The 144,179-nt window shown below is 34.2% G+C and overlaps 3 protein-coding genes across 3 annotated transcripts; all 3 read left to right on the top strand.

The window, feature by feature from the left end:
• The first annotated feature begins 14,616 nt into the window (after positions 1-14,616).
• Positions 14,617-38,850, top strand: LOC123539297 (uncharacterized). The gene is made up of 17 exons (XM_053529854.1): positions 14,617-14,649; positions 15,219-15,270; positions 16,133-16,204; positions 16,895-16,978; positions 18,665-18,703; positions 21,280-21,351; positions 22,213-22,260; positions 23,594-23,665; positions 23,973-24,062; positions 24,698-24,751; positions 26,288-26,347; positions 28,835-28,939; positions 29,783-29,827; positions 30,420-30,596; positions 30,913-31,079; positions 36,948-37,082; positions 37,415-38,850. The coding sequence occupies exons 1-17, from the start codon at positions 14,617-14,619 to the stop codon at positions 37,508-37,510; spliced, it is 1,401 nt and encodes a 466-aa protein (XP_053385829.1). The 3' UTR covers positions 37,511-38,850.
• Positions 38,851-51,924: 13,074 nt separating this feature from the next.
• LOC123539296 (uncharacterized) lies at positions 51,925-86,614 on the top strand. Its single transcript, XM_053530073.1, has 22 exons — positions 51,925-52,080; positions 52,561-52,605; positions 54,982-55,029; positions 56,131-56,178; positions 57,060-57,131; positions 58,823-58,912; positions 59,339-59,389; positions 61,710-61,781; positions 62,761-62,841; positions 64,227-64,265; positions 68,287-68,358; positions 69,299-69,346; positions 69,853-69,924; positions 70,338-70,427; positions 71,047-71,100; positions 72,552-72,611; positions 74,057-74,161; positions 76,563-76,607; positions 77,210-77,395; positions 77,948-78,114; positions 85,799-85,933; positions 86,470-86,614. The coding sequence occupies exons 1-22, from the start codon at positions 52,068-52,070 to the stop codon at positions 86,563-86,565; spliced, it is 1,689 nt and encodes a 562-aa protein (XP_053386048.1). The 5' UTR covers positions 51,925-52,067; the 3' UTR covers positions 86,566-86,614.
• A 2,274-nt stretch (positions 86,615-88,888) lies between these two features.
• LOC123539059 (uncharacterized) lies at positions 88,889-137,853 on the top strand. The gene is made up of 30 exons (XM_053529942.1): positions 88,889-89,033; positions 89,762-89,809; positions 90,153-90,194; positions 90,400-90,447; positions 90,886-90,966; positions 92,479-92,568; positions 94,452-94,502; positions 99,250-99,321; positions 99,805-99,885; positions 100,284-100,322; positions 101,142-101,180; positions 102,087-102,134; positions 110,469-110,546; positions 111,816-111,905; positions 114,379-114,429; positions 115,812-115,883; positions 116,612-116,692; positions 117,005-117,043; positions 117,901-117,972; positions 118,280-118,327; positions 125,651-125,722; positions 126,168-126,251; positions 130,086-130,136; positions 131,546-131,605; positions 132,222-132,329; positions 133,146-133,190; positions 134,293-134,520; positions 136,315-136,481; positions 136,836-136,970; positions 137,708-137,853. The coding sequence occupies exons 1-30, from the start codon at positions 89,021-89,023 to the stop codon at positions 137,801-137,803; spliced, it is 2,229 nt and encodes a 742-aa protein (XP_053385917.1). The 5' UTR covers positions 88,889-89,020; the 3' UTR covers positions 137,804-137,853.
• Positions 137,854-144,179: the final 6,326 nt, after the last annotated feature.

The following is a 144,179-nucleotide window of genomic DNA, read 5'->3' as shown; positions in this document are numbered from 1 at the left end:
CCTTTAGTAAAAAAGCTAAACCTTTAATCCTGTACCTTATAAAGTTATGATTTAACAATAAAAACAGAACAGAACATAGTTTATTCAACTTGTACACATATACAGGTACCTCGTTGTACAAAACATTCATACAATATTCATAATGTACATGGTCATTTCAAAATATATGTTATATCGATAAGTCTTTACAAACAATATTTTTTCTATTACACATACGATCTTACATTATATCAGTGCTTGTTTAAATAGTTAATGTCTCTTGTTGTCACAGGCACAGTGGAAAGAAAAATAATCAATTTGCAAACCAAAAATAAAATAGTTAGGATTTGGAGAATGAACTGTAAGGTCAAAAATTTAATAGAGCGTATTTTCTCGTTTTTCAGAGCTATTTTACTGACTCATGTGATTATAAAACACATACACACGCAAACATACTATATATACTAAGCTTCAGGATTCAAAAATTCATTTCTTTTCTTACTAGCTTGAAGAATGTATTTAGCGAGATTTCTAATAACAACTTTATTTTCTGACTTGAGTAACTGAATGAATTTGTGCATACTGGGACGTCTATAAAAATACTATTTTATGAATTGGTGTCGTAACTGATCATATGCTTTACATTTAATTACAAAGTGATACTCGTCTTCTATGTCACGCGACTCACATAGCTGACAGATTCGTTCGACCCTTTCGATACGATTTCTACCGTGCCTACCTGTTTCAATTCACAAGTTATGGGCTGAAACAAGCAATTTAGCTAGTGCCTGACGTAAGGTTTTTGTATTAAGAACGTGAAGATAGTCACTTGGGACAAAGTCGTCTTTTACATAAAAATATAAGTTGTTAAGAATGTCTTGGAATCAACACTGTCCTGATAATTCCAGACGTCAAGAAAGCCATACTGACATAGCAAGTGCAAAACTTTACTGGCCCATTTAGCTTTACTATTTAAGCATTTGTTAAACGAATCATTATAAATGTATTATAGTAGTATGTTATTGGACGATAGAAGTTGTAACCAGTATTTGATAATTTGAAAATGTCTCGAGATAAATAACGGATACCGTGCCAATTCGCCGTATACGGCCGCATTACTAGTGCTTTGTCTGACTCCCAAAATTGCCTTACATATCTTAAAATGCACCTTCTATTTCTTGGACTTGAGATCCCAATTTGGACAGGGTATTAAATGAACAACGAACGAACAAATAGTTGAGATACAATGCTTAACTTCAATATTAATACAAGAACCAGTGTATCTGAATACTCGCCCAATAATTAAGTCATTTATACTCAGAAATGACCATAAAATACCAACATTCACTGCGTATTAACGGACCCCTTTTACGAAACATACACTTCGTTTTTATATTGACCTAAACTCCGTATCAAATATTCGCATACATAAGAATAAAAACTTTTAAAATTGTTTTCTAATGTTACTCTATGCTATCCCCGTTGGTGTATACTATTTATCCCGATCGAGATAGTGATATACCATTGGGAGAAATTCGTAGTCTGCTCAGATTATTTTACCTTGAATATACAAGAGATGCCAATTACGCTGTTTGTGTGTACGGTAATAGGTACGCTCCATTCACTGGCAAACGGGATACGTATGATACGCATTTCTTGTAATACTGTAATGATAAATCTATATCAAACCTTTATAATGATAATGTATATTTAAGTAGCAAATTATAGAATTCAAAAATGCATAAAAGTTCTTAAAATAACTGTAAAAAAAAACTTATTAGTAAATGAAATTCGCGTAAAATTCTGACTATTTGACTAGACACACATTGATGATCTCAGAAAGACTCTAATCTTCCCAATATTTCTTAAATGTGCACGGATCTTTTCATGCAATACAAAATGTCATGTCCAAATTGCTGACAAATATATTTACTGGTACGTAGCAAGTTTCATTTCCCTATTAAACAAAGATGGAAGAAAGCAGTGAATTATCATACAACAAATCATTGTTCTGACGTCACAATTATTACGTCATGGCGTCAAGCGGCATAGCGGCGCGCTGGAAAAGAAACCGATTGAAAACAGGCAAATATTTAATGCATGTTATCAAGGATGTACTTTAAAATCCTTTATAACGTGTTAGAATCGAAATAATATATCTCATTTAGTGATTTGCTCTTGAATAAATCATTGCTTGTCGTTCAGATGCGTATTATTATATCACTCGGGCTACGCCCTCGTGATATAATTCCTTCGCATCTGAACTCCAAGCAATGATTTATTCAACGACAAATCACTGGATGAGATATATTATTTCTTAAATATATACTTCTTCACCATTTTATACAATATCGAAGTGACTTTTTTCATGGTCTGTGCGCGGTCTATTACTCATAGACCCTGTCTGATCATGTCTCCTAACCCATTTCTTGATTGTCAGGTGAGAACAAACAAATACGAAGTGCAATTTCGCGACATGAAAGTTCGGCGTCAACCATGCAAATGGCCTGATGGCGTTAATCGTGCTTTAAACGTGTCAGCAAGGATATTCTGGGTTTTTTAACGTATTCCTTTCAGTCTGTCGACTAACTTTCAAGTGCGATGAATGATTGCGATAGAAATTCCGTACATGTCGACATTGCTGGAAAAAGTTATATTGCACGTGCAACCCGTACCTGAAATGAAGTTCATCGAATTTGACAAATCTTTACACCAGTGACGTCTCAGCTGCGTCAAAAATGTAGTCGTGTTATGCTTTTAACACAGTCCAGTGCGTTTTTTAAAATATAAGGGCCATAAGGGTGGTAATTTTTCAGTGACGCTGAGTATATTAACATATTGTCTTGTTCCTTCTTCATGCTATTTGCTTTTTATAATACACACACGTTAAAAATCAATTTGGATTATGGAAAACAAAAAAGCATGTAAGTAAGTCAGTTATCATTCTCACAATAGGATAGACCTTTGAGGAGATTTTAAAACCTCGCACGCTACGCTCGCTCGGTTTTACAAATCCCTCACAGGCCTATAAACACAATGCAGACTAATGCCACGAACAATAACTATTACGTAAACGTGTACAAACACTCATTTTTAAGGCTGAGAGCTGTTCCTTCGAATTTGGCTTTCGGACGTTTGTCCTTGTTTTTGTTTTGAAGTTAAACTACTGTGAAATCAACCAATTCGTGGTTGAGTCAATCCTCGAAACTAAATCCTAACAAACAAGTAAAATTTCCATTCATTTAATGTTCAAAAGTTGAAATATACGAATTCATAGCCCTACAAAATTGACCTTTTGACCCAAACCACGAAATTTTATACCCGCGAATACGTACTCTCAGACAGAATTTTTACAAAAAGACAAATTAAGGATAGTTGTCTGTATCTGAAAAATTCTCTGTCTGTTCTGGGGGCTTTATCTCGTTCTGTCCCTCTGGTCAGATCGCCCTGTGGTGTCTGTACTAGTAGAGGCTGATTTCGCGCCCTGTGATGCTGCAGTATAATAATTATGTAAAGCACCTTTGAACGTGTTTATCCAGTTAAAAAGGGCGCTATATTAATCTGGTATAATAATATATAAGCCGCGACATGAGAAATCCAGCGACCAGCATCCGCGCAGTCTGGTCAAGATCAATGCTGTTAGGTAATGCTTTCTCTCAATGCAACAGGCTTTGAAAGCGTTCAGCATGGATTCTGACCAGACCGCGAGGGTGCCACTATGCTGATTTTCACATGGCAAGGCTCAAATGTAATCATAGATCCTACTTGCAGACGGCGGATTAATTAAGATAGACGTGTCTTATAAGCGCCCTTCATATGTATAGTAACCCTATACATTTAAACTATAGGTCAGTCACTAATTTTCACTGGTCACATTCTGTTTGTGGAAGCCATTATAACACTCGTTTTATTATTGTATTACACTGCGCCTTTGCTGATAGAAATAAACCTTATGTTGTCTTTTTAGCTGAAGTAAAAAAATACTTTGAAACCAGACATTTACAAGTAAAGAAACGAAGGGTATCATTAGGAACTTCTAACATCTTTTATATTTTGAAATATCTCTATAAGTTTTGTCACAAAATATAAGTTTCATAAGTTTGATGAGGCGTTTGTTTTATACATGAGGTATTTTAACGTTATTTGTACGCCGGCCATGAAATTGCATTTTCAGGTATTTTTGCCTGAATCATACAAAATTTTTATAACACTTACATTGCTATTGCTTTTAATAGCATTAAAACAGCTAATAAATACCCTAGTCACACATACGTTGTGGATAACTACGTCTAGCTACCTTAAAGTAGTAATCCGTATCGAGCCGTACGGATTGGTACGGATTGATACGGATTACTACTCTAAGGTACGGCTCAGGTACGAATCGTTACGGATTACTACGTCTCTATCCGTGGGTGGACGTAGCTATCCGCGTCGTATGTGTGACTGAGGTATTAAATAGTTCTATATATTCTTTAATTTCAGTCAGTTTTATATCTTTTCACTTGGAGACTAGAGGGTAGCAGTATATCTCACATATGGATTTCGCAAAACAAAGGAAAACTAGATTCACGACAAACCTCCGTTGGGGGTCTTGTAACTAGAACAGTGGTATGTAAGAGGAAGAAACAATTTTAAATAGAAGAAAAACGTGGATGATAAATGTGAGCTGATAGTTCGTGACCGTTCAATATTTAGACTAACTTCTTATCTTGATATACATGTAGTATAAAGGTGTTTTAAGTGTCACTAAAGTCATTAAGTAAACATTTCAGCATGGATATCAAAGGTTTGTTTCAATTTTTACTGTCAGAAATAGTTTTATGTTTCTTTATCAAACTGTTACATTTTCAAAAGTTTTAAATGAAAGATTTCTGTTATAATTACATTTAATCCCATCTCTTTAGGGGTTTCTCATCGCAGTAAAATTACGTTTTATTTTGGATAACTTTATACTAGTTACAAATAGTATAGATATATATTTTTCTGGCTGATTTGATAAAACCCGTATCATATGGATTACATATTTACAGTGTGTTGACTATAACATACTGAAAAAAATCCAATACACTTTAACATTATTTTCTTGCGTTTCGCATCCTGTTCACGTTTCATATGCGATATTGTTATTTTTAAACAGAAAGTTTGTACATAAAAAATCGAAAACAACAGGGCGTTCATTCTACATAGTTGTGTTCACTGCAGTCATGTGTTTTCTCCCTGTTATATTTGCATGACATTTCGTAACAAAGGTCACTTCTGAGACTTCAGTTTTCAGGTTTAATTATATAATTTCCACTTCATTTTTATTTCTTTTAAGTACGTGCGTTCATCTTGCTCAACATTGTTGGGATCGTTCTTGGCGGTAACGTTTTATCCTTTTTTGACTATATTTCAATCTGAAATTCTTATTAAACATGTGATTGTTGTTCTATTATTTTTCATATTTAAATGACTTTTTTCGTAAACAGTTGTACACTTGTTCATTGTCTATGAGAGCAAATAGGTAAAATAAGGTAGCAGACGAACGTGCTATATACATATATAATGGTTTCTTTGGAGACATTTACATTGCCCGAGGATCAAACAAGTAGCTGTTTGTTTTATGGTCCAGTGTGTTCTTTAGTTACCTATCTCATTGTATGTTTATACTTTTCCGTTTGATGAATTCCCAAACATCATTTAAATGTTTAATCTGTATAAATGTGTTTTATATCTCAAGAGTAGTTTCCACTTCAGATTATAGTTACTGTACAAAGTCTGCAGAGTACAACAGTAAGTTGATTAATTTTTGAATGTGGACATAAAACTATAGAAAGTCATACAGTTTCAGTCTTTAAGACTGACTTCTAAAGTCCTTCAAATGTAGAATTTGTTAAAGGTTGAAGAGTAATTTTAAGTTTATAAGGAATAAAAACTGGACTTTCAAGCAAAGATATAATAATTTGGCGTTACTGAAAAGTTCGACGTCATTTTAAGGTCTGTGTACGGTGTGTTACTCATAGATCCTGTCTGATCATGTCTCCTAACTGTCAGATGAGAAGAGTCCATACGACGGGAAATTTCGCGACATGGAAGTTCGGCGTCAACCATGCCAATGACCTGATGGCTTTAACGTATTCCTTGTAGTCTGTCAACTAACTTTCAACTGCGATGAATGATTTATGATAGAATATTTGTACACGTCGACGTTGCTCAAAAAAAGTTATTTGTCACGTGCATCCCGTGCCTCAAATGGAGCTCATCTAATTTGACAAATATTTACACCAGGAACGTCTCAGTTGCGTCAAAAATGTAGTCTTGTTATGCTTTTAAAACAATCCAATCTTTAAAATATAAGGGTCATTTGGGTGGTAACTTTTTAGTGACGTTGAGTATAGTTTATTTCCCTTGCAATTACTGGAGCGTTCTTAGACACAATATCTTAATTTTCACACAATAGAAGCAATCAGGAATATTCAGGAATATATGTTTGATATACCTTTGAAAAACTGCTTCAGATGTTATTATCGCCTAGTGTATGGGTAAAAATAACTTTTAAAAAATATCACACATTATTTTATAATGAAATGTAAAACGCCAACAATAAAATAAACTGTCTCTAACTATTTAGTGGTGCAGATAATACAATTTTGCTCGTATCAGACGTCACATTTATGAGCACGTGTTGTAACAATCACCTAACAGTATAGAATAAGAGAAGGTGCAATCGATTTGCATTACATGATTTATATTAGAAAGTTATGCAGCTCCTAGTCAAAGTAGAAATACAATACATGGCCAGATACTAGCTCCAGTAATCTCGATCAATCAGTTTAATTTCAAACCAATTGTAAATTCACATGAGTTGTCCTTTTTGAAATATTAACTGTTTGCAGAGCGGGAAGGCTACAAAACCACCAAACCTTATTTATATTCAATTTGTCATCTTTTGAATCTCTCATTCTGAAGTATAAACACTCGAATATGTTATTTTTGTTATCATATATCTATACTTGAAACAATATCTGAATGTAAACAATTTGGTTGGTCAAATTCCTCAACCCCGCTCCTTCTCGCCTCCCCAACAAAAAAAGTAACAATAATAGAAAGATTACAAATAATACAATTTAAGTCAAATTCTCTATTTACAAAATACACTACAGATGTTCTGTTTTATTGTTAGAAATGTTTTCATTGGTCTGAAATGATGTCATAATACTACAAATAGTTAAACTATTTTAACATGTATGTCTATTTCAGCCCTTTACAACTTAATGAAGCATGATGAATGCATGAACGTAGATTCTGGTAACTATTGCCTTTTTGAAATCTTGAATTTCATTTTATAGCGTCCGTTAATATCAACGGTCGATTGAAAATGTAACATGCTTTTAGTTAGACCAGCTAGATTTATTCCTCGGAACATAAATAAACACGGGGCAGCGGTGGTTTAGTAGATGAGATGCCGACCGCTCAATCCAGAGGTTGTGGGTTTGAGCCCCATTCGTAACATGACTATGCTTTCACATATGAAACATGAACTGACTTTTCCAGGAAGTGGAATCGAAAATGGTTCAAAAACGTTTGAAGCTTTCATCACAACAAAGCTAAAGCAAATTAAAATAAAACACGTGTCAATTTCAAATTGCTGACTAACAAAATGATAGACTAAACTGAAAAGCGTTTTAAGTTCTCAATTACTTAAAGTCGGTATTTCATTATTCATATATTTTGTTTTTTTTATAGCAATAGCGTTATTTGTTAAACATTTCTCATATATGTCAACTTCTTTATTTGAAGCAGGACAAACATAATTCCGTATCTTGTATTGAATGAATGAACACTTGCAGTTAGAATAAGTAGAAATATGTGTATTTCAGTGTTCAAATTCCTGAAAGCAATCAACGAACACTCACTATTTTGCGGGATACACATCATAGAACTTCTAGCAGGTAGGTTTGTTTTCTTCTGTTGTGCAGGTTTGATAAAACTTTTTTCTGCAATGTGGACTTTGTGTAAACCCTGAATTTTCAAAACGTCAGACTGTACTTAAAAAATGAAAGGATCGTGTGCTTGATTTTGTACTAAACTGGTTTGAAACAATTTGGGTTTCAGACAAGGTTTCATACTGAGTGTCTATGGAGATAGCACCACAGATTTAACTGGGAATTTCTTATATTTGCAAATAAACGTGTGGTCTGTTATATAGTGAAGCTGCCAAAATTTAATAATAGACCAGTACATTTTAGAAATAAAGCAAGGTAAGAGTTAATCATTTCTTTCGGAAGCGCTGAAGCGTCGTGATGTTGCGCGTGGATTTCGTTCACCGCCGTTTGAATACATCTGCGGATGTCTCTTAATTGATTTTTGTACTTTTAACATGTGTAAATGTTGAGTTCTGCTTAACCCGGGGCTAGAGAGCGTGGACGGTAGCATGCATTTGCGCTACCGTCCATGAACAGGCTTAATCAAACCGAGCCTGCAATATTTTCGTTTTTGTTGTGTTGAGCGACCTGTGGTGTTTCCACTTCTTCTATTTTATTATCGCAGCAGCGTTGTTTGTGCCGTGTGGCGGCCGTAAAGGTCTCCCCGTACATTCAATCAGGGCTGTTATATTCCGATCTTCTCAGATCGTTCAGCACGACTTTTATGTCGTGTTATTGGTACTGTTTAGTTTCTTAACATGGCCATTTCGGCCTGGATGGTTCCAATACTCCCGCTTTCATAGCCCTGGGTATTGTTTAATCACCCCTTGGATATGGTGCCTGCTTTTTAATTTTGTCTTTTGACAGTCCCTGTGATACGCAGGCTCCATAACCTCAGATCCCCTGCCTAAATTCCAGTTTGTTTAGTTCTGCCCATTGTTTTCTCGTTTGGGGCAAACACTTTATTTTATCTGGGGACCAAACGCCGCTCTTCATGGAATTACACGCCTCAACACGACACGTGTATCATTGAAGGTTCCATGTTCACCGCCGTTTGAATACATCTGCGGATGTCTCTAAATTGATTTTTGTACTTTTAACATGTGTAAATGTTGAGTTCTGCTTAACCCGGGGTTAGAGGGCGTGGAAGGTAGCATGCATTTCCACTACCGTCCATGACCAGGCTCAGTCAAACCGAGCCTGCAACATTTTCGTTTTTGTTGTGTTGAGCGACCTGTGGAGTTTCCACTTTTTCTATTTCATCAGCAAAAGTGCTAAAATTTGTTTAAACTATTGAAAAGGCGTGAACATTAGTTTTTATCAGTAACCTTTTCACCCGTAAACACCGCATTCGCTCGTTTTATATTTCTAAATTTTAAATTTTGTAAATGTAACTACCTATTTTTTATCAAAGTATCTTCCTTTTCAGTTATTTATTTAATATTTAGTTAAAATACTTTGAACAATCTGAAGTAAACTCAGCATTAACTAAACTATGGATGGCTAGCAAGGAAGGAAAGTTAAACACCTATCCGTTTTCAAATTATCCATCCACTTTTCTTCCCCACTCGAAAAAAAAAAAAAGAAAAAAAAAAAAAAAAAAAAAAAAAAAAAAAAACAAAAAAACAACGCAACAATAAAATTTGCGAATTATACTAGAACTACCACCTGTGCTCTCTAGCCCAAAGCTGATAAGAACTCAGCATTTGCACATGTAACGGCAACAAAAATACAATTTAGAGACATCTGCAGATATATACATACGGTGATGTATAAAGTTACCTTAAAAGGTATACACTCGAACGCAATGCTGTGAAAAGCGGTGCATGTGGTACTCACTTACAATAACGTACTACCACTAAAAGAGAAAACAATGGACAGAAATTACATTAAAAATCAACAGTATCTTCTCTAAAAGTAACGAGATATATGTAAAAGGCTTCTCGTTTTTTCCCGCATAATTGCAATTATTACCGATCTTATCATGAATATTCGAAAGAAAATATGTCAAATTTCAAAAATAAACTAAAACTGAATAATTTTGTATAAAGAGACAAAATAAATGGCAAAGACCAAATAAATGGAAAATGAGCCGGCACATGTTTTTCTTTAGCAGCTAACTGGGTCTCCAATGAGATTCATTCCGTAATTGCCGGGTCATTTTCCACTTGTGGGTCTTTTTGCAATTATTTAACAATAGAAAGACCCGTTATATGTAGATATAAAGTTATATCAACATATATATTTAGGCTTTCAATTGATTAATACATGTATATATTTACATATCTACATATATATTGGGTCCACGTATTGTTTAAAAGACCCAATAAATGGCAAGAAAACCCCATAAGTAAAAAATAACGTGGCAAAACAGAATAAACCTCTCATTGGCGAACCACTTTGTTGTTAAAGATATCTATAAGGGATAAATATAAGGCGTGAAATATTTTTCAAAATAACAAACAAAATTTTAACATTGATGATAACTAGTATTGTATATATAATATGTATATTGTGCTTTAACGCGGAATACTCTACGTCTCATATGATTTATTTCTAGGTCACTTTGGATCTCATGCCTCTACGCCTCATCACTGTCAATGTCAAGGGATGAACAAACTACAAGAATATCATACAGGAAGTGGAGATGGTAAGAAATATAGATGCTGCTCATTGCAGAGCTTGAGCGGTCTTCTGCGCATGTCCGGAACTGATTTTCCATTGGAGAATACAATATAAAATACGCACATTATTGCATGTTCGCACGCATATAGTGTGTAATATGTAAGATCTGCATTGAGTCAGAGCCAAGAAATATCACTTTATTATTTAATTTACGTAAGGTAAGATGTAAAGCTGTGTTACTTAACTACACTCCACATGCACTAATTAACCGAAAGCTAACAGGTAGGAACTCTGACAATGACATGTTTAAAAATGTGTAATAAAAATATGATCGGTATAATATTCATAATATCTAAAAGGTGAAAAACTTTTTTTTGTCATAATTTCTTTATCTGACTTAAATGCATCATGCAGGTTTGAATATAGATTCAGCCGACCAAGTAGTTTTTGCATCTTATTAGCTCGTCTATTCGAAGAACAAGTAGAGCCATCCTACTCCCCACGGCGTTGGCGTCACATCTTAGTTAAGTTTTTCGTACAAGTCCACATTTTGACAAAGGTTTTTTTGAGATAAAGCTTTGAAACTATTAACTCATGTGAACCATCACCCGTCCAGTGTAAGGGAAGAGTACATAATTCGAAACTTATGGTTTTGAAACTCTTTTATCACTTGTTTATTATAAATTTCTCTGTCTGTAGGCAAGAGAACATAACTCTGTTGGCTATATTGGCTGAATTATGACCCTTTTAGGACTCACATATTGGTTAAGTTACCTACAAGTCAAGGTTTCGTCAAAACTATTTGGCATGTGGCTTTGAAACCTTGAACACTTGTTTATCGATATGATTTCGATCTGTAGGCAAGAGCACATAACACTGTCAAATATATCGGCTGAATTATGGTCTTTTATGGACATCAGTTTTTTTCTTTTTACTTAGGCACTAGCTCAGTTATGGCATTTTTAACATAGAAATTAGTTAAGTTCCGTTTCGCATACCATGGCTTTGAAACTTTGAAAATTTGCTTACCATCATGGTCACATATTGCCATATAGTACAAGAATTATCCAAATCCACAAATGCAGGTTCCTTGTATTATCTATTATACATATTTTGTCTGAAAATCTCTGGCATTATCTGACCCAATATTTTCATCAATGCTTTGAATAGTTGAGCTCAACAGACAGCTGTTGTTGCTTATTTCGGTCATCAAAAAATTACAGAAAAAAAATGGTGAAATGTAATTCTTTACCTATATTTATCTATTTTGTCTTCCAATACAGATGTTAGATTCAGAAATTAACGTGCATTTTCTCAATCTATGAACATAAGTCCACAGTAACCAAATTCGATGAACCCGTAAAAAGCCATTTTTTTTCAAGACAGACAATTCAAAATTAATAAATTAGTATACTCTGCAAATTGTAGTATACGATTTGTAAAAAAAGAATAAGAAACGACGTATATGCGAAAACTATCTTAAAAACCATACCATTCCGCTGCATGGATATGGATTAAAAGAAATTCAAAATAGTATTCATTTATTGCATTTTATCGTAACAAACACTTAAAACTACTATTTATGTGCAAATTGCGTTTTCAATAGAAGCTATTTTATGGTCATTTCCTCAGGTGACAATTGTTGACCTTAGCAATTGTCTACTGTAACCGATATTTTCACAAACGACACGTAAACACTTAAACTTTCGAAAACGACTTTAAATGTTTTTGAGGAAATGCAAGTTCGTCATGACGCTAGAAGGAAGTGTCAATGTCATTTTTGTTGTCGGTGTCATTGATTTTAAGTTGATATTTATAGTAAAATACACTCGTATTTTCATATTACAAGAACACATTGCGTTAGGGAGGCAATCAAAATCCCCTTGATCAAAATCCCCTACACTGAAAAATGACAGGGTGTTACAAACTCCCCTTCATACTTTTGCAGGGGGTATCATAATCCCTTCTGTGATTTTTACTTATTTCATCAAATTCAAATACAACTATATACAACTTCAAAGTCTGTTGCATAAAAAATGAAAATACAATGCCTTTAGCAAACATAATATAGTTTGGAGCACTGATATCTATAATCTATAATGTTAATCACAGAAGGGGTTATGATACCCCCTGCAAATGTGTGAAGGGGACTTTGTAACACCCAGTCATTTTTCAGTGGAGGGGATATTGATCAAGGGGATTTTGATATACACTCATTGCGTTATACTATCCTATGGAACTTTAATCATTTAAGACAAACTAGCTATAGAAGTTAAAAAAGTATTAACAAGTCAAAGTATTCACGTAGTTGATTTTCCAAAGGTTATGTTTCTTTTGATGTAAGTTCAATAGTTTTGGACATATTATTATTTAGCATTTTTAAGTACAATACTCATGCTGAGTTTTGTTCCACGTGAATTACGTGCTTGAAAAGATAGAGTTCTTGAGAAATGGTAACGAATCTGTGACATGTTGCGATTCTATAATAAAAAACAAATAAAACTGTAACATTGATAATAAGAACTTTATATTTACTATAGTCTCATCAGCATATAATATTATGTATAAAACACAATGAGTGCTGCCACTCTATAAAGAGTTACAAGAGACTTATATATACACATATACATGCCAATCACAGCATTTAAAATAATACTAATAAAAATTCTATCAAGTATGACCAAGAATATTTGCCAAAATGTTACCTCATTTTAATTAAATGTAATCTCAATTTAATCTTACATATTTTATCAAACATATCACACGATTACTATTTGTTCAAACCAGAACACATACAGCCATCTGTGATATAAAATGGAAAACTTGGCACTAGATTACCAATAAATAGTTTATAGATCTTACTTCAACATTCTTTTGGCAAACTTTCTTACTCAGATCATGTACACTATATTTTATCAGTTCAATTAAAAGACTCAATTAAAAATTCTCACCTATATATAATATGCATGATTTATGTGGGTAATCTGAACTGTCTAATAATACTTGTTATATTGTAGATTCCTGACAGTACTTAATCTAAAGAATCTCTGAGTGTGCATGTTTCTTACGAGTTCAAACTGGCCAAATCATTAATCTACCAACTGAGTTAGTTACCCAGTAGAGGGAATAAAAGATACTAGCTGACCAAAAAAAAAATCCACATGACACATCAAATGGCCCACAAAAGCACGCATACTGTTCTACTCTAAAAAGAAAAACTAAAACACATATACAACTATACATGTGATTCATATAGTGTAGCACGCCGCTTTTCCAACATTTGATAGCAGGTTTTTGCACTAACATTAACAACCGACTCCTCAGTTAGAAGTATTTTTATCTGTTCTACATCATTTAAAACCTCAAATCCGGTGAACTGCTGACTAGCTTTGAACGTCATTTGTAGTCTTACATTATTATATAAAGGACAATGGAGTAAAACATGAGTTTCATCTTCTATGGCATTGATGCCAGTACTATTACAATAAGTACATTTTCTATTTTCTAGTAAAACATTGTTATATCTCCCAATATCAAAATTAATTGGTGCTGTACCACTACGAAACTTTGCCAATGCACTCCTGTGAGACCTGTTCAACGCTGATTTACAATATGGTTCAACTTGAAAATTAGTTTTAAAAGATCTGTAAAATCTTAGTTTATTTCTACCATTTCCTCTTTGTGCATTTATCCTGTTTACGTCTGCATGCCATAAATTAACATACTCTTCAAACAGCCTAGGAATCAAATTTTCACATATAGCATGTTTAGAAGAAAACTGGTCGATATGTACATGTTCATTCAAATTGTATCTTAAAAACAATTTTTCAACTTTAAAATTCGAATTTTTACAATTTCTAAAGCTAGCTCCATGTGACCACGCAAATATCTTTCTATTCATTCTATTAGTTGACATATTCACTAATCTTGGCCATAAATGAACTACACTTTTCTTAACTTTACATGTTATTGGTTGCCAGCCAATATCACCATTAACAGCAGCATTTGGTGCATGTTTGCCTGCATTAAAAAATATCGAGCTGCTCTATGTTGTATAGCATTAATACACTTAAACTCTTCAATGGCCCAAATACCAGAACCATAAGTGATGACTGGGACAATGGTTGACTCATACAGCTTGGTAAATGCCTGGTATGGAAATCCGGCAACTGACCGTGCTCTATGTATATTGTGTTTAAACGAGGGAAATGCAACGTCTCACTAATTTTATTTCTAGATACTTTCTTTCTAGGATAAATTAGAGATACATAAGAGATATGGTGATATTTGCTAACTTTAGTGTATGATCAAATTACATTTCACCGAGTGGGCACTATGATGCAATATTTTCACGAGTGGCACAGCCACGAGTGAAAATGTAAATTATGGTGTTCACGAGTTAAATATATTTCGATCTTACACTAAAAACAGTTCTAATTGTTTTAAGTATTTTTAAAACCAGTATCAATTTTATTTTACTAATTATTTTCAGTATTTCACTGAAGAGCATAAAATAAGTTTAGTTCTCTCTCGTGTGTTACCTTTGGTTATATTTATTGTTTTATTGTGTTATCATGTTTATTGTATGTTTTACACTAATGTTTTACGTTTCATAAATGCTGAAATAAAATGCACACTTTCAACAAATCTACAGTTTTCTCATAGTTGGGATATAAATATACTGGTATGTGGTAACCACTATTGTTTCAGGAATTGACTGATCTAAGACGCACATGTATTAACAATCAACAATCATATAGTGGTAAGTTATATTATATTAATAGTATAGTCATTACCCTGCTAAATTTCTATAATGAACGTGTCCATATTTCAATTTGAACAGTACTATTGACTATAAAAAAGGGATGCTAACCAAAAAGATACTGACTGAATGGTGAACAGTGCAGACCTACTCTCTTCGCATAGGCAAAATCAGTCTTGTTCAGCGTGGTAAGGGCTAGAAATCGTTCATCAGTTTCATCAATATTGTGATAGGTAGCAATATTTCACCAGCAGATTGAAGCATCATTGGCGTATTGGTTATTAAAGCCACTGGCCGCAAGTCACTTGTTGCACACTGCTGTAAGTTCAAAACCTAGCTTATGGTGTAAATTTTTTTCATGCGAGGAAGCCCTCCAGTTGGCTTGCGGAGGGTCATTAATTCTGCCAAGGTGACCGTGTTTACCTTCAATAATGCTTGGATGCCCGCCTGGATCAGTTGAACACCAGATAACCGCCATACAACATACTATTGTAAATTTAGTGAAGTACTACCTGTGTGAAAATTATACCGTGAAGATATACCGATGTGACCGACTACCAGAGAGACATTCGAGCCAATCAGGGCTCATGATTCAACGATTCAACGATTGGTGCAACGTTCAACCAAACAAACAAAAAATGATGAAATATACCTGTAGATGAAATAGTTATCTTTAAATAAGTAACTAGGATTATCTCCCTTATTTAAGGTATGAATTTGTTAGGCATTTATAATAAAAACAGGGATATAGTATTCTTAGAGACAAATGCTCTCTTTTTTTATCACAGCTTATTTTTATCTAAACATGAAAGTATTAAATGTTTTAAGAAATATAGTTTCAGATAACATAATTATGTTTCAGACATGTACTACCAATTTTTCGAGTCATCATATAGACACAACCATGCCATGGCATGCAGGACACATCACTCAGGTTTGTAGTCATGGCAATATAAGTTGTGCCATATTTGACATTTAAAGTGATCACGTGGATAGATATAGAGTAAAACTCGGATGAAGCTTATTTATACGATATCCGGATAGTTCAACATTGGATGTCATGTGTCGAGCTCCGAGCGCGTATCGTGAGTTCATGACACTCGATGCGACACACAACACCACACAAGACAGTGCTACGCGACACTCGATAAGATCGTCTATATTGCGGCGCGACGCACGAAAATGCTACACGATAGTTGACAGGCTGGTAGCGTTGTTTGTTGCGTCTCTCTGCCGTGTGCCGTATCATGTATCGTTTCGAAATGACATGTGTCGTTTGGAAGGACGACATACGACATTCAACGTTTGTGACACCAAGAGAACTTGGTGCATTTGTGATGATTATATTCCTAGGACTGTGATCTTTTCAAATTTAAACCAGAACAGCTTAATTATCTACTCTCTGTTTACCTGTTTTGAAATCAATCCTGACCAGAATAATTTAACTTTAAATATTGAGCAACAGAAATTGCTTATCAGTATTCCTGTTTTATTACAATTAATAAATATATGTAAATATAGACAATTTACCTGTTTAATATGCGTGAAATATAGACATTTTTCTTGTTAAATATGAGTAAATTATAGATAATTTGCGTGTATATAAATTACGATTGTATTGCAGTATGGCATGTACTTAACAAAATAAGTCCATTCACCATTAGAGACAACAATTCTTGTCAAACGGATATTATATTCCATCTGAAGTGTAAGTAGGTTTCAGACAGTTTAATTTTATTTAGAAGTACCAAAGCGAAGGAAAAATGCTCGGACATTTCCATTATCACAATGTTAAATACATGATTTATTTAATAAAGCCTAAAATAGTAGTTGAACTGAGCAGCTTTTGCACGATCTAAAAATTTCAGAACATAAAAAACAGCTAATTGGGACAACGTTTTACAATTCCACTGACCGTAACAGAATTGAATTCTCATTGGTTTCCATGTACCAAGAAATCATTATTATTCGTGGTGGGCTAATTTTTGTGGATTTCGTGATTTAGTCATTCCACGAAATATAATCCCAACGAACAAGTAAAATTCCGATTCATTTTTTGTTCATAAGTTTAAATCCACGAATTCATATCCCCACAAAATTGCCGTTTTGACAAAGATTCATGCCCACGAAATTAAATGATTTTACACTAGTCGAGTTTGAAAGTCTAAAACTTCGAAGTTTTAACAGAAAGCATTCATTTGAATATAACTTTGTACGTTGCAAACTTATATAAATATATGTTTTGCTCAGCCTGCCAGTGGCTGCAGAATGCATAAATTAATAACTCATTCAAAGGCTGACTAATATCTCTGCAACCTTAACACTGACAGAGCAAAAAGAAAGTATAGCTTTCAAAGGCATAGATTTTAATCTTTAATGAATATGAAACCTGGAGACGTTTGATGAATCATACTTATGATAGAGGTAGAACTTACGGGAATTTTTTTCCAAAACATCATTTGAAGTAGATTTGGTTTAAATATTCGGATATTTTGAAAGTCTCTGGCGGCCGTAAAAAGTCGCTCCCACATAATCTCAGTGTTGTTATATTTTCTGGTCCTTCGGGATCATTGATTTCAACTCATTTAGATTTGAAGATTGAATACTGCTTAAGCCGGTGCTAGGGGGCGTGGGCAGTGTTGCATTTTCCATTACTGCTCATGAACAGACTCAATCAAACCGAGTCTGCAATTTTCACTATTTGCCTTGATCTCGCTGCTTCCAAAGGGTCTACTTTCCAGATTTTATTTACTTCACAACAGCGGGTGTTACGTGCTGTGTGGCGGCCGTAAAAGTCGCCCCGACTTCCTCTCAGTGTTGTTATATTTTCTGGTCGTCTTGTGGTCTTGGAAAGGGTCACAAGTTCAACAATTCCAAGGGTGGCTCAGTCCGTGCTTGCTGGAAGAAACACAATACCCTCAGTCTACGCAGGAAGCGTTAAACTTAACTTTTTTCTTTACATTTTTTTTTCTTCATTTGACCAACTCTGGGGAACTTGTAAATTTTGGCCGTAACAGAAATGAAAGAGAATAGAATCGTTATGCTGAAACGTACCAAGTACCTGTGGCACGATTCGAACCCGGGTATCACGGGTGGAAGTCCACTAAGCAAATATCTGGTTGTTTTGAAGACATTTTCAAGTCTTGTCCCGAAAACATATGCATAAAATTTCAGCCTATGTCGAAGTAAAATGCTGGATCCCTTGGAAAATTGAGATACCGAACTTCAACTGTTAGGATATAAAAATAAGCAAAACTTTTTATACACTGCATTTTTTTGCATATGAACTGAATTTTAATTCAAATACTTTTAAGACTGTAATGCAATGTATTCTAATCAACTATTCGATTTTCTAACAGTTTACAGTTTTCATCAAAGGTACGTTATTTTTCAGATGCCTTCGAACAACATACTGATCCTTGTACATGCACAGGTACGTATGCCATACCCATATCAAAACCACCTGTTCTGTTCTGTTCTACATTATGGGTCTTAATTTCGGTCTTAGATGTCAAAATACCGAAGTTTTTTTTTGCTTATATTAGCATGTGAGGAAGCAAGCTGGTTTACGGAAGGTTGGAAAGTCGCCATATGACCTATCATATGTTGTTGAAACTTAAAATACCCCCCCCCCCCCCAAAAAAAAAAAAAAAATAAATAAAAAAATAGCACATATTATGAGGCAGCTTCACAACAGCTCAGCAAGTGGCAGAATTACTGTCAAGATTGGCGGAGAAAATTAAATACTTTGATTCCTGCAGACTTAATAGGATTCATTCATTTAAGACTCAGAATTTTAAAATTGACGAAAAACGACCCTGTATGTAGATCATTCAATTGAAAGATAAAACCTTTTTGTCATACGTGAGCAATATCGGCAGTTATCGACAACCTTAGGATAACTGAATGTTTATTTATGATTATATTTCTTGAAACAAATTTTCAACGTTAACAATTATTCATCCGCATTATCAAATAGTCCATATAGCGACAGTAGTCGACAATACGAGTATAAGACAACCACACAAGTCATACAAAAAGTCGCGGAGGCAGTTATCGGCACCGTTCGGCAATTATGAACACGCTCACATTAAAAAAAAATAAATAAGTACATATGTTGACATATATTGACAAACGATGAGTAAGCTAAGAGAAGTACGTTGTAACACTTAAACATATATACATAAAAATGAGAATAAGTAACATTTTATAGTGTGAGAACGTTTGGTCGCTCTCTGTCTGAATTGTTCAAGGGTAGGTACCTACGGAATTCCGTTAGGGCCATCGCCTTTGTATGTGTTGATCTGAAACGCGATGTAGTAGTACGATGATGAAAACGCGAATTCACGAAACTACGATAGCGAAAACGCGACAACACGATGATGGTAATGCGATACTACGATAACGAAACACGATAATACGATAGTACGATGATGATTATGCGATATACTATTGCGTTTTCACCATCGTACTGTCGCGTTATCACCATCGTAATATCGTGATATCGCGTTTTCGTTATCGTAGTATCGTACTATCGCGTTATCACCATCGTACTGTCGCGTTATCATCATCGTACTGTCGCGTAATCACCATTGTACTATAGCGTTATCATTATCGCACCATTGTACTAATTTATGAATCAGAATTAGCCTAATGTTTGCCTTCGTAATCTGACTCTGAGTGAGACATTTTGTCACAAGGAGGGAAAATGTTTCTATGCGCATGGACACTGGAAGGCGATAGTATGATGATGATAACGCGATAGTACGATACTATGATAACGAAAACGCGATATCACGACATTACGATGGTGATAACGCGACAGTACGATGGTGAAAATACGATAGTATATAGCATTATCATCATCGTGCTATCGTATTATCGTGTTTTCGTTATCGCGGTATCGCGTTATCATCATCGTGTTGTCGCGTTTTCGTTATCGTAGTTGCGTGATTTCGCGTTTTCATCATCGTACCATCGAGTACCGCGTTTCAGATCAACACATTCAAAGGCGATGGCCCTAACGGAACTCCGTAGGTACCCGCACAAGCTCGACTGGATGAGAGATCCACAGATCTATAGTACCTTGGAAGAAGGTGAAGTTTTAACGATTACAGGGTGTAATGATATGCTTGTAAGACAATGGGTGCATGTGTCTTGTTAAGCGGCGGATAGGGGGCATAATATAAGGGGGCATAGGCACTACAACCTGTCCATTTACAATATTGAAGTACATTTATATCTTGGCATCTGATTTTCTGTGTTCAAGCGAACACCACACCAGTTTATTTAACTTCTGGGAGACACTGCTGTTTATGAAGTAATCATTTGAAACCCATTGCGCGGCCCATCGCTGAATCATTTCAATTCTGTGGATGTTTCGCCTGGTTTATGGACTCTAAATAGAGCATGAGTAAAGTTTGGATCTGACTAGAGTTTGGTTGGCAAACTGGGTTTTTAGTGGGGATTTTCCTTTCTAAGAAGTTAAGAGTTTGACTTGATTTGAACGTGACATGATAAACACGTTTCTTCCAGTTAAGGTCTGAGGAGATAGTGTCTTCGAGATATTCAGCATCACTTACTGTTTCAAGGATTTGATCATGGAGTGAGTATTTGGAACTCAATGGGTATTTGACCTAGCGATATGAATCACTGTGCATTATGATGGATTAAACTGCATGTTCCATTGGCTCTCCCAGATCTGTAACCTGTTAAGGTCGTGTTGAAGGAAACATTAATAAGAAGAGTTTTCAACTGTTATATAAACAGCAGTGTCGTCAACAAATAAACGGACCTGTGAAGCTATATTTTCAGGCAGGCCATTTATGTACAGCTAGCTTGGGGTACTCCAAATTGCTACTGGTACTTCATCAGAAGTTTCCCTATCAACTAAGACTTATTGGCGCCGCCCTACCAGGAAGAATTTGACCCATGACAAAGTATGACCCTTGCCGCCATGTTGGTGACTATGCGAATAACTAACTAATCGCTGCAAAATTTTCATTTTAGAGAAAATCCACCCCTCAACAAGTACTCACCAAAATCATGGCGATGCATGTACCCACTACGACAGTTTCAATAGTATGTATATTTAACCTTTACCCTCGTATACAATGTACTTAGGCAATATCCCTTCTTATTCAAAAGTGTGTTTATAAAACATTCCCTGACTGAATAGTAACCAATGGTCTGCACTAGTCCCAAAGACGAATTCTTTCAGGCAAGAGAATACTGCCTGATAAACATACATTAAAACTAGCACATAAAAATAATCGTTTTTAAAATTTTGGCATTTAAGGTATTAGATCAGAAATGATAGTCGTCAAGTCTTCTACGTAATTCAATTTCGGCATTCTCCGGCGTTCACGAAAATAGCCAAAGGAAGACGAATTGTAATACGTTATTACACGAATATTATCAGTTGTCATTACGGGTCCTTTACCTTAAGTCTAAATACAACAGATTTGTTCTGTTTCTCTGTTTTGAGGTAATGAAACCGTTTTATCATTCGACAATTACCGTACGCGATTTTGACATTCTCCGATTTGTTCAGAAAGGCATAAGCGCATGCGATAAATTTACGCCCGAAGCGTGCCGAAATGCCTAACAAAAATACGTAATTAAACGGAACATGCCGAGTGTCATTTCTAGTCCACTACCTTCAGAATCAGTATCAATAATAAAGCTTTTGTGTCGCAGGAAAGAACACTTTCGATTGTTGTATTCTAAAATTCTCAGGTTGCAGAGTAGGATGTTCTTTGTTTCATTTTTCTTTGTTCGAGTAATTAGTCAATTAATGAAGTACTAATTCCTATGAAATAGTGAACAATCAGCTTTTATAAATTTGGAGATAAGTAGAAAAGGCGTTTTTGAATGAAATTGTGCTTACAACATGTATCTCAGTGTGTGAATGCCATCATATACCTGTGATGCGTTTTTCAGAGCTACAGAAACTTGCAGAGGAAGACGGATGTTTGAGTGCAAATTCAGGTCGGAACTTTATATAGCCGAAAAAGTCACTACCTGCAATTATTTTCTTAATTTCTGCCTACATTGATTAGACTTAGATTTAACAACATGAAAAAAAAAAAAAAAAAAAAAAAAAAAAAAAAACATTTTCAAGTCATGTATCGAAAAGACATATCAATGAATCGTAATATTTTTTACCATACTTTGTAAAATCCATAAAGAGGTAAAGCAGTTTTATTATCCGATAAGAGGTTATAATTTGTATATTGTAGTACAATGTATTATTAACTCTAAGTACGATGCGCTATATTCTATAACAGATTTGTAGTGTAGTGGATAGTGCGTAGGGCCTATAAACTTTTTATGTTTGTATGGTGTACGTTCGAGCCAATCTTTTTTAAAGAAATTTTACTTTTTCTCTTTTTGCATCATCTTTATAGATATGAGATCCTTTGAGAAATGTCAATAAGTACTTAGTATAAGTGCACGTGAAAATATAATGATATAAATCATGATACAAGTAATAGAAAGAGCATTGAAACTCGAGGGTAAACGATTTGTACGAGGGGGCATAGCCCCCGAGTATAAATCGTTTACCTGAGAGTTTTAATGTTCTTTCTGTTTTGTATCATAGCCATCCATATATGGTAGTTCAGTAGGCGTTCCACATTGCCATATACAGCAGTTCAGTGAGAACTTAAAATCCTTGCTTTACAAATGTGTAAAGCTCAGGTAAAATAAACCAATGCGAGCGCAGAAAATCAATAAAATGCACGTCGCTGTCTGCTTTTAGAGACACGCCCATACACGCTGGCATACTTTCTTATCCAACAGTGCGGTAACTAGCGTGCGGGTATTTAATACCTGCACACTTTTAGTTACCGCACCCTGCACTCAGTGTATACGATTTACCTGCACCAAATTTGTTAAGAAAAAACACCGAGCTATGATACAAATAAGTTTACCTGTATTCCTTTTCCAGATAAAATATGCTAGAAAATAAGAAGAATGTAGCTCGTACTGTATTCGAAACAGCACCGTAAGCTTACAAATCATACGTGTTAACCACTAGACCACGCCTCTACTTACACATGTTTTGCGATATCAGATATGTTTCATATAATTTTTCCACCCTAGTTCATTGTTATGGGTTGATACAATATTAGTAATTAAAGGCCGCAGTTATCGCGTTTTGTTAAAACAAACATGTCAGTTTAAGGCGAATTTCAGTTGTTTAGAAGTAAAACTATTCGAAATACAGCCATATTTACAGGAACTGTCCTAAGAACACTACCTTTCAACTTTGATCGCTAAATTTGCCTTTAAGTCTAACTATGAATCCTTTTTGTTTCAGCCTGGCATTATCTGGATGACCTTCAGGCCAAGGATTCAGCATGTCGAAAAAAAATTCAGAAATATTTGGCTGGTAATAATAACTAACTGTTGTTAACTTATCGATTTATGTTTTAAAAGTATTTGCATGATACTCAGTCAAATATTTTTCAGTGTATATAGTTTATCTCGGCTCGTATCTATCATTTGACCACAGCTATGCATGAGAACGAACATTGTTGTTCATTCAAAAGGTCAACAACAATGACCCGGGGTGGAGGAGGGTAGGTGTGATTGGGACTTGATTTAAATTCAAGGTATTTCAAATCTTGAAAAATATGTCTTAAACGTATCCGGTTAATATCTACGTAGTATTCACCTAGGATGTTTAATTTTTTTAGATAAATATGCACACAGAACCTCGCAAGATCAAGACAACTGTATTTGCCATGCACGAAGGCAACTCGTCAACCACAAGATTCACAGAATGGGTAAATATTTAGTCAGCACAACACTAGAGCTAGAAATAATAACACTAAATTTAATTCTTCTTTATATTTACTTACTACCTAATAGGTCATATAGGTGATGAAAATGTAACATTATAAAGGTATTTATTTGACAAACAATTTATCGCTGTTTATATACAGATTTTATTTGTCAATAACATTACGTGCAAGTATTTCAAAGGGCATAATTAGACGAATTGTTTGCAAGCGAACTACAAGGAAACTAAATAACTGATATAACTTTTCTGAAATATGTTATATTTTATTGATACATAGTAGAAAGGACAACTGTTCACGTCAATTTTTGTGAGCTGCATACTTGTTTAATCAATTGAAAATTGTCTTTACACTATAACGTTATTTTTATCAATGATTTCATCACATGCATATCAAAACCATTTATATAAAATACACAAATCTATATTTTTGTGAACTAATTTGAATAACCAATACAAAATACAAAGTCGAAGCAGAGCGCATGTGCTTGTTTCTTGATGCATCAATATCAGCTATAATAATAGTTGTGAATAAAGCTCATTTGGGAAAGATTTAGCGTGTTGCCTCTTTTGTTACTATATTATATACTTCTAAAACAAAGTATATCGTATTCCCAACAGACAATGGTAGCTTATATAACTGCAGGGATAACACCGCCGGATCAACATACCGAAGTAAGTAGATCGAAGGTCGACATATCGCAGAATTGAAATCAGGTTCATGTATCATAAAATTATGGCATGATATACTTTTTGAACCTGCATTGTACAGATAACATTTTCTGATAGTTTACTTTCCAAACTTACAGACAAGTATCATTGTATTGTGATAAGTATCATGCCAGAATATACTGACCAGCTAGGAAAAAGGCGTACGCTAATATTCCTGGCGAAATTTTCCTAATTGAATACTGAAGGACAATCATCCGAGAAACAAACATATGCAATGGAAATCATACGTCACCGGTTTTGAAAAGAGTTATTTGCTCTTGAAAAATCACATACTCGGGGAATTGCCGTTTCCGAGGGCAAATAACTCTTTACCAATATTGGTGATCTCTGATTTCTGTTACATACTTTTGTTTCTTAGATCGTTGCCCTTCAGTATCCAAAGTTTTAAGAAATTCTTTTATTGGAAACCTTTCGCCCATTTCATACAAATGGAATTCTAGCGTACTCCTTTAAAAATAATAACCCTCTGAAGTCTTACAAAATGCCGTGTACTAGGCAAGTTTTAAATGAATCTGGCTTACACATTGTTTCGAATAGTAATGCCAGACTTTACCGTAGAGCTCCTTTTTTGTTCTTCCAACAATTTTGACATTTTAAAGGAAAACTTAACATTACGTGGTACTATCACAAGTCTTTTCTTCAAACTTTCTCTTCTTTCTTTACAAAGTTTAATTTTATGATACAACGTACTTTGCATTTTCATCTCAAACTGTATATTGTTGGACTCTACATTTTTTTTTTAATTTTGCAAAGTTCAAATGTTATGTTACTTTTACATTTGATCGAAACGTTATGGTGTGCAGTACCAGCGATAAGCTTTCTATAAAACTATAAGCATTAAGTATTAATGCTACGGCATCATTGTTTTACCGAAAAGTACTTTTTAAATTGGGCAATTAGATTGAATGTCACTCCTACAGTTTTTGAGGACTTGGTCAATAGGTACTCTACGAAATATAGAGCGAATATATACATCTTGTCAAAGAATATTTTTTTTTTATTATCTTTTAATTTTTATTATTTCTTTATTGGCTTTACAGAGACTTCAGTTTTACGTGCAATCAGACATAGTTAACATTACCATTGAAAGATTTATTTGATATATAAATGTATTTTTCACTTTCAGTATTAATTATACTTTAAGTTAGTAATTTTCGCAATGTGATTTACATAAAGTGCTTAAGTATGTCATTTTTATGAATGACATACGGATAACCATGTACATGTATACACTAACTTAATGATATGCCGATGGAACTCGATATCTCTAATTCAAGGGATTGACACTTTGAAATTTATTTCGAGATAACCGAACTTCTTTTTAGAATAATATTTTGTGGAGGTAACTCGAAAATGTCGGATTAGCCTGAATTTTGAGATAAACAAATTTGAGATATCAAGTCTCAACTGTATTGTCTGTTGAATATTACATCATCTTATAACTGAACCCCGTCTTACCATCTAATTCTTATACTTTAGCCATCGAAGCTGACCTATTTTCAAACATTCGCACCCATGGATGTAAAAATCACAACTATTGTAAGTATAGTATGATTAGTATTGGGAAAATTGAATAAATAAAATTATGTCTAACTCTTACAAAGAAAAACCATGGCCTGTTTTAATTGTGTCTGTTTTCTCTTTTATAAAGAAAAAAAAATCTTTAGATTATGCAAAGTCGATCAGTTTTAGTTGAGTTCGTTTTACTATAAGACCTCTCAAATCTTAAAAGAAATCGCGAGAATAATTTTTGTCATTTTCAAAGTTTAGTTTAATTTGAATTACTCCCCCATGTCATAGCTATTGATTAAAATTTTCTTATCCAAAAATTGTCTGAAGAGGTTCCTCTACACAGCCGACCGGTATTGTAGTGTAAATATTTACAGTTTTATCGTCCAGTGGCTGTAGAAATTCTTCCCGTACTTAGAAGTAATATTGTAATACGTATATTATGTACTTGTTGGATTTTTGAAGCAACCCGTCTACAATATTTTGCGTTTCTGTCTGTTTTTGTTGTGGGTCTTATTTAATATCCATGACTCTATGGCTGTGGTAGGGATATCCTGTGTTTCCGGGAAATGTATCCTTACCTTTTATCTTTTATATTTTCTGGTCCTTTTTGATCAAGGGGACCAATAAATTTTTATCTGATATCACAGAATTTCTGCATTTGCTTTTTAATAGGTGCGTGAGGGGCGTTGCATAATTGATAACCTATCATTTACAAACTCGGTCAAACTAAGTCTGATATTATGCTGCTTTGGTTGCGTTCTATACCTCCAAAGAACCTTTTTCTCGTGTTCTTTGATAGTATGCCCTAACTTCATGCGGCTCTTCTGATAGTAGTTGGAATTAATTGTAATTGTACTTTCATTTTAGATTGATGTATAATTTGAAAGATACATAAGATCCCAATATCATATTTTAAAGCATAAACAATTATTATTTATATAGTTTGTGCAAACATACAATTGACAAGTAAATGGGAATAAAAAGCACTGCCTATTAGGTTTATGTGAAAGCTATATACATGTATATATCAAATTAATACTATCACTAAAAGTGGCTGTTTGTTACTGCATTAACATTTAGTTATTAATGTAGCTCTGTGCGAACTTAATTTAGACATCTAGTAAAGTATGTACACTCAACAAAATTCCGAATCGGTCAGTTTATATTTGTATTACTATTTTGTCAATAATGCAGATATTTTCACTAAATTTCACATGTCGACATTTGAATAGGTACTGTAGCTAATTATTAATTTATTTTTGTTGGTGACTCATGGCCAAAGTAACCACATTAGGCATTTTGCCTAATATTAGATATTTTGAACGTGCAGTGCATGTGCACCAACGTATTTTGGTGAAATTGACACAAGAGCAACGGGATTGAGCTGTCGGAATGTTGCTAGCTGGGACACATTTACGGCACGTGTGCTATTGTTTTTACAATTTCAATAGAAGTTTGATGTTATTGGTTTGTAACTGTTACTTTAATGGTTATTTTCCATTTGTAACCTTATTTCCGTTTACAAGAACCTTCACTCGTTGGTTATCTACGTTGGTTGTCTACCATCCACGCTCTTTTTTAGGGAACTTAACCACAGTACAATTCATTGAAATGATCGATTTGGAATTTGTTGTATAATTCCGACAGCCCGGGCGCTTTGCTCTTGTGTCATTTTAACGATGACACATATGTGTTTTTTTAGTAGGACTTTCGTCAGCAATGCCAAAAGTGTTCATTAACACGTGCATATTGGTGCACATGCCATGCACGTGCAAAATATGCTATGTTAGCCAAAACACCTAAAGCGGTTACTTTGGCGGTGAGTCTGTCAAAAATAAATGAATAATTAGCTGCAGTACCTATTTAAATGTCGATAATACTATGTGAAATTTCGTGTAAATTCTTGCATTATCAACAAAATAGTAATACAATGAAAACTGACCGATTAGGGATTTTGTTGAGTGTATATTTAAGAAATAATAAGTTCCCAAAAGTGGTTTATCGTAGAATAACCCGAGTTTTGAGTTCTTATGCGTAAGAATATATCACGAAGGCCGTAGGCCTGAGTGATATATTATTTCACATAAGAACGAAAACCAAGGGTTATTTTACGATAAATCACACTTAGGAACTTGTTATTTCGATTCTAACACGACATAATAGTATCAAAAGTGTAAGAAAAAATGGTAACTACTTTTTACGACCGTGCTACGCACCTGAATCGTATGACGTCATTGCACGCGAGTGGTATATCGCAGAATAACCCGAGATCGATTTTGCTCTACATGTATGTAGGTTATTTGCTGGTCGTGTTAGAATAAAACGTATTTGATGGAGTGTATATTAAAACGTATTTGATGAGGATTTGGTAAAGTAAAAGTAAATACCTAAAATGGAAATATTTAGATAAAAGATGGCCATTGAATAACTTTAAGAAGAAAACAATACATTTTCTACTAAACTTAAACTAATTTTTTGTATTTGTACTAATTTTCCAACATTATACCAATGCAGTATGGGGCAGATTGGAAGGTGTGCGGCACCATTGCTCAAGGTACTATTACAACCGTTGTACCAAACTGGTAGACTGTCAACAAGATATTATAGTCAGGGCAGCAAGTAAGTGCCTCAAAGAAGTTAGGGAAATTCAAGTTTCATTGTCACTCAAAGGCAGACTCAAACAAACGGAGTCTGCTATTACCTTGCAGGTCACGGCATTCACTGACTGAGTTCTTTGCCTAAACCAAAGTAGGTCAAAGCATTCCCTGACCGAGTTCTTGGTTTTAAAGCCAGTTGGCTATAATAGAAGTGAAATCTTTCAGTAATGTCATGTCACCAAAGATTTGCACAGAGTGTATAAATCGTAGTAAAAATGCTAATGTGGGTGAAAATAAAGGCTAGATAGGTAAGGAAAATGTTGATTTTTTCATGATTTCAGAAGCGTTATAATAACTGTTTACTCTTTTAGTGTTTGACTGTTTTTCATGAAATCTTGTAAAAATTAATATACCAATTAGTTTGTTCCACTTATCATGTCAGCAGCTTTGACACAGAAAACTTTGTCAATGTGTAACTTTATTTGTACAGAAAAGGTAAAGCTGAATCTATGAATTTACCACATATCTCAAACAAAAGCCGTGTAGTTTAGTCAATTGAAACGAAGACAAAGTTTAATGCTTATACACATGTTGTATACAATACATTTGGATAAACAAATTACAAGTTCCCTTTCCGTCGTGTGAATTACATTGAAATTGTATTTTTATAATCATCAATACATTTTGAATATATTAAAGAAACGTTTAAATCAAACGTTGTGAATTACTTATTGACAACATATATTAACAATTTGAATTAGATAATTACCGGTCAAGTCACGGCGAGTAAACACGACAGCCATTTGTCCAGCAGCAGGGTACCTGTGAAACAAATATATATGCTGTAGATTTCTGAATATTTCAGTTCAGTATCCCACAGATCACTTGGACAGTTGTGTTTGTTCTCAAAGTAAGTTTTTTAAATTATAAAACCATGAAGATATAGGCCAAACTAGTTTGATTTTATGGAAATTGATTATGATCTTTTTGTTGTTGCACTATTGAGCTTATGTATTTTTTTATTGTTAATATATTGTATGACATGTCTTAAATATCAAATCATTGCTTTGAAGGGTTTCTTTTTGTTTTCTTATTTAATAACTTTTATTGGAATGCGGTATATCTTTTCATACATTAAATATTTCTGTTTTTACTTTCGTGAATAAAAGTGGGTATAAGATCAAAGATAGGGTTTATAGGTTGAATCAATAATTTGATATACAAGAAGGCAATTTCAGGGTTCAAACCAAATATTCTAATCTTAATCAATCGAAATTTTATCAAATTAATTACGAATTTGCTTTCAAAACAGGCAATGACTTCTATTTCACAGACATGTAAAACGAATAAAAATAGCATATGAACATCAGTTGTGCAAAAGGTACATGAATAAGTTACTTTGCACAATAAATGATGCTAAAATGACCAAAGCATTTAGAAGGTGAGCTAGAAACGATTATATATCTCTAATTAAAATAAAAAAATACCTCATATTGCACCAGTTACAACCTCGACAACTAAATCCGTTACAACACATACGACACACACAGCTTCCACGTCAGCGGAGACCACGCCTTCATCAACACCCACGACTCCTCCGCCAGCTTCTGCTAGGTCGGTAAAAGTGACTCAGTCATCAACCACTAGCATGTCAACACAAAGACCAACCCCAGTACTACGTAAGTAAAATATATGAGTCTTTTTTATTGGTACTGATATTTTACAATATCTCTAAATGACAAAGAATCATTATGGTCAATCCATATATCTTATTTGATTTGTATCTCGAAATATGGACGGGTTTTGATCTTTATTAACGTATCTACACTAATGATATATACATGTATACAGTTCTTAATGACATAAATGTGTTATGCTGTGGTTATTCTTTTCTCATATTTTCAAATGTGAAGAGCATAATATAGAGCTAACTTGTCATGCGGAAGGACAAAAGGGCAGACTTTTTCGTAAAATTGTGAGAATGTCTAATTTTAGGATTTGCATGCAACAAACTGAAAGTTGTTGAGGATATTGCAAAGTCCATTAAAGCGATAGATTCAAGTTCCAGTTACTGCGACCAGAACCTTGGAGGTTCTGATGACGCGTTTCTTCTCTCTACGTGCAATATGACGTCACCGATGTTGTGGAAAAGGGGTGCAAATGTAAGTATCTAAGCGGTTTTGAATTCAATTGTGTAGATGGTATCTTTACAAAATAAGTTGCTAAACACGCTTCCTTTCCATTTCTTTAAACAATCATCAACAAAAACGTAGGCAGTTCCTGGAAAAAATTTAGACCAATGCTTGTCCTAACAATACATAGAAAAGAGTTCTGTAGATGATATTCCTATTTTTTTTTTTGTTTGAACCCTCACCCTGCTAAATTTCCGTTATGACTTTGTCGATCTTTCAATTTGGACAATACCATTAAGTGCTAAAATGGGTGCGTACCAAGACGATGTTGACTGAATGGCGAACAGTACAGATGATGATCGCTTCGGAATGTACGGATCGCAGTAGCAGAATCAGTCGCGTTCAGCATTAAGATTAATATGGTAAACTGCAATATTATCAGAAATTGCACAAAGGATTAACCTTTGACTGATTATCTTTTCCCGATTCTACCGTAACAAAACTCAAAAGTCCGCGCATGTTCTGCTTGCAGTTTCCTTAATATCTATCCAAATGTTTAAGAGTCATTTTAGTTCTTTTATTGTTTTTAAGATAGTTTCATGTAACTTTTTTTTTGTTCAGTGAAAGAATTAGCCTCAATTTTGCAGTATTTATTTAAATATGTTGTGTGTTTAAATCAAGCGAAGACGCACCTAAATGGGCATTTGAAACAGCAACAGCACCTTTCCTATCCAAAATGAAAATTACGCAAGCATCGATTCCTTTTGTGTGCATAAAATGTTTCCTTTTGAATTTTCATGAGATGCATTAGTCTGATCCAAGTTGAAATTGTGAAGTATTGGCATGTAATAAATTTTTACAGCTAAGCAAGTGTAAATCGAGGGCTAAAAAAGAAACTGGTCTGTCATTATATAGAAATAGAAGCAGATACTGTGAAATCATTTAATTTCGTGGGCACGAAGTTTATGATTTTGGTCAAAACAACAATTTCGTGGGTATATGAATTTGTGGACTTCAACTTTTGAACATAAAATAAGTAGGGGGTTTTACTTTTCGTTGTGATAAAATTTCGTGGACGGCTAAACCACGAAATCCACGAAAATTAGTCCCCAGGAATGTTAATGATTTCACAGTAGACAAGTTTTGCTCTAAGCCCTCGAAATGTGTACGACCGCTAATGACATGTTTTACATGATATTTCATTGTGAATATATCCAGGGTGGCCAACCTACGTGGCTACTGGATATCATAGAAGAAAAAAGTGCGGATAAAGTAAGGATAGAAAAAAACACCAAAACAAAAAAATAAACCGCTTGAAAGTAAAAAAAAAATACCTGCAAGAGTAAGAAGTATAATATGAAAAGCAGCTGGATTTCTAAGTGCCTAAGTGCCTTAGAAATACTGGTAATTGACGATAGATGCTTTTTTGGAGAGGAAAACACTATTTTTACTGTCTTTTGTGCTAGCAAGTATATGAACATTTGTCAAATTATATTATAATCGCTAATCCCTCGGTTGATGACACGCTGTGTATTGTGTATTATGATGGAAACGCCTGCGGGTAATATTGATTTTTAGGCTAGATAGAGAGAACTTTTGGCAAAGAAATACACATTTTAAAAAATTACATGTACGGCAAAATATTTGTTCGCCACTTTTTTATTTTTTTCGCCATTGGCGACTTTGGCGAATTGCAGCAGAAACCCTGATAAGTGAAATATAGGCAAAATGTTACCTGAATCGAGACTTGTTTTCTTTGTGCAAGTAAGCTGATCACCCTGGTTTTTCTACAAATACAGATTATATATAACAGGAAAATTAGTTTTTTCCCACAAATAAAGTTAGTTTCGAAAGGGTACTGATAAGTCAGCTTTAAAAAAAGGTGCCTTTTAGATTGGAAATAAAAATGATTTATCGCTGTGTATGCAGTATAACTCCTCTAGATGTTTTGTTTTTGTTTTGTTGGATTTAACGTCGCACCGACACATGATAGGTCATATGGTGACTTTCCAGCTTAAATGGTGGAGGAAGACCCCAGGTGCCCCTCCGTGCATTATTTCATCACGAGCGGGCACCTGGGTAGAACCACCGACCTTCCGTAAGCCAGCTTGATGGCTTCCTCACATGAAGAATTCAACGCCCCGATTGAGGCTCGAAACCACATCGATGAGGGGCAAGTGATTTGAAGTCAGCGACCTTAACCACTCGGCCACAGTGGCCCCTCCTCTAGATGTAGCCATATGATAAATGATAAAAAGTCATATAATGACTCAAAGGCGGAGCCAAAAGCACATAGTGACCTCAACTGTTACGTTATCATGGTTTGACTTGAAAACAATGCGCCGTCGTGCACAATTACTACGAAAAATGACCGTTTCCGGTTGATAACTCAAGAACGCTTACATTAAAGATCATGAAAATTGATATGGATGTTGATCATAACCAGCACATAACTTTTATAGAGTTTTAAATCAGTAGGTCAAAGGTCAAGGGCACAGTGACCAGGAACGGTTAGCGGATGATATCTGAAGAACGCATTGGTCTATAATCATGAAAGTTAATAGAAATGTTTATCATGACAAGAGAATAACCCGCATTGATTTTTAGGACGGTAGTTCAAAGGTCTACGTCATAGTGACCCGGAATAGTTAAACCGTTTCCTGACGATAGCTTAGAGGCTCGTCATGACCAGCAAATGACCCCTTATGATTTTAAGATAAACAGGTCAAAAGTTAAGGTCAGAGTGACCTGGAATACAAGTAGCTAAACAGTTTCCGGATGAACTCAAGAACGGTATGGCCAAAGATCATGAAAATTGATAGGATGTTAATTATTACAAGCAAATGACTCCCATTTATTTTGAGATCAATAGGTCAAAGGTTACGGTCACAGTGACCCGAAATTGTTTCCGTTTCCGGTCGATAACTTTGGCCTTAGATAACGAAACTTAATTCGTAGGCTGCTTATGACTAGCAGATGGCCCTTACTGATTTTGATGATAACCTTGATAGATCTAGGCCATGCTAAAAATGAATAATCTGGGTCACTAGGTTAAATCGAAGAAAAGCCTTGTGTACGGGATAGAGGCTGTATTTTTCAATTGTTCTGCATGACTTTTTTTTAGAATGCTAACCTTAATAAGATCTAAGGTAAGTTTAAAAATGGATCATCTGGGATCAAAAACTAGTTCACTAAGTCAAATCAAAGACAACCTTGTGTATGCCATAGCGGCTGAATGTTTAGTTGATCTCTATGAAATTTTGTCAGAATAATTGCCTTGATAAAATCTATATCAAGTGTAAATATGGATTATCTTGAAACAAAAACTAAGTCACTAGATCAAATCAAAGAAAAACCTTGTGTATGCGATAAATTTTGTCACAATTATTTCCTTGACAAAATCTAGGTCAAGTTTGAATATGGATTATTTGGGATTAAGAACTATGTCACTAAGTCAAATCAAAGAAAGCCTTGTGTATGCGATAGAGTCTATAATTTTCAATTGATCTTTTTATAAAATTTGAACAGAATAATTGCCTTGATAAATCTAGGTCCAGTTTTTATATGAATTATCTGGGGTTAAAAACTAGGTTACTAGGTCAAATCAAAGAAAAACCTTGTGCATTCGATAGCGGCTGTATTTTTCAACTGATCTTCATGGAGTTTGGTCAGATTGATTGCCTTGGTGAAGTCTAGGTCAGTTTTGAATATGGGTTATCAGGGGTTAATGACATCATATCAAGTGGTAAATTGTAATGGTAAATCTAATTTTTAAATAGGTATAGTCATTGCTTAGATTGCAATTTCTAGGGAATTGTTATGCTCTGCTCTTATTCAATGCCACTTTGATTCTTCTTCTTTGAATGAGAACCTGAAAAGGAAACTGCAGATAACACAAAACAAAGTAATTAGGTTCCTTAATGGCTAAAGCTCTAGAACTCCAATTACTCTTAAAGAGTTCCAGGATGTTAACTTTCTGAACGCAGGAGATAGACTTAGACCACAGAAATTGAACCACATAAATAGAATATTTATTACAGGAGTCGTCCTGTTTGTCTTAGAGAAAAATTTACTTTTTGTAATGAGGCTAATATTCGCTCTAGAAGTTATAACTTCGTTCCACTTCACTGTAACTCTTAAACAAATAATTTATTTTAATGGAATTAAAGAATGGAATTCACTTCCTGAAAGTATCAAATCTTTAAAGAACACCACTTTAAAAAATCTGTTGAATCTTACTTACAAGAAATGCACAAGAGAGAGTTTGAAGATCTTTTTCTAAATGAATGTTGTTTTATCTCTGTTGATCAGTATTAATGATGCAATATTATCTTATTGTCTAGTCATTTTAAGTATGCATATTGAGCCTACTTTTACTCCCGTTTTAAACCAAAATCTTGACAAAGGACTTCATTTTTTTTATTCATGTATAATTCATTTCTGTTTATAAACTTTTGGCATACCGATTTCACCTATGCACCCCATTAGAAATATGCTTTTAGCTAAGTGGGTTATCCATAGGAAGTTAGTAAACTTTTTCTTCACTTTTATCAGTAATCTCTCTTTTGGTCAAAAGTAAAAGTACGCTACATGAACTTATGTTTTAAATGCAAATGTCTCACTTGTTTTTAGTTTTAAAATATCTTATTTGTAACTTATACAGTGATACCTTATTAAATTATTGCCTTGCTGTATATATATGTCCTGAAATAAATATTAATAAAATAAAAATGATAATAATAATCGATCCGCACAGTTTTGTCAGGATTCATGCTGTTCACTTCCAAAGCCTATTGTAATTAGAGAAACTGTGAGCAAAAGAAAAAAAAAACAACAACAAAAATAGATCCTGACCAGACTGCGTGATTTCGCAGTCGCAAATGCACTATGTTGGTTTTCTCATGGTGCGGCTGATGTACTGATTTTCAAAATCCGATACAATTTTTGATTACCATTCTGTTGTTCTTCAAAAAGGCCAACATGTTGCAAATACAAAAATCGTCGATGCTTGAAATAAATCCGTAAGTTACATGCGATTTAATACGTGAACCTGTTCGAAAAAGTTTCAACAAAGACGCATGAATACATATTCGGCCCTGACATTACGTTTAAAAATATCATTTATTTATAGCACATGAATTGGTTTCCTACAAACAGATTTTTTTCTTGATGGACCTAGTGAAAAAGTAGCTTTTATATAAACATAATGGTAAAATAATATTCTACCTACATGTTTTATTTTCATTTTTGTTTTATCACATAGTGAGTTATTATTTTTTTAATTAAAACATTATAGTAAGCATGATTGAACAACTAATAGATAGTACATTGTAATATAAGTAAAAGGCAACAACATTTTTTTTTTTATAAAATAAAAAGTAAAAAGTTTAAGCAAAATATTTCAATAGAACTGAACTACTAGATATTCATATTCACACGATATAATCTAAATGACATTCATCTTGTTTTTCTCCAAGATTTGATTAAAATTATTCATGTGGAAACAAACATGAAGCAATTTACTGGGTATAGAAAAGAAGGAAATACCTGTAAGAATTTGGCGACGAAACGTCAATGATTATTACGATATCATGCATGAGTTCAGGCACAGTTCTATAAATAGCTGTCAGAGTGTAATGTTTGTGTGTGCTATTTATAGAACTAGCAGAGTCTCGATTCCGTTCAAAAACAAAATGACAAACAGAAAGGCGGAGGTATATAATAAGAGCGTCATTCATCAACAGTTAGATCTGAGATCAGATAGCACTCGCCGCTTGTTTGACTCGTATGAGCCGTCGTGGCAAAATCAGCTCGAGCCGATTAAAGAATCTCAGATAAGGCTACTGTTACAATGAACAAATTCAATTGATATTAAATTATATATCTTATTAATTTCAGGTGATGGCGGACTGTGAGTCGAGTTCACAGTTAATACCCACATATACACCAATAACAACATTTAACAGCGACAATTACGCTCCTCTTGGCGCTCTGTCTGGCATATTCCTGGGATGCTACAATAATGGCTTTAAGGTAACTGGTAATTAGAGCTTGTTTAATGTTGTATACAATTCTAATTCTATAGGTATTAATTTAATTGGATTAGTCTAGATGGTCATACGTTCACGAAGACCTTAGTTATGTATTTATATTCTGCATAAATTCATGTCTAAATCAGGCGTCGTTAAAATTTGGCAACGGCAATCACTTTTATACGTTCTATTCGGTTATGATGGTTTTGATTCAATATCTTATTTCTTTTCTTTTTAGTGAAAAAGTATGAGATTGCAAACTAGGTGAAATAGGTTTATTGTAAGATATTTTGTGCGTTTATGAATGTTTCTTTGCACCAATCGTACTTTCAGATTGCTATCCAAAGATGTAATGGAGTTCCAACAATCGAACATATTGAGAATGGGTCTTCTGCCCATAATCCAAGGAATTATTATGTGATTGTTTGAAACTGATTTATATAATCTAAAGAATTACTTCTTTATTGTTTGAAATTTGTTTATTTATTTTTCATGAATATCATATTGTGAGGCATAAGGCTTTACAACCTTGCTTCATGCAATTGTTTTTATTGCTTTCACGGCAAAATCAGTAGTTTATTTTTTAATTTTGATTTCAAAAGTGTTAGGCTACAATTAAATCACAGTGCATTGTTCTGTAACATTTCTAGGTATTAGCAGATAACCAGTCGTATTATTATATTGTTGTATACTGAATAACATTCCAAAATATCAACTCACGCAGTTGTTTCAGTTAGTGAAACTTTAATTGTAGCTTTCCCAGGAATTCTTTATTAAAGTACGCAATGTCAGCCTGTATTATTTAACAGTGCAATCAACAATTACCAACAGTATTAAATTAAATCGATGTTTTCATGTAATGTCCATTGATGACTTTGTAAAGCTTGATAAAAGTTTATGTCAGTTGAAATTTTGAGAGTTGTCATTGACAACCATCTTTTTTGTACGTATGCACCGCGTTACTAAATCTTTGTTTAGATGGACCGATATCGCCTCATATTCTGAAGAAATAATAAGCTTTTTATTGTCAAGTATTTGATATTTGATACTTGGCATTTAGTGATGATTCGCAGCATTCTATGTTGTTTCATTTTTAAATTTTGAGTTTTAGCTCTGCCCTTTTTACATATAAGGACATGTTCGTATTCCGAATGACGTCCTGGTCGGCCGGAGTAAGTTCGTAGCCTCAATGCAGTTACGGATCTTTCCGGGTATTTCCGATCTCGGCCTTATTTAGATTTGGTTTTACATCCTCATTTGCATACCATGCCTACCAAATATGTTATTTCTTAGAACGTAAGAATTCTCACTTTGCCTCCATCTCTCATACAGTTATTTACATTTTGTAGTTGTTTTGTATATATTGCTTTTACAGCCTGTCAAGAATGACCAATCTTATTGGTTGTCTTATCGGTAGAAAAAAAGAGAGAAATAAACTGGTGTGTTCTCTTAGCACATTTTACCACCAAATTCCTTCAGCCCACAGAATAGTTTATGTACTTCACGAGTGAGACAGTAAAATCAAGAGAAAACCTTGATTAGAATCATTTAGAATAGTTACGATTACTTCGATTAATTCACCAGTTGCTGTGGTAAGGAATATTTTGAAATATCGTTAATATTGTAGCTTACATTTCTTTGCATAGCAGGAGAATTATCATTTGTGCAGTTTTTGTATTATATTGTCTTTATTTTATAACGGCTGCTATTTTCATCCTAATTATGTTTTAGACATTTTTTATTATAGAAAATAAAACAGACCGTACCTACGCCGGGAGTTGATATATGTTATTCCTGTGACATGTAATTTACATATTTCAATGTAAAGTCTGGCGAAGACATATATGGACATCCATTATAAGGCGTCGTCTACAGCCATGTTTGGCCAAATGTAACTCTTGAAAGTCTTATAGCCCAACCCGCTTGCTGTCATGATGTTATAATATTTTTTCTTATGGAATATTTTTACTGAGGTTGTTTTTAAACAATGCAGCAGTTGCTCATTTCATAAGCATTTACATAGATAATATAATAGAGTGAAAATTGTGAAATATAATCTCGGTTGTGCATATAAAAATTTCTATTTGTCGATGTTATTTCATTGAATGATTTTTTTTTAAATAATCAATATATATTTTACTTGAAATAATGTTTTTTAAAAATTATGTTAATTTCAAAAGTATTACACAGAAATGATTCATGAGGAAATCTTCATCAAGCGTATCTAAGATATCTGGCCGGTCAAAAGACATGGCCGCAAGTAAAAAGTTGACTCTCTATTGGTATTGTTAAGTTACTTAGATTCGCCAAAAGATGGCCTCTAAAGAGCGCGGTCACTTTTTCCTGTATGTACATACTGGTAACTTGAAAGGTGTTCTAGTCTGGTGAATAGATTTAAAAAAAAATTACACAGACATGGATCGTTAGATTACCATGAACCAAAAATTGTTAATTAGTCCGATTTGTACACAACATGACCTTCAGAGCCTGTGGTAACATTTCCCTATATACATACATAGGCAAACATCAGAAACATGCCAAATTTTAAAATCACTTTAAAGGTATTTTCTTTGGATGAACCTTTACCAGATTACTAAAGTCATCTTACTAGTGAAAGACATGGCTATATTTCCCTTTCTGGTATACTTCCTCTAAATCTGCAGGCCAAAGTACAAAGTAAAGAAATGACTCCTTCATGACTCTCTGACACACGTGCTACCCTTTTCATTGTGAAACTATGATGAGTGATTTAGGGCCATCAAAGTCCTCTTATTATTAGTCTCTACTGACAATTCAAGGGAGATGTATTGTTTTCTCTCTGTCTGACTGTCCGGGTGGTCACAAATTATTGTTAAATTCTTGAGCACGGGTATTTACAACTTAAAGGCAATAACCAGCATATAATATAGTTTTTAATGTCTTTGGCACAATCCACTAGGATAATTTTCGGCATTTTATAGATTTTATTATTGATTTTTTTTGAAATAAATATTTTCTTGTTAACCTTTAAAACAGCTTGAACTTTATCCGTATATTTTTGCGATTCTTGCACGGTGCCCGCATACTACTCTTTGATTCAAGTTCCACTAGATAAGTGCTGATTAGATGATTAGACAGTAGTTTGAAAGTTTAATCGCGAGCAGCCCGATTATGATATTGAATCAGTATTAAACCTCCACATTTTACTACGTACTAAAATCAGATATATAACTTTTCTATATATTTTATTTTTAATTGCAAACTGTAGACCAGTTTGCAGTTCGCAATTCGAAACGGAAAGTGAGAATCGCAGACTAGCCGGGACTTTCAAATTCTGATGAAGGGTAGGGTGGGGCCTGGGATGCAAACCCATAAGCTTTTTTAGCAACTGAAAACTTAGTACATGTACTAAAATTATGAGTAACTCTCCTAATACTTACATTTTGAATCGTAAACTGCTGACTAGTTTGCAGTTTGCTATTTAAATTGTAAACTGTGAACTGCAGACTGGTTGATAGTAGGCAATTATTAGGGAAAATTGCAGGTTCATTACCTCTATTTAGCAACCACTTATAAAGTACTGAATTATAAAAGTAACGTTCCAATATACTTTAATTTCATTGTGAACTGCAGACGTGTTTGTAGTTTGCAATAAAATTCAAATCGTAAAATGCGAATTGCGAACTGCAGACCAGGTTGCACATTACAATTCGAAACGGAAAGTGCGAATCGCAATTTAGCCGGTAGTTTCTAATTCTGATGGACAGGAAGAGAGTATATTATAAACACATAAGCTCTATTTAGCAACCACAAACTAAGTATTACCGACAGTGTGCATTTTTACGGGAAATCGCAGGTCCATTACCTCTATTTAGCAATCACTTATGTTATGTTCCAATATACTTTTATTCCCATTGTGAACTGCAAACATGCAAACCAATTTGCAGTTCGTAATTCGAATTGTGAGTTGCGAATTACGAACTGCAGAGCAGTTTGCAATTTGGGATTTGAACCGGAAACTAAAAACCGCAGACTAGCTGGCATATTCCAACCCCAGTTGACGGGAAGGGAGGGAGTAAAGACCCATAGCCTCTATTGAGCAACCATGTGCTAAGTACTAAAATTATAATAGTACAATTCCTTGTACTTTAAATTTGAACCATGAACTGCAGACCCTTTTGCAGTTCGTAGTTCGAACAGCTAACTGTTTACTTGTCTGAAGTTTGCCATTCGATTCCAAAGCCATGACCTTCGAATTGTGAAGTGCATTCTAGTCCGCAGTTTGCAAGGCAGTATTTGTCAAATTGCTCTTTTAAATCTTAATCATACATTGTAGACAAATTTGAAGTGTGCAATTCGAACTGTGAACGGCATACCAGTTTGCAGTTCGCAATACAAATCGGAAACTGAGAATCGCAGACTAGCCGGCAATTTGTAGTACTATTTTACGGCAAGGAGTTTAGACTCATAACCTTTTTTAATCAACCACTTAAGCAACTTCCCTAAGAACTTAAATCATAACATACTTTCATTCTAAATCGTAAACTGCAGACCAGTTGGGAGTTCGCAATGCAAATCGGAAACTGAGAACCGCAACATGCAATTCTTATTGAGGAGAATGGAGAGTGAATACCCATTAATTCTGTTTAGCAACCACTTACTAAGTACTTAAATTATAAATGTAAACTTCCAATATACTTTCATCTTCAGCAATTCGAATCGGAAACTAAGAACTGAAGACTAGTGGACAGTTTGCAGTTCTAATACAGGGAGAGTGAGTGCAGACACTTAACCTGTATTTACCAACCACTTACTATGTACTGAAATTATAATAGTAACAGTCCTTGTACTTTCATTTTGAATCGTGAAATGGAGACCAGTTTGCAGTTCGTTGTTTGAATTGGAAACTGAACTGCATACTAGCCGGCAGTTTGCAATTCAGATGGAGGAACACGTGCAGATACTTAACCTCTATCAAGCAACCACTTTCTATATTAAACAAGAACACCACAATGTGGAGTAATTTACACCCGAATGTAAAAACATTGACACCTAAGTGTGACCTCGATCTTGTACTAGCCATCCAGAACATACACTCTGCGCATCGTCTCGATGTGGTGAACATATGTGTCAAGTTTCTTCGAAATCCTTCAAGAGTTCAAAAGTTACAGAGCGATGACCTTTGACCCCTATGTGTGACATTGACCTTGAAACGAGACATCCAAAACATGCAGTCTGCACATCTTCGTTTGATGTGGTGAACATTTGTGCCAAGATTCTTTACAATCCTTCAAGCAGTTCAAGACTAACAGAGCGGAAACACTCCTAAGTGACCTCTAAGTGTAAACTTGACCTTGAAGCCAGCCATCCAGAACATGCGGTCTACACGTTATCCCGATGTGGTATAACATTTGTGTCAATCTCCTTTGAAATCCTTCAATGGATTCAAGATTTACAGAACGGACACAAAATTTAAAACGGACAGACGGACAAACGTCTTTAAAACGTATACGTCCTTTCGGGCGGATAAAAAGTAAGAGTAACTTTCCAACAAACTTTGATTCTGAATCGTGAAATGCAGACAAGCTTGCAGCAACCACTCAGTTATTACTTAAATTATAATAGTAACATTCCTGGTACTTCCATTCTTAATTGTGACATGAAGACTAGTTTGCAGCTCGCAATTTAAATGGTGAAAAGTTACTGCGAACTTCGAACTGCAGACTGCAGTTTACAATCGTAATAGAAGAGGGGCGCGGGACGGGGTGGCTGGAGTACAGACACTTAACCTCTATATAGCAAACACTTACTAAGTACATGTACTGAAATTATAATAGTAACAATCTTTGTACTGTCATTTTGAATCGTGAACTGCTGACTAGTTTGCAGTTCGCAATACGAATTTGAACCGGAAACTTAGAACTGCATACCTGCCGGCAGCTTACATTCTAATAGACGTGAACTGCAGACAAGTTTGCAGTTCGCAATTCGAATCGTGAATCCCTGGAAGCATTTTAATTAGAACTTAATTTTTCATTTAATATAACCTAATATTTTCATTGACTTTTAATTATAACAGAACAATGATGAAGGACATGTAAAGAAGTGGAGCAACAAAAATGATACAGCTGGAACAACGACCACAAACACTTATCAATAACCTCCTTTTTTACCAAATTAATTTTGTATAAAATTAAGAAAAGAAGAAGCAGCAACAACAAAATTTTATTTATTTTTCATTTTGATCGTAAACAACTATAACATCAAAATGTATTGAGCCGTGCCATGAGAAAACCAACATAGTGGGTTTGCGACCAGCATGGATCCAGACCAGCCTGCGCATCCGCGCAGTCTGGTCAGGCTCCATGCTGTTCGCTTTTAAAGCCTATTGGAATTGGAGAAACTGTTAGCGAACAGCATGGATCCTGACCAGACGGCGCGGATGCGCAGGCTGGTCTGGATCCATGCTGTTCGCAAACCCACTATGTTGGTTTTGTCATGGCACGGCTCTATTATTTTTGTTCTTGATGAATAGTATTTTTTTTTCTAATCTCAACAATTTGTCTGTATGGATGTGTATAAATATCTGCATTATTTAATGGCCTCCTTTGATTCAGACTAATATGTTTTCCATGTTCCAGTACAAAGTTTGCCTTTTGTAAAAGCCGGTCGGCAACAATTTTCTTATACCAAGGTTCAATTTAAAATGAAACTGATAGATTTGCGAACAACATAAACTGGTGTACCATCGAGCAATTACGCAAAGAGGAAATAACTTTCTTTGGGTTAATATATTGAAATAGCTGGTTTTTAGCTTGTCAATGCATTTGTAATTGCTCGCACAGGAAGAAAGGTAAAAAGTACCTGCATTCGAATACTTCGGTTCTTTTTGTGTGTTTAAAACAAAAATCCTACCGTAATACCGACCAGTCGAGACGGTCAGGAATCAAGGCAGACAACCCGCGTTATCTTTCGGTATCGTTGTCAAATGGAAAATCATCCAAATCATGTAACATTTTTGTTGTTTATTTTTCTTGTAACTTGATTGATTTCGACAGAACAAAAGCACTGAAGACAGACAATTAATGCTTTTCTTAGCTCAAAACATCTGTTTCTATATTTAAATACTTCGCCAAAATTTTAGTGGATGCGTTACTTTCAGATTTTATCCATGAAAAAAGAAAAAAAAAAGAAAAGAAAACACAAACTGTTTGGATGAAGGTTTGAAAAAAGTATGGAAAATGTCTCATATACGCTTTATGGCAAGAAAACACCCATTTTCTTATATTCGACACTTTTTTTATTCTAGTACAATCTGACATGTAACAAGTAAACTAAAGCTAAAAATGTTACCTGAATCAAGCGATTTTACAGTACGTACGATACCGAGAAGTCGCGTGGATTGCCCACGCTGAGTATAGTGACATGTCTAAAACATCTTGCATCTTGTTTGTGTTAATTTGTGCTAATTTATATAATGGATAATGAGTGTTATTCTCCAAGAGTAGAGAACTGTGCGTAGGAATATTCCTACAATTAATGAATGGCAATAGTCAAAACTGTTGACCGGACATCCCAAGGACCGAGAATGGTCTCCAAGATATGGATGTATAATATCAAATCCCAGACCTGTAACACTGAGAGAAAACTATGCCGTCAGCGTATCTAACTCCTGTTGAATATTTCACATATTCAAGAACATATTCAACGTGCGAGATTCAGCAATTTCGTCTGAAGTTTCAAGATGTACTTTGTTTATATTTCACTAAAATGTGTTTTAACTGAATACCGATATCAATCTAAAACATTCTTATCTACTCAGACATATAAACTAACTGTAGGTCTAGCAATAATTACAAGAAAAAAAGTTTATGTACATACCAAACCAGAAACGAACCCAAACCCCTAAAAATACACCCCGGGCTTGTTTCAGACATGAACAACTACATACCTTCTATAAGGCAACAGACTGGCTCCCTCATTTGAAATAGGCACCATCTTAAGTGATATTTTGAACCCATCTCGTTGAGGGCCAAATAATTCGAAGTCAGTTACATTTTCCACTCAACCACAGAGGCCCGGTATTATTGTTTATAGATTTGTTGAGTGAGCATATTAATTTAGCTACTGCTCCGTATATAATTATTCTTTGAAACAGTTTAACCCTTATCAAGAGCCTTGGCATCCATCGCATTAAATTATGAACCTTATTAGGAGGCTACTAACTATCTCAACACCGCAGCAAAAATAGAAACAAAAACAAATAACCACCATCACAACAAATAGCAAACAAACATTTGAACGGACAGTGTTTACAGTTTGCTAATGACGTGTCACTTAAGGGGACTAATGGTTTAGCAACCCGTCCGTTAGTTTGTCAGTCTACTTAAAAGTAGTGAAACCTACAATTCCTTTAGTAGTTTCGATTTCACCGAAATCCGCTGAGATTATTTTGAAAAGAAAAACAAAGTATTTAGTTTTCTAAACTGTTTTTAGACTTCATAATTACCTAATAAGGTTAGTATATACATGTATATATCATAGAAGGGTCATGCAAAATGTTCTGTTACTAATGGGCTTCCGTAATATTTTTTAAAATGATCCACTGTACATGAGTTGTGTGTCAAGTAGCGAACGATATCCGTTTATATTGAATGTATATATTGCTTCTCGGCTGATCGCGTTATTTGAATACTTGTCAGATTGCAAAACGGACGAAAAGACTGTAGCAATAATATTAAATGCTGCATTAGGTTTGATAAGTTGATACAGATTCAAAGCAGATGTTCGATGAATTGTGTGATATAAATGGACCTTAAGCCAATTAAATGCCCAATGTGTTAGTGGGCTAAAGCCTTTAAAGCTGGAAAATTATCTTTTGAAGATGATACCCGTTCTGGTAGGCCTAAACCTTTGTTAACACGGCAGTATCGCTGCTGTAAAAGTTGTGGTCGAACAAGATGTGCGATTGTCCGTTAAGATATATAGCCTGTTGCGCTGGGATATCCGAAGGCATAGTGCAAGCAATTCTGAAAAAAAAAGGACTGGACTTGAGAAATGTTTGCGCTAGGTGGTTACCTCATTTGCTCACTGAGGATAAAAAACAACACCTTAAATGTGTCCGAGAACTTTTGAAAATATACAAAGGCTGTGATAGTAAGGATAGTTAAGAGAATGGCTGATAATAAGCGAAAGGATCAAATACGCCCCTGTATTGTCAAGTGAACCGTAAATTCTAAAAAAAGATGTTGTAAGCAATTTTCTTCAATTCTAGTCGTACAGTGCCCCGTCCATCTGGTCATACAGTCACGATTCTACAAGAAATTTGTACTGATAAAAAGTGAACAAATTTAACAATAAGAAACGCCCTAGCAAAGGATGGTAAGAACTCCTGTTACAAGTGTGAGATTGTCAAGTCTTTTTCGGCTTCTGAATGTGTGGATATTGTAAACCATCCGCTTTATTCACCTGAACTGAGTCCTTCGGCTTTGTGTTTTTTCCAAGGCTTTATAAAATACTTTCTGTAAAGAAATGTAAGTCCATAAATTCTTCTGGCAGTGCCAATTATCAGTGTCTCAATTAGATACCAAAAAGAATCTGCTTTTCGAAAATTAGGTAAAAATGTTTTAAAAGTATGTTTCGGTAAAAGAGAATATTTCGAAGATATGCAGCCAAAACTTTAACCAGGATCTTCCAAGTTCAGAGAGGCATAATTTGGCCAAAATATTATGTCACATGTATGAGCATTGTTCCATTTTATACTAGTATAGTTTTGAAGATAGTAACTTGCTTGCAAAAATTTAACCAGCCTTTTTAAATCCAAAAGACGGTACAATTTGGTCAAAATACATGCCAGTGTTATGGAACTGGACCCAGTGAGGTTTGCAATTGACATAGAAAAAAGAAAATATAAATTTCAGTACATAAATAAAGTGGATGTCTAGAGAACTGAAAACAGACCTACTGACCTACCTTGTTTTTTCCCATGTCATATTAGTTTAGAATAAAACCCTTTTGGTCTTCACCCTTTGATGGTGCCTGTGGTTGATTCATCTGTATAGACACGAGTCGATGTATCAGGAAGATCAGTCTGCATTGATCATGACAAATGTGCAATCAATCCAAATACCATCATCCTTTTGTTTCCTGCGGCGAATGAGGAATCAAACGCATGTCGTTACAAAGTACTAAAACCCGTCATTCCTGGAGGTGTTTTGTATGCCTATATATTTAATATAGATGGGATTGGGGAATTAGAGGTGGGTTGGGGATGGTATTGTTTTATATTGACATCGGTGAGGGACAAGTGATTCGGAGTCTTGTGTTGGCTTGATTATTGACAGAATTTCAGCTTCCTATATAAATGTGATATGATTGTAAGTGTTTTTACATAATATTGTTTACTGGCCTTTTCGAAAATCATAATATTATAAAAGACACAAATGCACTTATTTCATTTTAATACACAGAATGCTTCAGAGGACATCAGTTCACGAAATTATATTAATTAATAGAACGCTCTCGGGATATATATATTTTTTGTATTAAAAATGAAATATGGACATTTTAGAAGATAGTGAAATTTGCCGACCACATCGTTCATTAAACATAACGTGCGTTTTGTTTCCTTATAGGGGACACTAAATTGACGCCATTTTCCTGTCTCTATTGGCAGTCTATGATTACCTGTTCTTAAGAATTTTGCTTTTAGGAATAATAGTAAAATAGAGTTCTATCTTTATCAGACTTGAATTACCTGTAATTTAATGTATTTGAATGTTTATTTAAACTCCCATTAAAATTGTAGAAGAATTGATCATATAAATTCCTTTAATGAGTTTATTTACATTTTTAAGTATGAAGTTTTATGAATAATCCAAAGTATATGATCACTGATAAATCAAAAATTTTCGCTAATGACTGGAACTATACAAGACCTTTAAACAAAAAGAAAGCGTAAGTTGATGATTTACTTTCTGTAACTTTAATACATTATGTAAAGAAAAGACGGATATTAAAGTTCCATTCATAATTAACTATACTTCGTAAGTATTCATGTTTATTTGCAAAGCAAAAGTATTTCTTGATGTGAGGACTTTTGAAAATTGGGGAACAGCACCGGTTTGTACCGAAAGTGGACATGTGCCTATATACTTGCTCCTAATTTACACAAATTAAAGATTTAAAAGTTACCGAATAGAACAGAACAGAACAGATCATGCATTTTTATTTTGAATTAAGAATATATAGTTCATCTTTATATACGTCGATTTATACATGCATGAATACGAAAAATGGTAATACTTAGTAGTAAATTTGTGAGAGTGCCATACACACACTTACAATCTATATACATGATAGCTATGATGGTAAAATAAACTACTCGGCGTTCAATGCATTTGACCTCATTTTGAAGGTTGTGTTACAATGTACAGCTAATTTGATTAACACTGACTTCCTATCTAAATTAGGCAGTTCTATGAATTTATACATGCTAGGGTTTCTTTCAAAATAATTATATATTGTTACCCTTCGTCTTTGCGCTTTTCTGAAAATAAAGGTTATGATTATCTGTTGCGCTCAATCTGAAATATTTTTCTGACTATTGTCATAGTTCTTAAATATAATGTTTAATATAAAATATACAATTTACATTTCAGTTTTCTCTGGCGAAGATGAGGCTACCAAGTAGTTAACAACATTTAAATAAACTGTACTTTCATGCATAGTAAAGGCAGTACTTGATACTCTTTTACATATTACCAAGAAAATACCGTGCTATATTGTCACGTGTCACCTGGATGCACATAATAAAAAAGTTTTCCAAATCAAACTACACAAAAATATGAATGGAAAAAATTAACATAATGGTTCAATGATTATGAGTACACCCTGCACTAATTATTAAAAACAATGGAAAAACGGCTTAGGTGCATCACGGAAAATATCCATACACTTCAAGATGGGGTTGCAGCGTTGATCTGTCGAATAATAGTTCTTGATCTGTAAGTGATAGTGTGGGGTCATTATTGCATGCATTTTCAAAAAGCGCGATTTGTCAACCCAAAATACGCATTTTATACGAAAGAAAAATGTATATGAATGTATTTAGTTTGCCTTGTTTGCACACTCAGAAAACATCAAGACATGGAAGAGAAATCGCTTTTGCAAGCTTCCGGTCATAATTCTAGTATTTTATGATTTCTTTTGTTAGGGTTTTACCTCGATCGGCGTAAAATGCCCTGAACGATGTAAATTACCCCTATAGGTAGATGTGCTCAGTCTGATTAATTGATGTTAGAGTAGACATGTTGACAGCGCATGGAAGAAAAATATTAAGGTCTTAGGTGTGCACGTGTACTGCGACGGTTAACCAATCAAACGCAATGCACGAGAAAACAACATTACCTTTTTTTTGCCACCGTTATGCGGCGAAGATATTGTCAATTCAGACGGGAACTAACTTCTTAAAGTGCAAAAATAAGACCCTCGCTCCAAGTGTCGTCAGGGTAATATGTATATACTGTTTTCTTATGCTATCATACAAAGAGCAAATCAATATAAAGTGGTATTCCGTTACCGTACCGATCTTTTCGAAATGAATGTCCTGTGGAATTGTGCATACATGTCCATAAATTGTAATCAGTTTTGAGTGACTATCTTAATTAAATTGAACACTGTCTTGAAATATCATTTCGATTTCGAATTATCGGTGGTAAAGTACATAGTTTTTTTTTTCATTTTCTTAGTATCGCTGAAAAGCTCTTTAAATCGTGCGGAAACTGTTTCACAAATCTATGGTAAATAGAATTGACCTCTACCCATCAAGAGTATAAAGTATCAACAAACTTTAACCCATCAAGAGTATAAAGCATCAACAAACTTTAACCCATCAAGAGTATAAAGCATCAACAAACTTTCGGAACACCCCACATATCTGCGTTTGCCGCAAACTTTCGAAACACCCCAAATTACTGATTTTTTGTTGTTGTTTTTTCTTTTTTGTCGCGAGGGACAAGTGATTCGAAGTCTGCGACCTTAACTAATCGGCCACGGATTGCCCTAAAATACAAGAAGTAATGTCAAAATGAATTTAAAGATTTAAAATTAAGTAAACTTCAAAAATACGGCGTTCATAAAGGTCTAGTTTTAAGTAAGAAATAATATGACCTTCAATTTCGATTTGAAGTCTTTGACAGCGAAATCAGCACAACATATGATAAGGCTTTTAAAATTCGATAAAGATGACACCTTTAAACCTATTGTCTTCTTCACTTATTTCGAAACGGTGTTGAAATCTATTTAGGTATCAGACATTAACAAGTAATTAAGTTTGTAAGTGAGTACTACTTACGTACGTAAGTAATACCCCAGTCACACATACGGCGCGGATAGCTACGTTTAGCCACGGATAGAAACGTAGTAATCCGTATCGATCTGTACCTGTGCCGTACCTCAAAGTAGTAATCCGTATCAATTCGTATTAACACTTAGTCAAAACGTATTCAAGACGTACTCGAAACTTGCACGTTTCTCCAACATTTGAACATGCACAAAAGTTTGAGCGATCCGTGGCCATTTGAGCGTGACTTAGTCCAACTTGGTCGAAACTTATTCATCCGTAGTTCGACGTATTAAACGTAGTTATCCGTACTGAAACGTACCTTGTCGTAGTTTGACATGATGTAGAAGACAATCGTAATGAAAACGCTGGCTACACGTGGCCTATTTATATGAAACTTAGCGGCCCGTTGCTAAACCTTAATGTAAACGTAGTCATGCGTATTGATCCGTATCTTAACGTAGTTATCCGAGGCTGTCCGTACTTAAGCGTAGTTCAGCGTAGTTAACCGTAGATCCGTCAACGCGCTGGGCAAGTTGTCAGGCGCAGTAAAACGTAGTTAAACGTAGTACGCCGTACCTATCCGTACTTATTCGCGTCCTGTATCTTTTTGTTCCCCGTTTCTCACCATTATTACCGTACTAAGACGTACTGCTCCCCCACAGATCAATCCGATCCGCACGGACATATCCGTATGTGTGACTATAGCTTAAGTAATACCTCAGTCACACATACGGCGCAGATAGCTACGTTTAGCTACGGATAAAAACGTAGTAATCCGTATCAATCCGTACATGAGCCGTACGGACAAGTACGGATTGATACGGGTTACTTTTTTAAGGTACAGCTCAGGTACGGATCGATACGGATTACTACGTTTCTATCCGTGGTTAGACGTAGCTATCCGCACCGTATGTGTGACTGGGGTATAAGTTAAGTAAAGACTTTATTTATAGTGGATGACATATTTGGCAGAGCCGATTTACAATATGGTCCACTGTAAAGAAATCGAAGGTAATATTAGGAACTTCTAACTTGTTTTATACATGTATTTTGAAATATCTCGATAAGTTTTGTCGCGATATTTAAGTTTGATAAGGCGTTTGTTTTATACATGAGATATTTAAACGTATTACTCCGTGAAATTGCATTTTCAGATATTTTTGGCTGAATCATTGCAAAATCTTATTAAGGCTTACCATTGTAAATTTCTAAAATGGTCTTATCCATCATTTAATTTTGGCAGTACCACTTCTTATGCAAAGGGGTGTTCAATGTCGCAAAAGCAAAATCACTTTTAACAGCATTAGAACAACTTACTAAAATGATACAATATATTCTCTAATTTCAATCAGTTTTCTATTTATTCACTTTGAGACCGGCAGGTATCTGTATAACTTACACCTGGTACTCACAAAATAAAAAAAGTCAAGACAAATCTCCGTTACGGATTTTGTAACTCGAACAATAAAACGTAAGCATTATTTCGTTTATTAAGGAAGATAAATTTGTAAACGGAAAATAAACGTGGAGAAGCAACGTGAGCTACTAGTTCGTGACCTTATTTTGTATTTAGGCTAATTTCTTATCTTGAAAAACGTAGCTTAGTTAAAATGTTTTCAACTACTGGGACTGACACCAACAAACATTAAGACAACTTTCAGCATGAATATCAAAGGTGTGTGTTCTTATTTTTATAAGTTTGCGTTTTTATGTCAAACTTGTACATTTTCAAAAGTTTTAAATGAAAGAATTCCCCGCGCTTTAATTATATTAAATTCCCACCCCATCATGAGTTTCTCATCACGTCAAATTGCGCATTTTTTCGATAAATTTATTCTAATCAAATCATACATGTAATAGTTTGTTGACTGACATTGAAAAAAATCAACAAACCATTTTTCCGTGGGGATTGCACCCCGTTCAGGATATGAATGGTTTCATGAGATATTGTTAACTTTTAAACACGCATTTTAGTTGCACATCAAAAAATTGAACACGTAAAATAATGTGTTTCTACTTGATTCCTGTTTGAAGTGCACTCAAGGGTGTTTTTATTTTGTTTTATTTGCATGACATCGTGTACTAAAAGACATTTTAAACACTTCAGATTTCAGTATATGATTATATAATTTCTGGTTCATTTTATTTCTTTAAGTACGTGCGTTCATCCTGCTCAACTTCGCTGGGATCGTACTGGGCGGTGAGATTTTTCCTTTATCTCCCGAATTTTTGTCCTAATTTCATACTGAAATTCTTTTACAACATTAATGGTTGGTCTGTATAATTTTTAAGTTTGAAATGTCTCCATAAACAGTATACGCTGTTGATTTTCTATGAGTAAAACTAGAACTCAGATTTTAGATCAATAAGGAGAACGCATATCTACGAATCGCGGGGTCGTGAGTTCGAGCCCCTAGGCGAGGCATATGTTCTCCGTGACGGGTTGATATTATAAAATTTGTCCTACACCTCTGATTCATGTGGAGAAGTTGGCAGTTACTTGTGGAGAACAGGTTTGTACTGGTACAGAATCCAAGAACACTGGTTAGGTTAACTGACCGCCATCACATAACTGAAATACTGTTGAAAAACGGCGTTAAACCGAAAACAAACAAACAAACAAAGAACTAAGGTAGCAGACAAATGGGCTCTATATAGAATTTCCTTGGTTTCATCATCGAACAGACATTTGCCTTGCCCAAGGATCAAACATGTGACCGTCTGTTTTGTAGTACAATGCTTTCTTTGCTTGTTTAACTCATTGTGTCTATCAGTTCCGTTAACAGATTTTAAACTTATCCATTTCATAAATTTGCCAAACTCATTTAAATGTTTAATATGTGCAAATGCAGGATGTCCCAATTATTTGTCCTCATTTTGCGCGTCATAAATCTGTTTTACAAAACATTGAAAAATAAATAAGACTTTTTTTGTCATACATGGAATAAAAATTGATGTATTACAAAAATATATGTAGTAATTTCAGGACATTTGATATTGTCAGTGTTTTCTACATCGTTAGTTTTTAAGACGTCGTCTTTTATAGCAAAATATCTCGACCGTTTGTTTTTTCCTGGTGTTCATTTTCCTTTTTTTGCCTACTATCCTAAAGGTACAATAGTACTATATAGGTTATCAAGCAGCACTTTCGGGATATTCAGATAATCGCGGAAAGAAAAAATCCTTAATTGTTTTCCTGTTAAAGGGGCATTTTTATGCTTTATGTAAGCCAGTTTCTGTGTTAATTTCACTGTGGACCTATTCTTGACATTTTGGTAGAATTTTCAAGATTTTTTTTATACATTTATAGAAATGTAAACAAACCATATTATTCATGTGTTCATACCCAAATTTTAGCTTTGGAAGCAATACCATAATATTGACCTGTCAGACAAAAAATCTCTCTTAGAAGATACATGACCCCTCTTTTTTGGTATTTGTTTTTTGTTTAATCGGTCATTTAAAAACTTAAGGCTATGAATTCTTTTTTTTTAATGGGCCTGGCTATGTATCTAAGTCTTAGAAGATTGTTAGTTTTATATAAAACATATAACAAATTTATTTACTACTGAATAGCCTTAAACAGCTTTGAAATCTGTCTATTTCTTGTTCACGTTAAAACCCCTATTTAAGAGTTATGATTACTATGTTGATGATTTGCTTTGACAATTTAGCTAAGAAATTGAAAACGCTGTCCTTTGTCCAGGTGTCATCATTAAAATAAACATGACGGAAAGTGGATTTATTTAATTAATTCAACGTTATTAGGTATTTTATATTAATAAAACCAGCTCAATCTAACTAATTATTTTTGATTGCCTTTTTTCGTTTACAAATTGCAATGGGGACATGTTCACAATATATTCCGGGAGATCACACATACAAGAAGAGTATAAGTTTATTTTAGTTGTAGGAATATTTATATCTCTTCGTTCTTTTTGTACTTATGACAAATATACTTAGTTTTATTGCTTTATAATTCTATATTCAATAATAATGATAAGGCTTTATATATATGTACCTTGTAAAAGAAGTTTTAAAGGGACTGGCCTCCAGATGGTTCGACAACAACAAAAATATTTTTAGATATCTGGAAATAAAGGCTGTATTTCTTGAGAAAGCTTTAAAACTTAATTACTGACAAACTTTATGTTACGGAAACACATGAGAAGCTGCTGTTTTACTATTTTTAACGATAAAAATTGAAAAGCGGTTATAACGCTTTATTCCAGGTAAACTGTCTCGATTAAAATATCTACATTTTGAAGTCATAAGTCACTAATTCCACTATAGCGCGACGACGCGAAATATCTTTATTGCTGTGACAGTCCGGGGTTCGATTGCGGACGCGGTCATTTTTTTTACTTGATTTTGAATTTTGAAATTAATTTAGAAACAAAAGCTCATATTCTAATATGTTCATAATATGATCAAACTTCAATTTGAAAGAAAGATGATTTTTAGCCTAATCTGGAGGTCAGTGCCTTTAAGATATAAATACATGTAGGTTATAAGAGGTGTCTGTTTCCTCATTTTTGGATGTGTTTCTATATTGCAAGAGTATTTTCCATTTCAGAGTCTAATTCAGATTATAGTTACTGTACAAAGTATGCAGAGTACAACAGTGAGTTGATTAATTTCTTAATGTAGAGAAATAACTTAAAATTTCCAAAGATAGATAGACAAACTTATTTGACTTCTTGAGTACATCAAATAATCAAAAATGATTTTACAAATGTTCACTTTATTAAAGTTTTGTTTATTAACAACTAAAGTTTAAATGTTAAGTTCATAAAGAATGTCAACTGGAGTTACAAGCAGAGATATCTATTAGTTTACTTCCCTTGCAATTTCTCATGAAATGGTTTTAGATACAATAGCCTAATTTGCACACAACAAAACCTATTAGGAATGTTCATATGTTTGATTTTTCCTCGCAAAACTGCTTCAGGTTTTATTGCCGCCTAGTGTATGGTAAAAAATAACTTTTAAAAATCCAACAAAATTAAATATGTTTTATTATTATGAAATTTAAAAAGCCAAAAAAAAAAAAAAAAAAAAAAAAACGAAATATCGCTAATTATTTATGGTGAAGATAATACAGGACGTCACATTTATGAACACTTGTTGTAACACCTACCTGACAGTTTATGATAAGTGAAGGTGCAATTGATATGTATTACCTATGACTTTATTCGAAGGTTCCACCGCTCTTATTAAAGGTAGAAACACGATACATGGCCAGGTACTAGTATCAGTCAGTCAATTTAATGTGACATCATGTGTAAATTCATTTGAGTTCTCCTTTTTGTAATATTAACTGTTTCCAGACCGGGAAGGTTACACAACTACCTAAAGGTTACAAAACTACCTATCATTCCTTTATATTAAAATTGTCATCTCTTTCTTAAGTATAATAAACACTTGAATATGTTGTTTTTGTATTCATGTATCTATACATGTAAAACGTCTGAATGTAAACAATTGGGTTATCATTTGGTTGGTCAAAATTCCTCAAAAAAAAAAAAAAAGAAAAAAAAAAAGAGAGAATAATAAAAATAGAAAGATTCCAGACGATACAATATCTGATTCAGTAAAATGCTCTATTCACAAAATGCACTACAGCTGTTCTGTTTTATTGTTAGAAACGCTTATCAGTTTTGATTAATGATATCATATAATTCTAAAAATAGTTAACTGTGTTGTACATGTATGTCTATTTCAGCCCTTTACAACTTAATGAAGCATGATGAATGCATGAACGTAGATTCTGGTAACTATTTTTTTTTTGAAATCTTGAATTCTATTTTATATCGTCCGTTAATGTCAGTCGATTGAAAATGTAAAATGCCTTTAGTTAGACCAGCTAGACGTTATTCCTCAGAACATAAATGAACACGGGGAAACGGTGGTCTAGCAGATACGATGTCTACCGCTCAATCCAGTGGTTGTGGGTTTGAGCCTCATTCAGGACATGACTATGGCTTCTCATATGAAACAAGAACTGACTTTTCCAGGAAGCGGAATCGAGAATGGTTCTAATAAGCTTGAAGCTTTCATCACAATCAAGCTAGGCAAATTAAAATAAAACACGTGGAAATTTCAAATTGTTGACGGACAAAATAACAAGTCACTATATATCGTAGAAATGTGTAAAACATCAGTACGCGTAGTTTTGTATTTGTTCATACAATTTTGAAATTATGTAATATTATTCTCAGTCAATGTTAAAAATACATTTACTAGACTAAACTAACCCTTAGCCTGCTGCAGGCGAATTTAACAGCCTTTGCAAACAGCTTGGAACCAGATCAGAAGCCGATTAAATCGGCGTCTGATCAGGTTCCAAGCTGTTTGCTACTCTGACAATATTTCTTCCAATTTTGGAGCAAATTGAATGAACTTTACAATTTTAGCAGACGACATTTCCAGCAGACGACAATTTATCTAGCATGCTAAAGGTTAAAAAGCGACTTGAGATCTCAATGACTTTAAGTCGGTATTTCATTATTCATATATTTTGTTTTCTATAGCAATAGCGTTATTTGTTAAACATTTCTCATATTTGTCGTTTTTTTTTTACTTGAAACAGGACAAACACAATTCCGTATCTTGTATTCAATTTGAATGAATGAACACTTATGTGTATTTCAGTCTTCAGACACCTGAAAGCAATCAGTGATCACTCGGTATCATGCAGGACACACATTATAAATCTTCTAGCAGGTAGGTTTATTTTCCGCTAGCCTAAGGGTAGTTCTGCACGCTTGATAAAACTTTTTCTACAATGTAGACTTTGTGTATACCTTAAATTTTCAAAACGTCAGAGTGTACTTAGAAAAATGAAAGGATCGTGTGCTTGATTTTGTACTAAACTGGTTTGAAGCAATTTGGGTTTCATACAAGGTTTCATACTGAGCGTCTATGGGAGAATTTTGGTAAAATTTCCGCGCATAAATTTTTTTTTTTGCACCACATATTTAACTTGGAATTTCTCATATTCGTAAATAAACGTATGGTCTGTATTACACTGAAACTACCAAAATTGAATAATAGACCAATCCATTTTAGAAATTTAGCAAGATAAGAGTTAATAATTTCTTTCGGGAGCACTGAGATGCGCGTGTTTTTCATCAGCGAAAGTGCTAAAATTTGTTTAAACTATTAAAAAGGCATGAACTAAACAGAGCATTCGTTTTTATCACACGTGAGATAAAATAACCTGTAAACATCACATATTAAGTTTTCACTCTTTTTAAATTTTAGATTTTGTAAATGTAACTAACTATTCTTATCAAAGTATCTTCCAGTCACTTATTTAGTATTTAGTTAAAATACTTTAAATCTACTGAAGTAAACTCAGCATTAACTTATCTGATGATGGATAGCAGGAAGGAAAGTTAAATACATAATGAATCATGATTATACCTTATCCGTTTTCATATTATGCGTCCACTTTTATTCCCTACACGGAAAACAACAACAACAACAATGAAAGTCGGAAAATCATACTAGAACTGACATCCGCGCTCTCTAACCCAAGGCTGATCAGACATCAACATTTGCACATGTAACGAAAACCAAAATTCAATTTAGAGACATCCGCAGATATATACATACGGCGATGTAAAAATATACCTTAAGAGATACACTCGAATGCAATGCTATGAAAAGAAGTGTATGTAGTCCTCACTTACAATAACGCACTACTACTAAACGAGAAAACAATGGACAGAAATAACATTAAAAAGCAGCAAAAAATCTGCAGTATCTTCTCTAGATGTAGCGAATAATGTGTGAAAGGCTTCTCGTTTTTTTCCCACATAACTGCAATTATTGCATCTTTTTCATGAATATTCTAAACAAAATATTTCAAATTTCAAAAATAAACTAAAAATGAATATATATAAAGAGACTAATAAATGGAAAATGACCCAGAATATGTTTATCTTTAACAGATAACTAGGTCTCCAATGAGATTCATTCCATAATTGCCGGGTCATTTTCCACTTGTGAGTCTTTTTGCAAATATTTAACAATAGAAAGACCCAATATATCTGTACATAAATTTATATCTACTGCAGTACATATGTATTGGGGCTTTCTATTGTTTAATATATGTATATTCACATATCTACATATATATTCGGTCCATGTTTTGTTTAAAAAGACCCACCCAATAAATGGCAAAAAGACCCAATAAGAGAAAGATAACCCGGCAATAACGGAATTAATCTCATTGTCGAACCTTTTGATTGTTTGTTTAAGATATCTACGTATAGAGGATATATATAAGGGGTAAAACATTTTACAAAATAATAACAAACAATTTTTTAACATTGATAATAACTAGTATTGTAAATATAATATGTATATTGTGTTTAAACGTTGAATATTCTACGTCTCACATAATCTAGGCCACTTTGGATCTCATGCCTCGACGCCTCATCACTGTCAATGTCAAGGGATGAACAAACTACAACAATATCATACAGGAAGTGGAGATGGTAAGAAAAATATAGATACTTCTCATTGCAGAGCTGACATCTTATTTTAACAAATACTCAAAACTAAGTTTTGGGCAAAAAATGTTTTTTCAATGCAAACATGTCTTTTTCGCACGTCAGTGAAATGTATTTGACGTCATTTTCTTACGTGACAATTTTTTACCTTTGCAATTGGCTATTTTAACTGTATCTTCGCATAACACGGGAACACTTTAATTTTCCGAAAACGACTTGAAAATACAGGTTTGTCCTTTTTCAATGAAGTCGATGCAATACAGGAAGTGCCAATGTCATTTGTTGTCGGTGTCATTGATTTTGAGTTGATATTTATAGTAATATACACTCGTATTTTCATAGGACAAGAGCACATTGCAATTAAAATGTATTATGTTGTATTGTCATTGTTTTGGAAATATATTATAACAGGTGTGAGTGATCTAAGGGTTACTTGTATTAAGAATCACCAGTCCTATAGAGGTAAGTTATATGATTTTCTAACACGACTTGATTTATTTTTGTTTCGCGTCCAACGGCATAGCAGTCCTTGATTTGCTTTTGTATAGAATCAGTTTGTCGTTCGGATGCGTATCATTATATCACCCGGACTGCGCCCTCTTGATATTATTCCTTTGCATCCAAACTCCGAATAATGATTGAATTCAACGAATAATCAGTAAAATTTAATGGGATATAATAGGGTTTTTATAATAGTAGGTCGATTTGTGAAGCTGCACTCGGCTCGAGTGGATCTTTATTCAAGATCGGACCCCACAAGACGTGCAAGCATCGAGTGTGATCCAACCTTGCAAACTCCCCGAGAGTCAAATACAAAATCCTAGATTTAGCTACTGTTATAATGACCCCTCTATTATATACCTCTTACCTTTTGTTGGTTGTTTCGTTATTGAACGAAATCTTAAATGTTTATCGATATTAAAATAGACCTAAGTGAAGTTTTAAAGAACTGTAACAAATCATGCATATTTAGAAAAGTAGTCCGGCAGCATACTACACGGAAGGTACAAAACGGAATTTTAAAAGGTACAATACGGATTTGTTTTCTGTTTGTTCAAATTTAATCGTGAAATACAAGCCGATATTTTTACAGACTTTATATAGGTGTATAATTAATCATATTATTTCTAAAGTAATAGTCTAGAAATCGTTGACCAATTTCATCAATATAGTAACAGTTACCAATATTTAACCAGCAGATTTGGGCATCCTTTGCCTATTGGTTTACAGTGAAACAGGAACAATGCCTGTATCAATCATCGAGAAAACAAATATGCTATCGTTTTGGACTAGGCTATTACTGGGAAAAGAAAGCAAGATCTCTTCTTTACTACACCATAGCGCAATAACAATGTATATTTTAAATGGGTTTCAAAAATTAAGAAAATTCTTAATTTTGTAGGACCGCCATATTTGTGGCTAAATCAGCATGTAGCTGTTACTAAAAAAACACTCACAAGTTAATAAAACAAACGTTCATTCAAGCAAAACTGGCATGGTCAAATGCAGCTTTCAGACAATGGACTTTTTATAACAGCTTTAAATATAACTTAGAATACGAAAAATATTTTAATGTCCTTTCAAGAACAGACTATTAAACGTTTTTCAAACTCAGAACTAGTACTCATAGACTACCAGTAGACGGGACATTTTACCAAGAACGTATCTGCCGCTATTTAATAACGACTGTACCGGTAATGATCGACATTATTTATTTAAGTGCGATTATTTCAGTAGTGCGAGAAATATTTACTTAAATTTTTTTGTAAGTTCACTGATAATGATCACTCTCTCCAAGAATTGTGCTGACCGTCGATGAATCTAAATTAGCTGACTTTTGTAAAATGATAAGAGAAATATTACCTAAATTTCTTAATTAGCTAAGTATCACCCGATCGCATAAAAGACCACTCATGAATGCACTCAATGCAGGTGATAATTGTTGATATATTTGTAAATGAAAGGCCCCAACAAAAACCTTGTTTTCAAGTTGTGTATACAGTTTAAGTTTTAAATTAATGTTGATATTTGAAGTTATCCGATTACTTTGTTTTCAACAATAAATAAAACACCTTATAGTTTGTTTAGGGTAGTTGACCTGTAACAAAAATCATCAAATAGAGTAATCTCCATATGCTTTTTCAGCATTTATTCGTTTTTCAAGGAAAGCAAATGATCGTGCTAGTTCCCTCCAGAGAATATTTAAATTGAGAATTGCTAAAATACATTACCTATCAGCTACCTTAACATGTAGTAATTACAACCACTACCTTAAAACATTGTAATTATATTTGATGACAATGACTTTTCGTTAAAGTTTCTCACTGTTGGATATATACATTTTACATTTTGATATATAAATGTTGGGTAAACCAGTGTATCACCATTGAGAACAATAAATGCATAACATTGGTTAAATGATCAAAACTTAATAACGTTTCTTAATGTGGTTAATTTTCTTCAAAGGAATGTATGCAATATTCTGTATCATCTTCATGCATTACTAAACTTTCTATCAGGGCCTACAGCTTACAAAATAACTGGCAGTGTAAGTCATGAGGAAAGCGTGCATATTGTATATTGAATACAAAAGGATTTAAACAAATGTAAGTCATATTTTGTGTGCCTGATAAGTTGTTTGAAAAAAGACCTATCTGATTTTTCTTTCACTTTTGATCAATGTTTAATGCTGGCTTCAGTTTATTGGTCAATTCAGAGTTGTCCCCCTTCAAATTATTTGGGTAGGTACCATCTCTAATATATAAGATAACATATGTTTCAGACATGTACTACCAATTTTTCGAGTCATCAGATAGACACAATCATGCAATGGCATGCAGGACACATCACTCTGGTTTGTAGTTATGGCAATATAACCTCTGCCATATTTGACATTTTAAGTATACAGAGTACAACTTTGATAAAACATTTTTTTATGGATTCCGGATAGTTCCACATTGATCGTCATGTGTCGAGCTCAGGGCATAAATAACGACATTCGACGCCACACATAACACCACACATGACAGTGCAACGCGACACTAGATACAACCGTCAATATTGCGACTCGGCGGACAACAATGCGACACGACATACGATAAGTGAAAAAAAGAGGACAGTAGCGTTGTAGAACAGTCATGTGTTGCGTCGCTCTGTCGTGTGTCGTATTGTGTATCTCTTCGAATGGCATGCACTGCTTTCAAAGGGCGACATTTCAACGTAAATGGTACCGACCGGATTCGGTACATTTCTGATGTTTATATTTTTAAGATTGTGATGTTTTAGAATTTAAACAGCTTAAATACCTAAATTATGTTTACCAGTTTTGAAATCAATCCTGACCATTAGAATTTTACTTTACATATAGAGCTAACAGTAATTGCTTATCAGTCTTTCTGAGTCTATTACAGTTAATGCATATGTGTGAAATATACTTCTAAAGAAAACAATCTACCTCTTTTATATTTGTGAAATATAGACTGTTTTATATGTGTGGAATATATACTGTTTATATGTGTGTAATATAGACAATTTACCTGCTTTAAATGACGTCGTGTGAAATGTAGACAATTACTTTTTTAATATGTGTGAAATATAGATTTTTTTCCCTGTTTTGTATGTGAAATATAGACAATTTACCTGTTTTATATGTGTGAAATATAGACAATTTACCAGTTTTATACATGTGAAATATAGACAATTTACCAGTTTTATATATGTGAAATATAGACAATTTACCAGTTTTGTATGTTTAAAACATAGACAGTTTACCTGTTTTAAACTTGTGAAAAACAGACAATTTACCTGTTATATAGATAACGATTTCATTGCAGTATGGTCTGTGCTTAGCAAAATAAGTGCAAGCGGCATTGGTTACAATTCTTGTCAAAAAGATATTATATACCATCTGAAGTGTAAGTAGGTTCCAGACAGTTTAATTATATTTAGAAGTTCCAAGGCGAAGTAAAAATGTTCAGACATTTCTTTTACTACAATGTTACATAAATTAATTATTTATTGAAGCCTAAAATATTAACTGGACTGAGCAGCTTTTGCACGTTCTTAAGTTTTTCTTATAATATAACAACAAATGACCAAACAGCTATTTGTAATAAAATTTTACAACTCTATTGACCATGCAAGGAATAATTTCACATAGGTTCCGAGCCAAGTCCCATAGTCATCCAAGTTCGAAGTCTAAAATTTTCATGTTTAAACAGCTGCCAGCGGCGGCATAATGCATAATTATTCATTCAAACATTGGCTACTATTTCTGCAACATAAGCAATAACAAAGCAAAAGTAAAATATAGCCTTTAAAGTCTAAGACTTAAATCTTTAATGAATATGGGCCCTGGGGCCGTTTGGTGAAGCGTACTTTAGATAGAGTTAGCACCTACGGGAAAGAGTTTTCATGAACATCATTTGAAGTAGATCCGTTTTCACTATTCGGCTACTTTACTTGTTTATATCTTGAGAAAAACTAAGGATTAAAACGTATGGGTTGTTGTTGAATAGGCATAGTTTCAAACATGTAACCATTAATGTTCTCAGCAAATCTGTCAAAGGTTTACTACCTTAATTATTTTTAAAACCGGAAACATAAAAATGGGTTTACCACAAGAAAAGTCCGGTAAGTGATTTGACACATTAAATATGATTGAAACTCGAACTCGTTTGATATATAAAAACATCTGGTTATCTTGAAGACATTTTCAAGTCCTGTCCCAAAACCACATGCATAAAATATCAACCCGCCCGCTTAGCTCAGTAGCTAGAGCGTGGGTCTACGAATCGCGGGGTCGTGAGTTCGATCCTCGGGCTGGGCGTATGTTCTCTGTGACTATTTGATAAACGACACTGTGTCTGAAATCATTAGTCCTCCACCTCTGATTCTTGTGAGGAAGTTGGCAGTTACTTGCGGAGAGCAGGTTTGTACTAGAACAGAATCCAGGAACACTAGTTAGGTTAACTGCCCGCTGTTACATGACTGAAATACTGTTGAAAAACGGCGTTAAACCCAAAACAAACAAAACAAAAATGAATTATCAGCTTAAGTCAAATTTCGGTTATGTCGAAGTAAAATGCTCGATAATTGGAATTTGAAATACCGAACTGGAATTGGAATTTGAAATACCGAACTTCAACTGTTAGGATATCAAAATAAGAAAAACATTTTATACAAAGCATTTATTTGCATTTGAATGGAATTTTAATTCAAACACTTTAAAGACTGTAATGTATTGTATACTTATCAATTATTTGATTTTCTAACAGTTTGCAGTTACGTTATTTTTCAGATGCTTTTGAACAACATACTGACCCCTGTACATGCACAGGTACGTATGTCATACCTATATCAAAACCACCTGTTCTTCTACATTTCGAGTCTTCATTTCAGAATTAGATGTCAAAATAATGAAGTTTCGTTTTGCTTATATTAGCACGAGATTTTTTATTGCCCCTGGCTCCGAACATAGGGACTGGTGAAAGTTGGCTACCAGTGTCTCACACGTTTGTGAGACAAATTCCCATTATTTTCTTTCAGTGACAATCAGCTGCTATTACTGTGACCAGTTACCTAAGCGTTTCATGTGCTAACCATCATTTAATGAGCCGCACCTAATTTACTGATTTATGGCCTGCCCTCAGCTTGTATTGGCTTATCAGACAACAGGAATGTGCTTTCACATTTTTATCAGAGGATTTATGATCTTTAGATAAAGAATTAAATAATTTTAAACTTCACTTTTAATGACGAAATGGATGAAGCTGTAATTAAAAGTTTTAAAATAATGAACAAATAAGACCAAACCAACAGCATGTTGTAAAAGAATCTTTAAAAGGAAATTATGTTTTATTCTGTTGACCAACTGGCAACTTAACTTTTGAAATTGCCCCATTTGCATTTGATTTTTGTGCGCCCCTCCCCCCATTAGTGGTAGGGGGCATATAGATTTGCTCTTGTCCGTCCGTCCGTCCTTCCAAGAATGTTGTGTCGCGCCTAGCTTCAAAAGTATTTGACGTAGAGTCACAAAACTTTACAGAAATGTTGGTCAGCATGTGTAGTTGTGCACCTGGGGTTTCACGTCCGGATTCATTCAGTCGTGTTGGAGTTATGGCCCCTGACTTAGTAAAAAATTGGTCATTTTAATGTTGTGTCGCGCGTAGCTCCAAAAGCATTTGACCTAGAGTCACCAAAGTTTACAGGAATGTTGGTCAGCATGTGCAGTTGTGCACCTGGGGTTTCACGTCCGGATTCATTCAGTCGTGTAGGAGTTATGGCCCCTGACTTACTTTGTTTTTTAAGTTTTTTTCATTACACAAGACCAGACTTCTTGTCCAGACTTACTCAAAAAAAGGAAAAAAAAAAACGTTTGTGAAACATGTATGTTAAAATGTACTTGACCTAGAATCATAAAACATTAGAGGATTGTTTTATAGCCTGCGGAGTGTTCTCTTTAGGATTTTACTCAGCTAGGCCAGAGTTAAGGCTAACTAAGTGAAAAATACACATAAGGTTCTTAAAAGTTTGTGTTGCAAACATCTTAAAATTATTTAACCTGAGTCATAAAACCATGTTATAGTGGCAGGATGTGGGGGGGGGGGGGGGGGGGGGGGGGGGGGGGGGAGGAGGGGAGGCACCTGTGGACACACACCTAGTTTCTATTATGACAGCACACAATGTACCATTATTGTTGAGTCACTTCATGTACCTGAAGCGACGTCCAATCCCTTACCAAAATTGTGTACATTGTCAGTGTAAATCCAGTTTTTTGTCAGTGCTTTACCATTGTATTCCCAGTGTATTTAAAGTTTTTTTCCAGCTAATTTCCAGCTTGTTATTCTGTTATCACCAGTTATCACAGTGTGTTTTGAGTTTATTATCAGTGTAGTACCAGACCTGGTAACAGCATACAATAATCTGGCATTAAACTGACAAGTAACTAAAAACACACTATATGCAAAACACTATTAAATCATGCATGAATGAAATATTTTTAATTTCAGTACAATTTATTAACGCAGTTTAAGACACATATGACAATAGACAGACTGCAAAACTGGCATTTAACTGAAGAAAGTACGGTAATACACTGACAACACAGAACAGCTGATAATAAACGACCAATACACTAGCAATAGGAGGGATTTTGGACAAACCAGTATAATGTCACTGTATTTCCAGAGTGATGTCAGATAGCTGGCAATAACTGAACAATTCTGGTAATAGTCTAAATGTCATAGGGTAATACACTGACAATATAATGGTTGTAACCAAGATATTGTCAGTTTGTTACCCTGTTTTTGTCAGTTTTATACCAGAAACTAGATACCAGTTTTTGTCAGGTAAATCTGACATAAATCTTGAAATACACTGACTTGACACTGGATCAGTGTCACTGGTTTGTCTGAATTCCCTCCTATTGCTAGTGTATTGGTCGTTTATTATCAGCTGTTGTATGTTGCTAGCGTATTGCCATTAGCTCATTAATAACCCAAAAATCGCTCAATTTAATATGTACCAGTACAAGTCTGTTTTTTTACCATGAAACAAGCGCTGTCTTTCTTTTCTGTTTTCTTTCATTTCTCTACATAAAATGCACCAAATCTTGAACTTTTTTGATGTAAGGGTTTATTTTACCACAACAGTAAACACTTTCTGTAGTTAGAGTTTTCATATTTAACATTTAATAAAACCTAAAAATTTATAATAAAAAAGATCCTGAGTTAATGTTACCTCCAAATAATTATCCACATACAATATTTCACACTTACATTTACTAGTAAACTGTTGAATCATGAATGGGCTCAGTATCATACTCTTCTAGAAAATAACAGCATCTGATGTTTTCTCAAATGACGCTTGTCAAATTGGTAAGGAGAACGTGTCATTACATTTGATAGTTAATTGCCTCACAATTGATAGGGTTCTCAGTAGTTAACAGTTTACAGGGGCAATCCAGGGTTACACTGGCCAACTTTCACCAGGCTGTATGGTTAAGCCTGATAAAATTGTGCTATTTTAGAGGCCTAAAATTTTCTTACAAAATGTTTCCAGTATTTATATAAAAATAACCATGCAGCCAGGGAGCCAGGCTAGATAATCTTAGTTGAAACCAATTTTCAATGTTATCAATTATTCATCCGCATCATCAAATAGTCCATATAGCAACAGCAGTAAGGCAATGCGAGTATAAGACAACCACACAAAAAAAGTCATACAAAAAGTCGCGGAGGCAGTTATCGACACCATTCGGCAGTTATTGACACCCTCACATTTTGTAAAAAATCCAACAAGTATATATGGTGACAAACGATGAGTAAGCTATGAGATGAAGAGAAGTCAGTTGAAACACTTAAAAATATATAAAAAAGTGATAATAAGTAACATTATATATGAGATGGAGGAGTATTCCATAGAACTATATCAGCTGTGAAGTAGGAGAATTTGTAACGATTACAGGATGTAATGATCTGCTTGTAAGAAAAGGGGTGCATGTGTCTTGTTAAGCGGGTAGTGGGTATAACATAAGGGGACATTGCCATTGCAACAGATCCATTTACATTATTGAAGAACATTAACATCCTGGCATCTGATCTTCTGTGTTCAAGCGAACACCATACCAGTTTATTTAACATCTGGGAGACACTGCTGTATGTTGAGTAATTATTTGAAACCCATCGCGCGGCCCTGCGCTGAACCATTTCAATTTTATGGATGTTTTGGTTGGTATATGGACTCTAAATAGAGATGGAGTATTCAAGTTAGGGCCTGACTAGAGTTTGGTAAGCAAACTGGGTTTTTTGTGGGGATTTTCCTTTTCAGGAAGTTAAGAGTTTGACTTGAATTGGAGGTGGCATGAATAACATGTTTCTTCCAGTTAAGGTCTGAGGAAATAGTGTCTCCAAGATATTTATCATCACTTACTGTTTCAAGGGTTTGACCATGGATTGAGTACTAGTATTTGGAACTAAATGGGTTTTTTGACCTAGTGATATTAATCACTGTGCATTTGATGAGGTTAAACTCCATGTCCCATTTGCTCTCCCAGATCTGTAACCTGTTAAGGTCTAATTAAAGGATACTTTCATGAGAAGAGTTTTCGACGGTGATGTAAACAGCAGTGTCGTCAGCAAATAACCGGACCTGTGAAGCTATATTTTCTGGCAGGCCATTTGTGTATAGTAAGCTTGGGGTACTCCGAATATTACTGGGACTTCATCAGAAATTTCCCCATCAACTAAGACTTACTGGCGCCGGCCTATCAGAAAAAATGTGACCCATGGCAAAGTGTTGCCCTGGACGCCATGTTGATGAATATATAAATAACTAATCGCTGCAAAAAATTATTTTAGAGAAAACCCACCCCTCAACAAGTACTCATCAAAGTCACGGCGATGCATGTACCCACTACGACAGTTTCAATAGTAAGTATATTTAACCTTTCCCCTGGTATAGTTGGGCAATATCCCTTTTTATTCAAAGGTGTGGTCATAGAAACTTTCCTGACGGAATAGCAACCAGTGGTCTGCACTAGTCCCAAAGACAAATTCGTTCATGCAAGAGAATGCTTACTGATTGATATACATTAAACCTAGCAAGATAAGAAAAATCATTTTTAAAATTTTGGAGTTTAAGGTAGTGGAGCCGTAACGACAGTCGTCAGATTTAGTCTTCTCCGTATGCAATTTCCTCATTCTCCGGCGTTCGCGAAAATAGCGAAAGGAAGCCGAATTGTTATACGTAATTACATGAATATTATCAGTTGTCATTACGGGTCCTTTGCCGTAACTCTAATTACCACAGATTTGTTCTGTTTCTCTGTTTGGAGGTAATGAAACCGTTTTAACAGTCGGCAATTGCCGTATGCGGTTTTGGCATTCTCCGATTTGTTCGGAAAGGCATGAACGCGTTCGATAAATTTACATCCGAAGACTGCCGAATGCATAACGAGAAAACGTAGTTATACGGAACTTGCCTAACAAGAATACGTGATCATACAGAACTTGCCGAGTGTCATTTCGAATCCACTATCTTAAAAATCAGTATCACTAATAAAAATTTTGTGATGAAGAAAAGCACATTTTCAGTAGTTGTATTTGAGATTTACAGGAGGATGCAGAGTAGAATATTCTTTGTTTTATTTTCCTTTGTTTAAGTAATTAGTCAGTAAATACAGTACTTAGTAATTTCTTGTAAATTGAAAACAATCAGCTTTTTTAAAACTTGGAGATTCCAGTTGTTATCAAATAATATTTATAAATCAGCAAAGGTTGTGTCATCTGAGTATGTCGTTTTTGAATGAAATTGTGCCTACTTTCTCAGTACTTGAATGCGTTTATATACTTCTGATGTATGTATTTTTAGAGCTACTTAAGCTTGCAGAGGAAGACAGATGTCTGAGCGCGAATTCAGGTGGGAACTTTACATATCAGAAAGCAGTTACTCTGAATTTCTTGTCCACCTTTATTTGCATTAGTTTATATATCAAAATGAAACAAATAAGTGTTTTCGGAAATAATTGATCTATAGACAGTGACAGTCTTTAGCCCTTTTCTCATTCATAACTAAGACCACTAGACGCTTGCATGAACACATCATACAGAGGCTAAACTATGTAACACTGTAATCTCTTTAGATACGAAAAAGAGGGAATTCTCGTCTAACAACTTGAAATAGTTGCTAACTTGCTAAATTTCTATAATAAACATCTTTTAAATTGGACTGTATATTAACTGTATAAAGGGGTGTATACCAAAAGAATACTGACTAAATGGCGAACAGTGCAGATCATGATCAGACTGCACAATTGTGCAAGCCTATCATGATCCGCACTAGTCGCAAAGGCAGAATCAGTCTTCTCCAGCATGGTAAGGGTTACGGTCACCTTCATATCTAACAATGGATCCCTTTTGTTTCAGCCTGGCATTATCTGGATGACCTTCAGGCCAAAGATTCAGAATGTCGCAAAAGAATTCAAAAATATTTAGCTGGTAGTTATAGTTTACTTTTGTCAGTTTACTAATTTCATTTTTAAATTATTTGCATGATAACTAATTAGTCAAACAGTTTTCAGTGTATATCTTTTGCTTTCGGCCCATATCTATCACTTGACCACGGCTATGCATGAGAACGAACCAATTAGAACCGGACAGATTTTACCTGTAGTAAAACAGAAAGTGGCTTCATTCTCTATGTTTAACATGCATTTTACTATTATACATGTTGTTCATTTAAAAAGGTCAACAAAAATGACCCGGGGTGGAAGATTGTGGGTGTGATTGGGACTCTACAGCGTAACGTTTAATTTCAAAGTATTTCAGATCTTGAGAAATATGTCTTTAGTTTACACCCATTTGACATCTATGTAAATTAAATATTTAACTATGTCGTTTGAAAAATTTAGATAAATATGCACACAGAACCTCGCAAAGTCATGACAATTGTATTTGCCATGCACGAAGGCAACTCGTCAACCACCAGATTCACAGAATGGGTAAGATATTTAGTTTGACACAACATGAGATATAAAAATAATAACACTAAATTTAATTCTACTTTACCCATGGACCTCTACATGTGATGACAAAGTCATATAGAAAGAAATTTCTTTGACAATATCAATTCACAACTGTTAATATACAGATTTTATTCGAAATTACATGTAAGTAGTTCAGATGGTATTATAAAAAGGATAGTTTGCAATGCAAACTACAAAAAAAGTAAACAACAGATGCAACTTTTCTGAAAAAAAGTAACATTTATTGATACATAGTAGCAATGTCAACAATCTACATCAACTTTTAAATGCTGCATTGTTGATAAAAATGCAAATTGTCTCAACACTATTTCATTAAGTTCATCAATGATTTCATCACATGCATATCAAAAACCTCGATCTGAAAGAGACAAATCTATAAGTTATGTGAACAAATTTGAATAACTTCAATATAAAATCCCTAAGTCTCACTATATCAATATCCGCAAATAATTGTCATAAAAGCTATATTTAGATAAAAGCTATTTTTAGAGGCGAAAGTATGAGCGCGTGGCTTCTGTTGTTACTACATGTATACAACGTCCTCGCCAAACAAAGTTTATCTTAATATTAACAGACAATGGTAGTTTCTATGAATGCAAGGATAACACCCACGGAACATCATACCAAAGTAAGTAGATCACAGTTCGACATATAACAGGATGAAGTCAGGTTCAGGTAGAGATTTTAATATTTCATAAAATTATGGCGTGATATAGGCCTACTGTTTGCACATTTGGTCATGCCGTCCTTCACATCTGCATTCTACGGATAATATTTTTCGATAGCCTTCTTACCAAACTAACAGACAAGTATCAGTATGCCGATATTGGTTTGATGTCCAGAACATAAAAACAATTATTCTAGGTTAAGGACTAATGACATGACTCTCTGAAGTCTTACAAAATGCTGTGTACTGCGCAACACTATTCCGAAGCTTGTCTGCCAAACTCAAGTACAATGTAGTTTTAAATGAATCTGGCTTACACATTGATCGCAATAGTACAAACGCTACAAAGCTTCCTTTTCGTTCTTCAAATAGTTTTTACTATACTTAAATATATACCCTAACTATTTCTTGTGCGATGCTCACAAAATGTTTATTTACAAGACTCCGTTTCGTTCTTTACATGATTTAAATGTTACAGAACTTTAATAATTACCTTAACTATATTTTGTGCATTACTAACGCAACGTTTGTCTATAGAACTCCTTTTTGTTCATTGCATGGATTTTGTTTTGAGGCATGTTGACATTTTGCCGAAAACTACATATTGTGCAGTACTATCACAAGTCTTTTCTACAAAGTTTCTATTCGTTCTTTGTTATGTTACAATGTACTTTCAAGTTTTACCGAAAACTATATATTGTAAGGCTTCATTTTACCGAAAAGTACTTATTGGACAAAAAGATTGAACAGACTTCCCTGAGGACTTAGTCAATGTGTACTGAAATGCACCTCTACGAAATACAAAACGACTAATTGTGCGGCAACATGAGAAAACCAACATAGTGCTTTTGCAACCAGCATGGATCCAGACCAACACTATAGCAATTAGAAAAACAGAATGGATCCTGATCAAACTGTGTGCAAATGGACTATGTTGGTTTTCTCATGGTGCGGTTCATTTTGTCACAACATCTTTATATTTCTTTATTGCCTTTAAAGAGACTTACTTGCAGACATGGTAGTCTAAACATCACCGTTGAAAGTTTCAATTGATATGCACATGTATCTATTTGCTTTCAGTATTAATCATACTTAATTATTTTCGAAATGTGATTTACATAAAGTGCTTAGGTATGTCATTTTGATGAATGACATACGGATAACCATGTGCATGTTTACACTATGGTAATGATATGCCGATGGAACTCGGTATCTCGAATTCCAAGAGATGGACACTTTTACTTCGAGATAACCGAAAATCGTCTAAAAATGATAATTTTGTGGAGGCGACTTGAAAATGTTTTCGGGTTTGCATGAATTTTGAGATAAGCGTATTCGAGGTATCAAGTTTCAAATGTATTGTCTTTTAAATTTTACTACATTTTACAACTGAATACCATTTCATCCTACAGCCATCGAAGCTGACCTATTTTCAAGGATTCGCACCCATGGATGCAAAAATCACAACTACTGTAAGTATAGTATGACTAGTACTGGGGAAAATGACCGGAACAGAAAAATGAAACCCATTCAATATGTTTAATCCTGATAAATGTTTGAGAGATGCAATGGATTAGCTGAACTACTTTTCTAAACCAAAATCTGCAATGACGGATTCAACGAGTAATGCGTCAGTAATAGTGATCGAAATTGATATTAATATCTTTACTAAGAAAGGCCTAGTACTTAAAACACTTGTTAGTAACTTTGCAAGACTCGTTTTCATGACAACCCAAATTTTTGCCTATCCTCGTCTCATTATGAAATTAGCATTATGCATGATCAATCCCAATCAAGTTACATGTTCTGGAGCAATATTTAAAAGACCTCTCAAAATTTAAAATAAGACCATGAGAATCATTTTAGTCATTTTTGAACTTTAGTTTAGTTACTTTAAGTCTCTTCCCACTGCAACCCCACCCCCGTCAAATCTAGTGATTAAAATATCATATCCAAACGATTCTAGAAGGTCCCTTGGGTTAGTCTACGGATGCTTTAGTGTAAATGTTTATTTCAGTTTTATCGTGCGCTGGCTGTATAAAGTTTAGAAGGTTCCACCGAACATAGAAGTATTATTGTCCTTTGGGATCAAGGAGTACTCTTAATTTCATTTACTATCATAATAGAATTCTGCCTTTTGCCAATTCTAGGATGGGTCGGAGCATAATTCATTACCCATCATAAATAAACACAATCAAACTTTGTCTGATATTATTTTGCTAGGTTGCGTTCTGTTTCTTCAAAGTACTTTTTTCTCGTGTTCGTAAATAGTATGCCTATCTTCTTGTGGCTCTTTACATAGTTATTGGAATAAACTGTATTTGGTGGAAACCTTTAAAATTGAATACTGTTACTGTAGATCGACGTATGATTTGAAAGATATATTTGAGCCGCACCATAAGAAAACCAATATAGTGCATTTGCGGCCTGTATGGATCCAAACCAACTGCGCATTGGCGCAGTCTGGTCAGGATCCTTGCTGGTCGCTTTCAAAGCCTATTGCAATTAGAGAAACCGTTAGCGAACAGCATGGATCCTGACCAGTCTGCGCGGATGCCAATTGCATGTTTTAGAGAATAAACAATTATACTTTTATAGTTTATGTAAACATCATATTAACAAGTTTATGTGAATAAACAGCACTACGCATTAGGTTAAAAAATGCACCCTCTATACATGTATATATTAAACCCAGCACAAATTAAAAGTGGTTATTTTCTAACAACTGTTACTATACTGCGTAACATTTGGATATTAATGTTATATGCAAACCTAATTTATATATTCAGTAAAACATATATATCTAAAAAGGAAATATTTAAACGAAAGATGGCCATTGAATATCTTTAAGGAACAGTACATTTTCTACTAAACTACAGCAACAGTTTGTATATGTACTAATTTTTCAACTTTGCAGTATGGAGCAAATTGGAAGGTGTGCATCACTATTGCTCAAAGTACCAGAACAATCATTGTACCAGTCTGGTCGACTGTCAACAAGATATTATAGTCAGGGCAGCAAGTAAGTGCTTAAGGGAAGTTAGGGTAATTCAAGTTTCTTTGTCGCTCATAGACAGACTCAAACAAACCGAGTCTGTTATTATCTCTTTTAAAGGATCGCCTAATGGATTTCAATAACTATCACTGTAATTTTTAAGAATCGTGTGACAGGTGCTAAAATCTGCCCGTACATAGACTCGGTTTTATTCTATCTGTGGTCTGTCCATTCAATCTTTTTTACAGTATAGTTCTACTGAACCCAATGTTAGGGGGCTCGAGGGGTGTTGCATATCTCATTACCTCGCACGAAACCAAGTTTGCTATTATTCTGCTTGTATCAATTCAGTGTTGATTCCCCTTATCAGTACAATTTGGGCCAAATGTCAGTCAAGTAATACTTTTATCTATTTTTAAATATTGTTGTTATTATATATTTTAAATTGTGAAACTTTCAAAAAACCCTAAAAGCATATCGCAGCTATATAACAATTACTTCTTTTGCGCACCGGCTAAATGTAATCAATGAATTGTTTTGACAGTATTATGAGCACGGTCAGAGAATTTAACGAATCGCATACTGTTAATTATAGATACAAAGTATACTTGCATTATGTTCTTAAAAGTTATGATATAATTTCAACTTGACTACAGATCTCTTTACCAGGCGTTGCAAAGCGTGTCGCCAATTTAGGATTAGTTGGTTTTACCATCGTCATGTGATTTGCCAGGCAACAGTGATGATTGTTTGACAATATTCCTGTTTTCCATCCTATTCTTCAACTGGATCGTCTTATATAATTATTAACTCTCGCAACAAGCTCTGAACTATTGGCAGTCGTAAACGTCTCTTGGACTATACATTATTGCATGTAGTGTTCCTACGGGACCATATAATCCATTCACATCATATACATATTAGCCCTTGTCTTACTACAAAGAAATGTTTTGTGAAGTGTGGTGAAAACGCATTTCCCGGCATCGATATATCATTTTTAATATATATGTTGATTTTTATTACTCGTTTTCACTTTATGAATTGGAAAATGATCAAGTAAAAGACCATTGACATGTAATCAAAGATCCTATATTTTGCGTAGTTTTGTAACTGTTGGTGAAAATGAGTTGATGGTGTTAATCCTAAGCGGAAAGGCATGCAAACTTAATGCTGAAATATCTGTTTGTTTATTGTTAACAAAAGTGCCCGTTACATAATGCCTTGAGGTTAAGCAATATTTGTGGGCCAATGCAAAGGAGTTGTGTTAGATATTTCCTCATAAACATTGCGCATAGAAAAAGTAGAATACACAAAAGGTAGTACAAAATTGTTTCCGTGTATAACTGAAATGTGGTTTAAACTATAGATAATTTTTACTTAAACTATTTTCTTTTTCATAGTTAGTCAAAGCTTTCTCTGATTGAGCTTTTGGCCTTAAAGCGAAGTAGGACAAAGCATTCCCTGATTAAGTTCTTTGTTTTAAAGCAAAGTAGGTCAAAGCATTCCCTGATTAAGTTCTTGCGCTTAAAGCAAAGTAGGTCAAAGCATTTCCTGATTAAGCTCTTGGCCTAAAAGCAAAGTAGGTCGAAGCATTTCCTGATTAAGTTCTTGCCCTTAAAGCAAAGTAGGTCAAAGCATTCCCTGATTAAGTTCTTGCCCTTAAAGCAAAGTAGATCAAAGCATTCTCTGACTGAGTTCTTGGCTTTCAAGCAACTTGTCTTTAATCGAAGTGAACACTTTCAGTATGTTCATGTCAACAAAGTTTTTTATATATGGTATACATGGTACTGAAAAATGATAGTGTGAATGAAAATAAGGGATAGGTATGTAAAAAGATTGTTGGGTTTGTCCATACTTTCAAAAGCGTTACAACTGTTTACTCCTTTATGGACAATATGTTTGACTATTTTTTCAGGAAATCATGTAAAAATATATATATCAGATAGTTTGTACCACTTATTACGTCCGAAGCGCACAAAAAATATCGATGTTTTGACACAGAAAAATATGTGAACGTGTCACTTGAAAAAGTAAAGATGTATTAATGCATTTACCGCATCTCTCCAACAAAAGCCGTAAGTTCTAGTCAATCTGAACGAAGACGGAGTGTAACGCTTATACACATGTAGTATACAATACATATTGATAAACAAATCACAGATACCCTGCGGCTGGACAAATATCCGCCGTGTTGACTTTATTGAAATTGTACTTTTATAATCATCGGCGAATTTTGAATATTTTCAAAGAAACATTTAAATGAAATGTTGTGGGTTATTTGATGACAACATATGTACACAATTTCAATAAGATAATTACCGGTCAGATCACGGATGGGTATTCAACACGGCGTCCATTCGTCCAGCCGCAGGGTACCCGTGAAACAAATATGTCAAATATTTATGCTGTACATTATTAAATGTTTCAGTTCAGTATCCAACAGATCACTCGGATAGTTGTGTTTGTTCTCAAAGTAAGTTTTTAAATAGTTAAACCATGCAGATATAGACTAAACTATTTTTGCTTTAAGAAAATCGATTATGATTATTTATTGTTTAATTGTTAATATATATTATTACATGAACTAAACAAATCAAATGATTCATTTGAAGGGTGTCTTTTAGTTCTCTCATTGAATGCCTCTTAGTGTATTGTAACTTTATTTTCTTACTTATGTAATATTTCTCTCTTTTATTTTGGTGTATAAAGTGACATTGGGTATACGATCAACGTTAGGTTTCATAGTAACGTCGGATATATTAGTTAGGTGAATCAATTAGTTGATTTACTAGAAGGCAATGTCAGGGGTTTAAACCACCGAACCAAACCTTAATAGGTCGAGTTTCTATCAAATTTATTTCCAATTTGCTTTCATGGTAGGCAATCACTTTACTTCAGAGACATTTAAAACGAATTAGAATAACAAATAACATAAGACCATCAGTTGTGCAAAAAATGTACATAATGTAGGTACGTTGCACAATGTATGATATTAAAACTAAGACATTAAGTAGATGAGCTAGACACGACTAAATGCCTCTAATGAAAATCAAAAAACACCTCGTATTGCCCCAGTCACAACAACGACAACATCTACATCGAAAACCGTTACAACACATACGACACCAACAGCTCCCACGTCAGCGGTTACCATGCCTTCATCAACACCCACTACTACTCCGCCTGCTTCTGCTACGTCGGTAAAAGTGACTCAGTCATCAAACACTAGCATGTCAACACAAAGACCAACCCCAATATTACGTAAGTAAAATATATGAATCCCTTTACATTGATATTGATATCTGAGTCGCGCCATGCGAAAACCAACATAGTGGGTTTGCCGCCAGCATGAATCAAGACCAGCCTGCGCCTCCGCGTAGTCTGGCCAGGATCCATGCTGTTCGCTTTCAAAGCCTATTGCAATTAGAGAAACCGTTAGCGAACAGCATGGAACCTGACCAGACTGCTGATTGGCTTGTCTGGATCCATGCTGGTCGCAAACGCACTAGGTTGGTTCTCTCATGGCGCTGCTCATTTTACGATGTCTTTAAATGACATAAAAATCATTATGATCAATTCATATATCTATAGGTTATCTGGTTTGTATATTGAAATATGCACGAGCTCTAAATTTTATCAAATACGTATCTACACTAATAATTATGTATAGTTCTAAATGACATAAATGTGTTATACTGTGAATATTTTTTCTCATATTTTCACTTGTGAAGTGCATAATATAGATCTATCTTGTCTATCGGAAGGACATAAGGGCAGAAGTTTAATAAAATCGTGAGAACGTTCTAATTTTAGGATTTGCATGCAACAAACTGAAAGTTGTAGAGGATATTGCAAAGTCCACTAAAGCGACAGATTTAAGTTCCAGTTATTGCGACCCAAACCTTGGAGGTTCTGACGACGCATTTCTTCTCTCTACGTGCAACATGACTTCACCGATGTTGTGGAAAAAAGGTGCAAATGTTAGTATCTAAGCGGTTTTGAATTTAAGTAGATGATATCCCTTGCGAGATGAATGTCCATTTCTATAATCAAGCATGTACACAAAAATGGTCAGTTTTTAGAAAAAAAACAGACCAAGGCCTGCTCTAACAATATATCGAAAAGAGTTATGTGGGTGTCATTCTTATCATTGGTTTGAACAATGTTTTTTTTATAATTTTTGCATTTGGTAACATACTTGTAAGAAACATTAATATTAAACTTACAATATTACACACTGTATTAGATCAATTGCGCACATCATATGAAACAGACACAGCTTATAAAAACATAACTGAGCCAATATAAGAAAAGCAGGGCCAGTACGAGAAAGCTGGTCCAATACGGAATGCAAGCATTTTGATTGGTTCAAAAGAGAGGACCAATGCGGAAAAGTCTCTCCCGTAAGAATTTTAAATGACGCCATTTTGTTTTACATCAAAGTTATACATTACAGGCTGATCACTACCAAATAGAATGTAAGCCTCACAAGTAATCCAAATATAAATAGTACTAATATTTTTTGCTTTCCTAGCGCATTTTCTCGACAGCAACGTGCTTACTTTTACCCTACCGCGTTTCAGTATGTATCACTTTACATTCTATTGAAATCGGCATGTTCCTATCGCATGCTAGGTAAAAATGGTGGCGTAAGAATTTAATGTCTCGAAAAGAGAAATTGAAAGAAGCGAAAAGTAATAAATTAAGCGGGTTGTATTTAACAAACTGTAGTTTTCTTATATAAAAGTTAACACCTCTTTTTCTTTTTCTTTTTGTAAAGTAGCGATCTAGTTCTTTATGGGAATATAAGTCTCTGAAAATCTTATATGCTAGAAAATGTCGAAAAACCTTTATGAAGTAAGTGGATTTTATATGAAATAAAGAACAGCTGGATTTAGTGGTGTTCAGCCTACATTATTTTTCACATTTTTGACAAAAGTATCATCTAACATGTTCATATAATAGCCAAGCATGACTGAGCGGAAGTACGATGTCGATGTACGTATCCATAGGCTGCAATGATACTTTAGGCTTATTCGGTATTGTGTACAAACAAGTGAGAAAATATGCGAAACTCAGATTAATCACAAGGATGAGACTTATCGTAAACAGACATTTTTATAGTAAGGACTATTTGTGTTTGTTCAATGACAATAGCGATTCACACGCTGGAAAGTGGATGAATAAATAGGCGAACACGAGTGTCAGTTGTAAACTCCAAACAATTTCGGATAAGAGTTTAAGACGAGGCATGGGTGTGTATAATATATGTTTGGTTGGTTGTATTATCTTGATCAACACAATTTTGTGCCTCGTTGCCAGCAGCCTAAAAAGAAGTGACATTTAAAGCAGTTTTTATTACAGATCAAATGATAAGATACTCACTAGAGACAATAAATAGGAATTCCAAAAAATAAGGCAAGTACAAAGTACTGCTGATTATGTAAAGGCATCAAACTATCTTTTGGTGTTACCGCCAACATTCGAAAATTGAATAATAATATAACTTTACTCAAGCGATCTCGTATTGGCAAAGTTTTTTGTCCTCGGACAGTCGTACAACCCTTGGACAAATAACAAGGCCAGTATGAAATTGCTTGAATAATGACATTATAGTATAAAAATTGAGTAGGAAGCATTAAGCAGGAGTAGGAAACTCTTATGTATCTACATAGGAAGATCTCTACGGTAACAAAATAAATAATTCTGCGCATGTTCTACTTGCAGTTTTGTCGTTTTCTTTCCAACTGTTTGTGAATAAGTCTTTTTAGTACTTTATTGCTTGCTGTCTGTAAGATCAGTTTCAGGTCACTTCCATTGACTTTTTTTCTGATCAATTAAAGAATAAACCTTAGTTTTGTTGCATTCATTGAAATGTGTTGTGCGTGTTAAACATGTACTAAACACGCCTTAAAAAACAGCACCAATACATTTCATATTCAAATGAAAATTACGGAAGCATCTATTTCTTTTGTGTGTGTACAATGTTTCAATTTCAATTTTCATACTAAAAGATACATTAGTCTGACCCAAGTTCATGTTTGAAATTGTAAAGTACTAGTATATAATATCATGTAAGCACGAATTACTATATTTGATGTGTAAACAGTATAATTATGTCAGAATTAAAATAGTGCGTACTTGGGTATTTACATCTAAGCAAAATGTACATCGAGGGCTTAGAGCCAGACTGGTGTATCTGTATATAGAATAGGAAGCAAATAGACCAGTTTCGTTCTAAACCTTCTGAATGTGTACTACCACTTACTGACAGTTATACATGATATTTCATTGTGAATGTATCCAGGGTGGCCAACCCACGTGGATTTTGGATATCGTAGACACAGAAAAAACGTGCCGATTCAGATAGGGTAGAAAAAAACAACAGAAAAATGAGTGCAATCCTCCACTTAATAAGTAAATAAAATCTGTAAGAAGAGCATTTTGAATCATAGAATGCAACCAAGCAAAATACGGAAAACAGAAAAGTATTGGGAACTGGTGGTAGATGCTTTTTTCGGAGATGAAAACATTATTTATACTTTCTCCGACGCTATTAAGTTTATGAAAACCTGTGAAATTATAAGGAAAATATAGGCAAAATGTTACCTGAATTGAAACATGTTCTCTTTGTGCAAGTAGACTGACCATATATCTATATATTAAGTAAAATTTAGTTTTTCCCACAAATAAAATTAGTTTCTAAAAGGTCACTATTCTACTGGATACCTTTGTAATAATCATTCTGGTATAATTTGAAGCTTATCTGATTTAAGATGAAAACAATTAAGACTGATAAGTCAGATTTAAAAACTGTGCAATTTTTGACTGGAATTAAAATGTTTAATCGCTATCTTTGCAGTATAACTAGTTTTATTATTAATTCTTTATTTATAGTCCTTTCAATAGGTCTAGATGTAGTCACATGATCTATGATAAAAAGTCATATTGACTCAAAGGCGAAGCCAAAATCACATATTGACCTCCAGCTGTTACGTGATCACGATTTGAGTCAAAACAATGCGACGTCGTACACAATTTACTACGAATTTATTGTTTTGCAGTTACTGGTAAGCCGATCGGTCTGTCGGTCGGTATATAGACCAATCCGTTTCCGGTTGATAACTCAAGACTTAACTTAAGCCTAAGATCATGAAAGTTGATATAGAGGTTGATCATAACCAGCACATAACCTCTATTAATTTTGAAATCAGTAGGACAAAGGTCAAGGTCACAGTGAACCGGAACTGTTAAACGGTTTCTGGATAATAACTCAAGAACGCTTGGGCCTAGAATCATGAACGTTGATAGGGAGAGTGTCCATGTCCAGCAAATTATCCCTATTGATTTTGACCTAAGTAGGTCAAAGGCCAAGGTCACAATGACCAGGAACAGTTAAACGGTTTCCGGATGATAACCCAAGAACACTTGGGCCTACGCAAATGACTCGTATTGACTTTGAAGTCAGTAGGTCAAAGGTCTAGGTCACAGTGACCCGGAATAGTTAAACCGTTTCCCGATGATAACTTAAAAACGCTTTGGTCTAGGATCACGAAACGTGATAGGGAATTTTTGTCATGACCAGCAAATGACCTCTATTCATTTTGAGGTAAGTAAGTCTAAGGTCAAGGTCAAAGTGACCTGGAATAGTTAAGCAGTTTCTGGACGATAACTCAAGAACGCTTGGACCTAGGACCATGAAAATTGATAGGATTTTAATCATAACAAGCAGATGACCCCTGTTTATTTTGAGGTCAGTAGGTCAAAGGTTAAGGTCACAGTAACCCGGAATAATAAAACCGTTCCCGGTCGACAACTTGAGAACACTAAAGCCTAGGATCAAGAAACTTGACTGGGAGGTTGCTTAAGACCAGCAGTTGACCCCTATTGATTTTGAGGTCAATAGGTCAAAGGTTAAGGTCACATTGACACAGAAGAGTAGAATGTTTGTGTACAGTGGCCAAATTTCTGTTCCTTGTGCAATTACTGAATGCATCAAGGGGGCATTTCGTGTTCTACGAGCTCTTGTTGTATTTAATTTTTATACTTATAGATAAGCTGTATTTATAATTAATAAAACAATTTTTGCCCTCGGGTTGATATCGCTTTTTTTTGGGCCGATAAATCCACATACCGTCCTCACAAAAAGGCAAAAAATTGTATAGTAATAAACTTTTAGCTTAATTACGTATCATCGCTGTCCTCTTACATTATTGCACTTAAATGTCATTAAGTATTAAGACGTATGCACCGATAAATCTTTTAGTGTACTAGTACTTGACATAAAGATTACAAGTCCCGTTTAAGACTTTTGAAAGTCAAATCGTGAGCTTACTCCACACGTTGTAGACATAACTGAATTTGACGTTGCGGCATGTTTTTGAATTAACAGAGAATATAGAGCAAAGGATGATACACGTTTTGTATATCAATGTCCGCACAAACAAGCTCACAAACATATCCCAAAAGCTTATGCAGACGTTAATACACAAAACACTATTCTTGCATTACAAAATTGGCACACAGACTTAATGTGTTGATGTTTGGTTTTATAGGAATGACTTTGTGATTCCGATACAATTTTTAATTACCATTCTGTTGTTCTTCGAAAAGGTCAACGTGATTCAAATACCAGAATCGTTCATATTATTCTTAACATAATCCTATACGTTACATGCGATTCAAACCTGTTCGAAAACGTGTAAACAACGATGTTTGAATAAATATTCGGCCTTGACATTTTAAAAATCAAAATCATGTATTAAAGGCACGTTAATTGCCTTGCAATGCAAGAATAATGGTAAATTAATATCCTGTCTAATATTTTTTCTTTAATTTTTGTTTCATCACATTGTGCTAATTCTTTTTTGTATTATCACATAGTGAGTTATCATTTTTGAATTAAATCATTATAGTAAGCTAAATACAAACGCATTATTGAACAAATGATAGATAGCACAGCGTTACTGAACAAATGATAGATAGCATAGCGTAACTGAACAAATGATAGATAGCACAGCGTTATTGAACAAATGATAGATAGCACAGCGTCATTGAACAAATGATAGATAGCACAGCGTTATTGAACGAATGATAGATAGCACATCGATACTGAACAAATGATAGACAGCATAGCGTCATTGAACAAATGATAGACAGCACTGCGTTATTAAACAAATGATAGATAGCACATCGTTATTGAACAAATGATAGATAACACATCGTTACTGAACAAATGATAGATAGCACTGCGTTATTGGACAAATGATAGATAGCACAGCGTTATTGAACAAATTATAGATAGCACATCGTTACTGAACAAATGATAGACAGCATAGCGTTATTGAACATATGATAGACAGCACTGCGTTATTGAACAAATGATAGATAGCACTGCGTTTTCAACAAATGATAGATAGCACAGCGTCATTGAACAAATGATAGAAAGCACAACGTTATTGAACAAATGATAGATAGCACTGCGTTATTGGACAAATGATAGATAGCACAGCGTTATTGAACAAATGATATATATCACAACGTCATTGAACAAATGATAGTAAGCACAACGTTATTGACCAAATGATAGATAGCACTGCGTTACTGAACAAATGATAGACATCATAGCGTAATTGAACAAATGATAGACAGCACTGCGTTATTGAACAAATGATAGATAGCACTGCGTTTTCAACAAATAATAGATAGCACAGCGTCACTGAACAAAAGATAGACAGCACAACGTTATTGAACAAATGATAGATAGCACAGCGTCATTGAACAAATGATAGATAGCACAGCGTCATTGAATAAATGATAGAAAGCACAACGTTATTGAACAAATGATAGATAGCTCAGTGTCATTGAACAAATGATAGATAGCACAGCGTTACTGAACAAATGATAGATAGCATAGCGTAACTGAACAAATGATAGATAGCATTGCGTTATTGGACAAATGATAGATAGCACAGCGTTACTGAACAAATGATAGACAGCATAGCGTAATTGAACAAATGATAGACAGCACTGCGTTATTGAACAAATGATAGATAGCACTGCGTTTTCAACAAATGATAGATAGCACAGCGTCATTGAACAAATGATAGAAAGCACAACGTTATTGAACAAATGATAGATAGCACAGCGTCATTGAATTAGTGATAGATAGCACAGCGTCATTGAACAAATGATATATATCACAGCGTTATTGAACAAATGATAGACAGTACTGCGTTATTGAACAAATGATAGATAGCACTGCGTTATCAACAAATGATAGATAGCACAGCGTCATTGAACAAATGATAGACAGCACAGTGTTATTGAACAAATGATAGATAGCACAGCGTCATTGAACAAGTGATAGATAGCACAGCGTCATTGAATAAATGATAGAAAGCACAACGTTATTGAACAAATGTTAGATAGCTCAGCGTCATTGAACAAATGATAGATAGCACAGCGTTATTGAACAAATGGTAGACAGCATAGCAAATTGGACAAATGAAAGATAGCATAGCGTAATTGAACGAATGGTAGCACTGCGTTATTAAAGAAATAATAGATAGCATAGCGTTATTGAACAATTGATAGATAGCATAGCGTTATTGAACAAATGATAGATAGCACAGCATTATTGAACAAATTATAGATGGCACAGCGTTACTGAACAAATGATAGACAGCACAGCGTTATTGAATAAATGATAGATAGCAATGCGTTATTGAACAAATAATAGATAGCACTGTGTTTTCAACAAATGATAGATAGCACAGTATCATTGAACAAATGATAGACTGCACAACGTTATTGAACAAATGATATATAGCATAGTGTAATGGAACAAATGATAGATAGCATATCGTAATTGAACGATAGGTAGCACAGCGTTATTGAACAAATGATAGACAGCACTGCATTATAGAACAAATGATAGATAGCACAGCGTTTTTGAACAAATGATAGATAGCATAGAGTATTTGAACAAATGATAGATAGCACAGCGTTATTGAACAAATGATATATAGCATCGCGTTATTGAACAAATGATAGATAGTATGGCGTTATTGAACAAATGATAGATAGCATAGCGTAATTGAACGATAGATAGCACAGCGTTGTTGAATTAAGGATAGAAAGCACTGCGTTATTAAACAAATTGATAGATAGCACACTGTAACATGAGTAAAAATACATTTTGTCCAATTTTGAGCTATCTGTAAAATAAAAGGTAATACATTGTGGCAAAGCATTGCAATAGAACTGTCCAAAAACTCCGTATTTTACCTTTTGTATTATATGTTGCTGAACTACTTCCATTTAATTTGTATAGCATGACACCTTTCTATATATAGCGCACACAAAAACTACACTCAGTTAAAATATAACATCGATAAACATTCAAGATTCCTTTTGATAACAAAACAAAAAGCAAAAAGGTGGAGGTATATAATAAAAGGGTGATTATAACAGTAGCCAGATCTGGAATTTTGAATTCGTCTCTTGGAGATTTAGCCAGGTCGAATCACACTCGGCGCTTGCGCGACTCGTGTGATTCATCCTGACAAAATCCGTTTGAGCTGCATACAGCACCTTAGATCAAGCTACTATTATCATGACCCTTTTGTATTGATTTTAAATGTTTAATGTGATTTATTTTAGGTGATTGTGGACTGTGAGTCGAGTTCACAGTTAATACCCACATACACACCGATAACAACATTCAACGGCGACAGTTACGCTCCTCTTGGCGCTCAGTCTGGCATATTCTTGGGATGTTACAACAATGGCTTTAAGGTAATTCGTAATTACGTTTGTAAAATATGGAAAGCGGCAATCACTTTAATAAGTCCTATCCGATTATAATGGTTTTGATTCAATATTTTAGTTTTGTTTTCATTTAAGTGAGCAGCCTGTCCGCTTAGCTCAGTAGGTAGAGCGTTGGTATACGGATCGCTGGGTCGTGAGTTCGATCCTCGGGCGGGGCAAATGTTCTCCGTGACTATTTGATAAACGACATTATGTCTGAAATCATTAGTCCTCCGCCTCTAATTCATGTGGGCCGGGATGTTGGCAGTTACTTGGGGTGTACAGGTTTATACTTGTACAGAATCCAGGAACACTGGTTAGGTTAACTGGCCGCCGTTACATGACTGAAATACTATTGAAAAACGGCGTTAAACCCAAAACAAACAAAAAATCACTTAAGCGACGAGACTTAGAGACAATTTATAAAGTATAAGATGAAAACTAGATGAAATAGGTTTATTGTAAGATATTTTGTGAGTTTATGCATGTTTATGCATGTTTCCGTACCTCATTTGTTCTTTCAGATTGCTATTCAAAGATGTAATGGAGTTCCAACAATCGAACATATTGAGAATGGATCTTCTGTCTATAATCTTAAGAGTTATTATGTGATTGTTTGAAATTTGTTTATAAAATCATAACAATTATTATGTGATTTTTGAAGTTTTATGAATGTTTTTTTTTTATTAAATTATTATATACAATAAGTGATTTTATTCATAAAGCGCGGACGCTTTGTTGTTTGTCGTATGTCTAATGTATTGCACTTCAATGATTTAATTGCATTAAAGAACACCTGAGTCCCATGTTTGACAGATATTTTCAATTTTACATTCTCGACATTTTAACTCACTTGGTTCAATCAAGTAATGATATTATATCAAATTGGTATTAACGTGCACCTGTTGTGGTACGGTTAGAAAGAAATGGGAAACTGTAGCCTGGTCATGAAATACCACAGGATCTTCAGTTTTTAGTGAACAAAGAAGAGTTATTTCAATTCAGTGCCATTCCACATTTACTATTTAACGTCCATTGATTGAAAATGTTGAACAAACTTTTTGTGCCTTTTTTCTACTTCGACGCGACGTTGGCATAAACTGGCGTTGCTTTTTCTGTCATAGTTGTTGCTGTGGTTCTTGTTGTGATAGGAAAGAAACCTGATTCTGGATACAACTGAAGTAACCAAAAACAACAATATGGAAGATCAAGTTATGATGAAATTATGATAATGTTGATATGTATGATATCGCAGTCATGAAACTTACATTGTAGCGGCTGTAAAAATACTCCCACCACTTAGACTCAGTGTTGTTATATTTTCTGGTCGTTTAGGATCAGGGAGTACAATCAGTATAAAAATGAACTGACTGAATAGCGAACAGTGTAGACCATAGGTGTGCAGGCTGATTTTAGTCTGCACTGGTCTCAAAGGTTACGATAACTCTTGCCGCCAGCAGGCTAAAGGCTAAATACAATAACTTGTGAAATCATGAATAAAACACATACACCACCAAAATATACTGTCTTGTATTAGTTATAGGTAGATTGAAGTGTTTCATAATATAGGTTGACAATAAAAGGGCAACAGCTCTAAGATTACCGATGAGATCATGACAAAAGTGTGTGATATTCTGTCAATTGGCTCCTCGGTTATGTAGTAATTTATGAATTTCTAAACAATTGAATAGAAATAACTCTGAGATTCTTAATTTGATCACGATGCATGCTGTTTATGCACCACTGGTTTAAACCTGTTTTATAGGTTTGTTTTTTTCTAATTAACTGCTTAAAAACGTAGAAATCTCGGAATTTTAAAGCAATTAAAGGACAATAACTCAGCAGTTACTGAATAAATTCGAAACGAAAATGATCTTGCACCACTCCATCATTCTGTTGTATTCTTGAGTGTTCTGAAATCCTATTAATCAACGCTTTTTAATTGTTTGATCCTAAAGATTTTTAAACAATTTGTACTTGATTTAAAGATTATAAATTTCTATCTATTAACTTCTTAGATACCTATGCATTTTAGAACAAATACGAACGATAACTCCGAAGTTAGTGAAGACATCCCGAAAAAGTAGCAATGACAAAACTGTCCTATTTTCATCTACATTTATATTTGCAATAATTTGCATGAGAATCCATCAATTTTATTTTGCAATTTATGAAAATATTTAAATATTGAGAGGGCAGTCACTCAACAGTTTCTAAAGAGACACTTATGAACCATGCGCATGCACCAAAAGATAAGAGGTAAGGGTAGATTTCTCGGAAGCACAGAGCACCAAAAGCGCAGCCACAGAGCCACGCAATAGTACAGTAGGCCCACAACAAAAAGAACCTGTAATGGAAAAATATTTCAGACGGGTTGCTTCAAACATTCATCAAATACATATTGATTTATGCTAAATATAGATAGAGGAGAAGGAAATGGTAGGGGCAAAATTGGACTGCGGGGAGAGGGGTGGGGGAGGAACCCGAAGAGGAAAATTGAACAAGGACGAAAATACAAAGGGAATGCTACGTTCCTTAATATCAGTCACACTACAACGTGCACCACGATAACGCAGACACTCGTGTACCAAAGATAAACATACAACCACGACTAACTGAGTAATATAGAAAAACGCACAAGCAACACATAAGGAAACAGTAGGGCACCGTTATAAACTCAAATCATACAAACGCACCAACACAAGTAGAAACAAAAAGCCTTTTAGTTGAATATTTTCCATCGGACAGATAATATTATCCGTTGAACAGAGATTTATTTTTTTGCTCATTAAAATGAAGTAAATTTTGAATAGCAATTCAGGTTCTGACAATTGAGCAGAGGGTAATTGGTGAAGTCAGATGTAAACATATCTTTCAAGCAGGTCAATTTAGTTTACATCATGACATTTATTTCATTTACATCAAAGATCGTGAAGTCACCAAAATCTGCACGTTTCATGAATGTAACAAACAATTTTAGACTAAAGTCTTATCTCTTTACTTAAAATGTCACAGACATCTTATCGTTCTGTCTAAAAGGTTTCTAAAAGTTAGATCTAGCTTATTTCTCCCGTCATGAATGTTGAAGGTATGTATTCTTTGATTGTATTCATTGTATTCATTATTTATTTGGTCATCAAATAAGTTGACGTCCAACTTCAAAAGTTCCAGGGCATATGTCAAGAAAAGAGCTTTGCTAGCTTTCAAGTCATACCGGCTTCAAGTCATACCGGTACTATCTAGGTCTTGCTTTGACGGTGGCGGTAGACATACATGTACTTTTCCCGAAATAATTCTGGCACGGGCAGGCACTTTAGTACAAGAACCAACCTCCCGAACGCAGCTGGAAGGCGTCCTCAGACAAAAGATTTCTTCCCTTCAAACGGGATTTCAACAGCTGCGAATGGCAAGTGGTTCGAATGCAGCGATCATCGTGGTCCTTTGGTATTATCAACAAAGAAGAACTTTAAGCGCCATCCGGGGGTCCTAACATTTACTTCACATTCCTGGCTTTTTATTTGACTGGTATAGAATGAGTAGTCAAACACTTTTAGCTTTTTTAGTTGATGGATAGTAGAAACAACACACAACAAAAACATAGAGTGCGTATTTTACTTTTAATAATTTAAAATCAAATTCAACTTATATGGCACGACACCACACCTTTGACACTTTTGGACAGCTAAAGTAATCCTGTTCTTTTTTTTTTTTTTTTAATAATTTCTCTTGATACAATGAAATAATACATATAGTATTTTGACATATTTTTGAAAGTCTGAAAAATATTTGAGCGAAAATGATTGATTTTTATTTTAGTAGTGGTATTTGTTCTGTTGACACAGCTCATTGGAGTAGCATGGGGCGGTAAATGTTTCTACTTAATTTTCATTGAATTTACTGTTTACACTCTTTCTAGTTATTGGTTTCGACTATTTATTTTGCTAAAGGTTTTCTTTCAAAAGAATTTTATTTTTAAGCGATTTACTTCCTTGAGTTCCGCGAGCAGATTAAAGTTTCTCGGTCAAGGGCATTGCTCATCTGTTTGTTAAGACGGTGTATTGAAGTCTCATGACTTTAAATTAGCATAACGATTATAAGACTGTATGCAGAGAATTGTGAACAAGTTCAAATGTAAAAAAAAAAAATTCGTACTACCCTGTCTAAAGAAGTTAGAATATAAATCATCAATGTTTTCTTTCGATTCCAGGGTATGATTACAGTCACTGTACAAACTATGCAGAATATAACAGTAAGTTGCTGAAAATTTTGTACTTTATTTCCAGGACGACTGTATGTCATATATGCAGTCACCTCTTGATTCAGTATGACGTTGACATATCAACAAGTACAATATTGATAGGAGCATTGGGCATGCATTGTTTTTATAAGCACATTTTCACGACACTGGACGATATCTGCTTCTATTCATAGACATTTATTACTTATACTTTCAGCCCTTGCTAACCTGATGAAGAACGACACATGTATGCAAGCGGATTCAGGTAATTATTATATTGTCGGGTAACATGTTTTTAAAATTCAGTGGATACATAAACAAAAGTATAAGGAAAGAAAACAAGGTCATTCTTCACAAGAAAGATCATCTCGACCTACGCACAACAGTATACACATCAGAAGTAATCTTTTCTAGGACCCCCAACCTCTCTAAATGTAACAAAAGTTATTCATTGTTAAAAAGTGATTATATAGTCTGTTTAAGGATAACCTATGTTTATAAAAAAACAAAAACAAACGCGGAAACGCTTTTATCTAAGATCATGATCCGTTATCAAAGCGAACAATGTATTGCTGTAGCAAATAATATAATAGACCAATGATACTTACGAAGACAGTTATGATCGCTAGAAATGTTTGAGTTGTTTTGTTAAATACCAACTGCATTATCAAAATATAAAAAAAGCTGGTTGTATTTGTTTCAGTATTCAAACAGCTTACGGCAATTAACATACAGGATGGTGGGCATGGTGGATGCAGGATTCATTTAATAAATCTCCTAGCAGGTAAGTTAACTAACATACAGGATGGGTCGGGAGGATGCAGGATATATGTAGTACAAATCTTAGCTAAAATGTTTGATGGCGGTACATGTTTTCACCTCCTATACAAATGATAAACTATATACTATATTTTACGCTGATAATACTGCTACCATATCAGATTTATCTTTATCTACTGTTTTTCAAACGTCTGATATCGCACAAAACTATATACTCTCTGAAATGTCAATGACATAAAAAACTTTAAATCTGATCAGAAATTTATAAAGATATCTGATAAAATAGTAAGGATTTCCATAAGTGGCAACTAAATGAAACAAAATAACTACGAACTCCGTTTGCATATCTTTAACCTTTAGCCTGCTGGCAGCAAGTGATTCTGCCTTTGCAAAAAATGCAGACCAAGTACACTGTTAGCTACTTCAGTAAACACCCCTTTGAATAATAAATGTTATTGCCCAAATTGACTGATGGACCAGTCAATTTTAGAAATTTAGCAGGCTAAGAGTTGAATCCCATTATATATAGAGCTAATTGATCAAATCAATATGGACGCAAACAAATCAAGCAAGCAAAATATTTGAAAACTCCGCAAATTTGGACGTAGTCTTGATATGACGTTCTAGTCCTTGGGATCATGGTGTACATCACTATAGCGGTGAAACAAAATTCTATCCAGGTCGGAACAGGTTTTTACTTTTTATTACATCTCAAGAAAAGACCCAATATAACCAAGCTTCCTATTATGTTATTAAGTAGCGCATTATGCTTCCAAATGACCTCGAATTTTAATGACTGAGTCTGTTCATGGGAGGTACTGAAATGTGCAACATCATTCACGTCGCCGAGCACCGGCTCAACCCAATGACAATGAGAGGACTCCAAGACCCTCTTGGACTAGAAATAATAAAAATCCTGTGTCTGGCTTTGGACTGCTTAACACTCGTATCTGACTAACTAGCTTCAGTACTGACTAGATTCAGAATAAATAATTTTTGTTCAGGCACATAAATACCGTGTCAACCTTTTTATTTCAAGTCGTTACATTTAAACGCAATTTCTATATAAAGATATATTTATATTCTGTTTGTAGTTCAGTGTATGCTAGACATTACGAATACTTTCCTATTTCTAGAGAACTTTAAATAAGATATTACTTTTCTATTGCTAGATCACTTTAGGTACGATATTACATTTCAATTTGGAGATCACTTAGGTGTCCAGACGATTTAGATACGATATTACGTTTCTATTTCTAGATAACTTTAGGTCCGATATTTTTCTATTGCTAGATTACTTTAGATACGATATTACATTTCAATTTGGAGACCACTTAGGTGTGACTTCTCAGATATTGTTTGGTTCGACATTATTATGATACTATTTCTAGATAAATTTGGGATCGATATTATTATTACTTAGGGTACGATATTGCCATTCAATTTCTATATCACTTTGGGTACGAAATTAAATTCTACAATTACTTCTTAACTTTATTCTATTCTATAATTTTAGATCACGTTGGAAGGCATGCCTCCACGCCAGTTAATTGTCATTGTCAAGGATGGAACAGACTACAAGAGTACCACACAGGACCTGTTGATGGTAATCAATCAGCATAAATTGTCCATTTTTAATTCATGTGAAGTAAGCATGTTAGAAGAGCAGCCGCTTTTATTAAGAGTCACAAAAAGAATGACTGACTTTAATTTATAAAAAGTTCAAGTTCAATAATAGCTTTATTTTTGCAACAAAGTATGGTAACATTCAATCTGCATGGACTTTTTCCTGTAAAGAAATGTAGGAACGTTCAACCTGAATATATTTGTTCTTGTAACGAAAAGTAGTAAAGTTGGAACTGAGTAGGGTTGTTCTTATACCGAAAAGCAGTAAAGGTCGACATGAATGGACTTGTTCTTGTAAAAATATGCAGTAAAGTTCGACTTGAATAGACTTGTTCTTATACCGAAAAGCAATAAAGTTCGAGCTAAATAGACTTGTTCTTGTTAAAAAATAAAGTAAAGTTCGACTTGAATGGACTTGTTCTTTAACCAAAAAGTAGTAAAGTTCGAGCTAAAGAAATTGCAAAGAAATGTAGAAAATTTCAACATGAATAGACTTGTTCTTGTAACGAAATGTAGTAAATTTCGGCCTGAATGGATTTGTTCTATGATGAAAAGTAATAACTTTAAAATTTAATGGACTAGTTCTTGTAATGGAAGATAGTACAGTTCGACCGGAATAGACCTGTCCTCGTAATACAAGGTAGTAACAGTAAGATATGGCCAGAAATGATATTCATGATATACATAACAGTTGTTCTAATGATAACTTTTATCGTCGTAGCAGTTAAGTCTAGAAAACTGCTTTCTGTAGACTATATAGAACGTGTTACAAAGATACGGAGTAAAATAACTGGTAATCTGCGAAATGAATTGTTGAGTAAATAACAACTTAATTTGCAAAATATTGTTGAATGTAATAAGTTATAATAATTATGTGAAATGAAGTGTTGAGTGTTATAAACTTTGTGAAGTATATTGTTGAGCGTGATAATTGAATAGGAATAAAGTGTTATTACTTGTAATCTGAGAAATGTATTGTTGGGTGTTGTAACTTGTAATATTGAAATTTGTTGTGTAGTGTTAATTGTAATCTGAAAAGTGTATTGTTGGGTGTTGCAACTTGTAATATTGTCGTGTAGTGTTACTTGTAATCTGAGAAATGTATAATTGGGTGTTGTAACTTGTAATATTGAAATTTGTTGTGTATTGTTACTTGTAATCTGAGAAATATATTGTTGGGTGTTGTAACTTGTAATATTGAAATGTGTTGTGTAGTGTTACTTGTAATCTGAGAAATGTATTGTTGGGTGTTGTAACTTGTAATATTGAAATTTGTTGTGTAGTGTTACTAGTAATCTGAGAAATGTATTGTTGGGTGTTGTAACTCGTAATATTGAAATATGTTGTGTAGTGTTACTTGTAATCTCAGAAATGTATTGTTGGGTGTTGTAACTTGTATTATTGAAATTTGTTGTGTAGTGTTACTTGTAATCTGAGAAATGTATTGTTGGGTGTTGTAGCTTGTAATATTGAAATTTGTTGTGTAGTGTTACTTGTTATCTGAGAAATGAACTATTTGGTTGTTAATTTGTTATATCAAAAGTGTACCATTATAACATATAATGGAAGGAATATATTGTTGAGCATTTTAACGTGTAATCTTAAAAATGCATTATTAAGTGACATTATATGTAATCTGAGAATTTTATTGTTGAGTCTTATTATTTGTAAACTGAGAAAACAATATTGTTATTTGTAATTATTTGCAACCTAAGAAATATATTGTTATTTGTGCTTGTTTGTAATCAGATAAATGCATTGTTATACTTTGTAACCTTTGAAATGCATCGCTGATGTTATAACTTCTATAACTAAGGTTAATACGTTTTGAAATAATATAAAGTCTAATTATATATTTTTCAGGGATAACAAATTTAAAGGACCACTGTCTGGCCTATTCTGGCGAGTACAGAGGTAAGTCTCGATTACTGCACAGTGATAAATTGCAATGGTCATTTTTTCATAACTTTTCCTCTCTGTATTTTCATATATTCATTATTTATTCAAATTATACACTTTTCTGCCCTTATGTAAGCGCACTCAAAATGAAGTTTGAAAACGCTGGTTATATTAGATGTATGTGCGGTTATCTACGATAAGATAAGATAAGTTTTATTTTAAGTCGGCAAGACATATAACAACACAACATAAGCTCTGACTGAGTTTTTTAACCGACTACTGAAAACAAGTGTAAACAACTAGCAACAAATATATAACAGTTGTAAATAAAATAATTTCATTAGTACATGGTTTAAAACAAATTACAACATAATAGTCTGCTTAAAATCTAAGGTTTTTAAATACCAGGAGTTTAAACAAATAAAATATAACTTTGCTTAGATTGCATACTATCCTTAACTACAATCTAACATAAACGAAAAGCTAAGAGACAAGGCAAAATAAAAGATGGTTTTAAACAAGCAAGTATTACATGAGAGCTTATTAGATATTAACCCTTATCAACTCTTCTACTGGGTATAGTTAGCAGTACCGCCACAAGAACTTAGCCATTTTTTAACACAATGCACAATACATATATTTTTAAGTGCAAGGAGGTTACAGTATAAATCACTTTTGAAGTACATAAATATGTCTTAAGCTAGACGCTAAATTAGTGACCACGCAATCATATCAATCCTATCACAGGGCTGTTACTGACGTTTGTATGTCTAATCTGTCCAACTAGTGTACTCGTCCAGTTGACAACAGATAGGCTTTCCTATGGTAAATAGAGAAGGCACAAAGGGCACCAGTGACAGAAGGAGATAAGCAATAACTTAAAAGAAACATGAAAAGCATTACAGGAAACACAAAAACCAAGTGTAACAAAAAGTTGAACTGAATAAGATCGGCAGCAACAGAAGGCACAATACATGCTGGAAAGGACAAACATATACCATACATTCAAACGTATATATGACAGTGGAATATTTTTATCATAACAGGAAACTATTATGCTAGCATATAAGCAACACAAACTGAAACGAGTCACTATTATATATTGGCACATACAGGCTAACATTAAAAGCACAGAAGATATAGCACATGTAGAAGAATATTAAACCATACAGAAGCATGCAGTCCATGACTCTGTAGGTTTGAATTTGTTTATTTGTGTCAGGCTGCCAATTTGCAGTCTTAACCATTCCAATTTGACATCATTGATTTAAACTGGCCAAAATTACGGGACCGACGGAAGGATTCAGGGAGAGAGGTCCAGAGTACAGGGGTTGCATACCTAAAAGAGTTCTTACCAGCTTTAGTAGATTTCACTTGAGGAATCTGTAAAAAATTAGAATAACGGAAATTATATCGACTGTATTGCTTTTGAATAAGATTGTTCAGGACTGGTGGAGATAATCCATGAAAATTTTAAAGTTTCCAGTGCCATTGTTTTCATACGCCTTATATGTAGACAAGGTAATTTGGCTTTAATTAAAAGTTCTGTATAGGATGACGAAAAATCTTCATAAACAAAGCTAAGTGCTCTTTCCTGAATTTCCTGAATTTTTTTTGTATTACCTTTTCAGCAAAAATGCCATGATAATGGACAAAAATTGAAATTAGATAGAACAAAAGAGTGAAAAATAGTAAACCTATTTAATTTACCTAAAGATTTTCCAGTACGTTTCAAAATGTTCAATTGTTTTTCAGCTTTCTTACATAAGTTACCAATATGATAGTCAAAGGAGAGTTTAAAATCAATGTCAACACCAAGTAACTGTTTCATCACATGTTATACTATTCCCAAGATTAAAAACTGGCGATTTATTTCTAGTTTTAGTACCAGCATCAATAGCCTGGAACTTATCTGGGTTTGCCTGCTTACAGTTGAATTGAAACCATTTAATCAAAACTTGTCTTTCTTCCTGCAGAAAACTTATCAAATTGTCATAATCTGGAGAGGACAAAGCAGTGTATTGTCATCAGCGTAGTTGTAAAGTTTACCTTTATTGATGAAGTAAAATATGTCGTTAATAAAAATGTTGAAAAGCAAAGGCCCCGAAATTGAACCATATGCAACACCATTTTTTAATGCTTGCTATTGTTACTGTATTTCCAATTTTGACCTGGTGTTTGGGATTGCTTAAATAACATACTAGAAGAGTGACAGAAGTTTCTGACAGGCCATAAGCTAACAACTTACTAAGGAGAATATCATGTGGAAGGCAGTCAAAAGCTTTTGGACAAATCTGTAGAAAATATCGCAGTATAAAACATTTACAGTATAAGTGTTTGAAAAAGTAATTTAAAGGTATATTAGACCCAAATTTAAAATTCGAAAACATGTACAGTTACTACAGACAAGTTTATTTGTATTAACAATACTATGCATTAGGTCACTGTATACACATACAGCTAAAACAGTATAATTGTGTTAAGCCAAAAACTAGAAGTTCTTTAATTATTTCTTTTTAACAATCGACTGTTTTTGCATGACATTTAATTATAATTGTAGCTCTACAAACACAATAGATATATCTTTAGTATAGTTGGATACATTTGATGAGGACTTTCTACATTTTAAGGCATTTCATATAAAAAAATATTTTAATGAATAATTACTATTGGATATCTTAATAAGTAACACACACAAATCACTTGGGGAAAACGAAGCAAGCTGTTCTAAATCTCTACGGTAGTTTGAAAGAACTTAATATTATATAGCCAAACAATGTATTTTTAACCTCATGTAATAGAAAACGCCTGAATTTTATACAGTTCAAACTCGGTATCTCAAATTCCAAGGGATCAAGCGTTTTACTTCGAGATAACCAAAATTCGACTTAAAATTATATTTTGGGCACGTGTTTTTTTTTTTGGACTGGGCTTGAAAATATCTTTGGGATAGCCGGAAGTTTGAGATAAGCGAGTTCGCTATGTCTAGTTTTAACTTTAAAACTACATACGGATTTGGACAAAGCCTTCCATAGGTCACATAAATGTATCAGTGTTTTGGAAAGAACTAATTGTATCGATAACGATAAACAAATTGAAATATGTTGATAAAATAACAGAGGGGAAGGCCTGTATTTCTACTGTGTGTATATCTGTCTCTAATACTGTGATATGATAAATATTCGTGCCGGACCATTTTTCCTGAGTTAGAATTGATAAAATCCACGATATTTTCCATTCGTTTTATGATGAAGTTTAGTGCCCTCAAAATCAAATCAAATCAACAAAAATATAGAAATATTTGAAAGTTTGCAGAATTTTAGAAGCATGACTGGGTTGTCCTCTTTTGTATTTTTTTTTTATTTTCATTTTGATAATTGTCTGTGATATCTACAATTTACATTCTATAGAAATAGTATGAAAGTATCTTATTTTCTGTAAGCAAAGAAGACTTCAGTTCAATCCAGGTCTATGGGTTTACTGTCACCGGACAGCCGACATAGATCAATACCGCTGCTCTATGCGCCACCGATGGGTTATCAGATTCACATATTATCGTTTTAGTTTGTATAAAATGCAATTATTTCATTGATAGCTCCATGAATGGATGAATTATTTCGGACCAGTTACTGCTTATGTTCTTTAAATCATATCTGATATTCCAGACGCTCATAATATAGTCTTGGGAATTTGTTTGTAGTCACTGACTCACGGTATGACTTATTTCATTATTCTAAGTCTGAAATGGTCACAAAATTTCTGAAGTCGTGACCATTGAATTTATTAAACGAGTTGAATAGAACAATACTGAGCCGAGTATTTCATTATCTTTATTTATCGAGATTGATAAATAAATTGTTGAAAAACATAAATGTAATATTCTTTTTATCCTAATATAGACCAAGTCAATTCGTCAAACGTATCCAATACTTAAAAGGACTTCATCTTCGAAGCAGTATTACGCTGACTAGCGCTGTCACTCAAACTCGACTAATTTTCATATCAATGACGCATGGTTTTATTCGCGAATCTCATCTAAATATTTATTTTTATGTAGTCTCTTGTAAAATAAAGAAAAGTAGAAACTTCACAGGTCGCTCAAAGTTGTAATGATAAATTATTATTAAGGAAGATTGTTTTTTTTTTAATTTCTTTTTCCAAAGTGGTGCGTACAATATTTCTTTATATGTGACTTCTTGTAAAGTTGTTATTTACGAAGATTGATTTTTATTTGTTTATTTTCCAAAGGGTTAAGTACGTACAAGTATTGTATGCCATGTATCACCGATGACCACGTTAGAATGGATTATTTAAATATATGATATTGCTCTTGTATTTGTATCAATGTACAAACTGAGTGTCATGAATAAAATGTTGAAAAATCTTGAAAAATTCTTGAATCTAATATCAAATAGATGTAACTGTTTTATTTCACTCCGCATTAGATAAATAGATGAACGAGCATGCCGCTTCAAAAGGCAATTATGAGTGAAGCTTTGGAATAAAGGTACTTGTCACCATTTAGTTTGTGGTCTTAACTTAGTTTTCTTCTATATCTTAATGTCTCAGCAGTGATATATGATTTTTGTTGCAAAACTGTGCAATAAAAATGGCCAAACGTGCAAGCATGGAAGGCAATTTTAACACTACTGCCCGTTCCCGACATGTTTAAACAGAGACATACCTCCCTTGAAATTAACGGTAAACAAAATATATCTGTTATCCGAGTAATCATCTACATATATGAACATTTGTTTTTCAGACATGTACAATCAGTTTTTTAAGTCCCAGTATTCGAATAACCACTATATGGCTTGCAGAACACATCACTCAGGTATGCAGTACAGGTTATTGTTAAAATATTCATGTTAAAGCATTCTAGTTCTTTTTGAGATATCGTAGATAATTCAGTTAGCACGTTCGTGTGTTTTAGCTTTCAAAGAAGAAAGTATATCGTAGTTGAAAAAGGCCACTATGAAATGCAGAACAAAAATGAATACAGAAGTGAGCTGAACAAGATTACAGGATATAAATGTACGCAAAGGAAAAAGTATAATATAGCTAGAAATAACCTTCATATGCTCCAAAACAATCTACCAAATAACCTCATGTATTGTACACTTGACACAAACTAGCTAAAGAATAATCGAGTTTTCTTGAAAATTTCAAACTTTGAATATCAATGAACCTTCCTTCTAACGTATTAACTAATGTATTTACAAAACATATAATTTGCTTTATCTGTCATCTGAATACATGAACATTTTTTACTCTTTTTTGTAAAATGTTTTTAATCAATTTAATACCAAAATTTCAGTATGGTCTGCGCTTAGAAGCATTACTACGAGCCCATATGGACATAGTTCTTGCCAAAAAGATATCATATTTCGTCTGAAGTGTAAGTAGATTTAACCAGATTGGCACATTTACTAAACTGCAGAATTAGTGTTGATCCATCTTGAGCAATGCACAGTTTCTTAAATACAAAATGATATTTTGTAAAAAACGAATTATATTGCATTTAAAAGCAGCATCTTTGTCTTAGATGTTTGATGCTTCGCTTTTCTACTTTGATACTTTACAAACATTTACTAGCATTATATCATTTACTTGCATGTTTATTTCTAACGCCATTTAAACAAAGTCTTAATAAGATTGTTTTCAGTTAATCAGTCTCTTTAATGCTTTGGTAAAATAGTTGCATCTTGTACCATCAAAATATGCATAATTATGATGTTTTACCATTCTTTAAAACAACATCAGAAACATTTGTTCATGAAGCAGATTCTTTTTCAGACGCTTTTGAACACCTCACGGATGACTGTATATGCAAAGGTACGTCATTAATATTATTCTAAGCAGTGTATCCCAGCCTTGGTGAAACTTCCCTGGTGGAAAAATAGCAATGCATCAGCAAAAGACCACATCAGATATAAACTGGCAAAAACATGCAAAACGGTTTTAGATAAAAAAAATCAGTTCGAAATTATTTTGATATCAAACGCATGTATTTGAATCTTTCAAAATATTTTCATACATTTTATTTTACAAAATGAATATCTTCATGTAGTACATGATACGAAAAAAAAGACAAATAAGGAGTATCATCCGAGTTAGCGAGTTGGCGTTTGTATCATGCCGAGTTGGTCGAAAGACGAAGGGGATACGAAAAGTCGCACAACAACGTAATATGACGTGTCCAGATCAATACGCTCTTTTAATACTTATTACCGTAACAATGTAGTCCGTCTCACCAGCCGACGTACTAGGATGATCCTGATAGAGTCGATAAATATACAAGATTTTTCATATTGGAATGAAACTCCGGGAAAAACGAACGCAGTCCTTTAAGGTGATTTGGGTTTATATACTGAGCTGATGATAATATGATATGTGGTAAAATAATAAAATTGGTGATGAATGTTTTGATTCAATAAAGAGATGAACCGCACATTTTACAATGTCTAAAAAACTGTTGTTTTTTAATGTCTGGACTTCTCAATGCCATTTACATATATATATAAAATGCACGTTACATTTAATAGGACTTTGTGAAGAGAATTGAGTGCCAGTTAAGATGTATAGGAACTATATTTGAACTGTCTTCCCCTTTTAAAAAATCATTTTGCGAATCAATGTATCTTTCCGTTGCAGATATCTACAGTCACTGTACAAACTATGCTGAATATAACAGTAAGTTGCTGAAAAAATTGTACTTCATTTCCAGAATGACTGTTTGTCTTAATGTGATTTCAATATGTCTAATAGTTCAATATTGATTGGGGCATTTCACATGCATTGTTTTATAGGCTTATCAAGTAACTCTGCTGTTAAAGAACTGTATAAATGTAAGCCAGTTATGACATTTAGTCGTCCTAGAAATCGTAAAAATACGTTAGTTAATTAAATATGATATTTCAATTCATCTAGCTATTCATTTCTGTAGTACTAGCTATAGTATTTCTGATTTTAGTTTTATGCCTATTGACTGTGTTAATGATAAAATGGACAGGCTGCTGAAGAAAACTTTTTGTATGCACAAATTTGGTGCTGTATATCCTAAGGACATCAATTCAAAGACTTCGTTTAATATACTGTAACTCATTGGACTTTATTGTATTATTTTCTCCAAAATAATATTTATGCATATGTTACATAGAGGATATTACATGAGTGTCTTTTCATATTGAATTTATTTAACTCGTTGAATAAAATAATAAAATGCGAGGCTCTGCCGAGCATTTTATCAGTTTTATTCAACAAGTTTAATAAATTCAATGTGGAAAGTCTCAAATGTAATATTCTTTTTACAACAATTTAGTTTTCCTGTCAAAACATCAAAACTTATAATTTCTTTTACTATATAAACAAGTCAGTTTGACCAAAGTCTCCTATGCAATAAATGACTTCGACATCAAAGCTTTATTACACTAGTGTATTATCATTTTTAAATAATAGCTTTATTGTACTCCTGCGACGTCAAACATGTGATAAAATCATTTTTATTTACAACTTTTACTTTCATTAATTTTTTATAAGCACATTTTCACAACACCGCCATTTGTTTCTATTCATAAGTCATATTGTTTGTATTTTCAGCTCTTGCCAACCTCATGAAGAACGATACATGTATGCAAGCAGATTCAGGTAAATATATATACTAGTATGTCGGGTCACATGATTTTAAAATCAGTGGAGCATATATTTAAAAAATATATGGAAAGGTCAATCTTTAAGAGAAAGACTATCTCGACCTTCCCACAACAGTATGCTCTTCAGAAGTCACCTTTTCTAGGAACATCCAGCCTCTCTCTGTGACATAATCTGTAATTTCTGTATGATTGACAAAATAAACGTTAGGGCTTGATGTGTGTTAACAACTTTGCCCTTGGAATGTATTCGTATATACGTGGGCTTGATTTGTAGTTACAACTTTCGGAATGTTGATGGAATGTATACCAACACACGATTTCTTGTTTCAAGGTAACAACTTTACCTGCAATGTACTTGCACATATGAGAGTTTGTTTCGTGGTTCCGTTTTTGCTCTTGGAATATACTTGGTTACAACTTTGCTTTTGAAATGTACTTGATCACACGGCGACTGGCTCTTAGAATGTATTCGTACATACTAAGGTTTATTCCTGGTCACAACGTCATGGTTGCAACTTTAATCTTGGAATGTTCTCGTACACACGAAGGTTCGTATCGTACGTATGGTCCGAGAGCTCACGGACTTTTATTGCAACAATTGAGGCCAAAAGAAGTTTATACATTTTTGGAAACAGTCTTTCATATCCTCCATGAAAACCTATTTCTTAAGTGTCAAAGCCGTGCCTATCTATATTTTGTTCACTTATATTTATGACAGGGGAGGTAAAACTCACTTGTAAAGATATTAGGGGGTAGGGTAAAGTTTACGTCTACCAGTTTTTTCACTGATTAATCACAGTAACTGTTTGGTTGTCAGTAAATGTATATATGTCCAACAATGACAGCAATAAGAAATTCTTCAAAAAGGACTGAAGGGCAAACTGGATATTCAAGGTCAAAGGTCAGATTTATGTTAAAATCACAAAATTTGGCACATTTGAAATTTATTTTTATTCTTAAAAAGTAGTTTGTTATCATAAGTCACTCATCTTTATTTATGTAATGCGTATATATCAGCCAAACTCAGAAATGCCAATTTGTTGCAAAAAGTCAAGGTCAACCCTGATAATTGAAGGTCAAAGTTCATTTTCGTGCAAAAATGTGAAAATTATTACCTTATTTTTTTCTAATCAGTTTAATATGTTTTCACATTAATAGTCACTGAAGTTAATTCGTTTTAATGTTTGTGTGTCAGGCAAAGTCAGCAGTACAGATGTAACCCCCAAAATGCCAAGAGTACAGCTTATATGAAGGGTCAAAGATCAATGTCTTGTGAAAAATCGCATGAAAAGATTCCTTTTTTAAATATAACAGATATGTTTTGATCATTATAAGTAACTGCTTGTGATTTATTTTAATGTATATATGTCTCACAATGTCAGTAATAAAGATATCGTCTAAAGTCAGACAAGTTAAAATGTAATATTAAGAGTCAAAGGTCATTTTCGAGTAAAAGAATGAGAATGAAAAAAATAGCTCTTTAATTTTTCTCCTTGTTAACAATATCTTGTCGATATTAGTCAATGATGTCAGTTGATTTTAATATGTAAATGTAAGGCGATGTATGGTATGCACATATAATTTCAAAACATTCAAGTTCAACCATAATATGAAAGGTCAAAGGTCAAAAAGTGAGTAAAATGTTGCAATAATATCACATATTTGTAATATTTTTATTATTTAAAAGTATTTGTTTTGTCATTTCAGTAACTGATCTTTATTTATTTTACTGTATACATGTCAAACGATGTCATGGAAGAGAAAGTATGTCAAGGTCAAACCTGGTATTAAAGGTCAGGGGTCATTTTTGTGTAAAAGATCAAAATGTAGCATACTTACTAATTTCTTTGTTTAAAAGTAGCTTTTTGTTATAATTTACTTTTAGCAAGTTATTTTAATGTATATATGTCAAGCATGGTCAGCTATGTAGTTCGTTTATCCTAAAACGTCACAGCCAACCCTTTTATCAAGGTTAAAGGTCAGATTTGTGTAAAAATTCGCAAAAACAGCATTTTTGCAATGATTTTTCTTTATTGTTTCAGGTATTTTCGTCAAATCTAGTAACTGATCATAATTCATTTTAAAGTACATTTATGTATATATAACAAATGATATCATTCTTCCTTGATTATGAAAAATTAATCAAGGTCAAACCTGACATAAAAAGTCAAGGGAGAGGCTCTTCAAAAAACTCGCCTTTATGTAAAAAGGCTTGAACAAGTTGCGGAGCAAATGAAAAGATCCTACGGTAAGTCTACACAGGCACCGTACGGCCCATAGCATAGCACGCATCCACCTCGTGGGTAACTGCTTCCATAACCAGTAAAGAAATACTGGACAAGGTTCAAAAGTTAGGCCTGAGGATAAACAACTCCAATAAAAGAAATGGCAAAGACAGCCAACCTTGAGCCATTAGAGAAAAGATGAGAGTACAAAGCCCTTGTGCAGGCAGAGAAGGCAAAGAGACTACCATCACACTCACTCCACACAAAACTCGAGAGCAGAACCAAGAACAGACTGAAACGACAGAGTCTCAACCATATCGTCAAAGGACTGCAGAAAAGAAAAACAGCAGCACTAGACGCAGATGCAAAGCCGCTTGTGCCAGATGAATGGGTTCCTAGACAATGTGCTCCAAAGATCAGATTGGTGGTGCCAGAAGTAGAAAAAAGGGAAAACAACAGTAGGCTCACCAACAATATCTTACGCTAGAAATGATCAATGACCGCTATCCAGCGCACTCTTGGATCCAAGCAGATACAGATGGAGCAGTAGAAAAAGCAGTTCCGAATGCTGGGAGTGGTGCCTACATCAACTTTCCAGAACAAAATATAGATAGGCATGGCTTTGACACTAGATGCGGCAGTGAACTGCACCGGTTCTGCAGGTCGCTGGCATCTCCCCACAGCTTGGTCTCATATGGGATGTCTGTTGGCCAAACCGTCTGGTGTACTTCTTCCGGATAGAAACCGCTCTGCAGGATGTGGAATGGTATTTGTTCCTCTGATCCGCACTGGGTTTTTGGTGTATTTGCAACTCCCCGCTTCTTCATATGTTTTCTCAGGCCACAGTGTCCAGTGCGCTGACGGAGGATAGTTTTTTAGCTGTCTCTGATTAGCTTGTGCAGACTGTCATTATTGGGCAGGGCCATCATCACCTATGTTCTTCTAGTCTGACGCAAATCTATTCTTCAGCAGAATCTGAGATTCTCTGTATGAAGTTGAAGGTTTGGGACTGTATTTATTGGTTGCTTCCTTTGCAAAGTTTGCCCGCAGCTTCATTTTCGGCTATGCCGACATTTCCAGCAGCTGTCTCGTTAAGATGTCTGATGGTACTGCTGAGAGAGCCTGAGGAGCTCACTTGGAGTCTGTTAGAAAACAATATTTTGTCCCTTTTCTCCTTGTTCATACAGTTGGAGCGTGGCCGAAATGGAGCTTGCGCCTCGGCTCTAAAGTTGGAGAATCTCTTGCCAACTGGATGAGATTGTGTAAGAGAATTTGATGTAGGCACCACTCCCATCATTCTGAACTGCTTTTTCCACTGATCTATCGGTATATGCTTGGATTCAAGAGTATGCTGGATAGTGGTCATTGATCATTTCTAGCGTAAAAGATTGTTGGCGAGCCTGATATTGTTTTCCCTTTTCTTCAACTCCTGGCACCTCCAATCTGATCTTTGGAGCACATTGTCTAGGAACCCATTCATCGGGCACAAACGGCTCTGCCTCTGTGTCCAGTGCTTCTGCTTTTCCTTTCTGCAGTCCTTTGACGATATGGTTGAGACTCTGTCGTTTCAGTCTGTTCTTGGTTCTCTCTCGAGTTTTGAATGCAGTGGGTGTGATGGTAGTCTCTTTGCCTTCTCTGCCTGCACAAGGGCTTTGTACTCTCGTCTTGTTTCTAATGGTTCAAGGTTGGATGTCTTTTTCATTTCTTTTATTGGAGTTGTTTACATTGCTCAAAGATTTAACCTCAGTCCTGTTTTTTGAACGTTGTCAAGTTTATCTTTACTGGTTATGGAAGCTGTTACCCATGAGGTGGATGCGTACTCTGCTATGTGCCGTTCGGTGTCTGTGTAGACTTGCCATATGATCTTTTCATTTGCTACCCAACTTGTTCAAGCCATTGTTTCATAATGGCAAGTTTCTTGAAGACCCTCTCCTTTGACCTTTAATGTCAGGTTTGGCATTTACTAATTTTTCATAATTAAGGAAGAATGTCATCACCCGTTATATATACTTTAAAATGAATAATGATCAGTTACTAGTGTTGACAAAAATACCCTAAAACAATAAAGAAAAATCATTGCAGAAGTGCCGTTTATCTGAATTTTCACACAAATTTGACCTTTGACTTTTGATAAAAAGGACTGGCTTTGACTTATCAGGACAAAACCTACATTGCTGACCTTGCTTGACATGTATACATAAAAACAAATTTCTAACAGTGAATTATAACAAAAAGCTATTTTTGTAACAAAGTAATGAGTAAGTATGCTACATTTTGATCTTTTACACAAAAACGACCCCTGACCTTTAATACCAGGTTTGACCTTGACTTATTTTCTCTTCCATGACATCGTCTGACATATATACAGTAAAATGAACAACGATCAGTTACTGAAATGACAAAATAAATACATTTAAACAATAAAAATTATTACAAATAGGTGATATTATTGCAATATTTTAATTACTTTTTGACCTTTGACCTTTCATATTATGGTTGAACTTGAATGTTTTGAAATTATATGTGCATACCAGACAGCGCCTAACATTTATATATTAAAATGAACAGATATCATTGACTAGATCGACAGGATATTGTCAACAAAGAGAAAAGTTAAAGAGCTATATTTTTATTCTTTTACTTGAAAATGACATTTGACCCTTAATATTACTTTTTAACTTGTCTGACTTTAGACGATATCTTTATTACTGACATTGTGAGACATATATACCTTAAAATAAACCACGAGCAATTACTTATAATGATTAAAACATATCTGTTATATTTCAAACAGGAAGCTATTCGTGCAATTTTTCCACGCAAATTTGACCTTTGACCTTTGATAATAGCTTACTCTTGGCAGTTTTGGGGTAACATCTGCACTGCTGACTTTGCCTGACATACAAACATTAAAACGAATTAACTTCAGTGACTAATAATGTGAAGACATATCAAACAGATTAGAAAATTATAAGGTAATAATTTTCACATTTTTGCATGAAAATGAACTTTGACCTTCAATTATCAGGGTTGACCTTGACTTTTTGCAATAAAATTGGCATTTCTGATTTTGGCTGATATATACGCATTACATAAATAAAGATGAGTGACTTATGATAACAAGCTATTTTTAAGAATAAAAATAAATTTAAAATATGCCAATTTTAATTTCTATGTGATTTTATTGTTTGCGTACAACTTTGCTATTAAATGTTCCTGGATTGTACACGTGTGTATGAGGACTTATTTCTTGGTTACAACTCTCGGAATGTTCTTGTTTACACCTTTGTTTTTGAAATGTTTATGTACACACGAAGCCGATTTCGTGGGTTCAGCTTTGCTGAAGGAATGTTCCCGTACACATGAAGGTTCATTGCGTAGCTACAACTTTGCTTTAGCAATCTACTTGAACACACGAATGTTCTTTGCGTATTTACAACTCTGCTCTTGCAATTCACTCGCACATAGCAGGGCTAGCTTCGTGGTTGCAACTATGCTCCTAGAGCGTTCTCGACACACGTAGGCTCGTTGCTTGGTTGCAACGTTTCTCTTGAATGCCATTGGAATGTGTTCGTACATACGAATGTTTTTTGTTAGGTTACAACAGTTACTTTGATCTATGCATACTCGTGCTTTATATACAAGGGCTTTATTCATGCTCCTTGAAAGTAATTATTCATTCGCACGATTGCCTATTTCGTGGTCGCAACTTTGCTGTTGAGATGTATTCATACATCTAGGGCTTGTTTCTTGGTTACAAATTTGCTTTTGTAATGTATTCGTTCATACGAAGCCTTGGTACGTGGTTACAACTTTGCTCTTGAATGTACTTTTACATACGAGGGCTCGTTTCTTGGTAACAACTTTAGTCTTGGAATGTACTTGCACACACGCGGGCTTGTTTCGTGGTTGAAACTTTACCCTTGGAATGTACTAGTACATACAAAAGTTTGTTTCTTGGTTACAAATGTGCTCTTGGAATGTATTCAAACAAACGAGGGTTGGTTTCGTGGTTGAAATTCTGCCCTTTGAATATATTCGTACACATCAGGTCTTGGTTCGTGGTAACTTTGGAATGTTCTCGTGTCATGGTTATAACTTTTCTCTTGGAATGTAATTGTACAAATGCGGGCTTGTTCCGTGGTAACAATCTGTTCTTGGCACGTACTCGTACATACAACGGCTTATTTCATGATTACATCTTTTCATTTGGAATGTAATGGATACGTTCACACGAGCGCTTGTTTGTTGGTCGCAACTTTGCTCGTGGAGTGTATTGTACACACGAGGGCTTATTGCTTGCTTAAAACTTTGCTCTTAAATGTTCTTGGATTGTACTCGTATGTATGAGGACTTGTTGTTTGGAAAGTGTTGTTTACACAAAGGTTTGATTGTTTGTAACACCTTTGTTGTTGAAGTATTCTCGTACAAACATGGCTGGTTTCGTGAGTTCAACTTTGCTGAAGGAATGATCTCGTACATATGAATGTTTTTTGCGTGGCTACAATTTTGCTTTTGGAATCTACTTGTATACACGATTGTACTTTGCGTGTTTACAACTTTGCTCCTGCTGGACTTGATTCGTGGTTGCAACTATGCACTTAGAGCGTACTCGACACACGAAGGTTCGTTGCTTGGTTGCAACATTTCTCTTTGATGCTATTGGAATATGTTCGTACATTCGAATATTTGTTGTGTGGTTACAGTTTTGATCTTTGAATGTACTCGTACATACGAGTGCTTATTACGTGTATACACCTTTTTTCTAGAAATGTGATTTTACACACTTAGGTTCAATTCCGGGCCATAACTGTGCTCTTGGAATGTGCTCGTATACACGAGGGTTTGTTTAGCGATTCAATGTTAAATATTTGCTGTTTTAATATCCTTGTACAAACAAAATTTCGTTATTTGTTAACAACTTTGCTCTTACAATTTACTTGTACACACGCGGGTTTGTTTAGCGGTGCAGTGTGAAATGTTTACTCTTTTAATATTCTTGTACACATGTTTGCTCTTAGAATATTCGTGTACACACAAGGGTTCGTTATGACGTAACAACTTTGTTTTATCACTCCAAAGGTATACAATTTAACTTTGGTTTACTTAAAAGAAAAATTGTACGGCCTTTAATGCAGATTGATATTCGATAATTGAACTGTAATATTATTATACATGCTAAAGAAAACTTTGACTCATAGTCATAAAAAATCGTCGGATACTGAAAACGGTTTCCGCCTAAAAGGTAAGGAACATCTTGTAGGCATTGGTAATACAGATAATTACACCTTTACTAATTCTATCTGTCATGTATTTCAACATCTGTTCCCCTGTCATAAGTGTGATATTTTGATACAAGTAAAATATAAGTAGTATCTTGACCACATAATTACTTTTTAGACATAAAAATTCTAATGAAACATCTGAGGCAGTTTAAAATGCCATTTTAATTTTTGAAGTCTTTTGTATAAGTACAAAGGAAGCAAACTAATAGATACGCATGTAAAATAAGTAAATGCTTAAGGTAAGAGTTGTCATTCTTTGCTTTTCAAACACAGCGATAGAATAATCATCAAAACTCCAGTTATTGGAATAAACAAACATTTTATTATATTTATTATATCTACATTTGCAAAATCAATATTGGTTATTTGAAGAACTTAGCAATCCATTTTAGACTATGTAATGTGTTCCTCTCTTTGAAAAAGTTCTATGTCAAAAGGATGATTGGCTAATGATAAGTAGATTACCCATGATATGTTAGGGTCAAAAGGCAAAGTTTATCTTTGATATTTGGAATTGATATATACGGTCATCACAGAGAGTTTACGTGGTGTTTCACAAAGAGCTTTTGTTTAAAAAGAGTCTACGTCACATATACAAAGCTTTATTGGGACTTAATAAACCGTTCAAGGATAACCTATGTTAATAACGCGAACAAACTTTCATTCAAATTCAGCATTCGTTATTCAATCGGAAAAAAATATCCTAGACCAATACCATTTTGATGACAGTTATTATCTAACAAACTAAAACTTTAAAATCTGTTTTGTTTAGTAACAGCTGCATTTTCAGAATAAAAAAAAAAGTCACATAATTTTCAGTTTTCAAACTGCTGACGACAATGACCTTGAAGGAAGGGTCGGGAGAATGTAGGATTCATATAATAAATCTTCTAGCAGGTAAGATAGTAAACATACAGGATGGGTCAAAAGGATGCAGAATTCATTTAGTACATCTCCTAGAAGGTAAATTAAATAAGGTACAGTATTGGTCAGGAGGATGCAGAGTTCATTTAGTATATCTTCTTTCAGGTAAGTCAGTTAAAATACAGGATGTGTCAAGGGAGGATGCAGAATGTATTTAGTGGCATTTCCTAGCAGGTAAGTTTTTTAACATACAGGATAGGTCGGGAGGATGCAGAATTCAATTGGTGCAATTTCTAGGAGGGAAGTTAGGTAACATACAGGATGGGTCGGGATGATGCAGAATTCATTTAGTGCATCTACTAGCAGGTAAGTTAGTTATCATACAGGATAGGTCGGGAGGATGCAGAATTCATTTTATACCTCCCCTAGGAAGTAAGTCAGTTAAAATACAGGATGGGTCGGGATGATGCAGAATTTATTTAGTGCAATTCCTAGGAGGTAAGTTAGTTAACATACAGGATGGGTCGGGATGATGCTGAATTCATTTAGTGCATCTACTAACAGATACGTTAGTTAACATACAGGATAGGTCGGGAGGATGCAGAATTCATTTTATACATCCCCTAGGAAGTAAGTCAGTTAACATACAGGATGAGTCGGAATGATGCAGAATTTATTTAGTGCATTTCCTGGCAGGTAAGATAGTTAACATACAGGATGGGTCTGGAGGATGCAGAATTCATTTAGTATATCTCCTAGGAGGAATGCTAGTAAATTTACAGGGTGGGTCGTGGTAAGGACACAGACTTCATTTAATACAACTCCTAACGAGTAAGCTGATTACCTTGAACACTTTAGATACGGTGTTACGTTTCCGTATCACTTTAGGTACGGTACTATTTTTTTCTATATCACTGTATATACGATATCACTTTTTCTATCTCTAGATCAATTTAGAAACGATATTACTTTTTCTATTTCTAGATCATTACATTTCTATTTCTATATACCCTTAGATACGAAATTACTTTTCTGTTTCTAGATCACTTTAATAGATTTGTAATTACCTTTTTGTTTCTAAATAACTTTAAATACGACAGATAATATTTGGTTTTACATAACAATTCTATTTCTTTATCACTTTCTGTTCTAGAAAGTTTTAGGTTCGATATTGCTTTCTTTTTTTCCAGAATACTTAGGATAGGATATTGCCATTCTATGTCAATATCACTTTTGGAACGAATATATTTTACAACTGCGTCTTTTCTTTGTGTACGATATTGTGTTATTCTATAATTTTAGACCACTTTGGAAGGCATGCCTCTACGCCAAACAGTTGTCATTGTCAAGGAGCGAACAAACTGCAGCAGTATCACTTGGGAAGTGCAGATGGTAGTATAGTTACCATTTAATTTCGTTGTTATTTAGTGTCGATTAGTATGCTGTAGAGCATCTGTTCAAGAGGAACGACTGACCATGTTACTTTAGTTTCTGTTTCTGAAAATAGTTCGAAATAAAAAAAAGTAGTTAGTTATACGTTTGTGTTACAAAATGTGGTAGCGTTCAGTCTGCATGGACTTGTTCTTGTAATAAAAAGAATTTCAATAAATTTGAATTGAATAAAATTTACCAAATTTGACCTGATTGGACATTTTATGTTATGACATTTAGTAAAGGTGGACCTGAATAGACTTGTACTTTTAACAAAATGTAGTGACATTTAACCTGTATCTTGCAACGAAATGCAGTAACGTTCGAACTGAATGTAATTTTTCTTGTTACGAAATGTAGTAACGTTCGGCCTGAATGGTTTGTTCTTGTAACGAAATGTAGTAACGTTCAACCTGATTGGACATGTTTTTATAATGAAAAGAAGTAGCGTTTGATAGGAATGAATTTGTTCTTGTGATAAAAAGTAGTAACAGAAAGATATGGCCAGAGATGATATTCTTTACATACATACCAGTTGTTTTAATAATAAGAGTAGGAAACTATTTTTTATTGACTGTATAGAACGTGTTTCACATCTTCTGAAGTAAAATAACTTGTAATCTTCGAAATTAATTTTAAGTATGATAACTTAACTTTCAAAATGTATAGATCACATTTCAAAGGTTAAAAGCTACAACAGCCAACAATACATTTCTCAGTTTGCAAGCACGGCCACTTGGGGGTCAGCACCAATATATTTTCGTCTTTTAAAACAAACTGAGCACATGACTCGATCAAACAGCAACTTCAGATCATCATATTTAAAAACTCCCATATTCTATCAATGCACAGAAAAACTAAAGACAACTTACTCCGAGCGGTTTCTACACAAATAATACGATATTGTGTTATTCTATAATTTTAGGCCATTCTTACAAACAAGTATCATACTGAACAATACACTTTGAAAAAACAACATACCTGTTAAGCACTCAACACTTTTTTTCATGTCGGGTGTGTGGCGTTATTTGGGACGTCAGTTTCAAGCATGCCATCGCGTTTAAAAGTTTCAACGGCAATATTTTCAATTTCATTCAGGCTTAATAACAAATTTGAATCATTTATATGATTAATTTTAGTGTAGATGCGTATGTTATAAAAAGATGATAAGATTTGCATCGAAAAATATGCACTCGTTCTTTCACGGAATAATACAGCGCTCCTAAAGTCGTGCAATATTCCCCTGCAGAACTCATGCACATTTCTCTATACAAATCTTATAACCTATGATGATAACTTATTACATACTCGTTTCCATTTCTCATTATGTTACAATGGTACCGGAAACGTCAGTATTTTCCATATACTGACGCCTGAATTTCATATCGGGTGCATGACATAATTTAATGAGTGTCGTTGCATTAATTCTTTTATTAATTTCAGTAGTGTCAGTTTTATTCATGCTATTTAACAAATTCATAATATTTACATAATAAAATCTGCACATCTCTACATTACATTTATACGTTTATATCTGCCTGTAATAAAAAGGTTTTTATCTTTGGATCGCAGAAATATGCACTCGTTCTTTGGCGGAACAATAGTGAGCTTCTAAAATCGCGCAATATTTCCGCGGCAGAACTCGTGCATGTTTCCCGATACAAAGCTAATAACCTATAACCTATTGCACTCGTGGAGTATTTTTACTTGTAATCTGAGAAAGTGTTTAGTGTGATAATTTGTTATGTCAAAAATGTACTGTTTTATTTAATACTCGGAGGAATATACTTTGAGCATTATAACTTGTTATCTTAAAAATGTGTCGTTAAGTGGCTCTGAAGCTGTGTTTGTGGTGCTCTATGCTTACGATTACAAAATCTACCCTTACCAATTAAATTTTATTGAATGAACTGTTTTGTGTTATTATTTGTAACCTGAGAACTATATTGATATGGGATATAATTTGAAATCTGTGTAATGATTTGTTGGGCGTTACACATTGTAACATTTGAAATGCATCACTGATGTTTTAACTTCTGTAACTAGGAATAATAAGTAATGAAATAACATAAATCATCACATGTTTGACGTCGCGGGAGTGTAATAAAGCCATTAAATAAAAATGATAATACACTAGTGTAATTAAGCTTTGACGTCGACGTCATTTACAGTATAGGAGACGTTGGTCAAATTGACTTGTTTATATAGTAAAAGAAAGTAGATTTGTTGATGTTTCGACAGGAAACGATAACATGTGATAAAAAGAATATTACATTTGTGACTTTCCAGATTGAATTTATTAAACTCGTTGAATAAAATTGATAAAATGCTCGACAGAGCCTCGCATTTTATCATTTTATTCAACTCGTTTAATAAATTCAATATGAAAAGGCACCCATGTAATATCCACTACATCCAATACTGTATTTTACAGGGATAACAACTTTAAAGGACAATTGTTTGATAAATTCTGCAGAGTACAAAGGTAAGTATACAATAACTGTACTATGATAAATGTAAGGGTTATTTGTTCGTAATTGTCTCTCTCTGCATGTTCATGTATATACGAGCCGCGCGATGAGAAAATCAACATAGTGGGTTTGCGACCAGCATGGATTCAGACCAGCCTGCGCATCCGCGCAGTCTGGTCAGGATCCATGCTGTTCGTTTTCAAAGCCTATAGCAATTAGAGAAACTGTTAGCGAACAGCATGGATCCTGACCAGACTGCGCGGATGCGCAGGCTGGTCTGGATCCATGCTGGTCGCAAACCCACTATGTTGGTTTTCCCATGGCACGGCTCATACATTTTTTTTTCATATTATACACGTTTCTGTTTCTTTATAGGCACAAACGAAAATAACACTTCAATAAAACACTGTTTATTTTAGTATTTTAGTGTGATTAACTAAAGCAAATATCGTAATCTTATAATACACAAAATAAATGCTGTTTGATTAAAAAAAAAAAAACAATCCAAACAAATCATTTGAGGCAAATGAAGATAATTGTTCTAAATCATTATCACTGTGGGGAATCACATGATTGAAATAATCTCTAAACCTAAGTGATAATTTGAAAAACGGTAATAGATTTCATTTCCTACCATGATAAGATATTAACTTTAAACATAGCCTAACATATGGCTAGCAAAAGTTCTTACATAATTATATATGTTATAATGATGATAGATGTCTGGTAATTACGCACATTTTGAACCCATCTGTGTTGCCATAACACAGGCTTTATCTTATATTTAGAGCAATACTTGCTTCAATATTATTCAATATTCTCGTTAATTTACTTTAGTTTACATATTATTGTTTTATCACGCAATTCCCCACAGTGATTATAGTAGTCTTAAAGAACTGAATATTATCTAGGCAAAGCATACATTTGTTCGCTACAAATTAATTTGGATAGAATTTTCTATTGGTCACATACATGTAGCAGCGTTTTGAAAAAAAATAATTGCAAAATTAATTGTAAAGATAAACAAATTAGAACAAATGTTGATAAAATAACAGTGGGGAAGACAAATAAATTTACTGTGTATATATCTGGCTCAAACAGAATCATCATGCCGCTGCTCAAAAGGCAACTATGAACAAAGCTTTTGAATTAAGGTATTTTTTCAATGTGTGGATTTAACTTTGTTTTCTTTGATATCTTAATGACTCAACAATGATATATGTTTTTTAAACTGTGCAATGAAAAAGACAAAACTTGCATGCACGGAAGGCAATCTTTACGCTACTGCCCGTCCCCAACATGTTTAAACAGAGATATACTTCGCTTGGTTTTAAGGGTAAACAAAATATATCTTTAAAACTAGCAATCATTTACATACAAGACGCTAATCTTTCAGACATGTACAACCAGTATTTTGTGTCACCGGATTCTAATAACCACCATATGGCTTGCAGAACACATCATTCAGGTATGCAATAGAAATTGTTTTAAAATATGCATATTAAAGCATTTTAGGTACCTATTTCGAAGTTTTTTATATATCGTAGATAATTAAGTTTGAACGTTCGTTAGCTTTCATAGAAGAACATAAATCGTAGTTGAATATAGCCCCCATGAAATGTAGAGCAAAAATAAATGTAGAAATGAGCTGAACAGTTTACAGGATATAAATGTACACAAAGGAAAAATATTTTAGCTAGAAATATCCTTCATATGCTCATAAACAATGCTCAAATAACCTCGAGTAGAGTAAAATTGACACAAACAGGCTAATGAATGGCCGAGCTTCCCTGTCATCAGAAAACATTAACTATTTTGTGTTTTCAGACATTACGTCGCCTTTTTATAGCTATTCTTTTGCTGCAAATGCCAATACAGCTTTTTGCGATTCTTTTAAGGGCTATTAAGGGGTATTACTATTCTATCAGTTGAAGATTTAAACCAAGTTTCTGTTGCTAACCTATTTAGGAATTTTCATATTTTTTCTTCAGAGAATTATTGTGCCAATACTCTCAAACATTTAAATTTACGTATTGACAACAATTTCAGTTTCATTTTTCATATGCGTAACATCATGTATAGATTTATTCTACATGTAGGTGTGCGTATAGGTGTCATAAAATCTCAATTCCTCGTGTTTTGTACGGTTTTTTTTAATTATGTTGATACCAAACTTTGTTGATACCAAACTTTCAGTATGGTCTGCGCTTAGAAGCATTACTACAAACGGCATTGGCAATAATTCTTGCCAAAAAGATATAATATTTCATCTGAAGTGTAAGTATATTTAACGAGATTTCCAAATAAACTAATCTACAAAATTAGTGTTTATCAATCTTTACCAATGCCTAACAATTTCTTAAGTACAAAATAATATTTCTTCTAAAAGTAGTATAAATTTCGTTTGAACGCAGTATTCTTTTTTTGTTGCATTGTTTTTCTACTTTGATACTACGCACTTAAACGAAATATAAATTAAATTGTTTATTAGTTAACCAGTCGCTGTAATGCTTTGCTAAAATGCATATGATGTTTTACCTTTTTTTAAAACAGGAAGTACATTTGTTAATGAAGCAAACTCTTTTTCAGATGCTTTTGAACACTTTACGGATCACTGTTTATGCACAGGTATGCCATTGATATCATTCTAGCCAGGGTATTCCAGCCTTGAAAAAACTAAAGTAAAGCACCAGTAAATGACCACATTAGATATAAAATGGCCTTATATACATGCAAAACGGGTTTAAATAACAAAAACAATCAGTTCGGAGGTATTTTGCTATCAATCTCTTCTGTTTGAAAGTTTCAAATAAAATTAATTACATACATATTTTTTTTTTCAAATAAATACCTTAATGGAGTACATGATACAAAAAAAAATTGATGGGAAGTATCCTCCTTGTTGAATTTGGCGGTTGTATCATGCCGAGTTGTTTGAAAGACGAAGGGGATACGAAAAGTAGCACAGCCAACAATACGTAATATAAAGTTCCCAGATCAATACGCTCTTTAAATGCTTGCCTTGACAATGTAGTCCGTCTAACCAGCTAACATACTAGAGTGATACTGATCGAGTAGATGAATAAACAAGGTTTTGTATAAATTTCACCGTAATTGCAATCATGAAAATCCTGAGAGAAAAAAAGAAAGTAATCCCTCTGATTGACCTGCTAGGGTGATATGGGTTCAGATACTGAGTTGATGATGATGTGGTATGTGGTAAAAATTACCAAATAGGTAATGAATTTAAAATTCCCCAAAGAGGTGACTTGTCTTATAACTTAAAAAATATATGGACTTATTCAGTGCCACTTCTGTGGAAACAAAATGAATGAAGGATGGTAAAATATTTACCTACATTTGAATATGTACAAATTATTGAATACAAGTGTATAAACTGCAGTTCCAGAATCTGCGTAATTACGAAATTGTAATTTGAAAGACAAAAGCAGTATAATTTTCTTTTCCAAATGTTTACGTTTTAGATGCACATACGCATGTCAATGGTCACCAGGGGCATGACAATGATAAATGTCATCATTATGACAGTTTCAATAGTAAGTTATTTTCAGATAAAAGTATAAATATCATCATTATGACAGTTTCAATAGCAAGTTCTTTTCAGGTAAAAGTATGTATAACTGTAATCAATACGACAGATTCAGTAGTTAGCTACTTTTAGATAAATGTAATAGTAAATTGATATAGATAATCGTTGGACCGCACAAATCCTACTTCTGCAGAGAAATGCGGAATAATGTTTAAGATTAGCCCTCCCGTGAGTGTAAAATACGTTCGAGTGGTTTTAGATCTCAATTTTTATAATGTTAGATATTTAGATAGTACGGTTTACATTTTTTTCAGAGCTACAGCAGCTTGCAGAAACAGATGGATGTTTGAGTGCGAATTCAGGTTAGAAATAATATTGATTGTTTTTATTATATGCATAAAAATATTCTGTCGAAAAATCTCTTGTATTTCAATAGCCAGTACAAACGGACATATATCTAACCAACATTTACTATGTGGCAATCCAAAGTCGTATTAGTCCTGTACCTAAACTACCTTCATCACTATTCATGACCCGGTTTCTGCTAAAATAAAATAAATAATTCTTTGTTTCTACTAAAGTGATAATAAAAGGTTAAAAGGACATAGAAAAAGGATTATTGTATTTAAAGCTTGTTCTGGGGTGCATCGGCCCTCGACCAGTACACACAGGGCATTTGCGCGCATTGCGTGATACCGACCTAAAATACACTGTTTTCTGTCTTATTTTGAAAGGTATGAATATTGATTCACGAAGTAGAAAGTATAATAGTGGAGCAGCTTAGTGAGAAAATCTAAGGAAATACTTAACTTTATGATACAAGTATGAAATTTACACGAAATGTTCATCATATGGCCCAGATCCAAAAATGATCGAGGGCCACCTAAAAATCATCCATTTTCAAGATGGCCTCCAAATATCAAAATGGCTGCCAGAATAGAGGTATTTTTCATATAATCAGGATCTGTAAGTTTCTAAAATATCATATTTATTGTGATATAACATGTTTTTCTCTTATTAATTTGTTCCCATAAGCTGATAGTTTTATTTTAAATGTTGCCTTTTCCAAATACTGACCCATTTAAGAAGGTCGCCATCTTTAAAATGACCGCCAGACATTTAGATAACGTTCTTATCACGGCCAAGTCTGAGTTTTCTACTTTCAGTGCTATAACCATCAACTATTGATTAGATCCTAGTCCCAGATAAACCTGAAAGCATATTATTATGATATTGACCTGAATAAGCTAATATGGTTTATATGGACGTCTCTTCTTTTCAATCTCTTCTCTGTTCTATCCTTCATTTCTTGCTTTGTTTCACTGAGAAACAGTCTCAAAATCATGGCAATACTGAACCATTGCTTATCAGCTGAAACAAAATCTTTGATTAAATGATATGTGTAATGATTGTATAGAATGAACAACAAACACTACAAGGGCACACTGATAAAATTCATAACGTCATGTAACTCAGCTTGGGGTTCAGTGACAACTTCAATACGTGTATAAAGTCTATTAAATACTCTTTGATCCGCCCTCATGATGGTTGAAGAGTGGTTTCCGAATAGAAGGAATGTGCCGTCTTAGGAAAGCCGAGCCAAGGAGAACGGTGCTTCAGTCCTCCGGATGGTATACAGATCGCACAGAAGTTACATGTCACTGGATGAACAATCGTTCTAGGCGTAGGAATAACATAAAAAAGTCGAAACAATTCGCATCCCATACAGCAAAATGTTAAAATATATATTGAAGGCGGATAGTCCTTTGGCCTTCAAATTATAATAGTACATACTTTGTATTAACAGATACCAAATTTGAATATACGAGGGATGTTCGAAATGAATTGCTTATTTCTATCTGGAGACTTCAAATTTCAAGTTAGCCCAAAAGGGCTCATTTCATGCCCTCGAAGTACTCCCCGTGGCTAGAAATGCAAAGTTTCAGCCGATGTATCCACTTCTTGAAGGTGTCACGGTACGCTGATTTGGGCACAGTAATAAGGTACTGATGAATGGCAGATCCAAGTGCCTGTCGGGACTGGTATTTCCGCCCAGCAAGGAATGATTTCAATTTCGGAAACAAAAAGAAATCACATGGGACAAGGTCTGGGGAATACGGAGGGTGAGGCAAAACAGTTACTTTTTCTTTCTTCAAAAACGCCGTAACTATTGCGGAGGTATGAGCGGGGGCATTGTCGTGTTGAAGACGGACATGTTTAAAACCAGTGGCAGGGCGTCGTTTCTGATAATACTCTTTCAGTTTCTTCAGTACTACGTCTTTGTAGTACTTTCCGGTGATGCTTTTGCTTTTTTTCACCGGCACTTTTATTGCGACTCCTTCACCAGAGAAGAAGATTGCATACAAAACCTTCTTTGCACTGAAAGAACGTTTGGCAATTATTGGGCGTTTGCTGTGTTTAGTGGCCCAGATCTTATTGCTAACCTTTCTGACGGGCTCAAAATAATGGACCCAGGTTTCATCACCTGTGACGACATTGGCAAACTGCTTTTTGTCATATTTTGGAAACATTTGAAGCAGCTTTTTGGCCACTTTAACCCGTTGCCTCTTTTGCTCATCAGTCAACAGATGTGGCACCCATCTAGCAGAAATCTTTCTGACTTTCAAATGCTTCTTCAAAATAAGGTGAACCGTTGATAGTGACATGCCTACCTATCGTGCAATATCACGAACTGTAAATCTGGCATCTCCTTCAATGATTTCCTTTATTTTGGAAACGATTTCTTTACGAGATGCAGATTTTGGCCTACCTGATTTCGGTGCATTTTTGATGGACTCTACACCAGACTCAAATTTCTTTCTCCACCGCCGAACTGTGTCATAAGACACACAAGAAGGTCCATAAGCAGTAGAAAGTTCAGTCATCAGCTGCTTCAAAGAACAACCAAGTTTTGAGCGAGCTTTGATGTAAGCCCGTATTTCATCTTTCTTGTTGACGCTTCTACCAACCATTTTTACTACAGTGGTCAATGACGTGTATTCAAATGGCAAATTTTATGTCTTACACTTAGTCTAACATGTACATTTATACACCGTTGTGTAGGTATTGAATAACCCTATACAGGTAGGTATTGGTTTTTATCGTGCCCCACGTGGATATCGAGCTAGAGGACAATAAGCAATTCATATCGAACACTCCTCGTATCATTGTAAGTTTAAGTATCTGCGCTTTTGTTTATGTTCTATTTTAAACTCTTGATAATGTCGAAAAGAATTCAATAGAAGACCTCCTAAACTATGGAATAGCTTTCTTTGATACGTTGAAAATAAAACTAAACTATTTAGTTTTCGTGTGGATAAAACAAAACGTATCACTAATGGTGATGAATACCCCCAGACATCAGCTTATTGTCAGAGGAACAAGGTTATTGAAATATGATACATTGCTTTGTATATTGTACAGGGAGAAAATGTACAAAGACGCACAGAAAATGTTGTGAAAAACTGTATAAGATCTCCAAACTTCACTGCTGTACCTTAAAAAGAAGAAAGTAGGTCAAGATCAAGGTCACTGAAAGTCAGTTTTGAAATGTTTGTTCAAAACTGTACAAGTGGTTCTAATTTTATGGCAATATCTTAAAGAAGAAGAAATTTAATTAGTAGGTCAAGGTCATGGTCAAGCGACCATGTAATCTGCTTTTTAATCTTGTCTTTGGCAGTTTCTGTGATATGCAGGCTCCATAACCACAAATCAAATCAAACCTGCAACATTTTCGTTTATGTCGTGTTTGGACACCTGTGGGTTTCCACGTTTTTTATTTTATTATATCACCAAGGGTAATCAACTAGTTATACTTAACATATAAAGTATGTTAAAAAATCCAATATAACTCTGTTCGTATTTGAAACAAATAAGGGACTACAACTTAGTCAAAAATCATTTAAATGGAACGTGTTTCGCACATGCATTTCCTACACTTGGTACCAATGATAATAGTAATAACGAGGTGTGATAAAAGTCTAGCATACAATGACTGATAAATAGTGGGACATTTTTTTCCATATACATATATAGAAAAAATAATAAAGGACTATAACTTTGTGAAAAATAATTCAAATGGAACATGCTTTGCACATGTACAACTTGACTTGGTACCAATGATAATTGCACGGTTTGATAAAAGTCTCGCATATGATGACCGAGAAATATTGCGGACAAAAGTTTTCCATATACATATAAAGAAAGAAAAATAAAAAAGCCATAACTAAGTGAAAAATCGTCCAAATGGAACCTGCTTCGCACATGCGCAATTTGGCTTCGTACTGAAAATAATTACAAGGTTTGATTGAAAACTGGCAAATAATTGCTGAGAAATAGCGCAGACAAATTCCGTATACAGACGGACGGACCGGAATCCAGAATAGCCCCTAGATATCTAGGGGTATAATGATAACTGTGCAAACCAATAAAATGATCATAGCAACAAAAGGTGCCGATATTGTTTGCAATTTAGATATAAACAGAAATGCGCTTGCTCCATGTAATCACGAAGAAGCCGATAATCGTATATTTGTTCATGCTAAGCATGCATCATTGACAGGAAACCGAACAGTTACAATTATTAGTTAGTTCTTGCTATGGCAATGTATTGATGTTTTGTGGCTTGCTTACTTGGTTTTCACTCGAAGGCATTGCCATTGTTTCTTGCTTTTACCGGTTGCGACACTGTTTTTGCATTTGTCGGCAAGGGCAAGAACTCTGCATGGCAGGGATGGAATGTCTGTGAAACAGCTACAGTTCAAAGTATTTCATAGTATTAGTGTTGCCGAATACACAATAACTGAGTAGGAAATTGATACATTAGAATAATGTTTTAGTTATATGGTATGCTCGATCAAGCACGACATGCAAGATGGACGAAGCTCGACTTGATTTGTTTGCCCGGAAACAAAGAGCGTATAATGCGATTCCACCAACAAAGGTGCTCTGAAACAATTCATCAAACGAGCAATTTTTCAGACAGGTCATGTCTGGGGTAAATCAGCTGTTACTACGAAGCAACTGCAGCTTCCGTCAAACTGGGGATGGCTGAAGCAGAACGATGTGTGGATCCCTTATTGGATGGAATAGTCGGTTATAGCAGAATGCTTCCAGGTCCTTCAAAAGTGTAGCTGCAAAAGGATTTGCTGTACTGGAAATTGCAAGTGCCACCGTTTAGATATGTTATGCACAGCAATTTGATGTTGCAACTGTTAAGAAAATGACTAAATGCAGTATATGCATATTTTTTTTGTTTCGGTTAGAACATGATGTGTATAATTTCATGGTTTGCATTATAAGAAAATGTTGCTCTTGACTTTGCAAGAGCTCACACTATCCTATTTCTTTATCCACTCGTGGTTTATAAGACGCAATTTTAACGATGTTAATTTATTACATTGAATGTAATCTGAGTGTAATGTGTATAAATTTATATTGGTTGGTGTGCTTCAGATTTTACCATTGTTCGAAAACAAAACTGCAGTTATAAAAACGTAAGTGTTGAGATGTCTAAAGCCATGAGCTTAGTCATACAAAATTGATTGCAAATTAAAATAATATGAATACTACAGATTGGTATTCTGTTCTAAACTGAAACGAAAGTGTATAAATAAAAACAAGGAGCTGCGTTCAATAAACGCTTGATGCCCCAAGTGGCATCCTTGTCGATAGATTTTGCACCTAAGTCCAAAACGAGGTCAAGGTCAAACTGAGGTCAGGTGATGTCTGAAGATGAGGAATGGTTACAGTTTACATCTGTATTAGTATCAATTCATTCTTGTATGGGGTATTGATGCTAGACGAAACGGTCCCATTTGGTTAACCAAGAGATGACCCATATAAAGCAACCTTAGTCCAAAATGAGGTCAAGATCAAGGTCAAACTGAAGTCAGGTGATGTCTGAAGATGAGGCGTGGTCACAGGTTACATCTTCATTAGTATCAAGTCATTCTAGTAAGAGGTATTGATGCAAGACGAAAAGGTCCCATCTGGTTAACCTCGTATGGACGGACGGATGGACGAACAAACAGACGGGCGGACAGGACAAATACTATATGCCTCTCGCATCAGCAGATGTTGGGGGCATACAAATGCTATCGTTTTAATATATTACATGCTTGCCTCAGATAAGTACTGAAAAGTAAATACAAAATTGCGGCCATTTTGTTTTTTCGGCGGCCATCTTGAAAACAACATTATTTCAAGTGGCCCTTGATCTTAAGTTAAAGCGCATGCCAGGTAGTTACTGTCCTGTAAATTTGATGCTTGTATCATCAACTGAAGTATTTTTGCAATATCCTGCTCCACTATAATGTATTCTGTTCTATTCAATTCTGTCCCGTTATGAGTTTTGACCGTTTAAGTTTATTTGCATTCAAAGTAGTGATTATCTAACCAAGTAATTATGCATTTTGGACAGAATTTTAATTTGATTTTCATATACAACCGCAATCCTTATGTAACTTTAATCAAATATTTAAAATGAAGAAAAATACTTAAATATAGAACATGTGAACGTTAAGGAAGTCAGGTAATATTTTCTTGTTTATAACATGGTCCTTTTGTATGTCTGTCTATCATAATCATTTTTGTTTAACCTGATACAAACAAAAATATGCGTAATAAATACCTTTAAGAAATTAGTAGTGATATTGAATAACCGAGCGAATAAGCTGTCAGTTACGGTAATAAAATCGTACACTTTAACCATCTGTCCGTTTCACTCATGCCTCAAGGCCTAAGTATCATAAACTCACCCGAGAAACTGATTGGTGTGAGCTGTATCCGTCGTCTGCCAATGCACACGTTTTGCGGAAGTTGTTGAACTTTGGTGCGGGTGTGCATTGTATGTAATTCCTCCAAAATTGTTCAAACGGTTACACTCAGAGGCAAATGGGGTTCGTCAGGACTGTAATAAAAAAGAAGAAAAATCTCTAAACGTCACTTCATCCTGGATAACTGATTTAATTTTGAAATAATTTTGTGCTGCTTAGGTACAAATAATTAAAACGTTATAAAAACTTAGCCCTTAGTGACAGGGCCACTTCGTCAAAAGTACTAAATCCTATGTCAAAACAACTATATACACATTTTCTTTTGGGTGACATTCTGCTCATTTTATTAAAATCACTGCCACCAGAGGACTCGGTCACTTTTCCAAATCTGTATTTAGACGAGTGTTTTCTTTATGTTTGTTTGTTTTGGGTTTAACGCCGTTTTCAACAGAATTTTAGTTATGTACGGCGGGCAGTTAACCTAACCAGTGTTTCTGTATTCTGTACCAGTACAAACCTGTTCTCCGCAAGTAGCTGCCAACTTCCTCACTTTAATCAGAGGTGGAGGACGAATGATATCAGACACAATATCTTTTATCATATCGTCACGGAGAACATACGCCCCGCCCGGGGATCGAACTCACGAACCCGCTATCCGTAGATCTGCACCATCCCCACTGAGCTAGGCGGGCGGGTTTAGACAAGTGTAAACTCTAATATCGTTTTGTTAGAATAACTTCATAGTAATACTGTATATATCAATCTTGATTCACCAAAACCATAGAAGCCAAGGGCCGTGCTAACTTTTGTCGATCTATTATTATAAAAACTTAGGTACTTTGATATCCGTATGAACTGTGAAATGCATGTTATATCTAACGCTGTCGTGATCCTTTTGCTATGATTTAGTGTGGCACTATCTTGATGATCTTCAAGTCAATGCTCCAGAATGTCGGAGGAGAATTCAAAAACACTTGAATGGTAAGTATATTTTGCCAAATTTTTTAATACTTTGTCGTAATTTGATACAGTTTGAAAGATAAGATTCAATTTTATGACTCTGTCACTGGTTAAAAGAAGGAAATATGACGATTCGTTATTTGCAGTCTCATATAAGTGTTATTGTTTTATTTTGATGCCAGATAGTTACCTAAAAAAAAAGAGATTTTTTTTCTTTAAGTTTAACGCTTTTGTAAATATAACGAAATTGCACGTTTTCTCAAACGATGTGTATAAAACGGGAATAGTACTGTAATACGTCTTAAAAAGTAAATAGCGTCATATATATATCACTTATATTGCTCAATCATTTTGATGACTTTAAATACTGACCTACTCTGTCTGAAAGTAGTAGGTGTTGCATACAAGTGTTTACTATTTAACAAAGCTTATCTCGACGATATATCTATTTTCGTATTATTTTCAGACAAGTACGCGACGTCACAGGATGCTTCCCATTGTACTTGCAATGAACGACGTAATCTTATCAACCACGAAATACACCGAATGGGTAAGTTCTTTTATTATATACCTGTATCAATTTTGTACAAATATGGTTTGTATTGCACAAGTAAATACAAACAAGTAAATAAAAACAAAAATCAAATTCCGTATTTTACTGTAAACCTTGTATTTTGCAAGTTGCCGGACTACTTTCATTATCTAATATTTTTATGACCCGACATTTCTATAAAAAGAGCACAAAACTTCCAAATTTCTATTCTAACATGGATAAACATTAAATTCATCAAGCAATAATACCAAACAACAAACGAAAGGGTGGTTTCTTTTTTTCAAAAAGGTCTCTATATATAGAGAGAAAGAGAGTCGGCATATACAATCTTGTGCGCGCCTAATCTCCTGAACCCATGCCCTCAATTTAATGAAACTTAACACAAGTGATCAGTGGTAACCCTTGTTGTGCATGGTGCATGTAAGGTTCTTTCAGAAAAAAATCTGCAGAGTTATGGGACTTTGATTTTTGGTAATATGCTATATACATTAAGTCTGCATATGCAATATTTTGCGCGCCTAATCTCCCGAACCCTTGCACACAATTTAATGAAACTTCACACAGATGATCAGTAGAAACCCTAGTTGTACATGGTGCATGTTATGTTCGTTCAGAAAAAAAATGGTTATTGGCTTTGTTTTTCGTTACTTTACAATTTGTGCATAATTATGCAATCTTGTGTGCGTCAAATTGCAATGTTGTCGGTGTGTGCGGAGAATACATTCACCACCTTCTGTAATAACTCTAGTTTTTCATTGTAATGAAACATATTTTTCTATATTTTCACTAGTGTCAGTAGTTTTGTTGGTTTTCCGGAACTATCTTAGTATTCTAAGGCAAAGGCTTTGATATCATTGTCAAAATATAAAAGCAACAATCCTAAACCGCTGGTCTGATTTTTAAATAATGTGAAAGATTTTATCCATGTGTTACCCACTACCAAGATTTGTCTTTTTTTAAATTGCAAAAACATATAGCCACCAGGGTGCATGACCAAAAATGTGCTTTTGGCGACCACTTTCAAAATTGTTAAAACTATTACGATTTCTAAAAAACATGAAGAACGTATTTTTTCCTTTATGATTAATGTGGTAACTTTTGTAATACCGGTAGTCCTCTTGTCGGAAACTGCTTGCCCGAATAGGAATAATTTGATTTAAACGTCCCTTTGATGATTCTCTAACAAAATTCCTCAAATTAATCCGATTAACAAAACATGGCCATCTGTAAAGGTTGCCACCTTTTTCGGTTATGTTAACCGTGTAAACTTTAAATCGTCTTTTCAGAAACTGTAATAATTTCATCAGATTCGTCAGAAAACATGGCCGCCCGTGGATGTCGTATAAACAAAGGTGATAATAAAGAAGACTCAAATAACTACAGGCACATATTTATTTTGCCTACAATTTCCAAAATATTTGAGAGACACATAGCATCAGATCCATTTCTTCTTTAAGAAAACTAACATCATTCACAAAACTCAGTTAGGATTTAGACAGTATCATTCATGTCAAACAGCACTAACTAGACTAATAGAAGCATGGCTTTCAGATATAGATTGTGGTAAATATGTCGGAACTGTATTTTTAGATCTACGAAAAGCTTTTGATCTTGTTGATAATAACATTTTATTGCATAAATTGAAACTTTATCATTTTTTAGATAATAATGTTGAATTTCTAAATCATATCTATTAAACAGAACCCAAATGCTAAACGTGAGAAACACCAAATCTAAAAGTATGCTTGTAACCTCTGCAGTTCTTCAAAGTTCTTTTCTTGGCCCACTTTAATTTTAATTATATATCAATGATATCGCTTTAGCTTCAAAGAGTGGCAATATAGACCTCTATGCTGATGACTCTACTATGGATGAATCAGAGTATGATTTAGATAAAGTGCAAACTAAACTCCAACAGAATTTAGATGTTGTGCAATAATGGTGCAATTGAAACAATATGTCACTTCATCCAAAGAATCAAAATGCATTGTTTTGTGTACTAAAGAAAAAGGAAACAAGCAAATTATAGAAAATCTCAAGGTGCAAAACTTATTATGTGTTTATATAGACATCACATTGTCGTGGAATGTTCAAATTGAAACAGTTTGCACTAAACATAACTCAAAAATAGCACTGTTGAGACGTATATCGTACTATCTGACAGATGAAATGGTAAAAATAATTTTATAATGCATATATAATGTCAATATTTGATTATTGTTGTACTGTATGGTGTCAAGGAAATGTGAGTTCTTTAAAGAAAATAATAACAATTCAAGGTAGAGCTGCAAGAATAATTTTGAATGAAACGTTTCAAACAAGAACAAAAGATATGCTAAAAGAACTTGGGTGGATATCATTTAATGAAAGATGTAACTTCCTCACGGGCTGTCGTATTTACAAAGCTTGCAACAATTTAGCACCTTCATATATCTCTGAAATTGTAACCTTTTCCAGCAATGAAACATACAACCTAAGATCTGCTACTCATAATGACGTAGTTATATCTAAATATTGTTCAAATTAAAGTAAACAAACCTTTTGTTGCATTGGTGCAAATGTTTGGAATTCAATACCAAATGAAATTCGCTCCACTTGTTCTCTAAAAATTTTAAAAAATAACTATAAAACGTATATCTTACAGCTGACTGCTTAAAGAATTTCTTTGTTTATATCAGCTGAATTATAACTATGCCATTATAATAAAATTATGCATGTTTATGTAATGTCCCTAATAGATTGCCTAAATGGAAATTGTATAAATGGATACTTAAAGGCAATATTTATTTTAAGGGGTATTTGTCTAAGAATGAATGTGATATTAAATAGGTTATGTAATAGTGTAAACTGTATTTGGTTGTTGTTGTTGTTCAGAAGGCCACATTTAGAATTAAGATGTATCATTTGTACTTTGTACTGATCTATATCTTCATGTATGTGCCTTCTATAAATAAAGATGCTATTATTATTATTATTATTATTTGACTTTTAAAAAACGGTCGCCTGAGCTAAATATATGAACATTTTCGTATGCCATCTCCCCCTTAAACGCTTGTAGGAATTTTAAACAATTTGACAATGATGTTCGTAGTGCAATCTTTTATTCATTTAAGCCGTAGCTTGGCGATTTGTCGTCGGGACTAGTTTTCAATATCTGGAACTAGCCCAAATTTCAAAATAATCTGACAGAAATGATTGTGGATGAGCTGTGAATCTTTGATGAGAGGCCTAGTGTCGTAACTGTCCTCTTGTTTATTGTATTTAAGTATGTATCGTATTAAAACATGTCAGTATAATAGGTACATTCCTTATCTTATCCTAACTTAGGTAATATTCACTGATTCGAAACGTCTGTGGAAATGTTTAATTCTTTAGATGCTTCAAATAAGCTACATGTATACATCTCACATTGATTCTCGAAAATCCATAATCATATACAGCTAGAACTTTGTATCTCAAATTCCAAGGGATCGAGAATTTTACTTCGAGATAACCGAAATTCGACTTATGATATTTTGTTCACGTGTTTCAGGGACAGGATTTATAATGTATTTGAGAAAGCCGGAGTTTTGAGATAGGCGAGTTCGAGATATGAGTTTCAACTGTGTTATAACTACTTGTCTTCTGGTCTTTCATCTAATCAAAACACTTTTCATATGTCACTGGTATAGATAATGATTTATACATTATTTGTAACCTGTTTTTATCTCTTAGAATATCTAAATTAGTACAAGAGCTCTAAAAATGATACGTAAATGCAAGCCCCACCACTCTCTCTTTTAAAGAATTTCAGCTTAGTAACTTGCTAGCTTTTATTACATGTACCAACAGACAATGGAAGCTTCTTTGACTGCAGATACCGCACCAGCGGAACATACAGTGGTAAGTGGATAAACAAAAGCCAGAATATTGACATTCTTTTTCTAGTGATGATAGAAAGGACGCAATTTTCTATCGTTTCATTAAAAATGCATAAAAACTTCTACTATGACTCCCTGCAGACCAGGAGCGCCTGTGATAAATTACAGACTCCGATATATACCGGATTCAATCGATTTGAATGATAAGTATCTTTAATGCATATATTTTGTAACCATAGTCATTTTAACTCTAACCTTTGGTCAGTATATTATTATTAAATGCGTGCAGACATGCAATAATTTGCATATTTTGTCGTGCGCTCCAATTGATATTCACTTCCGGATATGCGCAGACTGCTCTAGGTCTGAAATGAGCAACATCGAAACATTTCACATAGGGGTACTTTAGTGAAACCAATCTTATCCATTCCAGCTCAGATTATTCTTCGAAGAAAACTCGTGGAGTTTTTAAAAACTCATCTGAACAGTAAGCGGTAGTATACGTAGAAATGTCGCTTAATATATATATCTAGTCAGAATTAATCATATTCTTATTCAAAATAATACGGTATACGCAGGCGTGGTCAAAATTGTTAACATTTAAGTTTTTTAACATCAGATAACTTTCCTAATACTAATTATCTTCGATTTAGTTCTTTATGTCGTAATCATTATTCTGTTTTGCACAACTTTAACTAACACCTTAAATTTAAAACTACCTTCTAAACACTGTTTCAAACTACAAATATCTGCAAATAGTATACTGTGAAATCATTATTATTCGTGGGGGACCAATTTTCGTTGATTTTGTGGTTGAGTCAATCCACGAAATTTAATCCCAACGAACAAGTAAAATCCCCATTCATCTTATGTTCAAAAGTTGAAATCAACGAATTCATATCCCCACGAAATTGCCGTTCTGACCAAAACAACGAAATTTCGTGCCCACGAAATTAAATGATTTCACAGTATCACTTTGCTAGGCTTTAAGAAGTGGAGGAAGACTCCAAACGATCGATTTCATAAAAAATCGAGCGCACCGAAGTTGAGCCACTGATATTCCGTTTTACTTCTTGATTGCTTACTCACATAAATTTGTTCTAAATTCTTTTTTGTGGAATTTTGAGTCAAACGCGGTTGAAGCAGACGTGCAATTCGTTCGAAGTCAGTTAATTTAACCACTCAGTCACTGAGTCTCTCTTATACATATATTAAGTAAAATTGTAATATTCGTTGCTAAGAATTTATAGTTCCGCTGATATTTATGGTGATAATAAAGAATGTATAATAAAGAAGAATGTATATGGTTTGTACAGATTTTTACAAAGAGTATTACCAAAAATTGTGTTACGTTCAAAGTAACTTAAACACACTTTTATTCATTCCATCCACCACGACCTTGGTTAATCATTGGTCAAGTTGACATTTCAGACATCGAAGCTGACCTGTTTTCCAACATTCTTGCAAAAGGGTGCCAGAATCATGACTATTGTAAGTATATTTATAACTTTTCAGGGAAACATAAATATCGCCACTTAATTAGTCATTCCATCTGTCCTTCTTTTCCGGAGTATTTCGCAGCAATCACTTTCTGAAATTCAGCACAGCTTCAAAGAAAAGATTCTCTTCCAAGAGGAGATGAACATATTGTCTTCATGTTCCGGACAGATAATTTTTTTTTCACTAAGTTATTGCTCTTTGATAATTCGACACTAGTATACTATAGCACAGTTTCTTGTCCTGTGTATTCCTCAGCAAACGCTCATTGGAATTCAAAGAAAATTCATAGGAAGCTAAAATTCCATGAGGATACCGGTATATGTCTTCATGTTTTGGCCGATGATTTTTCACTGAGTTATTGCCCTTTGATTAACCAACATTAGTAAACTATAGCGTAATCGTTGGCAAGAGTATTTTGCAACAACAATTGTCTGAAATTCAGCGAGAATTCATAGAAAGCTTCACTATCAAATATTTTACTGTAGCACCATTTCTTGTCCGAAATATTCCTCAGCAACCGCTTACTTCATGAAGCCATTTTCTCAGCTGAGCATCATTTGAGGCTTTGTTTTGCATGTAGTGCTTACACTTTCTGATATCACTTCAGTATGGCCCAAACTGGAAGGTGTGCACAACCACTGCTCATGGCATAACAGGCACAACTATTGTGGAGAATGGATAGACTGTACGCGGGACTTGATTGTCAGGGCAGCGAGTAAGTATAATACAAGTAGTAATGTAATGTAGTAATGCTTATATAACATTGTCGTAAATGTTATAATGTAGCTTAAACAGGTTTACATCATATAGAAAAATGTGTCACATAAAATTGAAATATACGGGGCATGGCATTGAAACATACATACTCATGGCATTGTGTCCTTATACGGGATGAATGTTTGTATATCCGTATCAGTCTATTACCACCACCCCACTTTGTTTCTGTGTTGTGTTGACGGGATGATACTTTGCATATTTAACACCTTTTATGTATTTTTAGTTTGACTGTTATGATAGGAGTATTGCTTGAAACATACATGTACTTGGTGTAAATGCAATCTTTGATATCCTTTTGGAAAATCTTCATTTCAATTAATGTAATTATTCAACGGCTGGAACAAGCGAAATACTCTAGTTAATGTATCTTATACCTCAGTTCCACGTGTCACTTGTATTCAAAGACTTCCATAATGCTCATTTAATAAATTTCAGATTTCATCAGCCAAATAAACAAAAGGACAAAGCTTCGAAATTGCACTAACTTTTTATGAGCCCTATCATTGCTTAGCAAACATTTTATATAATGCCGAAAGGATTTCAGATTGTTCTTTACTGAGTATGCCAAATATTTAGCGAATGGAAGTTCAAATCTCTCTTCGCTGAAGTTAGCGGGTGCCCAAAAAGCACAATTTTGTCATCACTCCATACCAAAGTTACAGACTTACTTTTTATTGATTATGCCATATATGTAATTAAATATACACTATTATCTTTTGCTAAAAGATACTCCATAAAATGATTTATATTTCAGTTCAGTATCCAACAGATGATTCTGACAGTTGTGTTTGTTCCAAAAGTAAGTAAATAGTGTGTTTGTTCGAAAGTATGCAAATACTTTGTTTGTTCTAAAAGTAAGTAGTGTATTTGTTCGAAAAGTAAGTACATGTAAATAGTGTGTTTGCTCGAAAAGTAAATAGATCTACACGAATTTTGGATAGCCGGATTGATCGAGCACATGCCTTTTGTCCCAGTGCTACTGTCAATGCACATATTTTCGCTAGGTCAGAAGTTCGCGAATTAGAAATTTTATGTATGTTCGCAAGGTTTAATATTCACGAATTGTAAAAATAGTGTCATTTTTGAATTTGTTTAATACTTATGGTTAATATTTACGTGAGGATTAATTTTCGAGAGATGTAGGTCCTCGCGAATATAGCGAAAATGAAAGTCTCACGAACATTTCTGCTTTTACAGTAAACAGTTTCGGAAGTCTTCCTGTAGACTTTCTCACCAATCTAGTCGTTATTTGGGAGAGACGAGCGAAGCGTCCGTCACCAGATGGGCTAGAGAAAATATCTGCAATCATATCACTAAAATTTTAAATCATTAAACTATTTGTAAACACCGTATACTGAAATCGGTAAAGTTCCAATAATAAACACTAAATACAAAACATAAATATATAACTTTTCAAAAATGTAAAGGTTTATATATTTTGTAAATAAAGTTAAAATAGATAAAAACCCTTTTAACAGTTTAGCGAATTTAATTTCGTAAAGTGTTAAATGTCAACTTAATATATTCGGTTAAATACACGCAAGTAAGCACATCATCGGTAAAAGTGCTGTAGAGAGTTTTTAAGCTAAATATTCAATTCGTCCACTAAATTATTTTTTTATATATCTATATTTCTTGAACTAAATCTACAATATAATGACTATTTACAGCAGTATAACAATCACACCCACCACATACTGACATAGCCTTTATGCCCTTAATAAAGAATAACGACCTGCTTTCATAATGACGTAAAAGCGATTTCGAACAATAACTCGAAGTTAAATCCCCCATTATGTTGGAATGACTGTTAAAATCACTCCACTGCAGGTGTACAAGTAAAACTGAATCAGCTAGTAGACAAGCAGTTTCTGAATTTAGAACCTACTTTGTTGTTTCAGTTACTTCTTCAACTTTGCCAGCAACATTAACATCTTCTACGAAAGCTCCTACGTCAGCGATGACCTCGCCTTCATCCACACCCACAACTGCAACGAAAGCTCCCACGTCAGCGGCGACCACGCCTACACCCACACCCACAACTCCTCCGCCTGCTTCTGCTACGTCAGTAAAAGTAACTCAGTCATCAACATCAGGCATGTCACCACAGCGAACAACGCCGACAATTAGTAAGTGGATATTCTTAATGGGTATAAATACCGCCAGGTGTTATTGGAATACTTTGTATCCTGCAAATATAGCCCAAACATCATTCATTTTGCAAGTTCTTCATGTGAGTGTATTCACATAAAACTGCTTTTTTTTTTGTTTGTTTTTTAGAATAATTTTCATATATTCACATTTTATATTTTGCATTGTAGCATTCAGTCACATTAAATGAAGACAGGTTACGTTGCTTTGTAACTGTTTGACACAGTACTATAAAACGTCAATAATTCATTCCTTTTAAACTATATCCTTAAATTGTTCTTCAGTAACTGATAGAAATACATTGATGATATTTCCTTTGATAGACAGACATTGATGATATTTCCTTTGATTGACAGACATTGATGATATTTCAATTGTTAACCATTGATTGTATTTCCATTGTTAGACAGACATTGATGATATTTCCATTTTTAGACAGACATTGATGATATATAAACTATTATATAAACAGTGATGATATTTCAGTTGTTAGACAGACATTGATAATGTGTCAATTGTTAGACAGACATCGATGATATTTCCATTGTAAAGTAGGCATTGGTGATATTTCCGTTGTTCGGTAGACATTGATGTCATTTAGATTGTTAGGTAGACATTGATGATATTTCCATTGTTAAGTAGATCGGTGATGTTTCCATAATTAGACTTACATTGATGATATTATAGACCTAGATGATACTTCTCTTGTTGAACGTACAGTGATTATGTTTCCCTTGTTAAATAAACACTGGTGATATTTCATTTATATTTTAATGTTAGAAAGACATTGATGGGATTTCAGTTGTAAAACATAAGACAATATTTCATTTGTTCGAGGGACATTGATTATGTTTCAGCTGTTAGATAGACACTGATGATGTTTTAATTGTTAGACAGACATTGATTTTATTTCAGTTGTTAGACATTGATTATGTTTCAGTTGTTAGATAACCGTTAATGAAAGACAGACTTTATTATATTTCAGTTTTTGGACAGACATTGATTACGGAAACACTGATGAAATTTCAATTAATAAACAGACTTTAGTAATAATTTAGTCGTTAGACAGACATTGGTGGGATTTTAATCGTTAGCCGGACAATCTTTAGATAAACAATGATAATACTACAATTATTAAAGTACAAACATTTAAGCAGGGATACTGTTGTTCTAATGCCTAAGGTCAAAATGTTTTAAATACATGAAGCAAGCTTGTATATGTAGTTAGTTTGTCATTTACAGCACAGACATAATCTGTAAAAGGATTATAGTCCATAAGACAGAGGGCCAATAGTTTTGACTGTTGGCCGACATGCCAGTATTTTGGTATTGCATTACAAGACATTTTTTCCTTCAAGTTTAAACTTCAGTACAGTGTTTAACTGCAGACTGTTCAGTAACACACACTATGAACCGGCGACTTTCATAAGTAGTTGCGTACATCATTATATCAAACATATCAAACATAATATCATCAAATTAGCTGAAAAACATGACTAGGAGTAGTTAAAAAAGGGCAAATCATCTACACAAAACCACTTGCAAAATTATTATTCTTAAATCAGAAAAGACAAGGACGAATTATTTTAATATTGCCCCAGTAGTACTCGTGTAAGTCATCTAAAATAAGTAATCCATCCTTGGGGGGGGGGGGGGGGGATGGGTTATTGAGTAAGCTAAGGACAGTAACGCTTCACTTTAAAGAACGAACAGTATTTAGAATATGTGTATTATCTTTGCATTGAGTCATAAAATATGTTTTAAATTTCCAGAGTTTGCTTGTAACAAACTTGCAGTTGTAGAGGACATTGCAAGGTCCTTAAAGGCGACACATCCAGATTCCAGCTATTGCAATCCAAGCGCTGGCGGATCTGATGACGCGTATGTTCTGTCTACATGCAATCTGGCGTCACCGATGACGTGGAAAAAAGGAGCCAACGTGAGTTTCAAAGTGGATTTGACATGGTTTTTGTATGTAGATGATATAATTTGAATTACTGCTTCGATTTTACAACTGTAAAACAGCTTTGGTATTAAAACTACAACTTGAACGCAGAAACAAAAAAGACATTATAAATGCTTTTGTATTTAAGCTAAACTAGTCCAGTATATAATTCATATTCAATACTGCATTTCCTTTCGAATATTTTATTCTGCAACTGTTTTTGTCTTATGCAGTTATGCTCATTTAACTGAGAGCTGTATTCTTACAAACGATGCGCGTTTTGGTTGAACAAATTCGACAGAAATTGCGACAAGATTTATGTATTCACGTTGATTTTATCAATCTAAGGTGATGGCGGACTGTGAGTCGAGTACACAGTTGATACCTACATACACACCAATATCAACATTCGACGGTGACAGTTACACTCCTCTTGGCGCTCAGTCTGGCATATTCTTGGGCTGTGATAACAACGGTATCAAGGTAAAAAAAAGTATAATAAAATGATAAATAGTAGTCCAGAATGCACAAAATAATAATTTTTGGAACCATGCAAGGTAGTCACAGTTGACTCGCAATAATGACATTCTCAGGTTGTCATGACAAAAACCACAACAACAACTTTTATTTATGTCCGAAGTAGGCCGAAACAACATACGAAAATACGAAATCACATGGAAGTTATCAATTGTCATCAAGGGTCAGATACCTTGATATGAAAACAATATGTCATGGTGTTGCAGTATCGTCTTTATGGAAAGTTTTTCCCTGCTGATTAAAGAAAAGAAAAAGGAAAAAAAAGTTTATACTCGATATCTTGAACTCAGTTATCTCAAATTTCCGGTTATCTAAAATTTCTGGCTATCTCAAGTTTCTTGCTATCTCAAATTCCGGCTATTTTGAAGACATTGTCTAGTCCCGTCCGGAAAACATGTGCATAAAATACCGTTTTAACTCAGATTTCGGTTACTTCGAAGTTAAACCGATCTATCCTTTGGAATTCAAGATAACGAGTCTCTTCCTGTATCAAGAGATGCATGCATTGTTTTTTTTTCAAGTATGTACTAAATTGTTTTGACAATGTTCTTTCATCTGACATATAACCAAATATCTAATTTGCTTTGTATTGTCGTTTAATATAGTGTTGCATAGATTAACGTAACATTGTTATATTTCATTTTAAATCATACACTTGTATAAAAGTGTTTATGTTATTCCAGATTGCGATCCAGAAATGTAATGGGCTTCCTGAAATCGTACATATTGGGAATGGTGCATTCATAGATAACTCCAGGAACTACTACGTTGTTGTTTAAGTTTATTTCGAATAAAATTGCAATTACAAGTTATTTCAGCAAAGACACAAGTTTTCGTTATTATTTCTGCCTGAAATTCATATTTTTTAAAAATAGAAAAACAACAAACCCTTAATCATAAGTAAGGCTCAATGTGTTTTTGATAATCCTTTGGAAGTATATACTGCAACTAAATGAAATAAACGAAGATTCGGTGTTGACATGTGCAAGATAATGAAATACGCAAAACCACTATTGCCCCTAACACCAGCCTAAGCAGAATTATATTCTAGTAAAGTTGAATATATTCCATAATTCTAAAGGGTCAGATAATACAACAACATATTGTCAGCACCTTTTTATTTGCTGATCGGGAATTCAGCAGTTCCATCCAACTATATACCCCTATTATGATCTTAGTGTAGTACACCTGTGTTAAGTATTTAAAATTGTATATACTCGAAAAGAAAATGTAACCTTGTTCAGCAATCAAACGTTTAAATCTTCACCCAAAACAGAGCAGAAATTAAAAATTCCTTAACCTTAAGCTGCTGGCGGCGAGTCATGCTGCCCTTGCAACCAGTGCAGACCAAGAGCACCCTGCACATCCGTACAGTCTGATCATGGTCCTTACTGTTCGCTATTCAGTCAGTAAATATTTAGTAGATATTCCTTTAAATTGTAAATGGTACTGTTTAATTTGGATAATGGACCAGTTCATTTTTCGAAAATAAGCAGGGTAAAGGATAATATCATTTTTCAAGTCAGTCATAATTGACATTATAGTGTTCCCTCACCGGTTCGCGCGTCAACCGTTATTTATCGCAGACTTCTCTTCTTTGTATTAATCTAGTACCTTCGTCCAAAGAGAAAGAAACATATAACCTACCGAAGGATCACTTATATCAATCTCCACAGGCATATACTCCAACAAAAAGCATATACCCCCTCCCCCCCCCCCCCCCCCCCCCCCACCCATAACACCCATTTGTGACAGAAATCTTGGTTTTGAGTTAGATTAGATTATTTTTTTCAGCAAGCTTTTTTTCCTGCACTTCTCACAGATCTAGTAAACTTTCAATGACTTGTAACTATAATCAAAGTCAAAACATTGTATAGAACATAATCTGAGGCATACTATCGACAACAAAGAACTTTCAATTAGAAGGCAAGATTCGAAAAACGTCATTGTTGCTCGAAAACTTCGGCCTTTTCCGTCGTTTCCAAACAAAAATCCTATCCTGTCGTAACACGGGCAGAAATGAATTTATTTAAATATATATATAACAATGTCAATGCCATTTTTAAATGATGAAATGTAATAACACCTGTGTTGTAGAGATGTCAAATGATCTAAGAAAGACCGCAGTATTTTCTACAATGTGATTCTCGCCATTGCCGAAACGCTTGATTAGTACGAACGTCAGATTGGTACTCTTTACAATTGTCTATCGTATCTATACAAGGAAGAGATGAAAAAGTTGAATATAAGAATGTGACATTTATTTAATTTAGCACTCGCGTAAAAGACAAAATTTTATTTTCGATTTTCGATATCTCAAGCATATCAAATTAACGTATAAATAAACTTTCCTATTAGATACAAATATATGGGCACATGAATAGAGGATATTCATGAATTTTTCACGAATAAGGTTTTTTTTCTTATTTCTTGTTATGAAAAAAAATCGTGTCTCACGGGTAGCGAACTTTGTTTTATACCATTTGATGACAATATAAACCATATTCATGAAAACAATCTTGACAATTCACTATTCATAGACATGTTTAGACCTAACCTGGTAACAAATAAGAGAACTGTTAAGATTATGACTGTGTTCCTTTTCTTCTTTGTTTTTAGTTTTGCAGACAAAAACGACACATGAAGACTGCCAAACACTAAGTGAATTTTGTAACACCGATTAGGGGAAAGTTGTTCGAAGCCAGAGATTTTATCTTTTCTGCCATGGATTCCTATAGATACGATTATGAAAGTGTTGCCATAGAAAATCGATGGAAAGTTCCAAGTACAATACACGTTTTTAAATATGTACTCCTTGATACTACCATAGTCCTTCTCTAGCTTCCTTAAACGTTAACGACTTAAAGCAAATATGCAGGTTACCTTTTATGAACTTATAATGAAATTATTATTATTCTAATTATTGAAATGATAACTTACTAGGGCAAAACCCACAATGAGCTGTGCCAATGGGCTGTATATACCATTACATACTTTTGGTCTGTAGTGGGAAGGCAGTCTATCAAATCATTACACTCACCAGCTTTGAAAAGAGTAAGTTAAAAAAATTAAAATATAAGTAACATACAAAGAAAAAACGTTGACGTTTAACAACATAATCACGGCAAAGGTATTTGTTTTTTCTCTGACGTGATTTGACATATATTATACATAAAGTTCAAAATTTCAGTTACAGTAGAAACTCAGTATCTCGAATTTCAAGGGATTCAACGTTTTATTTCAAGATATCCGACATTCGACTTAAATGACTTTTTTTGCACTTGTTTTTCAGGACGTGACTTGAAAATGTCTTTGAGATAGTCGGAATTTCGAAATATGGGTGTTAGAAATATCGAGTTGTTTCAACAATAATTACAAGGTTCAATGAAAAAGGCCACTTTTCTGTCGGTATCTATAATGCCTTTACTTTTACTATATTCATTATTAAAAAAAGGGCACCCGTATTGAAAGTCGGCATTTCCTGCGGGAATTCGTATTCCTGTCTATTATATTTTAAATGTAGCTCGTACGAGCAATTTTATTTCGTAACAACCGAATAATTCCGAGATCATATACGGAAAAACCCGTAACCAACCGGGAATTGCCGATTGTCATTACTACCTTAACTTCGAAGATAGGTAAACGGTGTTACAGAGACCATTAGGACGTGATCGCATTTTACATGTACAGTTGAAATGCGATATATCGAACTCGCTTATCTTAAATTCCCGGCTATCATAAAGACATTTTCGAATCCTATCCCGAAAACAAATGCACAAAAAATAATTTTAAGTCGAATTTCTTGATGTAGAACGCACGATCCCATAAAATTCGAGATACTGAGTTTAAAGTATATACCTATCACAGTGTTAAAAATGTGCTGTACAGTGTGTAATATAATGACGCTGAATGGATAGTTAATGATGTAATTAAATAATCAATATGTAGATTTTTTTTCGAAAGGTATAATCGCAGGCAATTGAATCAATAGCAGACCCGGTTTGGCTCGGTCTGTTCATAAGTGGTAATGAAAGATAAAATAGTACAACACCCTCAATGTTTTTAGCACCATAGCACTGGCTTAAGCGGAATTTAGTTATTACTTGGTTAAGTCACATCAACACAACAGAGATTATATGGCGGCTGTTTAAAGCTTTTAAAGGTCGAAATAGACTCAAAGTGTGTCTCTGTGCATCGTGTAAAAAAATGGACACCATCAAACCATCAACGTCTCCACAAGCCAGTATGTGGCACTCTTTTGTGAAAGAATATTAACATTAAATGAAATCCACTATTCCAACGGACTAGGAAATAATGGCAGCTTGATTGGAAGACAAGTGAAAACGTTCTATAAACTTACGTTTTTTGTGTGAGATCGTTTGTGAATTATTTTGACGTAGATGTAACGCCGTCATTGTAACGTGACGTTGTTACTGTAGTCGTGACGGAAGTTGTAATTTTTGTCGTCGAGAATAGGGGATTTAAATAAATCCAAATACAGGCTGAACAAACTAACATTTTGCCCTTAATCTGAAGACTGAATTGTTCAAAACTTAATAAACACGGAAATTGATCGTGTAGTAAATTATATCAGTTGTATATAGTAAAACTTTGACTTCGTTGTTACATAAGTATATCTATTTTCGTATAAAAAGTTTATATCTACAGTTATTCATAAGGAAAACTGATATATGCTCTTGTCATATACTCATCAAAACAGTTAACCCGCTATTCTAATACTTGCCGCCATACAAGTATTTGATACAGATTTACGTCTTCATTGTAAGGATTCGACGTTTTGAAATTTAAACATTATCAAATCAGTTAGAATCTTGAAATTAAGGACTATTTGGTTAGATGTTGTATCGAATAATGACACACATATTATTATTACTTGTGTGGCTGGAACAGGAGCTTTCCAATTTCTTAAAAATCAAATTTTGTTCTGTTCTGTTTATACAACAGTTAAAAGGTAAATGATATGAAAAATAGCTTGTACTAATAACAGGCCTATATTGCAAAAACTGCATTCCGAGACAAGTGTTTCCTACGTTATTGATCGGAAACGGTGTTCCATATTAATGCTCCTTTTAATATTGACCTTAGATAGAGAGGCCCCAAAACAATACGGGTTATTTACTCCATAAGTCCTATCACTCTATGAAGTTTGAAGGTTCTAGTTCGAAGGATTCTGTAGGGGTGGGGTACATAATGCAATTCACCCATTGAATTATAATCTGCACAGTAATTGTCAAAGTAAGCAAAACGACAGCAATGTATTGTATATGAAAGACTGGTACAATGTACCAAAGCATTCGGAATTCAGCCACATGATAGAAATTGCAGACATATCGTTTCCTGTAAACGTTGGAGAGTATTCTTGAAATGTGTGTGTTGCTATCGGGTCTTTGTCCAGGTTAAGTAAACACAAAATTAAATGATACCTGGAGGTGGGGCGGCGGTAAACCGCAGAGGGCGATGGTACTTGTTACACCTGTGTAGAGCACAGCATTGTGTACAACTAGTTTTTCTCCGACCAAATAAATGAGTCATATCCAATCCTCCTTGACAAAACTGGCACCTAGTTTGTGTAACATGTATTTATGCCATTACATAATACTATTATTATATAAAAAATAATAAAGTGAGATACTTCAAAGCAAAGACAAAATAGGGCGAATTCTTTATATTCGCCCTATTCCTTCTAGATGAAAGAAGAAGTATTAATTTGTGTTTTCATAACCTTTCAAAATTCTTATCACTTTTCTTTGCGACCCAAGGCGAAGAGAGCGCTGTCATGTTTCGTGTATTTTTTTTTTGTATGACACGACTAGAAAATATATCAGGAAAAATCTCTGAGGTTACTGATGTGATTATGATACAAGTTGTATGTGTAACACTTATTTAAGCTGTTATCATCTATTGACTACTTCAAAATTTAGAAATCTTGTAATTTTAAAGCAATTAAAGGACAATAACTCTACAGGTACTGAATAGATCCTAAATGAAGTAGATCGTGCACTAGTGCACTAGTGCACCATTCTGTTGTATTCTTGAGTGTACTGAAATTCTATTAATTAGCTATTTCTTATAGGTTGAGCCTGATGATTTTCAAACAATTCATATTTAATTTGAATATAATGAATTTATATCTATTGGCCTCTTACGTACCTATGCATTTTAGAACAAATAAAGAGCAATATATCCGAAGTTAGTGAAGATATCCGGAAAATGGTTGCATTGGCAAAACTTTCCTACTGTCATCTACATGTATATTTGCATTAAATTGAATGAAGATCCATCAATGTTATGTGGGAATTTATGAAATGTTTAAACAATGAAAGGGAAGTACTCGACATTATCTAAAGAGTTCCTTATGAAAGATATGCATGCTCCAACACCCTTATTAATAAGTTTAATATATTCTAAGGACAGAGGTTCATGTAATGCCCGTTTAAATGAGGTTATATTGTCCGTTGAACAGAAATTCGTGTATTAACGATTGAACTGAAATTAATACTGTTCAGGTTTTGTCCGTTAAAATGATGTTATAGTGTCCATTGAACAGAGGGTCATTTATAGTTTGTTATAAAAACGGTAATTATTTTCCGTTGAAGAGAGGTTAATTTATTCCGTTAAAATGAGGTGATTATTGTCCGTTGAACAGAGATTTATGTACTGCCCGTTAAACTGAGTAACACATTTCCGTTGAACAGTATTCATGTACTGCCTGTTGAGATGAGGGGAATATTGTCCATTGGACAGGGCCTACGTATTGCCAGTTCCAATGAAGTAAATATTGTCCGTTGAACAAATGTTTATGCATTGCGTGTTACACTGAGTTTAACATTGTCCGTTGAATAGTATTTATATACTGCCTGTTGAAATCGGGTAAATATTGCCGTACGTATTGTCAGTTACAATGAGGTAAATATTGTCCGTTGAACAGAGCTTTATGTATTGCCTGTTAAACTTAGTTTAACCTTGACCGTTTAACAGTATTCATATACTGCCTTTTGAAATCATGTAAATATTGTCCGTTGGACAGGGTCCACGTATTGTCAGTTACAACACAGGCGCTTGAAGCTCTATCAGTAAATATAAACATACATATATACCATATCCCACCCATCTAATATACTATGAGATCTAACC

Source organism: Mercenaria mercenaria, chromosome 18 (assembly GCF_021730395.1).
Source record: "Mercenaria mercenaria strain notata chromosome 18, MADL_Memer_1, whole genome shotgun sequence".
Taxonomy (NCBI): Eukaryota; Metazoa; Mollusca; class Bivalvia; order Venerida; family Veneridae; genus Mercenaria; species Mercenaria mercenaria.
This window is presented reverse-complemented; position numbering and strand designations above follow the sequence as displayed.

What these genes read in the sequence shown, in the direction of transcription:
- LOC123539059 (XM_053529942.1), top strand. An exon ending in ATGTATGCAAGCGGATTCAG is followed by an intron (nt 90,448 to 90,885) that starts GTAATTATTATA and finishes TATTTGTTTCAG; the next exon opens with TATTCAAACAGCTTACGGCA. An exon ending in CCACGAAATACACCGAATGG is followed by an intron (nt 126,252 to 130,085) that starts GTAAGTTCTTTT and finishes ATGTACCAACAG; the next exon opens with ACAATGGAAGCTTCTTTGAC.
- LOC123539296 (XM_053530073.1), top strand. An exon ending in CCACTACGACAGTTTCAATA is followed by an intron (nt 68,359 to 69,298) that starts GTAAGTATATTT and finishes ATGTATTTTTAG; the next exon opens with AGCTACTTAAGCTTGCAGAG. An exon ending in TGTGGAAAAAAGGTGCAAAT is followed by an intron (nt 78,115 to 85,798) that starts GTTAGTATCTAA and finishes GATTTATTTTAG; the next exon opens with GTGATTGTGGACTGTGAGTC.
- LOC123539297 (XM_053529854.1), top strand. Translation starts at nt 14,617, where the DNA reads ATGACTGGGACAATGGTTGACTCATACAGCTTG. An exon ending in CCACAAGATTCACAGAATGG is followed by an intron (nt 24,063 to 24,697) that starts GTAAATATTTAG and finishes TATTCCCAACAG; the next exon opens with ACAATGGTAGCTTATATAAC. An exon ending in TGTGGAAAAGGGGTGCAAAT is followed by an intron (nt 31,080 to 36,947) that starts GTAAGTATCTAA and finishes TATTAATTTCAG; the next exon opens with GTGATGGCGGACTGTGAGTC.